This window comes from Lepeophtheirus salmonis, chromosome 8, assembly GCF_016086655.4.
Source record: "Lepeophtheirus salmonis chromosome 8, UVic_Lsal_1.4, whole genome shotgun sequence".
Lineage (NCBI taxonomy): Eukaryota > Metazoa > Arthropoda > Copepoda > Siphonostomatoida > Caligidae > Lepeophtheirus > Lepeophtheirus salmonis.
Window position 1 is genome coordinate 8,096,181 of NC_052138.2, and position 144,179 is coordinate 8,240,359.

Consider the following 144,179-nt stretch of genomic DNA (forward strand, 5'->3'; position numbering starts at 1 on the left):
GTTATTTCATTCTTGACGAGAGAACATCCAAGTATAAAGTGCATATGCTGACGAAAGACTGAGAGTAACAATTTGTAAGGGAGTTGTGTTGTGTTGGTTTTTAGCGAAGACCGGGGGTCGTGACCCATCTAGTCGAGTATAACTTATCGGTCCTTAAAAAAGTTAAATTTGATCCGTCGTGACGTCATTGAAAATGTTTTTCCTCTTTTTTCCTCTTCTATTATATAATAGGATTACTTATATAAATAAGTAAAAATATAATATGCTCGTTTGATACTGCATTGTAATAAAAACAGGAGTATTTTTTGCGAGATAAGTGCAATGCACTTAATGTGTTTGTCATAAATCTTAATATGCTTAATAAACCAACAATATTTTTTGAAAGTATTTCAATGACTGAGTCGTAAGGACCGACAGTCATAAGGACGAATATGACCGGTCTTAAAACCGGACTGGACCGAACAATTAAGACTGACGATTTGAAGGTCGTTACAAAAAAGGGGTCTCTCGAATACTACTGTTTGGATTATTTAGTAGAAAAATGGATGCTCCAGAATAAACCAAACCAATAAAAGATGGCGGCATTTTAAATTTGAAGGCTCTTATCGCGGAGATACTAATGCTGTTGTAGCCTTACTAAAAAAGTGGGGGAATTAAGAGGGATTCTCATTGCGGCAACTACTCTCTATACCGTTTATACGATTAAAATTCCAACTGAAACTCAACTTAATTTTTTTTAACAATCCTTAAATTGGTAAGATGGAGTTGCACTGAGATTAAGTATAAGTATAGGAGACAGTTTAGTAGTACATGTACTTCATATGAAGTATATTTACTTCTCTAGGAACGGCCGGGGCACAAACCTACGCACATCAAGTTTATGAAAATAAATTCTCCGGAGCGCATTGTCCATTAAGCTACATTGTTCCATTTGATAACATCTCAACATGAAAGTTTGCAGTTGATCTTATTAAATTTAATCATTCACTCTCAGCCAGATACATCATACTTGTGATTTTTTGTCATCGTTTTAAACACGTAAGTTTAAGTGCATTCTAGTATTTTTTCTAGTAATGTAAATTGAAACTAAAATGGGTATTTATATCTGTAAGAGGCAACTTTGAAGAAAAGTAAAGATGAAAAAAATAATAATAAGGACCGACACACCAATAATTATATGTGCTAGTCCTTGTTGGATTCAGTGTATAATTGAAGATCGATATTGGAGTCATCATAGCCTTGCTGGATCAAAAGTAGCATGAATGTTTATTTTTTTCTTGTCATAGCGACTTGCAAACATGACAGCTAAGCTGCTCTCCTCATAAACATTCTTCAATTTGTTAGGATTACCATGTTCTTCTAAGCTTTCTATTACTATTTTTTACATACAGCAAGTGGTTATAATTTACAACACATCCAATAATTATCACCATTTTTTATTAGAGACAGACCCATTCCTCATTATTTTGAGAGATGCATACACAATTTATGTACATAAATGATCTAATTATGTATTTTTCCACACACCATAAGTAATTATTACACTTCCTGGTAATGACGTATACGCTCATTTCTAATTTTTGACATACATACAAATACCAAAGAACAAGACATAGTTTTGATCGATTACCTCTCCCTTTCCAAGATAAAAAAACTGTGACTCTTCCATAGGCTTTCTAATAATAAAAAAAGTTATTATTTATGATAACTTCTAAATCAATAATAATTAATTTTTATTATGTGGTTCACTTCATTTTTTTTTTCTGTTTTGGAGCTATTTACTTCTACAAGTAAACAATATTGTGAATTACATATATCAGCTATGGCATTATACATGACGATAAAGAAACGAATGCAAGAAAAAAAACAGCACAACTAATTATTATTCTCCTTTGGATAAGATACTAAATTAAACGAGACAAAATATACGGAAATGAGTCAAATTGAAAAAATGCAAACGAAATTTGACACTTTATTAATTTTTTTCTTGTTAAAATGAATCAATGTACAAACTATCTATCTATCTATCTGTTATTTTGTATTAATAAATTTAAAATAATAAATTTGAAGATATGGATCCATATTATATTTCATTCTATTAAATAATATCTTATTTTATTTTGACTGTATTTGTCCACAAATATTGACATTTTTTATTTATCCTTTATTAAAATAGTTATTATTATCGTTATTTATAATTTTATGTAAACTCCAAATTCAGGGCTTAAATATATATTTATGTGTGTATACAGAACATCATTAAACAAACTGTCATATGAAGCCACGAGTAATTTTTATTTTAAGATCAATATCAATACATAAATATGTATTTCCTAGCATTTGGTTACTCGTCGTTGACAGGGGCAAGGAGAGAGAAGGAAATCAATATTCAGTGTTATTTCTTCCTAATGTTTAGACCCTTTGTTTTGGACGAGTATTATAATATATATCCCCTATACATTATATATATATATGTTATGAATTTAAAAAAATTGTCCATTAAACTTCAAATAACAAACTGTTAAGATGATATTTTAGTTAAAAATAAATTTTTATCTGTCAAATTTTATTTTTTCTACGTTCCCAACATTTCATTGAAAATTCATTTTTTTGCTTAGAAAAAAATGAAACTGCAATTTTCACCAATTTTATAGTTTTTGCTCTTAACTTTTTGATTTTGAATAAATTTAGAAAACGTCATTATTTCGTAAGTTATTTTTTGTAGACGCAAGTCACTTGTTAATTTAAAATTCAACCCCTTATCTATCCTCCTTGAGCTAAAAAAACAATTGTTGTGGTTCAGGTATAACAAAATTGATAATCCTGTAGAGAAAAATGCATGCAAGGAGAAGGGGGGGGGAGGGAGAGAGAGAGAAAGACTAATGGTATCATTGTTTAAAATACTGATGTGATTATCAGCTCCCTGCTTTATTATGATTTTTGAAGGTATAAATGTTTAATAAAGATGTACTTCGAATAATTGACTTGGACGTTTTTTATCCGTTACAGTAAATTTGAAAACTTCACACTCCATGAAATTGTAATTCTTTGTGAACCACATTCTCAGAATAATAACTAATGAAACGACAAAGTAGAGTATTCCGAAATATATTTGAAGTTCCAGGTTTAAAAAAGAAGGCTTAAATTAAATATAATCTACATACTAAAAAATAAACCATCATACATTTATGTTAAATATATAAAATTAAACAATTGTAATCATATAACTAATAATAACAATAAATTATAAATGCAGAATATTGAAAATAATAGATTGATCCAAATAGTATTTTCTTGCTCTGACATCAGAATTCAATTAAATATGTCATAACTTTAGGTTTTAAAACGCAAGCCAGACGTGGAGTTTAATCAAAAAAGATAGTCACCCCTTTTTCTTCATGTGGAAGTTGATATATACAATTGTGCACAAGATAGATATATCTCTACCGATAAGATCTAAATAATGATTAATAATAAAGTAAATGTCAAAATCATAAAATTAGACAATAGATATACTAATAAAAAAATGGTAGAGTTAAATCCATCGTAAAGATTTAGAGCAAAAGCTAATTATATAGTTATGTCCGGCGATATAACTACTTATAAAGAGCATCAAAAATCAAAAAAACCCTGTTATTTATGTTGATATAACAACATATCATGAAGGATACACACAATTGCTAATTATAATGCTACACCCAATTCAACTATCCATGTTGTTGTGACCATTTAAGCAGTTGTTTTTGCCTATTATGAGTTTTCTGAACACCATTTCTTGGAGCTTATTAACCATAGCTAAGCCTTAAGTGATAAAAAAGTAATATTTATTGACTATGTAATATTGGAACACGTTGGTATTGTTCATTTTTAGTTTAAATTAATGTTCCCATTGAATTCTTTTAATCAAAATATGACTTGTTTATCACACTAAAAAGCATTAAATGGTTGTTTTTGTTGGAATAAGGATGGGGCTGTGCCCAAAAATTACAATACATACTATCTATTACTATCCAATCTCACTATGTAAAGAGTTTGAACCAGAAACAAAATATATAAAATAATTAATAAAATAAGAAAAATAAGGAAAGGCGAAGACTATTCGAATGGAAGAAGCTCTAGTTACTGCTCTGTTATTAATTATAATTAGACATTATGGATTATTCATATGAGGAAAGACTCATGGATAGACGAACATGCATAAAACATATATTTTGATTAAAGAAATAAAAGAGATCATCAATTTAAACAAAAAATAAAGAATACCAACTTGAAAAACCGTATTTATTTCTATATTAAGACAAAATATCCTTAAGGCAAAATGTCCGAAAGTGAAGTGGTTTAAGGAAAAATGTCCTTAGGCGAAGTGGTTTAAGGCAAAAGTACCTAGCGCCGTTCAGATGCATGATTATTGGTATTATTCCTTTTCCTTGATATTTGAGAGTGGTTATTAGTTGTCATTAAGTCGCTTGTTCTACTTATCTCAAGCTATTCGAGATTAGCAAACTCCCTCATATACTCATTTTCTAGAAGTGTATTTTTCATTTGTGTATTAAACTACAAACACCCAATGGATTCATTAACTTTCCCTATAGTGATTGTTTTACAGTCATGGAAACAGACATTATAATCAACAAAAGTCGAAGCCAATGTATAGCAGGGCTGTCGACTCATGGAATCGAGGGTATTCTAATTAAAAATGGCAAAAAATACTTCGATCTCGATCCTCAATTCTATTCTGAGTCCAACAAGGACATACAGTTATAATACTCCAACGAATTTTCAAAGTCTTTTATGTGAATGCACAATGTTCAATCACGTTTTGAATATAATTGAATGTAGTAGGTAAGGAAGTTCACTACTCAGCAGGAGTTAAGTAATAATGACAACATCTGAGGAAAAGAATTTTTTTTCAGATTACCAATATAAAAAAATGTACCAGCTAAAAAAAACACTAGATTTACATCACTACTGTGATCTTTTGAGTGCAATCATTTCCTTTAGACAAAACTGGAATCAGTTTTTTTTAATATTATTTGTAAATAATCATAATCGAAACAAAAATGTTTAGTTATGGATAAAATTATAACCTTTTTTTTATGAAAATCAAAACTATTTTAAACCTACGTTTATAATACTCAATTAATGTATGTTAAACACTTTGCAGATTTTGATTGTTTTTTCATATTTTTGTCGTAGTGCTGATCAAGATGGATAGACAGATTGTAATATACGTATACATATCTATCTAATTGTGTATTGCCCTTTTTGAGAAAGATGTTGTCTGATTTTATTTATCATGTGATTGGGTCATATATAAGCTTTGTTTAAAAACATTTTATTTTGAATCTGCCACCAAATGAGTGAAGAGGAGGCAAAAAGGCGTCCTTCATCCGACTTACTCGACGTGCTAATATTTCAAATTAAACTTCGCTGCCATTGTCGGGGTCAAAGTGAGGACCGTCTGCAATACCCAACATGGCAAAAACATTGTCAAATGGACGCCCAGAGCACCTACAAGTGGAGGAAAGAACAAAATCTACATGGGAGGCTACAATGCCTCCCAGAAGGTAAAGATTGAGAACAACCTAACAAACAGGATGCGTCACTTGTCCAGGGACATCAATGTGGATGAAAAAAAAATCAGGACATCCATACAGAAAGCTATGGGCCTCAATGTCACTGATGTAATAATGGAAATAGGGTTCCCTCTACAAAAAGATCTTCAGCTACCTGAAGCACAATGGCTCTACAAGAAATATTTTCTCTAACAAGAAGAACTTCATTAACCAAAACAAATGCTATCTTGCAAAGTGAATAGAGGAAGTCAAATGGGCGTACCGGACAAAAAATCTAGCCCAGGTGATGTGTCTGGGTGTCTTGGGATCTGATTACAAATTGAAAAATCGGGGGACACCTACTAAAAAGTCTTCCGTGGATCTACGCCAACTACTCTGATCACAACAATTTGAGGTAGCTGGATGAAGCACCTACCCATAAGTCTGTAAAGTACCTGAGTTTCTGCTCCCAAAACTGTTCTTATTTCTAGCCCAACGAATTGTGGGCTCCGTCATCTCCAGACTTGAACTCCTTTGATTACTTTTGGTATGACACCATCGAGAGCATCACAAATGTGAACCCACATCGAAATCTGGATGAACTTAATTCCACCGTATCCAAGGTCTGGGCCAACTACCCAAAAGACAGAATTGTGAAAGTATGTACCAGCTTCAGGCATCGTGTTGAGGCTATCATTGCTCCTAATGGAGTCTATATCTACTTCTTTGTGGCTACTAGGAAAATCAGGACGGCTGTAAAGGGTAACTTGGGATCGTCCTCATACACGAGTACCCCACATAACCTAGTGACATAGGTTATGAGAGCCAGGAGGCTCGAAAGGTAAAGAGGCAAAGAGATGTGGCCCCCTTCCTCGCCAGACTTGAATCCGCTTGACTTTAATTTGTGGGGCACTTTGGAGAGGGAAACAACAAAACTCCACGCTCAAATATGGACTCACTGAATCCCACCATAATGACTGTGTGGGACAGTAGTTTGTCATCAACTCCTAACATGCGTTCCGGCAACGTGTCAAGGCTATGGTGGACTCTGAAGGATCCAAATCCGAAACCAAATTAAACAAAGACTTTTCTCAAATTTTATTAGCTATTTACCTAGTTCAGACATAAATAAAATAGTAAGCAAGTTTTCCCAGGTCTCTCCCTCCCTTCTCCAAGATCACTTACCCTCATTTGCGTTAAGTTAAGCTCTGATTTGAAACTGTATGACGTCACTAAATATCCATCTTTAATTTGGGTTTGAAATGTCCAGGGATGAACTTTACAGGGAATAAATTTAGATGGAATGAAATACACTATCATCATGTATGTAGATGTGTTTATAGGTCGGTAAATGAAGATTTACTTAATAAATAAAAGAAATGCAAAATTGTCAAAATATATGAGTTCCATATATATATTGTTGAAGAAGATGCTATAAAATAATAGAAAACCTACAAAATAGCAATATTTTTACAAATAATCCTTATTATAATAACAATAATAATATGCCTATTGCCTATAAATATGTGTAGGTATATATTGAAAAGCGAGAGAGAGCTTCAGATCAGACACCTTCTCCTATAATTTATAGCTTATCTTTATACCCTTGAATGAATAGTTTTTGTGCAATTTATTCCAAAGCTACCGTAGATAAATAAATATATATATATATACCTATATTTTAGATTCACATAATATTATAGATTGTGTCATGTAAAAAGGCAATTGAATTTATAGATTAGGCTGTCCTGTTTTTACAGTTACTAATGACCTTTTGATCTTAAGCAAATCATAAAACACACTTTGGCAAAGTTTGAAACCGCTCAGACTCTATTTGGATTGTTCTGTCGAAATTAGCCTCATGTACTGTGCCAAATATGATGATATCCGTAATGGAATGTCTAAAAGGGCATTAGGTGTAAGACAAAGTAGTATTTTAAGGTTCTAGTTTTTTTATAGCTATTTTTCACACATAGCTAGGATTAAATAATATAAAACGAAGAAAATAATCAATGATAGCTAGTACTTATAATAATAAGTTCTAGCCACACACTTCTTACTTTAAACTACAGGTATCTCGTCTCTTTGAAAGAGTTTATGTTGAACAGCTGGAAGGAGTTATCATAAAAGACCGATAAGGACTCATAAACTTATTTTGGAACAAGCTGATAAGAAGTGGTCTTTTTTGTACCGATCCAATAATCCGCTATATTTTTTTAGCTTGCCTGATTTTTTGAAGTTAGCAAACATAAGATACTTTGTTTTTGTTTCGTAAGATGGTGTCATTGTTTTTTAATTCCTGAGGAGTGAACTTCATTTTCTACTACATACTGATATATAACCGGATTGAGCATTGTTGGACAAAAAGTAGAACTGAGGATCGACGTTTGAAAAATTCTTGCCTATATCATAGTTAATTTTTCTTCTCCCCTCGTCACCCTAATTGTAGCGGATCTAAGAAAACGTTTTGACAGCTAAGCTACTCTTCCCTTAAACATTATTAAAATTGTCCTGGTAAGCTTGTTAATTTTCAGTTTCACTTTTTTAACATGCCCAAGAAGCTCCTAATTAGCATCACTGTATATAATTCCACAAGAAAAGATATTGAATACGGTGTTAAAGGTTAGATGGGGGCAAAGTTAGGAAATAAAATAAGGAAAATTTTAAGAAATGTTATTAAAAAGGGCTTCTAAGTCCAGTACTATTCATTTTTAAAAACGAAGCGTCATTCAATGACATATTCATAAGAGCTATAAAAAAAAGCTATTATAGAAAAAAATAATTAATATCATTATTTTTATAAAGTAAAATAAAACGTCATTTAAGGTCAATATGTTAAATTATTAAAAAAGAATATTAATTTCTTTTTTTAATAAAAACAGATCATTCTGAAGTGAACGTCAATTCCAAAGATTCATATATGGGCTCTGAGGGGGCCAAAGGTTCTTAGACCAGAAGTTCATGTTACTACACATCCACTCTTGTACAATATTAGCAGAATGGGACGGAGCCGTGTTCTGCTAAAGTACGTACATGGCCTTGTTGGACTTATTCATGGTATTGGAGATTTTCCTTCAACAACATCAAGTAGTCGGCTACAGATAACTTGTATCCAATACGAAACCAAATTGGAGATGCCACAATCCCCATCATCATCACAGAGGCTGGATGTTTGGTCTTGGTGCGATTTTGGGGAACAACAAATAACCCGTGTTATATTAAATCTGCGTTGTAGGGGGACTTTTTTAGTACTAAACACTGTAAAATGGGAGAAATTATATTTCAAAATCTACTTTCTACTATTTTTTCTTTGTTTTGATATGTATGGTTAGGCAATAAAAGCATTTATTCATATTTAAAATAATGTTTGCTAGACAAAATACTTGTAAAATAATTGGTAAAAATTATATTTTTAAGTACGGTATTTACAGAATTTTTAATTCGGTCATTTCAATACTCAAAAATATAAATACCCGGAACTTAACCAATATTTATTCGGCAACACTTTTATTGGCAAGCTTGTGTAAAACGTAATAACCAATAGTTTAAGTCTATGTATCAAATCAAATACTTAAAGGATCCTACCCTCCTTCCATACAAAATTATACACTTCTATTAAATAAGTATATAGGCTTGCATAATATGAGCAACTCATTAACACATCAAATTAAGAGGAATTATTAATGATATAAAGACTCAATCAAAAAATTTCAAATTATAATTTTTAATTCAGTACGTTAATCGAATCATGTTTCTTAATTTCAGACACCATAAAATAGCAAAGATATTGGAGAAAGATATATATACAAGTGCAAATGCTGCTTTGAATATTTACCTCTTGGATGGATAAAATTAAATATACAACGTACCTATTCTTGTACGCAGGGGAATCCCGGATTATTTGGCAATCCTAGAGATGAAGGATCTTATATTATTTTTGTGAGAATCAATAGAAAGAGAGGAACAGACACACAGTACATAAATTAGAAAAAGAGAAATAAGAATCCTCCTTTCTAAAATTTATAAAGGAGCATATCTGTGTTTCTAACTCTCTCTCGGGAAAGAATATAATGGGCCCAGTTCTGCGATATGATGCCGAATATTCCATGGATAAATCCAATATCCGATTTGCTGTTAAATCTCTACTCAGATTCTAACTCTACCTAAGTATCGTATGGAGTCTCTCCGAGTCCATTTCGCTTCACTTCAACTCATGGAACCTTGGGGAAATTATTAACTTTTCAAACATGAAGTATAATTATTCGGTACTCTTTGCTCTTATCGTCAACTCCAGAAATTTAAATCCACAATCCTATATTTCATTGAGACTCTTCCGGGTCAAAATGTATATTATCCTGATAAAATGTTAGATCAATTATGAAGAGGAATTGTCTCCAACTCTAAATCCTTCATTTACTTCAACAATCAAGAGTTATCTTTTGTATTCCGAAAGAGGATGTTGTTGTTACAGCATTTTAAATTCTTTGGTTTCATTTATCAATCGTACTTATGCATTACTACAACAATCCTTTAAACATCTTTGTATTACCATTCTACAAGTCCAAGTTATCTTCTATCTTGAGAAAGGCTTCATTCACTTACATGGAAGATTCCTGTTCGAAAAGGTTCGACTTATTAATAAGCAAGGAAGTCAATGGATTACCTTGCACTTCAGTAACTCTAATGTTTTTGAAAATACAAAACGGTGTTAAACTAATAAATTACAACTTTCTACTCCGTTATTGCTAAATTCAGTTTCTTATTGATTCATTGTTTTAAGACTGTCTTCATATTGTCTAATTTATAGTTTTATTATTCATTTAATTTAATATTATAATAAACAATTCATAAATGAATTAATTTGATTTCTTAATTGATTGATTAGTTCAAATATATTGCCTTGATTGTGTAATGAAACATTAAGAGAGGTGGACCAGATTCTTCCGCTGTCTTCTCATATTTTTTCCTTAATAAAAGGTATTGATCCAAATGACTTCAAGATTCGACTCCCCAAATTCACAATGCTTCAAGTGGAATAGTCTTGTTAATCCAGTTAAACTTAATGGTGGTATAAGCACCCGTTGGGGGATCCATAACAATTATCTATGCTTGAAAATGGAATGTTGATCATTTCCCAAAGTGATGAGTTGGAGTAAAGCGACTCGAACTCTGAGAGACTATACAAATAGTGCCTAGAATTATAATTCGGAGAGAGATATCATTTGAGAAGTCTATTGAATAAATGATATTATCTTGCCTAACTGGAACCGTTATATTCTTCCCTGAGACGAATTTGGATGCAAGAATATAAATTTTATCCATTTTATTAATTAATTGTTAAAATCAAATTCAATTTTATCTCTACTTTTCGGGTGTAAGAGCATCTCTTAAGCACTCTAGAATAATGATTTTTAATTTCAAGCCACTCCCCCTACGCCGAAAATTATACATATTTTTTAATCTTTTTTCCCAAGAAATAAAAATAAATTTGCGAATGTCGTGATCAGTAATGCTTAAAGCAATAGTATATAACATTTTCAGTTTATAAAGTGCAGTTTTAAGGTTATTTAAAAGGTCAAAGGTCAATTTCTGTAAGAATCTTATTTTAGCGTGTGTACTAGACTGTCCAATTTTAAGGCTGACCTTTTAGTTCGATATTTTGTTGTATTTTAATGAAAAAGTTATGTTGGCAAAGTTTCAGTCTTCTAAGGGCTGTTTTTTTTTAACCTCTATAGCCATTTGAAAAGGGATTCGGAATGTTCAATTTGAAAATTATGTTTCTGAACTTTAGAAGTTAGAATTTTAACATGTTAATTACATTTAATGTAAAAGTTCATTATAGTTCTTTTTCTCAAGTGACATACATGAAAATAAAATCTTGGTTTTCTTCTTGAAGATAAACAAATTGTAGACCGGATTTTTTTTTCTAGAGTGTTTAAAAGATGCTTCTGAATTTCAAAAAGTTGAGCTAATTTAAATTTCCTCATTTTCATAAATTAGCAATCCCCCCTCTCTACTTTGATAAAGCAGGGGAAACAGGGCAAGCTAACCTACAATATCTATGCCTATTCAGGCCTATTTATAAAAGGATGAAATGGTATTTATTTGAATTGTATACTATATGTAAAGATTACTTATTCGGATTTGAATACATAAATAATCTATTGAGTAAGTTAGATTAAGGGAAATGCTCTCAATCAAAGAATTCATTGTTCAATATATTATGTACTATATATACTGTAGATACCTAAAGAATTTGCAAACATCTATTGAATGATTTTAAGAGCTATATTTTCCTATCAGATTGTAGTTATGTTTTAAAAAGATATTCCATCATGTTACCTAGTCCAATTTTTTGGCTACAGGAAAGTTCACCTCGCTCTATTCATCCAAGAGAAAATTTGGAAATCCTCAGGATTATGAATGTAAATATGTATATATAAATATATATTTAAGTATATTTTTTTTTTTATCTGATGAAAAATCCAAAAATTAAAAAAAAAAATATATCAAATATAATTTTTTTGAAGAAAAATTTCAAATATTAAATTTCTTGAAGTAAAATTTGAAATAATTAATATTTTTTAAAAATTCAAAAATCGATATCTAATCTCAAAAAATTAAAGTTATCGGAATAAAAATTCACAGTTATATGTAAAAAATTTAAATTTTTAGAAAAAAATTGCAAACATTGAATTTTGTAGAAAAAAATTAAAACATTAATTTTTTGAATGAAAAAAAAAAACTTTCGAAAATTTCTAAATACTCTCAAAAACATTAATTTTAGGGAAAAAAATTCCAAAATTAAATTTCAAATATAAATTTTTTGAGAAAAAAATTAACAAAATTCAAAGCTCCAAAAATTCACAGCTGTTTACAAAAACATTAATTTTTTATAAAAAAAATTGAAAATGCATATGAAATATAAAATTTTCTAGTAGAAAGCAAAAAATCCTTAATTTGGAGGCCATAGCCACTACAGCCCCCCCCCCTGCAGACGCCCCTGATAATACTAGTGGTGCAGTACCTGGCAGTGCCCATTGTTATTATTATTGTGATGAAAATACAAAGTTTGCTTTAATAAAATAGAAGATAACACCCCCAAAAATCCTTGGTGTTACCCTCCATTTTTCTTGAGCACTCTCACAAGTAGCTACTCACTCAATACTTTGATATTCTCTCCTCATGAATGAATAAATAATAATAATAGTTTTAGAAAGTTGAGTAAATTTTTTTTATTTCATTAGCCAGGAAGTACTTTAGCTCGTTGCTAAACCTCATCAAAAGTTACATTCATTTTTTTTTTAATTAATTAAATAAAGTACACAAAGTGACGTCTTTTCATACATACAGAGATACAATGATTATTTTACTCCCTAGTTTTCTCTTAAATTGAACCAATCTTACTTTTTTATTTATTTTTTCACGACAACTAATAAGATTTTTTTTGCAAAAGAACAGATGTTTTACCCAATTCCGTGAAATTGTACCAACTCACAGAATACTAAACTTGTATCTCATGTTCACATATTGAAATACCCTTATTTACTTAACGGAAGAACATCCTTTTAGATTGAAGGAAGCAAGAGTTGATGCTATTATAAATATCCAAGAGTGCAACTTTGTTTTTTTAAATAGAGATAATGTAATATAATTATTAGAGACAGTAAAATGTGTGATCTGTGTAATTCGCTTGTACACGGATTTATTTCCACTTTTATCTTTAAAATGTGGTTAACTTTTAAAGGAGAACGGGATGAGTTCGTGCACTTGAGTATTTTTAGGAATTTTCTTTAAAAAATTTGGCTACATTTAGTCATAAAATATATTTGTTGTAGCATTATTGGTTTTATTTTCATATTTTTATTTTAAGTTTTCAAATTGTTAGAAGTCATTTAAACAAGTAGACGATGTGATTATTAAACCATAAAAATAACATACTTTATCAATATTTTAACAATAAATGCACAAGTATATTAATTTGTTAACCGATTTTGATGAATTTTTAATATGTAACTCATATAAATATTATTTTTTTTTTTTTTTTGTTTATCCACTCATTTAAGGCACCAAAACAGCTTGCGTACGAAATCGTCCCACAACGCTAATATTTAAATTATTATAAGAGTTTAATAATGATTGATTCATTACCCCTAAAGAAGAACAAAATATCCTTTATCCATCGTTGTTTTGATCTCGTGGAGATTTCTTCCTCAGTGGACTTTGCATTAAGGAATTTTACTAATCCAGTTTTTTAGTCATAAAACTAGGTATTTATTTTTATAGTTGATATGTTTGTAATGAAAACTACGTTTAAAAATTAGAAAAGGAAAACGATTATTGTGTGTCCTCTTTCTTCGTTTTAGTTGATTATTTAATAGGTTGTCGTAGTGTTAACTAATCCCTCTAAAATAAGCATTATTGCTTATTTTTGATGTAAATTGTTTTTACCAGATATATTAAGATAAAAATATATGAATTTAAATATAATTACAATATTTTTAGGCGGCTCATATAAAGAAGGATATTAACTCAAGGGTACTTATATGTCTCGCTCAAGCCTTCTCCTTGTGTTTTTTTTTCTTCTAAAATGTCAACTCTACGTATTATATAATAGTGATCTTTTCCACATTCAATTGCAATTCATAATAAGAGATTCTTAATGATTAATTTACACCACTATTAGTCTATTTTTTCTTGACTTGTTCCATATAAATACATCAAAATAATAAAAAGAACAACCTATGAATTTTTGTCCGAATCAAACAATACGGGGTTATGGAAAGCAGAAAAAAATAACTTGATGTTAAACAAAGGCTTAATTCTTTAGTCAAATAAGAATCACTCCTTTCTTCCACAAAATGATAATTCCTATGCGTGATTATTAAGGACTCAAATATAATAATTATCTATTTGAAATAATTATTCGTAGGCTAAAAATATTATTTCTCAAAAAAGAAAGACGTTTTGTAAGATCAAAAGCTCCTTGTTTATCGAAGGAAATGAAATACCGATGTGCACACTAGAAAAGACATTTTGGAAACGTGTCAGTCATAATTTTCCTATCGTGTCAATTACATTTCATGCACAAAAAAAAAACCTTTTTATATGACAACCTCCTGTTTTTGACTTTGTAATTTTTATCCCAAACAAAATGGTATTCATAGATTCGAGTTTTATTCTATTTTCCAACTCAAGGAACCTTTGAACAAAAAATATTAGGCCTTAATAAATATTTTAACATTATGATTGATGTAAAAAAATTAAAGTTACTTTATTTATTTAAAGTTGACTTATTTTTTTCAATTTCCAAAATTATTTCAAATACAAAAGTACAAATTAAAAATAGCATATCCGATGAACGTGTAGGTCCACTCGGATCAATTTGATTCCTAAGAGTTCTTTATACATTTCATTAAAATTTTATATATTCTTTTAGGTAAAGGAGCTCCATCAACCTTCATCTAAAGTTCTTCTAACGAAGATACTGTCTCAATCGTCTCAAAGCTCTTAATGTCTTTTAGATTTTATTCATTTTTCTTAAGGAACCAAGATGCAGAAATACATGCTTTGGATCTACCTGTTGGAATTGATTTAGAGTAATAAAGAGAAAAATTTAGAAACTGAGGTGAAACGACATCTTTTTTGTATATTTTTGTGGACTGTGTTAGGGTCTTTACGACAAAATTTGTTAGTATCCTCAGATTCAAGTTTATAATAAAGAGAAAATAAAATGAAGTTCAAAAAGGGTAGAGTATTTTGAAATTTACTAATTTTGGGGGAGGTACCGATCAAACACAATGACTCATCCTTAGGAAACATGAAAATTTCGTTTGATTATGTTCTCGGGGCAAGTTTTGATAATTTCGGACGAAGTTACTTTGTTGCCACTACGATAACCTGGTGCAAGGGATATCATAGCCATGTGATTGTTTGAAATTTCAAAAATTCATAGTACTAATTTCCAAAAATTGCACTAATATAACCTTATATAAATCAAACAATGTATTTCAAGTTAAAATATCACAAATCAACTTAATGGCGTGTTAACTCATTACAATTTAATATTTATATATTTTATTGTATGTATTTTAAATCTCTTAGAGTCAACGAGTGATGAGAGGTTGTGAGAGCCTTCCAATTCTTAGTAGTTAAGATATCATTATTGTATCCCATGATAAGTAGATATTAATCCATTTGTATTTTATATCAACGACTTTTCAAAACATCTCATAATATACTTCTTCTACGTATAAAATCCCTTCCATAGTTTGTCAAAGACAGGACCCTTTTAAAGCTTTTAAGACATTCATATATGTATATATTTTCCATTGCTATAATTGGTGAGATAATTAATTAATATCTTCAAATAGAAATGTACATATATATATACAATTTCTTTTAAGATGTATAAGAACTAGAAAATATAGAAATGAAAAAAGGATATTTTTTTATGGAAAAATGATGTCAGCTTTTCCATTTTTCATATCTATATTTTCACAATTAATTATTATATTTAATATTACTTATATACGAAATTTGATTTGATAATGGAGGAAAGGGCGTTACTACTTATTTATAAATGGGTTTCTTTCTTTAGAGGATGGACCCTGAATACTTATATATCTCATAGAGGTTTTAGAAACATCATTGTAAAAATTTTTTGTGATAGATTAATTATTGATCAATTTTTAACAATGTTTGATTAAAAACTTTTTAGTGATCTTTCATTTACAGAGAAAAGAAAGTCAATCTAAGTAAGAAGCTCTGAGATTTGTTAAAGTCTGGCATGTCTCCACAGTTGATTTTGATGATAACATTTTTTTCTGTTGGGGCCAAATTTCACTGTTAAAATGATCGGGATTTGGGTCAAAAAGGGATTTGATTCACTACGTAGGATCTACCCTAAGAAAAAACCAGAGTATGTGATGGTATAAGGTGCCAAATTATTCATCTCACACATCCAATATGTATGTTACAGAGGTGGTGCAAGACACATTTCCATACCTAATAGACCTACGACTTTTACCCTCCATCCAGTGTGGGTTTGAATCTGATAGATTTTGGGATCTGGTCCATATTGTAGGACAAAGTCTGCAAGAAGCTGTATCTAAATTTGTATTCACTGAAAGACTCTCCAATTATGGACATTTAGGTTGGAATTTTCCCCATATCGATCCTCAATTATACTCCAAGTCCAACAAAGACTTACATTAATACCTCCCGAACAAACCTTCATTGTTATTGTCCATCTCCATGAGGACACACACTACTTATAAATTTATATTTAGATGTTCTGTCTTCAATTATTAAATAAAAAGATAACAGTTTTGGAATATAATTAACTTTGTTCCGATTGCCAAATAGACAGAGCTGTTTCCAATATATTTTATACACCTTTGGAGGTCCGTTCCTGCTACGATCCCTTACTTATCAGTTATTTCTGCAAAAGGAGACCATTTTGTATATATTTTGGTCATGTATGATATGAAATTCAGTAGTATTCATGTAAAATTTTAGGTTTTTAATTAAATAAATATAAAAAATATATGTAAACAACTATTACCAATAGACAATAAAACAAGTTTCATAAATCAAATTAGTTATATTTATGCTTCATAAATATTGTAAACATTTAAAATTGTGTATATGTAGGTTTTTAATATTCTGGATTTTTTTCTTTTTTTTTTGTTTATCTTAAAATAACCTCTTATAAAGAGGAGTTTTAGGGGGATATATATTTTATACAAAAAGATGCAAAATTAAATTAAAGACATATCTTATTTATTTTATAGTCGTCGATAGTTAGTCAATTAGGTAATTAATGATTGGCCATCCTGCAAAGATCTTTTAAAAAAATTATCCAATTTAGGATTATTGTAGAACACAAATCGCATGACACCAAATTTTGCTCTTTATCAAAATATTTTGTGGAGTTATTTGCGTTCAAAGAATTTTGCAAATTTCAAATTATGGAAATGAATTGAAACCCCGTTTTTTATACTTTAGAATTGAAGGAATTAACTGATTTTCATAAATTGCAAAATAAAAACTCTGGAGTTAAATTCTAATTACCGAATTACTTATAAAATGGTCAATTAAAATATTTTTTGATAATATTTTTTTCTACAGCAAATGCAAGTTCTCGACTACTCCAACACTAAATAGCGACTGACTGTATTTCCAATAAAGCTATAGATGATTGTCTCTAAAATGAATTCAACCTTATCCCGATACTACTTCTACAGTCTGATTGCTACCTATTATAAAAATAGAGAAGTTACTTTGCCACACCCTGTATATAACATTTAAATATGTATGTTTCCTATTCCTTTGAATCCTCATCTTATCCTCAATACTTTTTAGTATGCTCCTGAACCATTAAATATAATTATATTTTATTCATTATTTAACTTGATAATACCTTGTTAAGAATTTATTCTTATATTTAGCCACTTTAAATTGAATTTTAGTAAATTTAATTAACTGTTTGCTTCAAATTTGTTCCTTTGTTTTACCTTTTGGATTCTTTTTTTCTAAATGAGAGCACTGAGGTATACAACACTGACTACTATATTATAATATTGTGGATCTTATTAAATATTATCCACACCTCATCATAAAAATTGATGGGTACTAATTTTTAGTTTTGTGTCGGTCGTAATTTAGGACTGCGGTCGGGTACAATCCGACTTGTCGGCCCTTAAAGAAGGCAAAATTGATATCTCGTCACGTTAATGAGCGTGTTATTATTATTGTTTTTAATTATTATTCCGTTAAATAAAACAATAAATTATATAACTAGGTAATAATACAATATGTTCGAATTATAATAAAAAAATACCATTTTTGCAATATATGTGCATTAATCTTAATACATATTTCATATATCTTATTTGGCTTCATAAAAACATTTTTTTTTTCGTGAAGAGTTCCTAGGACAGACAGTCCTAAGGACCTGATAAGACTGGTTCTAAAACTGGTTATAAGACTGGACTGGATTGAATAAATAAGGGCCGAACAACAGTAGTAATTTGATTCTCAAAATTGGAAGAAAGTAGTAAATATTTTATAAAAATTTTTATGACCAATAAAAATTTATTGTTTTTATTATAAGAATAACAAATTACATATTGTTGAACACCAAATTCAATTTTTTTATGATTATTATAAAGAAATGATGTATTTTTTCTTGATTTCTTATATTTTTCCAAGTATTTTTTTTACTTTAATTGATATTAACGAGTCTATAATGGATGAAATGTTTTGAAAAATGATAGAAAATTAGAATGTCGTAATTCATATGATGGTTCAACTATTTATGATGTCAGTTACTTCGTTATATTTTTGGGGTGTCTTTTTTATCCAGTTCACTATCCGCGTAATAAAAAGGATGTTCACTAATGGGGGGGGGGGGATCAACTCATAGTTAGCAATTCACCATCCCCTTTAAACAAAAAGAGGGAAGTCCTGCCTTTTTTTTAAGTATTAGCATACGAAACCTACTTTTCAACAATATTTATTGCCTCTAAAGTTAAGAAAATGCATATATTAATTTGTTAAACCATTTATTAATTCCTGTTTTTATGCAGATTTATTGCTCCAAATACTATTTTATTCAAATAAATATTACATTTTATGCGCCTTTCCAAAGTCTCTCCCCAAAAATATATATATTAGGTTGGAGAAAAAGTAATTTCGTATTTTCGCCTTTTTTTAAAACTAAATTTATCTTGTACATGATTGGTCACATTGGATTCTACGACATAGCATTGTAAAGGGGTGTTTGTATACTACAAACTCTTTTAGATAATATTGTGCATGGCCGGTTTAGTCTTGAATTATAATGCGTCGAGTATGGATGTCGCAATGAAAGATTTTTTTATATTTTTACTACTTGAAATAGAAAAACGCGTGGAAAGTGACCAAGAACATTTGCTACTCATAAAGGCCAATACTCCTTCGGTTAGTGACTACGGTTGATGATCGAATAGAAGCAGCCAGTAATTGTGGATAGGAGACAACAAGACATCATCAAAACAACGCCAGGAAGCACACTTGTTTAATGACGCGCCAGAAGCTCCAGGATCTTGTATGGGAAGTTCTAAAGAGGCCTTTGAAAATTGGTTGAATGAGTTTTTTGCCAGTACGTACAAGGGCTTGCAACAAAAAGGGCATAATGAAGTTGAATTCTCGTTGGCAACAAGTTATAAGACAGAACGGGGCATACTTGGCTTTAATCGGATCTTTGAAACAACTTCTTATAAAGCATGGAAATAATACTAAAAATACGAAATTATTTTTTCCCTAACCTACTAAATATATATATAAAAACAAAAAACAAGGAACTTTTACAAACGATTAAATAATCACATAAATCGATGCAGAATATTATTTTTCATATATTGTTGTAGTGTCTTTTAATACATTTGTGTCCAAACAATTGCTTTAGCGAAATTATAGACATTTGAATATAATTTTTTTAAATACAATTAGTAGCATAAAATAAATAATTGTATTACAAAATATTATATTATATTATTATTAAATATTTTTTGTCGAACACTTTCAAATTAATCATTCATACAAACAATCAACCTGATATTTTAACTCTTTCGTATCATTAGACATGGGATTACTGAGGAGCGCAAGGAGGAGGGGGTGCAAAACTTATGTTTATAATCAAGAACTTTGATGTACAAGAACTTCTAAATTAAGATCCTTGTTATTTGATTTTGGGAGGATAATAAAAATTATTCCTATAAAGAGAAGAGCCTTAGACATCTAAAACAACATAAATATGGAAAAATATTATTATTATATTTATTGCATTGTGCATTTTTTAAACAATTCATAACGAAAATAGGTGAAAAATATTTCCTTTAGATGAAGATGTTAACACCAACACGACCTATTAAGAGGGAGTTGTCAACAGTTTTTGGGAGTTAGCCAAAATGAAATGAAGACATCATCTTGTGGTCTATAAAAATGAAAAATTTATTGGAATTTTAATATGACATTAAATAGTATAAAGATGATAAAATTCATTAACGTTTGAATATTTTTATTTATACATATTACAGGGTGGTCCAGATAAATAGGGAAATAGCTTTAATCTTTAAAGGGTTATAACCAACGACATAGACGTGGTAGAACCATAAATTTTTTTATTTGAACGCTATATTTAATGAGATTCAATTATTCATAATAAAATTCCCCTTTCTGGATAAACTCGGCCACACGGCGCCAAAAGCTTTGACCGGGCTGGGTGACCTTTGCCGATCCAGCATTGCCATTGTACTGGTTCGGATTTTGCACCTTTTAATTTACATTAAATAGATAAGTAGAATAACACAAGGTAGAAATTACATCTTCCAACACACAGTGCAGCGGCCCACAAGGCCAAAAAAGTGCAGGATGTATTGGCCACAAAATTTCTTCTCTTTGGGAACCCAGATTTTTGGCCTACAAACAGCCCAGACTTGAACATATGCAATTCATATGTATGGGGGGAGGCGGTCGTACATGTGGCCTGCGCCAAGTATCATTCGTCTGTGGAGTCGCTGAAGAAGACCATTACCCGTACAATGACAATTGCTGTATGCACCAATGATCGCCTGGGACTGACATAGCTTCCGATGCCGCGTGGCTGAGGTTATCAAGATCAAAATTTATGGTCCTGCACCATCTAGTTTGTCAGTTATAAGCCCTTAAAGATTTTCCCAATTTATATGCCCCACCCTGCATAACTCTAATGGCTTTCATGTACTAGTGAATTTTCTTTCCTTTAGCAGTTGTCATTATTATTCATGAGTTGTGAAAATCCTTTCCTGAATAGATTCAATTATATTCAAAACCTGATTGAACAATTGTGTGTATTCATAAAAGACGGAGAGTAACCTTGAGGATTTGTAGCAGAGTTATAAGTCTTTGTTTGACTAGGAGTAGAAATGAGGATTGGCATCAGAGTAATTCTTGCCAAAGTCCTTGTTTATTTCTTTACCCCTTTCCTCCCTTGTCACAACTGATTACAGCTAATCTTCTCCAAAACATTCTTCCAATGGTAAGGGTTGATTTTCGGTCTCTTTTTTATTTAAATATTCCCATTATAAAAATGATTTTCACAACTGGATAGTACCTTGCACCGGTTTAAACAATCGGTAGCATTTGATTTACAGTCTCCCTACATTATTTTGCAGTGCATATCAGTCTTCCCATAAAACACAATTGAGGCTAATTATACCCATATCAAATGTATATATATTTTTTTGTTATTAAATTTATTTTGATGTGACGTATAAAATACACTTGTGGGCAGGACTAGCCCCGCGGGCTGCCTGTTGAGTACCGCAGTATTGAACAATGACCAAATAAGAAACATCACATACCAACCACCTTTTCTTTTTTAATTTCCGAACTTCGTTTTTGTCTTCAAAAAGCATTTCTCTCAGTATAAGTGATTATACCCTATAGTTATTAATTAATTCAATTATACGATGTTTGATTATACGGTACTGCACACAAATATAACTTTAGTATACTATTATACTATTTTTGGTAACTATATAATATAACCATAAGTTAATTATTAGAATGAAGAAAATATGCATTTGCAATGCGTCTGGTAGCACATCATTACACACCTTAATTTCACTATTGCAAACTAGTAATCTACCAACTGATTTGGAGCTATATTGTCGTTTTCTTTTTAATGATTGGCTGTAAATTACATTTAGGATAACGATTCAATACAATTTTTGTATTGATAAAAATTAACCAATGAGCTCTAATATAATCTAAAGTAGGGGTCGACTAACTTTTTTTTAGCGTTACCCCAAAAGAACTTGTAGTAAAATTAATTTACCCCAAAATTAGTGACATGATGTTTATTTCTTTTAACACTAGGAAGTTGTACTCAGGTTACACCCAAAATTTGGTAAGTTACCTGAATTTGGATAATTTACCCCTTTCCCCCGACCAATGATCTAAAGAAACACCTAATCGATAACGCAACTGAAGATGATACTTTATTTTTGACAGTCAAAATCATCAGTTTAAATAATAAATTGAATAATTTTTTCAACATTTGCTGAAAAAAATATTAAGAGTCCATTATTTTTTGCTCAAGAACAATTTTGGCGGATTTCAAATATTAACCCCAAAATATAAGAGTTGATTGAAAAAATTATGTGATGTAGGTATAATATTTCAACTACAAATATTTTAGTTATATAATTCTACAAAATTCAATATAGTTTCCCTACATAAATTAATCATCAGAAATAATGTTCTTCCCTACTTAAGGTTCCATGAATGACCTAGTGCTACTCGAGATGGTATTGATTAAACAGTACGTATATTTTGACAGATTTTTTAAAAATAATTTATGTGCATTTGCAAGCATTTATTTTCTGTGAGTTCTATTAATACCTGAAGAGAAACAAGTCTGAGTTACTCAACTTCGTCATAAGGGAATCCTTTTTTAGAGTTAAAAAGATGTTAAAACCCAAGGTTAATAGAAATACAAGGTTATACCCTAACGCGTGTACAATTGATATTTGAGTTCCAGCCACGCTTTTAATATTGACGTCAAAGTAAATGAGTGGTTGCATGTTTTATCAAAATCTTCCTGTCTTGCCCAGCAATCGGTACAATACATCAGGTTGAAAATTCTAGCAAGCCCGATTACATGATGGGCAAACGTTGTATTTCTATTAACATTGGTAAAAACTATTTGAGATTGTGCAATACCATTCCCTTGTCAATTCATACAATATAGGCATAGTTAATTGCTACGAAAAAATGTTTTTGCGTAATACATAACAGCCTTAAAATGAAACAAACATACATTTGAGATAACAAATTTCCTTTGAGTAAGTGTATAGATATGTGGGTACTATTGTCATTCTTTTTAAGATAAATAATTTGTCCAAGAATTACCAAAAATATAACAGCATATCTCAGAATAAGCTTCTTTTTTTAATAAACTGTAGATCAGGGGCTCTCAACAGTTTTTAGGTGTTAGACAAACGAAATGAAAATATCCTCTTACGGCCACAATAATAAAAAATTGGATTTAATTTTTATTGGATAGTAAATAATGTAAAAATAATAAAAGCCACTGTCACATAATGGTGTATGTTATTGGCAAGCTCCTCTATTTGCTAAAAATGGAAATGTTCCTATACTGCAAATCATATTGATGGACCTGTAATCAAAGGATGAATTGAATAACTTGTTCAAGTCATCATTTTCTACTGAAAAATTCTGGATTGTATTGCCATCAGGGTTTGAACTTCCAAAACAATTGGCTCCTCGTATTTGTGGAATACAGGTCTGCTGCACGTATTCCTTCGACATGTTAGCCCACTCTTTCTCCACGATAGCCTTTAGGGCATCGCATTCACATGGTAAGAAGAACAGGCCTTCCTGTCGATGACGCCTGTGATTACATAGTCAAGAGGGTTGCAGAATGGTGAGGACGGAGGCAATATTGACTAAGGTGCAATTGAATTCACACTAATTATGTGTTTTTTCAGCCTTGGTGCTTCCAGGCTTCTTCTCAAGGTTCTTGTTGTATACGTTCAACTTTTTAATCTTGAACATAAGACCTGATCCGGGAGATCTCATCATATCTCATACCTGCGTCAAGAATCAGTGATAAACGTTTTCTTTTGGACTCCATCACGGTTGTTTTTGATCTGATTAAAAAGTTTGTTTCTCAATAATTGTTTGTTTTTATTGATTTACAAGTTGAAATAACAGAAATAGATCGGTAAATTATTTAATAAGTCATTTTTTTATGTTGATTAGTTGTTTTGATGGAGTTACACTGATCAAGTATGAGTAAAAATTATAGTATTACAATTACTCAATCTGATCAGGGATTTGTATTTGAAGTCCATTTACATTAAGGTGATATCCTTCATTAGGAACGCCCGAGTACCAAAGCTGCTTACATTGAGTTCAAAAGAATAATATCCTCCGAGTGCATTATCCCTTCACTCTGTATTTTTCTCCAGTTAATTATTTTACTTTTCTCATTTATTATCTATCCTCTACAAAATTAATTGTATGAATATTACAATTGAAATATAACTTTAATTTAAATATAATTCTTTTTTTTTTTTTCATATCAAGTAGTATTCAGAATAAAGCCTTTTGTTATTTTTGAAGCCATAGGATGAAGCTACTTATAGATTTCTTGGAAATATGTTCATTTTAATTATTAAGAAAATGAGTAATCTTCTGTTTATGATGCAATCTGTGATATTAGCGAAAACGCTCTTTACATAGTTTTAAGTTTTTATTTAGTCAATCTTACAAAGTTGAACTATTTGACTTGACTAATTATTATTATATATTGCAACCTTTCATTTAAAATAAAACTTGACATAGTTTGAACTCGAATCACGGAAACTCAAAATATATATATTGAAATACTGTACTGACCGTACTGAAATGACAAAAGTTGGGAGTTTGACATTGCAGGATATTTTTTATTTTGCATTTTATTCCTCTAAACAAGAAAATAACCATCAAACGTCCAAAAACATGGTCCTTCATAGACGCATTTTGATTTGAAAATCTGTAAAATGTCGAAAAAAAGAAAATTTTGATATCGTTTCTTTAAAATTATCAATTTTAATCAAGTTAGAGGATTGTATTTTTTTAAGCATTGACGATAAAACATTTATTTTGCAACAATATTTTAACAATCTTTCTATAACATGCCTCATGGTAGGATTATTTAAGAAACATGTTTTAAATAAATATTTATTATCTTCTGGTACCGCGTATTACGCGCCTTTCCTTTGATGTTTCTCATCATTTTTATTACTAAAATCTCATTATTTTTTTATACGAAATATCTAATATATATGGTTATAAAAAATATACTCCAATTGATAAATAACTATTTAAAAGAAAGGAGACTGATATCGCCAAATTTACAAATATTAGATGTTATTATTCATAACAAAGGATAGAAATAGCCTACAGATTATAAATAGTTCTAATGGCCCCCATACTCTTACAGTTTATAACTAAAAGTTTTAACTGTGCAGGCCAAGGGCCACGAAATAGTTTGAGGTTATAAGCATTATTATTTAAAATCAGTATTTAGAATTGCCCTGTATCGATTGATCAAATGATACACTCAAGTGGTGGAACCCTGAAGGAAAATAAGCATTCCCTAACTTAAGTTACCCACTAGGCATTTATTCATACTTGCAATTTCAGTTCCTAGTGAGAGAATCTTCTCATCTGCTAGGCAAATAGTTTCTAAAAAGAGGTACAGGATTAATTACGATGTAGTGGTTATACTTACTCATTTTCCTTCACGGTAACCTCAATTAATATGCTATTAAATGTATATAATTTAATAATTATTCTTATGTATTTGGATTCTCGTTGTCAACAAGTAATTGAACATAATTTGGCATACTTTGCTTAAATTGGATGATTGTTACACTTGTTATAAAACATTGAAATAGAGCAAAAAATTCGATATTACTTATTTCCCAACCAATTGGTTACCCCCATTAATAAGGAACATTCTGAAAAATCGAGAGATGACAGAAAAATATATTGTAACCTTTTGTTTTAGTGAAGTAATGCCGTGTATAATGAAGTTAATTTATAAAGGGGTTTGGCTCTAGATCAAATAGCTATAAATGTTTGAGTGTTGATCTATAACTCTACGTTTGTATCCTATTTTGGCAATGATGAACTACCAACTTCATATATATTATTAGAAAATAATATTAATTCGCAACAAAAGGTCATATGAGAGTCAAAAGACTTTAATACGTACGCAAACAGAGTGCTCAGATATATTATATGTAAACATGTTTCCCTGATTAATATTAAGATTATGCAATTTTAATAAGACAAAGATGACTCATTAAAGGGAGTTGGTAGAGGAGGAGGGATTTTTATAAGCATTTATTATTTTACTTGTACAGGGCATGCTTGTGTATTCATCTCATTTTATTTATCAAGCTCACACGTAACTACTCAATCCATAGATCTTCTCTCCATTCTATAACAGCTTGAAACAAGTTAATAGTGCTAGTACCCTGCTAGTACCCTGCATTCCCCGAAGTATATACATTATAACATCATCAGCATAAAGATCTATCAATTACTTTAACTCACTAAAATTAATTTCAAATCCACTATATTTACGGATAAAGGTTAAAGTTAATTCGTCAATGGCATTGACAAACAGTAAAAGAGATATTCATAAAATATTAACTAACCAATATCATAATAAAGTTGTTTTTTTTTTTGTCACTAGGGCAATCAGTTTTATTCAATAATTCCATAATACAGATTCCATTGATAAAATAATTTAGCAAATAAAATATATCATTAAAAAAATACGCGCTCATTCTAATCACCAATGGTAATCATGTACTATAATGCAAATTAGTAGTGTGCAATTTGTATATTATATACTGTGCCTTTGTAATTGTTGCGTCGATTCTTCCGTTGTTTGCTGTCGATAAAAAGTCCTTTTTCGAAAGTTGGAGGGCAAACCCCTCTTCAAGGATAATTTGTACGCCACAGTAGATTTCCGTTTATCTGCTGCATTTCCACAGTATGTGGTCGGTTGTTTCTCTTGTTAAACCACAGAAAAAACAATCTGCTCACCCGTCTTTCTAGTATTTTCCGGCCGTTTCAAGAGTACTTGAAAGGCCATCTGATTTACAAGAGAGTTTGACTTTTTTAAATCCGTGGCTAATTCCAATGTAAAATTCCTGGTAAAATTGTAGCTAATGCAATTTTTCAGAGGCATTTCCTATCCCAAGGAGACTTCAAGGTTTTTATTACTTCCCAAGACGAATCACAAAATCCTTTGAGCCTAGCCGAGAATCTTCTCAGTTTTTCAAAGACTTTGGATATGCTCGAGTATGGGCAGCCGCTGTATTTCTATCCCTTTGAAACCAGAAAGTGGTTCAATTGGACACTCCAAAAGTGTTGTGTCCCACAATTTTCTGATCCAATAGGAGTTGAAGCATTTCCAAAATTTAGCAAATAATATCACACTTAAGCCATCATATTTTTTTTGTGCATTCTTTGAGTTGATATAATTTTCTTCTTTAAGATTTTAAGGAAAGAATCCTCAATTACATTAATCTCAGAAGCTATATTTGGACAGAATGGATGTATTTGCAACAAGTGGGTGGTTTTGGGCACAATGTACGTGTTCCATACGCTTATTCTATCCCATGTGCATAAATTTAAGTAAGCGTAGGGTCTTTAAGCTATTTTTATCCAAGAGAGGATTTTTTTATAGTTCATCAACATACTTTTGGGGCCAACCCATGATCCTAATAATTTGAAGTTTTTTTCCTAAACTAAATTGTGGCCGCTCTTTGGATATTAGGGGGCCATAAGGACATAAAAGTTTGATTTTCTCTTCATTCACAAAAAGACCAGATTTGTCGGAAAAACTTTTAATTAGGCATATAAATTTTTTAATTGATTTTAGTGTTTTGACCTCCTAAAAACACCATAACATAACAGAATTTTAAAGTTCTGTCAGATAGTTCAAATCCTTTTAGCGTGGCTTCAGAGTGAACATCCCGAATAAATTTGTCGAAGCAGTGGATCCCCCTGGCGGATGCCCCTTTTACTCTCAAAATAACTTCACTGGTTACGCCGACCATTCGAATGATAAAGTCTCCAAAACCCTTTCTGTATAGCGTTTTGATAATAAATTCGTGTGATAAAGTATCATAGACCTTGGCGAAATCTACAGCCATTAACGTCAGCTCTTGGTCACACTCTATACTCGTCTGTAGAGTGAAAGGAATTTTGTCTATTAGTTTATGTTTTAAGAAGCTATAATGAAATTCATGTAAAATTTTATCCATGACGTTGTGTTACAGACTTTTATCTAACTTTCAGTGCCTTCGACAAGCAACTTTCAAATCCGAAGCGTGGGGTCATACTGCTAATCAACAAGAATTTCAAACCAACGATTCAATTTCGAGAATATGATGGGAATCTTATAAACGTATCCTGCAACCTTTCGGGAATTACTTTTAATATTTTGGGAATTTATGGCCCAAATTCGGGCAATCCTGATTTTTATAGTAAACAAACTTTCACCAATTTTCATAGCTTATAGCATATACCTATAATCTTTAATAGCATCCTTTGTACTTCATAGAAGACTTTGCATCCTATTTTGACATTGTATCTCGTGGTATCTCATCATTGACTTTGGGCATATCTAATAGCGATGAATTGAGTTTCCAAGCTTTTTTATCTCTATATTTTGGGAAATGTATCAAATTAATTTTAATGTACAGTCCCTTATGAGTGGATATTTTGATATCGATTACTTTATATGACATGACTGATTGCTTTTGAATACCACTGAATAGAAATAGGTAAATTTTTGAGAACACGGGGTTGGAGGATTTTTCAGAAGAAAAGAAAGTATGGCTATAATCTTTTACGGTTTCAGCTGCGTCATAGGGATCATATAATTTGATGATGAAGCAAAGTATTTTCTTTCTGTGGACATTCGTGTTTCCGTTAGGATTTGTAGAGTCCCCGTTAGTGTCTAATTTTATATTAAAATCCCCACTCATAATTGTTGGCCTATGAGCCAAAATTGGTAAAAGTTTTTTATTATAAAAATCAGGACTGTCTGAATATTGACCATAAATTCCCAGAATATCAATAAAGGTAACGAGTAGGTATAGCAATTCTTCTTTTTTTATTGTTGTGACTAAATTTTTTCCTATTCGTAACCCGATCTGACTTGCAAAAAATAAAATAGTGAGTACTAATTTTGAGTAGATTATATATAATCTATTAAATTAAATTTATATTAAGAAATAATTCAGTGCTGGATTTCCTGTTGGTGTGAAACCCGGGATATCTCACATCGTTATAGTTATTCATTATTGAATTACCTTATTTTAATCGATATCATATAATGTAAAGTATATTTCATCTTTGAAAATCTATAAGTGAAAATAACAAAATTTATGTTGTAGCTTTTTAGTGGTGTATTTTACTTGCCTATCATTGCATTGGTAAACGATCCATCACTAATCAAAATGATATTTCTTCATCTTTAAGACTTCAGAACTCTTAGTTGGATTGAGTTACAACAACGATATTTTATTTCTTATTGACAATGCTATCAATGATACCATATATAAAATTACTGATAAATCCCTTTCTTTTTGTAAATTTCACATTGAATATTTATTACAAGGTGCAACAACAACGTCCTTTTTACAAAAAGCAATAAAACAAGTTTTATAAATCATAAAACTTTTATTTTTGTTTAACAATGATAGTTTACATTTAAAGTTACAGTTTTGAAAATCAACTACATAAGGTACATTCCCCCATTGTTCAGACACTGAATTAACCGAATTTCAGTCTTTTAATACCCTGTGATTTTGTCATTTTTTGGTTTATCTATAAATAGTTTTTTATGAAGAGGTTGAAGAGGGATAATTAATTATATTTACAAAAAGATACAAAATTTAACTGATAACATGTTGTCTATTTTATCCTGTTAATAATTAATTTTTTGCTATTTCAAACAGATATTAGAAACGATAGGTTTTCCGGAATGCATCCGGTTTCAATTAACCTATTTGAACAAACTGCACCAATTTAGAATTATTACATAGCATTGGATTTGATAAGATTAGTCTTAGTTATTTAACAACATTATTTGTAGAGATATCTGCGTTCAAATAACTTTACAAATCTTAAATTATGTAAATGAATTAAAAAATATTTTTTTTATATTAGAAATTAAAGTAATTTACAAATTTTAGTAAGTCGCACCAATAATAAGTCAATAGTTGAATTCCAATTAATTTGATTTTGTACAATATTATGTAAAACAAATTTTTAGCAATATTTATTTTGGAAAACAAAATCAAATTCCTCAGTACTTTATCATATATTAGCAACAGATGCTTTTCCAAGAAATCTTAAGAATCCTGCCTCTAGAAAGGAAATTATTATTTACAGCCTGATTGCCATGCAATATAAAAAAAGTAAATTATGTATCTGCACCCTTACTATTTGATAAAATATTCATTCAAGCATATACCGGGTGTTAGAAAAGTCATTAGCTAGTTTGATTTTGCTACAAACAGCAATTTGCTACATATCAGACTGGGGTTGTATAAGAAAATCTTAAAAATACTTTTGATGAATATGAAGAGTATTAATTATGAATTTGATTTCAAGCAGCTTCAATTACATCTTCCAGACTAGTCCGGTGATATCATTAAGTATTCGGGCCAGTCCCGTCTTAGGACCGGTCCTATTGGGCCTTAACACCATCGGTCTTTGGGACCAGTCCTTGGAATTTTTCATAAAGATATCGATGGTTTATTTAGCCAAATACGATTATTGCACATATTTTGCAAAAAATAATGGGTTTTTTTTCATTATAATTCGGACGTATTATATTGTTACTTAGTTATATAATTTATTCTATCTGTTACTTGGGGGAATAATTTAAAAGGAGGAAAAACACACTGATTGAAATCACAAGGAATCTATTTTACCTTCTTTAAGGGCCGACAAATGGGACTGGATGAGACGGAACTGGATTGGATTGTGGTCTTCGTTCCTAAATGAGGGCCGACACAACACTGTACAAGACGAGGTCAGAAGGCAGTACAAACAGTGTAGTGCGTCTTAGAAACTATTTTTGACTTGTGTAATTGGTATAATCTGTAAGTTAAGGCGTCATTTTGTAATGAATAATGACATAAAAAATATTTGTAAATTTACCACCATGAGTAGTACCCTTTCATTTCGAAAAGTTATTTATAAATTTGTATTTTGCAGGAATAATTAGATATTCTTATATTTCGAATATTAATAATAACTAACTACTTGATTACTTGATGATTAGTTTTTCTAAAGATATTTTCGACAAGTTCGATTAATTTACAAAAAAAAAAATTAGAATGCTCTGGCGGACTTAACAGACTTTGGGCTCGATATGCCAACATATTGAATAGTCCAAAGGATTCAAATCAGTGGACTGGGGAGGCCAAAAGTCTTTAGGGTAGAAATTAAAATTTTCTTTGTTCCAATTTTATTTGACTACCACTTCTGAGGCTTTTTCCATCCTCAATAACCATTCAGACCTGTACACTGTCTAACGTTTCATCTTCAGTCCTTTAACAATGTCAGAGTTCCTATGGCCGGCACAGACCAATGCAGCAGTATCTACCCTTTCTTCTTCTATGGTTATTGAAAATTACCATATAGCATTGTTTGTCCATTTTTTTCGTGGGCTAATAAATCCTGCTTCAGCTGATAAAAATGGAAAATTTGATTGCATCTTTTTCTGCTATGTATTCTGTCCAGTTTTATCTAAGAAAAAACTCTTTATATTCATGCAGATACCTCACAAAAACTTCATTTAGACACAAATGCATTCAAGACTTGTTGATCTCATAAATTACAACACTTTAACGTTTGTATATTCACTAATATTTTATTCTTTTCATTCATACAAAATGAGAGCAACAAAAAATATCAATAAATAAGTCTTATAAAAGACATGTTATTACTTTTTTTTTACATTCGTTATTGCTATTAGTTTTTTTATAAAGTCACGTTATTATTTAGGAAATGCTATATACATCTTATGTAACGTATTTAGTTATATAGATTGAATGGTATAGTCTATCATACATAGAAAGTATGTGACATCATAATCAAAGGCATATGGTGTCCCCATAAAGTGCGCGAACACTTTGCTGAACGGACACATTGTCGAATAAACACCTTGCCGAAAAAATATTATATATTTTGTATGATGATTCATATTAGTATACCATGTAATTTTGGGTTCATGGTAATTTTTCGCCAAACAATTTCACCACCGGTAATTTTCCGCAGGAAATTTTTCCTCGAAGAGATTTTGACGCATGACATACCAATCAGATTCATTAAATAGCCAGAAAAAGAAGAAAAAAGGAAATAATATCAGTATGAGTTACATATAATTTATTAACCATTGATTAATGAATTTTGTGGTCAGCCCTGTTTTTACAAATTTCGAATTTTACGATGGTGGTCCGAAAAGTTTCCGAACTCAACGTGAAGAGAGCAGCACTCGTAAATAAAAGCTAGTCACACCTATATATATAAAATCCATTGAAAGTTACTAAAAATTGTTTAGCTATTTTGAATGCATGGTTGGCATCTCTGTAACCTGTCCCGTCTTTTACTTGGCGGGAAGAGTGTGTAGTTACAAAGAGACTATGTCGAAAAAAAAATCAAAAAATTGAAAAATCCCATTAACTTACTAAACGACTTATACGTAATAACTGCGCCTCCAAAATGGCTGAAACTTTGTGGAGTTACTGTCATCAGATACTAGATAGATGTTACTCGCTTTTATATACTTGGATCTGTCGTCCTTTCGCTCTTGTTACTGCTGTTATCACAATGAAGTAGCCAGAAACTTTTTAGAGGTTTTAAGCCCCCCCAACTAATATGTAACTATCTAACTAATATGACAAAAAATAAAAAGTGTGTCAACCTTTCCCTCTCTCTCTTCGTACGTAGCGTAATCCTGCTTTCATTTTTTATTCTTCCCTTAAAGGAAGGATTTTTTTTTATTCCCTTTACACCCTCTGATTGACTTGAATGACAAACTAGTTATACATGTCTCCGTCACTCAAGAATTTATAATAGTCTAATTTTTTGTGTTTATTATTTCAATTTGTAAAATATAAGTTAGTAATATATCAATTATAACCGTTTTCTTCTACAACTTTTTTTGTCTTCAGCAAGCTCTTCATTTCATTTAATATTATGAAATACAAATCATTAAATAGAATGATGAAGGAAATTTGTGTTATAAAAATATATGATCACATAAATATATATTTTACCTTAAAATTAATTTCCCGGTTTTATTACCTCTTTATTCTTCTTACAGACACTAAAATATAAACTTATATTTAAAAATAAAATCTTTGTTGCTACAATATAATATTTTTTAAATTTAACTTACTTAAAAATTACCTTCAAAAATCACCAAAACAACAACTATTAAAAAAAAGACAACTCAGTTCCTAGTTTATTTTTTGTACTTCTTACATCTATGAATAATTAATTAGCCTATGAGTAATTTCATAACGAAGTCAGATTGATGGAAAATATTGAATTCAACATCAGGTTAAAAGCGGTGTATCTAGCGGCAGATGATTTGAAGAAAGTCCTCATATGTCGTTCGACAATTTCCTTATCTTCTGTATGCTGTTGAGCAACAAATGATTTACATTTACTGATAGCTACACGAATTGTTTTTATCTCATCTGAATTCTCCTTCCTGCTTTAGTTGGAAAAGCGATTAGCACAAATGCTTCCAAGATCTGGGATATAAAATCAAGAGTATGTTTGGAATAAATTAATATAAAATATTTAACAATTTTCAGAACTGAACAGTGAACAACGGCCTGTTTGATATTGTTATTCGTCCACAATCAAAAAGAAAAACTAAACAAAGTGGTCGATGTCTGAATATATGGCAGGTGAGATTTTGGGCATCATTGATGCATTTCAAAATAAAAAATAATATTCTTTTCTCTAAATCAACTTTGAAGTGGCAAAAAAAGGAGACATCGTCTGATAAAAAAAATTATTTTAGGAATTTACTTTTTAGACGGATTTTCAACCACGAGTATGGGTAAAATTCTACTACCAAACCTTTCCCCCCTTTTTGTAAAAATAATAAAAAAAAGTTTAGGTGCTGAATTTTACGTACATTCGTCGTTGTGAAAATACTCCTAAGGTAAGAAACACTACGATAACTTTAAGTATTTCTAATAAAAGCAGTGTATATTTTATGGTGGTTGTTAAATAAAAAATCTCTTCATTTCTTTTTAGGTTCAAAAATTAGCTCGAAATTTTTCTATCAAATAGGAGAAAAATTTGGGAAAAGACGTTAAAAGTACGATTGTGGATAAATTAATGAATAATATAGTTGGATTCGATGTAAAATTCTCCTGTTAGGTCAAGTTTAAAATTTCGATTGTTTAACTCGAATCGAGTTCAAGTAAGGTGATGATTATCATATTTTACTAGAGTTTTTTAAATCGAGTACGAGTTTGCTGTCAAAAAATAACATAAACAAGATAATTTAGTTTGCTTATTAACATATTACGTATATAAGATAAAAATACTCCTTGGCCCTTGGCATGTGCAGTTAAAACTGTCAGTTACAAACTAAAAGAGTATGGTGGGCCTTAAAACCATTTTTAACTTGTATAATTGCTATAATCCGTAGGTTATGGCGTCATTCTTATCCTTTGTTATGGTTTATTACATAAAAAATATTTGTAAATTTGGGAAATAATCTTTAATTTGCAATTCTGATTCTTATGTATTACTGGTATTTAACCATTAATTACTTTTCCAATTTACGAAAAAAATAGTCCCCATTAAATTAAGGAATTTTTAATTTTTTTTTTTTCCTTCCCCCCCCAATATATTATCCTTTGGACCCCCCCCCCATCAAAAAATGTTACTATTTAAAATATTAAAGAATTAAAATCATTACAATTTTGTTTAATCGTCCCATCACAGGTAATCAGTAAATGACATCATTTTTCTAAGGAGAAAAAAAAGTACTCAAAGTAGGCAATGAGTATAGCTACTTACTTATAAATACATACTTGTTTATGTCAAATAATAAAAAATTAAAAATTCAGTTATTTTTCTGCATAACTACCTTACTCAAGGATTGCAAATCATTACTCATTAGTGTGGATGTCCTTTTTGTATTAAAAAGAACTATGTTTATATATTAGAAAAGTAAAAACGTTTGTTCCGTGTGCTTTTTCTTCTTTCTTGTTCATTATTCCATAGGTTGTGGTCTTGTAATCTTCTCCCTATAAATTAAGCATGCTTACCTAGCTTTGGTGTAAATCGTTTTAAAATCCATAATCAAATAAATATGTATGCATTTAGGTATATATAATTTTCTTACATTAATGCTATTTTTTTGGTAGATGGTTTGGGTGCAGTAATTCATTTTCCACCCAAAGTCAAACAAAAAGGTAGCTAATGTTAACAAGCATCTCAATTAGTATTACACCCCTCTTTATTTCTCTTGAATTTTCCCTTTAGAGTAATGACCTACTTGCTCTAATGTAGGGATGGGCATGTCTGAGAGCACGAGGAGGTAGAGGGAGAGAGGCATTTGGTACAACTGAATTAATATCCTTTTTTGCATTTGCTCTCTGGTATATGCTTTCGGAGGGATACTGCTATATTACTGCTATAGAGAGGATAACTTTTAACATTTATTAGGAAATGAATCCAGGAAAACTATTGTAAAGTTATATATTAAAACATATACACCTATAATTATTTAATTATGCATTTTTTTCCTAACTATACCAAACATAGGCAGCAATTTATCATACAAAACGAAATGTTAACAGCATGACAATCTATTAAAGGGTGAACAAAAAGAAACACACCAACCATTTTTCCTTTTCAAATCTCAAAACTGTTATTTTTCTTAACGTTTAGCCCGGCCTTACTCATTAGCAATGCTGTCAGTTAATAAAAGACGAAAAAATATTTGTATTTCATTTTGCTTCCTCTTTTTATTTTACATACGGACAGAGCAATTGTTTTACAACTCACAAGCATAACAGGGAGCATTGTCTGTAAACATATTTTCGTTTACTTATTGATTTTAATTTGAGCAATGATATGACAAAAACAGCTAATAATAAAAGATAAACAATAAAATTCCTCTAGTCCTGCAACCTAATATTATTATTTTAATTTACACATCAGAATGTAGTTTTTATTTCCAGTTTGAACTCTTATTAAACTTTACTTATATGCAAATTAAAATTTAAGAATCTATCTTAAATGATTATATTTTATTTTATCTATCAAAAAAAAACAATACATACAAGACCATTGTATATATGATGTTCATATTTTCTCGAGATTACAATCTTGAAAAACATTTTTATAGAACAATAATATCTAGAAAGTTGAAAAAGGATCAAAGTTTTTATTCAACATTTAAATGGAATATCTTGTAGGAAATAGAGCAATTAAAAAGTGTCATAAATTGACTTTTATGTGTTGGGGTGTTGAAAACCAGCAAGAAAATTAACATTAGGCATTGAATGGAAAGTAACGAAAGGTTTAAGTAGGCATTTGTTTACTGCATAACACGTTTGGTGTGGAAGTTATTTAACATGTTCCTCCCTGCTGGACTGTTACCCCCACATGAAATATCAAACTTTGTTTACCATGAGTAGTTATTGCCTATAATAATTAGTATAATCTCATCTAACAAATTAAAAACTTTTTTTACTATTATATTAACATCTTTGAATTCAAAATCTAAAATAGTAGTTGGAAATCATAATGTTAAATTTGTTAAACTTTATATAAGAACTAAATTGATTTTAAATTATTATAATATCATCAACCAAAACCATTCTTATGCATGGATTGGAAGTAAAACGTGGAATGTTAATTTTCTCATTTATATAGGAAGGTTTAGTGAGTATTTTTTGACATTCTGCTTCATCCATCTTTTCATCCATTTATAATAAAGATTTGAATGAGCAAAATTATAAAAGGCAACGCATCTCAAATCTTGTAGATGCTGAAGTTGAGGTGGATAGGATTATGAACATTGAGAAGTACTCCATGAGCCTGGTTTTCAAGGTGGCCCAGATGAAGAATGATAGAGAAGATCACTCCAGGAAAGCAAGAAGTGCAAAATTTAAAGAAGTATCTGGAGTTCTTCTTCACCTTGGTGAAGAAGATCAAGGATTACCCCACCAAATCGACGTATCACCTCTCCAACGACTTTTCCGTAGCTACTACGACTATCAGACGGGTCGTGAAGAGTGACTTGGTATTACCATCATACACGAAGATCTTAGCCACTTTTTGACAAGTCACGCAGGTCATGAGGCTTAAGAGACAAAGAGGCACATCAATCTGACCCTACTTCGTTAGATTTGAACCCGCTGGACTTTGCTGTATGTGGCACTTTTGAGAGAGAAACCAACAAAGCTCCACACACAAATATGGTCTAACCAAAGGCCGTTATAGTGGTGGCCAGGGACAACTTGTCTGATGAATTTGACATCAACTCCTGCAAGGCATTCCGACGTCGTGTATAGTCTATGACTGATGCTAAAGGTGACCTAATTTACAAAGGCGTTGTTTACAAATGTTGTTTAAAAAGTTATTATAATTCTTTCATTATTGAGGAGAGAACAACTAAGTATGAAGGTTTACCACGAGTTTGTATGTTTATGAATAATAGAGAATAACTCTGAGGAATTATGAGGGTAAAGTCTTGGTCGGAACAGGAGTAATTCGAGCCTAAGTCCTTCCTTGGTACAGTGTGTGACTTTTGTTTATTTCCTCACAGCTTCTTGCAGCTAATTTAATCAAACGTAATGACAGCTAAGCTGCTCAAAAATTCTTCATATTGTCACCGTTACCATGTTGATTTTTGGTTTCTTTTATTTTTAGTATTTGAAAAATGCTTACAATTTACATGCCTAATTATAAAGACCAATGGAAGAGAAATCAATTCATGAAAACAAAAATATCAAGCGTAAATTTTCATTTTAGTTTGATAATACAATTAAATAATTTATTCCTAGATCCATATTCTGACATGATTTTTTCTAAACATCTCTGGACGTCCAGATTGAAATTAAGAGCGTGGACTGAAAAAATATTATTTTTTCGCGTCTCTCTTTTGTTTTTGTCAAATTTTCTTCTTAACAAAATTAATGACACGGAACCGAATCAAGAACAAATTTTAATATAAGACCGGTCCAAACTGAAGTTGGTACAAATAAGCTAAAATTATAAGAGAGTCAGACCTATTAAAGATTTCCAAACGGAGCTCCAATAATAATATATGACATTAAGCATTGGATATTTCACTGTATATGCATCGTCTTTTATTTAGTTTAATGTAAAATTTCCATATTTTAATTGTATCTTTATAAAAAGGGATCAAATCAAAATTCAATTCAATCTAAAATCGCAGGGATTCAATTTCTGATTTTGTTTTTTCTTGTTTTTCCTCTTAAAATTGTTTTGCCCTTTTTACATATTTTATCATAAACACCTGGTAGTACACGGCATTGCCCGAAATTATTAGGCGTTGACGAACAGAAAACCTTTGTTTCAATAAGATAAAAGATAACTCCCCGGTAAATTTATTGTTTTACGCACCGTTTTTCATGAGTATATTAACATGGAGCTACTCAATACTTAGAAGTTCCCTCCTCAAGATTGAAATCATATTAATATCTTGATAATTTTTTGAAATGTCAAAAGTTAAATCAGTCAGTACGTCAGTTTCTTGAGTGATTCCTTGGTGAGCATTAGCTACACACGCTCGTCAACAAACTTTATCTAAAGTTGCATTCATTATTAGTTATAATCTAGGCTCCCAAAACGATGATGTCACATAAAAACGCTCTGTAGGTTGGTTACTTGGACTCAAAAATTATGCATTAGAGATCTGCCGTTATAGTTACAAATGTAATTTCCTTATAATTTTCAAAAACTATCACAAAAATACAGATCTGTAAGATACTAACGGAAAAGATGTTAGTTTTTGGACAGCAACTGTCGACTTTTCCTCCTCTCTATTAATTTTCACCGTGCATGGTTTCGTTGTAGTTTGAGTAAATGAATACTATTAATTCTACTTTCATTTGGTAGAAAAATAATAAATAGATATTCCTTTAGTTATATCCTTTATTACTTCACTCATCACTGATGGTTTTTTTATTATTATACATTCCTTAATATTCAATAGAATTAATAAAACATTAGATACCAAAGAAAAATAACTTTTTTTATCGAAAACTAAATTATTCTTATAGCTTCAATTAGCAGTAATGATATTTTTCAATAGTGAAGTAGATAGTTTAAATCAAATTGAATTCAAAATTAGAAAGTTGTCAAAATCTTTAAGGTACAAATATACAACTAAATATATAAGTAATAGGAACTGGTAGAAACCCAAAACTTGCAATTACATCACTACATTTCGAAAAAAGTCTTCAAGAAACACAAGATTCAAGTAGACAAAGGAGAACTAAAGGCCACAATTTGGATATAGTAAAGTTATTTGTGTCGTATAAGAACGCTTTAAATGTTCTGGATTATCCCAATTTATCCAAATTTATTGAAAAATATACTAGAAAAACTAATCCAGCTTGATGGATCGTTAACAACTTGGTTGCGTAAATATATCAAGGAATTATGTATAGAATAAAAGAAGATGTGGAAGAAAAGGATATTTTCGTTGAACTAGATGAGACAAGAGATCATCAAGCAATTTTGATTGGAACTTTGGATGGCTATTCCTGTAGGAAACCTTACCTTATCACCTTGATTGATATTTGAGATTGCAAACGCGAACAATGTAAAAAATCATCGTCTTAACCTCAGTTTATAAGTTATTGGGAGAAGATTTTGTGCGGTGTAGACTTAAAATTTTTATCACTGATACCGCCTCATTTTCTCTCAAAGCAGGAGAAGATCTTTAAACAAATGTCCCGGAATTGTTTCACATTACATGTGTTGCTCATGGATTACATTTGGTTGCAGATATGGTTCAACAAAATTTTCTTCTAACGAACCAACTAATTTGCAATGTGAAGTAGATGTTTTGAATTTTGGTAGAAGAAAGCGAGTATTAAATACTTCATACGAAATTCCACTCCCTCCATCACCAATTATTAAAAAAAATAAGGAGCTTGGTTAAAAGCTGTTGAGTACAACTACGATCACTTCGACGTCTTCAGAGAATATATAAATAGCCTTGATAAAGATTTGGCAGCAACCAGAAGAGCACAACAAGTAATTAATATTGATTCCATACGAGAAGAAATGTATCTTCCGTCAAATATAAATAAATAAATAATTTAAGTTAAAGTTATATTCTAAATGGTACTCTTCCAATTGGGTTGGAATCGATATTTACTTCGTACTCTTGATCTAGCAACTGTTACCATTGCACCACGGTCCCATGTAGCTTTTATATCTTTGAAATAATTAGCATTGACATTCAATACATCGATGGGTAATTTATTTAAATCAAATTTTTGAATAGAGTTTTCTTTAATACAGTTGTACACTCTAGCATAGTGGAGTCTCTTACCACATCTTGTGCATTCGACGCTTTTTGTAAAGGAAATTTTCCAATTCTTATGAAGAAATTGGAAACCATATTGAAACCAAACACACAATCTTTCTTGGCTCTTGTTCCACGATCTCCTACGACTTTGACTTCTTCTTTTTTTATATATATTGACTCCACTTGACTTTGTATTTGCGTTATTACACTTTTATACTAAATCATTTGGATTATTTTGATTATTCTTTGCTGCTTCTAGTGCTCTCCATTAATATATCCTTCAGATATTTTATTTGCGGAATCAAATAAACTTATTTTTGCTTCTCCATACTTCCAGACTTCGCTCAATTTGATCTCCATATTTGACATCATCCTTGAATGTTCTTCAAAATAGGAGTTATACTTGCATTGCAGGTCTAACAATGCTCTTTAAGTACTACCGACTCTTGTATTTAATGATGGGTTCGATTTTTTCAAATTAACATACAATATATTTTGCCTTGCATAATTTACAAAATATCATATACATTTATACAAAAATTATAATATTAAAAATATATACAACACTCCCCTTAGAATAATATATTTTCTTGGGGCCTACACACTACCATTACCTCATTGCATAATATGATACTTAACTTCTTCTTTTGTAGGTATAAGTAGTTGGAATATTAAGGGGAAACCCAAATTTAAGACTATTCCTCCCCTTAGATTGTCGAGATAGATTTGTCTTTATCTAAATGGTTTTACGTCCCCATGTAAGGAATGAACATCTACAGCCTCATGGAAAAATTGTAATAATTTGCATTTAATTGACTCACATTCTATTTACGTTTTGTTATCTACACCTGGTATATTGATATTTGTTACCTATTTTTTATCTTATGATAATTAATACTATTTGTACATACAATAAATTTTAATTAATTTTAAGACATTTCCTAGATAATATTACTTGATTGAATAGTACCAAGTTAGAGTCATATTTTGGTAAGGGCAAGCTTCTATGTGTATTAAATTTACAAATAAGTTGTAATGATAAAATTCATAATTGAGATATTTTAAAAGTATGATCGAAATTACCCGTCGGACATCAAGTATGATTTATGAATAAGGGGTTGTTCATGTCGGAAAGAAAAAGAAAGCATAATTATAAGTTAATAGCAATAAAAACTCTTTTTCCATTCTTATTAAGGAAACCAGTGAACTACAGGATGTCAAAATGGGACCAACAAATCAAATAATATACTGTCTACAAAAAAATAAAATCGTCCATTGCCGAGTTTGTTTATACAATGAAACAAAGTGAAGGTCTTGGAATGCCTGCAGGCTAAAACCTACACTTATTATTGTTAGTTAAGCTTTAAAAAACGAAAAAGATTATTAAAACTTTTCCCATTAAGGTTTGGCCTTAAAAGCCTTTCTTAATCAAGTTTTTAGGGTTTAAGTACGATTCAGTGCCATATTTCGACAAGAAAGAACTATATAGATGAAAACCAAAGTAAATAAAAAATTCATACAAACATTTCAGCATTTGAAAAATGAATTATTTATTACTTTATATTGATTACAATTAATAAAAAATGTCTATAACCACTAAAAAATTGAGTAAAATGAAAGTCCTTAATTAGAAGCCAATATTTTTTTTATTTTTTCTTCAATTCCTTCATATTCTAACTGAAGTTATAAAATAGACCTTACATTTTAATTTTAAAAAGATTGCAAAGTACAAATTCATCATGCCCTTCTCGTAGAAGCACTTGTCACTATCGGTATAAAACTTGGACAATCAATTTTCATAGGCCTCTATCGAGGGCAAATTTATACTCCTGAGCGCATTGGCCATAGACAGGAACAATTTATAGTCACACGGTCCCAGGTCCACGCTGTAGGATGGATGCATAAGAAATTCCCATCCGAGCTCAAGGAACTTCTGGGTCATCATCTAATATGTGTGCAGCTTGGTGTTGTCTTGATGATGTCTTGATGTCTCGTATTCAACAACACTGGCTATGCTGTAAAATAGCCAGCTTCAAACGGTCGAGTTGTTCATAGTAGAGGGCAGAATTGAACTGGAAAAAAATCGCCGGCACTACTGTTGTGCAACAGAAACCGAAAGAATATCTACCCCGTATACACAGCAAATTCTCTTTTTCCCTTTCAGGTAGTAAAAATGTAAAATATGGCAAATTTCTTCCTTTGAGACCTCCTTACTTGACGCACAATAATTCACGATTGAACCAACCAAACGCATTACTGTCAGAAAAGCATTTGTAGTATACCCTCACACCTTCACAACACCTCATCCTATGATTCGATGCGACCAATAATGAACAAAATATACTTAGTTAAAATAGAAAGGGATGGTAAATATAAAATTACTTTTCCCTATCTTATATCAATATATCTTACCCTAAAACCTATTTAAATATGTTATTACATCGTTATACAATCTTATTTCCATAGTGTACACATTAAATAAACAATTAAAATGGAGAAAACATAAGTGGTTTCTCTAATTATTCTACTTTAAACGTATCTATTTAAACAAAAAAAAAACACACTCCAAAATCCATATTTCAATTGGATTTTTAGTACACATAACATAGATTTAATTCAAGTATAACTGTTTATCATGGAGATCAAGTAGTTTTCAATTCAAATGTACCCTCTTTTGCATCGATTTGAATATAAATTTTTTAGTACTTCATGAGAAATTGCATTCCAAATTGTTAAATGCAAGAATTCAAGCTTTCCTTGTCTTTCAAAACAAGGATCTATGTATATCATGTGGAAGTTTTGATTTTTTACATGTCCTAACTAAAGAATAAAATGAATAATTTAGAGTACTTGAGATGAGGATAATGTAATCATTGAAACTTTCATTGATGGTCTGTATATTTATGGTGTAATTTTTGACCATTTTGAAGTAAAATTAGTACTTAGTATTTTGTGGCACATTATGAAGTTCAAAGGCCCAGAGTTTCATTATTGCATTTACACAATAACCTGATAATAAAAATAGATCAAAATGAAATAATAAACTCAACTAATAGTTGGTTATTATAATTACTATTGTTGTATCTAATCTATATAAATAAATAAAAGTTTGCCTTGAGGATTGTATGTTAGCCGTATCGTCAATTACATTAACTTAAGAAATACCAAAGTAGCAACGAGAGTGTGTAGCTAATGTTCTGGTGTAACTTTTATGGGCGACAATAAGAACATTGCATTATAACATGATTCATCATCAAATATGTTCATATTTTTTTGGAAAAGTGTCTGTTCGGCAAATAGTTCATTCGGCAAAGTGGCTTTCTGCATGGTCACTTTTTGGAAAAGTGTCTTTGGATGCAAAATTCAACCTTAGATAAAGTGACAACTATTGAAAAAAAAGGAACATTGTCTTGTGTAACATTTGATAAAAAATCGGGACCCTTTAAATTATTCAAAACAAGCTGTACAATATTTTTAGCAGATAATCCAAATACTGAAAAATATAGAAAGTACCTTTTTTAACTCATACCATCACATCTACAAGAAACCTTTAAAATGGCCGTTTTGACATAAAAACAAATTGTCTTGAAACTGAAATGGAATGTACCACACTAAAAATGACCTGTGAGGTAGTGATGTGTAGTATTTCAGTTCAGTGCACTATTAGGAACGCCCCTTATAGGTTCTGAGGGTTTGATGGGACCGGTCCTAAACATTTGGTACTTGGAATTTTTCCTAAATAGGTCGATGGTTTGTTAAATCGAATAAGATATATGAGATATCTATTAATATCATTGCACAATTCTAGCAAAAAATATTGATGTTTTCAATATAAAACGAACATACTATATTTTTACTTAGTAATATAAATTATTCTATTATAGAACGGAATAATTAAAAAGGAAAAACGACTCTCAATGACTTTACAAGATATTGATTTTACCTTTTTTTAAGAACCGACAAATTTGATTGGACTAGACTGGACTGCGGTCCTTGGTCCTAAACAAGAGTAAACGAGAGTCCATATCTATATTTGTAAAGCAACGTTAATCGATGCCTAAAAACTCTGAGTAATGCCGGATACTCCGACTAGTTAAAAATAATCCTTATAAAAGTTACAACTTGTACAGAAATCGCAGCTTTAATTGTATTCTATAAGTAGAACAGAGCAAGAGTACAGTCATTTTTACTACTAACTTACAAAAAAAAACCACTTTGTTTTTTTAAGTAGTCATCATCAAATTTTAAAACTCTCTAGCTATTAAATTATACAAGGTGCATGATAAGAAATGATGACCCAAGCAATGAAATATTGACCCGTTTGTAACTTTTTGATATATCCATTTCTCTCAATGAAATTTCTCAAAATTGTTCATAAACTCATAAATTTACCAAATTCAATTAAAAAGTTTAATTAGAACTTCAACACAATATCGGAAGCTAAGACATACCTTCACAATTTGTCACCCGGATATGAGTTTCTCTCCTTCGTAATGTCTGCCTTTAGTGAGCTGAAGTTATGGTCCTTTTTCTTAAGGACCCAGAATAATAAAACGGATTCAAATTTGGCAATAAGGGGACTGTTACAAAAATATTGAACAAGATTTTTAAAAAATTCCATATTTACTTCAAGATTAGTATCAAATTAGTCTAAAAAAAATAAAATGACAAATAAAACAATCTTCAAAGGACTAAATACTTGTGTTGAGACTCGTTCCAGCACCGATTTTTTTTTTTCAGTTCGGTCTTAAGTGATTTTTTCTAGACCAATTTTTCGGGACGACTGCGCACCGATTTTTTTCGGTATCACTTTGTAGACCAATTTTGATTCGGTCTCACTTAATGGACCGATTTTTATTCGGTCTCAATAGATGGACAGATTTTTTCGGCCTCATATATTATGCAATACCTTTTTTTTTCCAGATCAACTGTCATTCATTTTTTTCAAAAAAAAATCTCAAAAGTAAACGATAAGTTCTAGAACAAATATTGTATGCATATATGAGACGGTGGGAGCAAAATTAATCCGAACTATCTCTGTTTTAACTTCGTATAATGTCATTGTCCTTGAAAAAACAATTAACTACACCAAACTAGGCCTAAGTTTTCCTTTGGACCGATCTAGACCGAACTTTTTCATTGGACAGATCTAGACCGAATTTTTAAAGGAGACCGGTTAAGACCAAGCTTTTTTGTTGAACCGAACTAATTTGGTCCAACAAAAAATATAACGTTCTCAGACCGGTCTAGGATTTCCAAACCGAAACCCAACACTACTACGTACCTTAAGTTTAAATCACTAATCAGTAGAGTTGGGTAGTATGTAATGATAAAACTACCTTTAAAAGTAAGAAAAGGAAAAACAGTTGTTGAGTGTGCTCTTTGTTGTTTTTTGTTCATTATTTAATCGCTTGTCGTGATGCAAACTTCTCCCTCTGAAGTATCCATTATTGGCAATCTTTGGTGTTAATTATTAATTCCTTATTATAATAAATAAATATGTATATAAAAATAATTATAATATTTTCCATACATTAATACTAGTTTAAATGTAGAAAGTTCTCCTCTTTATAGAAGTAATTCATTTTCTACCCAATCATATAACAGGCAGCTGATATTAACAAGTGTCTTAATTGAGGTGTACCATATTTCTAGCATTTGCCACCTCCTCGTCCTTTTTTCTTAATTAGAAACTACAACTCAACTCTACAAATCAGTATAAAATAACTCTGATTTATTTTTACAACCTCACAAACGAATGATAATAGAATCCCGGTTGATCGGAAAAGTACTATCTAAACAAAAATACCAACAATTAATGTTTAGTGAAAAAAACAAAATGATTGCTTGGACTGTAGGAATGGTAAAAGGTCAAAAAGATCACACTGATAAAAATAAAAGAGGGATTAAGAAATATGTCTTGGGAACGATCCAACACTACATAATAGATTTTCCATCTTTACTTCATATCAGCAGCACCAGAATGTATTTGCAATCGGAGGGGGGTATAGGGGATATTATTTAAAGGTAATGTCTTAATCATGTAACTTTAAAATCAACTTATGGTTCAAGAACCACTGTTTCATATCAATGGCGCAGAAATCATAAGGCCATCCCCCCACCACCACTTTTGCAAAAAGTTTATTGTTATCACACTATAAAAAAACCTTGTGTGGAAAAAAAAAATAATATTATCAGCTTGCCTATTTAAACAAAACGATTATTTGTTCAAATTTAGTCTCTTTCCAAAAATATTAGCTCTAAAATGTTTTTTGTCTCTTCTAAAATAAATTAATTGTCAAATTTAGGATATATAAAAAAAATATTTTGTCGAAATTGTCTAAAAAGCCAAACAGCTCTTTCCCCCCCCCCACCCAAAAAAACTTATTCAGTCTCTCTTGATGACTTCACCATTATTCAATAATAGATCATCAATGTTTATTAGTGTATACTTTTTTCCCCACTCTTATACCATACTTATTTTCATTTTTGTAACTCAACCTCGCATTGCTTTAAATATTAGTGTAAGTATATTTCTTATATCTCTCCATTTTTGATCGTGCACCCTATATTTAAATACATATTTCACGGAATTTTACAACTTAAGTATCCATAACAACTGTCCACGCTAATTAATTGTTTTTTGTATATTTAATTTTACTAATAAGGTGATTCAAAGTCTCCTAAATTTTTTGACCATTTTCATTTTGTTGTTATTTCTTCAATAAAAGAGTAGGTGAATTCTTTTGAAAGTAAAATAATATCAACATTGACAAACAAAGTATTTTGCGTGAAATTAAATATTTTTTTGTTCAAAGAGAAAGACACAAAAAAGGAGGGAAAAGGGAAATAATTAAAAGCATAAATATATTATACTATTTGACCCATCCATGGATTCTTAAATAACATTAAATACATTCTTATGAAAAGAGCACAAAGATAGGGCGCTGTGCTCACAAATGATTCCTTACACAATACACATTAGACTGTCCCCATTTTGTGGTTAATATTTTTCTCCCCCTACATAGCGACCTTTTCTCTTGGGAACAATCAAACAACTGACTCTGAGCCCGGTGTTATCACGTAAACACAAAAGTATACAATGCATTTTGTGGTACTTTGTCAAATTTTCTGCTTCTTTGGTACTAATCAGTCTTCTGAAAGTTGATTTGTTGAATTAGAATTAGCTCCTTTTAAGCTGTGAACAATTATCAACCATTTTTTGAATAATAACTCCGTGATTGGAAAGAATTGACAACTACCAACTGATTTCAATTTTCAGAGGAAAGGTTGCATGATACAATACAGGAAACGACGTGTGAGGCCTCACGGTAATTTTGTGTCCGTTCTAGAGCCGGCAAAGTGGGCAATTGGAAAAGGGTCGTTTCAGCAAAAACGGAATTTGACAAATGCCAAAATATCTTTCTACAAAGGAACACTCACAAATTTACTTACAAAGCTAAGAGAGTAAGAAAAATAACTATTTATCATTTTTAATTAAATTTCAATCAGGTATTAAAATTGTTTAAGCTTTCATGTTTGTAGTGGTACACGAAACAGTGTGATATAGGTATTAAATCCTGTCTTTAAGATCAAATGGGGGTGATTTAGTTTTTTATTTTTCCTAATTAATGCTGTCTGAGTGGAATAAATAGCAAATAAATAAATCCTAACAAAAAAAAAAAAATAACAATCACCAATTTCTTGGGGTTGACCTCCAAACGGCGTTATACATATGTTTGACTTCATTCCTTTCCGAGTGAGAAAATACTCACAGCTTAACAAGATATAATTTGCGTTCATCAAATCATCATTCCTAACACTAAGTTTATAAGTAACTTTGTGATTTTTGTAAGAACAATAAGAGAAGGCGGGAGTGAGACAATGAGATTACTGAATTAAGATCCTTGTTATTATCAACTCCCTGGTATTTTATATATATATATATATAAAGAGTGGCCCATAAAACTTTTTCCTTTTGATATCGCTTTAAAAAAATGACGGATGGGTATTTTTCAATATTTTTTTATTTATTTGAAAGCCTCGACATTCCGGTTAATGATGGACCAAAACTTCATTGATATGGTCGCCGTGGGTGGCCTTACAGTAGCCCTTTCTGTTGACCCAATTTTTCAATACATTTTCGATTGATTGAGCTTCTATAGCTGCAATGGCGGCTCAAAAGGTATTACTGTTATTAAAAGAGGAACCTTCTATACATTTAAAATAACATTAGTACATGGGAAAATATTATAATTATATCGAAAATGATATATTTTATTTTACTATGTATTTTTAAAACAATTTACACCAAATACAGGCGAGAATTCTTCTTTTGGAAGGAGATGTCAACACACTCACGACCTATAAAATAATGAATAAAAAAATTAGGGACACACGCATCAACCGGTTTTTCTTATTTAGTCGCTAAACTTAGTTTTTTTCTAAACACAGCATGAGATCACTTAAACTTTGCCAAAGTTAGTTTTTTATTGTCTCTAGCAGAAAAAGTTTTTATGTAGGAAAATGAATATTTTTACCAGCAAACGGGAGGGTTTAATCTTACATGCATTCATACACTACAAAAAGCTAGGTCAAACTTATGTTATTATAAACAACAATATAGGGATAAAGGGAGCTGTGAAATTCCATTTACAAAATATTTAAATGATCTATTTAGGACAACAAGTCCTATTTAATGTTTTCTCAATATATATGTTTTTTGCTCTTGTCATACGGGCTCTGACAATAAGCAAGGTCAAATGTAGATAAATATTTTTTTTTTTGTTATTTCATATATGAGAACTCTTGCAATAATCAAGGTCAAGTGAAGTTCACACTCTGTAAAAATATTTGATGAACATATGATTATGTACAAAAGTCAATTAAAACATAAGTTTTATAGTAATGCACTGGTCAAATTCAGTGGCAGACTTCCCAACTTAAATAATGAAAATATTCTTTCTTCTTTTATAATGAGGGGGCATTCACTAACCAAGTGGACACCTACGGATGAGGAAGTAAGGCATAAAACCAAGTTTATTCTCGTTAGGGAGAGGTGAGTCAACTTAGAAACAAGTAGACTTGAAAAATAGGACAAGATAAAATACATACTGTCATAGGTTTTTTTTTTTTTTTTTTTTGATAAAAGCGTCATTAGAGGAAATTATTTAGAAAAGGCCATAAGAAGGTCTTTCAAAAGTTCAGTTAAAAAAAAATTGAGAAGTGGCAGTGGTAGTTTTTAACGTGTATGGTGGCCCTGCCGTAGTCTTAATCAACCCATAGGCCCGGGGTTTATTTTGGAGCTTTTTGAAGGGATATATATGCCTTGTGAAGCAGCACTGGGGTTTTAAAACTGTATGGTGTACACTCCTAGTCTTAAACGACCCATGGTTTAAGAGGTTCCTTTTAAAGTATTTGGAGGAGTCTTAAATTCTTTGTAATGTGGCGGCAGTGGGTTTTAACTTGCTTGGTGGCCCTGCCGTTGAAAAAACAAGATTTGGTCCAAGGTATTATGATTTTGTTAGTAAATGACGTGAAATTTAACAAAGCAATTTTTTAGAAGCAATTCTCCGCAATTGTAAATTTCTCCGGGTCAATTTTCCGTGCACCCAAGAGGACATCTTATGCACCACTGTGTATAAATAATATTTGTTCAACACATAAATCAAAATATGGGAGAAAATTGGTTCTTAGATTGAGACCGGAAAAAAATTATCTATATATTTAGGCCAAAAAAATCGGTCCACCATTGAAAAACGATTAAATTTTGGTATACAGTCTGAGATTGCGGTTCTGGACCAACAACTTGGCACAAAAAAAAAATCTAGTTAGTCCATTCTTCCATGTAATTGGACTATCCGTCATAAGAAATTGTACACAGACTAACCCAAACTAATTAGAGTTCAATTTATCGACGTATAGAATATTAATAAAAAGAAGAATTGATGAAAAATTGACAAATGACAACGAAGTACACTATATATTTTATTCGTAGATGCATACTTCAATAGCATTGAATGTCATCAATAAACATAATATATCAAATATTTACCTTTCTTTTGACAAATCTTTAATTGAATTTACATTTTGCTTATTCTTTGAAAGCAGTTATGATTGAGTGATTGAGGATAATATGTTTATTTAAGATGAACTTTTTTTCCTTTCTAAGCCGAAACTAACGATAATAAAAACAAAAAGCCTTGCCTAAACAAAACATTGTTTAAAAAGTAATATAATACCTCAATGTTATTTCTAGTTACTTTCTTTTTCAGTCTTTGAAGAACAGGATATTTGTGTGAATGTATGTTAACGCTAGTACATAAAAGATGAAAGGTCCAATATATCTTTATGTACACTTTATATTAGAGATGTAAGGATTCATAAGTTTAACATCCTCATATAACAAATGGAAAGTCCCGTATATCAGGGGCGTCCGCAGGGGGTAGGCTGAAGGGGCAGTATCCCCCTCTCTCAAGTTATGGATTTTTTACAATTTACTAGAAAATGTAATATCTGACTTTTTGTTTCAAAAAATTTCATTTTTGAACTTTAATATATTTTTTTATTTTCCAACAAATTAACCTGCCCCACAATTACGAAAATAACAACCCTAATTTATATATAACAAAGAATACCAGAAACTGATTTATTTTATTATAAAAATACAATTAAAAATGTGTGTAAAAGTATTTATTAAAAACAAATATTATAAATATCACAAAGTTATTAAAAAATTTTTTTTTATACACCATCATAAAACAACACATTCTAAGACTGAGATTAGAGAAGTCAGAGTCGCGCTTGAAAAAGGAGAAAAAGGAACAAACAAGGCGACCAACTGAGTTTCAAACTCGATCCATATGAAGCAAGAGCCTCAGCCCCATCGTCATCAACTAGTAAATGAAAGAATACATAAATTATTTAATGAAAGAGTTATACTATTAATGGACTTACCAACAATGAGTTCGATTGATGTCGCTGCAGCTACATCCGTAATGCAAGAGTATATCCCTGCATCATCTAGCCTTACATCTTGTATGACGAGGCGTGAATGGGAGACCCCTGTGGATTTTTCATTTTCTAGTGAGATTCCGACGCGGGATTTGGGTGTGACGACAGTATTTTTATGTCTCCAGTAGAGGTTGAGGGGAGGGGATTTGAGTGGAGAAATAGAGCACTCAAGAGCCACAGACTCTCCCACTCGGATATTGAGGGCAGTTGGACCAGAAATAATGGCTTTTGGAACTAGAAAATTAAGGTAATAAAAATTTAAATTAGGTGAGGGTGGGGAAAAAGTGTGTAAAAAAACAACAACTCACGAATGTGTTGTCCCAAGTACTCACTCATCCGCCGTGGCTCTATTCCTTGTATCCATGACTTTTTACGGTCCTTTATCACGTTCAAATAAGTTTTATTGCTCACTTTGGGCTCCGTGTTGACTTGACAGTCATACCAACCTCCATCACGGATACTGACGTCTTTGATCTAGTTAACATTTTTTTTTAATGAATACAGGAAACACTAAAAATATATATTAAAAGTCCTTACCTCCAAGTTCCAATCTGTTCCCTTCAATTGAGGAACGTGTAGCACGCTGAATCGAGAGTCGGACGAAAACGTATGGAGTCCCACAGAGAGAACGCTTGTGTCCCGTCCACGAAGCCATGATACCTGCTCATCACAAATGTGGGTTCAAATACATATATTTTTTTTTTTTAAAGAAGATAAATACTCACAGTGTGCTCTCCTAAATTGTCCACAAGACAGGGCAAATGTGCTGCCTCTCCGACAGATACAGTAATATTGGGACTCACATGAAGAGTCACTGGATTCAGAGGAGCTGTTGTCATTCCGTTTCTACCATACATACTATCCTCAAAGACAGGATATTTGGCATTTGAGTTTTGCCAATCCCATGGGGATCCTTGCATCAATGAAAAGAGAGAAGAAAAAAAAACATATAAATGGCTTGTTTGTTGTTATGAATATCACAAATGAGAAAATAATAACTGGAAATGCATTTTTCAAAGTTAAAAAAGGGAATATTTTCCACAAATTATATATTTTTATTGAAATTTTCTAGCCATTATTCGAGTAGTATATATCACAGTTATCGATGATTAGGCTTAGGATTTTTTAGTGATTTTTATGTCCCAAATGAGCTAAATAAAGAGGACTGGAATATTGAAAAATGAACACCAAAATATCAAAATTGGGCAATTTGTATTTAAAGAAAAATACATTGGTATAAGTTTAATATAAAGTAATTAGTATAGATGTATATTTATCCATTTTTTAAAAATACATTTTGCACTATTATATCGACAAATCAAGATTTCGCAGAAAAATGCAAAAGCATTTTTCCATTATTGCAAAATTCAAGGGAATTATTCAACAGGCAATTTTTGCACCAAATATCCACTTTCTTTAATTGGCTATTTTGAGAATTGGGCCACTTCACATTTCGGATCATGTCATCATAAACCAGATTACATCATATAAATAGTTATACCTTTAAAAAGTAATGAAGGAAGGTTTTTGTAGGTTAATTTTACCTCAAAAAAGATCATCAAAGATCAACATAAGCTGTTGTATAATCTAACTAAAATACAAATTTTCTTCATTGATTTCATACAAGTTTAGAAAAATGAGCAATTTTTGAGCGATTGCTCACAAATACTAAGTCTATTGATGGCTTGAAGTGATTTTAGGTCTTTTTTTATATGCCATCGCTCATTTTCTAGGGCAGTATTCAACAACAAATAAAAGACAATTTAGGGGTCCTGGAGTATTGTACTATGCTCTGTGTATACCAGTAGGGAGATATTCAATGATTATATCCATTTTTATTTATTTTTATCAATTTGAAAAACGTATTTTAAAAAAAGTTTAGATTTGATGTAAAAAAGTGCGCACTATACGTTTTATAAAAAAATTTAAAAGTCGTTCTTTATAATTAAAAAAAAATACTTCTTTTTGGAGACAACTATGGAATAACTTCTGAAAAATTATGTATTCCTAAAAGTAGGTTTTTTTTCTATAAAATAGTATAATTTGACCCATATTGACTATTTTGTAGAAAAAAAAAACCTATTTTTTCAGAAAAAAATCTAAAAGACAAATTAGAAAATTTATAGCTTTAAAGGCCTTTATATAATCAAGCTGTTATTATTACACTTTTTCTTAAAGACATAACATCTATGTATTGAGTAACTGCGTATGAGTTTGCTTATGAAAAATGGAAAATAATCCAGAGAATGTGTTGGGGCGTTATCTTCTATTTTATTTAACCAAAGTCGGTCTGGTCTCTGATCCCTAAAAACTCCTGATAATACCGGGCACTACCGCTAGTCGATTAATATGGCTCCAACGTTATATTTCTTCATTTTTATCAAAAAAAAAACAGTTTTTGACTATATTTTCTACTTACTTATAATCACAAATTGCAAAAAAACATGGGCAGTTGGCTCACTTTTCCCTTTTGTCATATTACTCAGATAGTAGAAGCTATGTTGGGATATGAGTGTAGTTTTATTATTTCTAAATTCAAAACAATTTACAACTTTTGCCACTAATTTCATAGCATGCCTAGGTTTACTTTATCTGTAATATCGATTTTAATGTTAACAATTTTGGGATTTTTAATCCATAAACGATGGTATTTTTCCGCATAATTGGCACATCATTTAATTTAACATAAAAAATATATATTTTTTAATAATCTAATAAACAAATAAATATATATATTAAAATAAATAATAAATTAAACATCAACCTTTTAAAACTTGCATTAAACATTAAGTGATTTTGCAAATTGACATTTAAGATGAAAGCAATCATCAATTTTTCTACGGAGGCTTTTTGATTTTTTTTTTCTTTATATATTTTCTTTTTGATATTTTGATATAGCACAACTATAGAATTCAAGATTTATTGAAATATATGGACTTTATGACTCAAGTGGGGAAAATAGTATGAAACATGGAGTGTTTTTCTTTTAAAATATTTTATATCTTCAGACTTTATTTTCCTCTTATTTATAATAAAAATTGACTCATATGGGAAAAAGCAAAAATGTGGATATATTCCAGATATCTATTTAAAATAATTTTATATCTTTTTTCTTTAACTAAGTATATCTTTGCATCGGATCATACGATAAATAACACGTAAAGGTGTGAATGTATTCCACTTATGCTTTTTGGACAGAAATAAGCCAGTTCAAATGATCCTGTGTCGAGTATGAAGATCTTAAAGGGAGAAACTCGCCATATCTTAGGTTTTTACTACCTGAAAGGAAAAAACGTTCGGAAAGTGACCAAGAAAATTTGCAAGGTATACGTGGCCAATAGTCTTTTTGTTCGTGTGGACAACAGTGGTTCGAGCAATTTTTTTCCTGCCCTCTACTGTGAACAACTCGACTGTTTGAATCTGGAGATCAAAGAGAAGCGGACAGCATTGGTGAAAGGGAGACAAAAAGACATCATTAAGACAACGTCAAGTCGCACACATCTTTAATGATACGTTTTGTCTATGGCCAACGCGCTTTGAGGGTACAAATCTGGCCTGAATAGAGGCCTGTGAACATTGGTTATCCGAGTTTTTTGCCAATAGAGACAAGGACTTTTACAAAAAGGGCATTATGAAGTTGGATTCTCGTTGATAACAAGTTAAGGCATACTTGGCTTAAATCAAATGATTGTAGTTACACTTCTTACAAAATCATTGAAATAAAACCAAAAATACAAAATTTATTTTTCCCAACGTATCATTTATACAAAAAAAAGGGTTTAAGAATTTAAGCAGATATTTGAATTTCGGAAGGAAATTTAAAAACATCATTTTGATATATTTGGTTAAGTAAAAAGTTATGTGCGTTTTTCGCTAGATGTATTAAGTAAGATTTATACATTGCATAAAAAAAAAGGATAGTGTACTCTTAAAGGTTAAGAGTACACTTCAAAAAAGTGCATTTACATCTTTGTGTTTGGTGAAGCCAGTTGTGTGTTACAGCGTTCCAAAATGGAGGGGAAAAGAGAAAATTGATACATTCTTCAGTATCACTACAAGGCGGAGTAAGTGGTCCAAAAAAATTACAATGTTTATGGACCCAATACCGTATCAAATGCAATGGCAGAGCAGTAGTTCTGGTAATTAGGACGTCAAAAAATTCCATAAAATAATGGATATCATCGAGTAGGGCCGACATGTGAGCACTCAATCTATTGCCCAAGAACTGAACATTAGCCAGAAAACCGTTTGGAATCATCTAAATCGGATAATTCTAAGTAAGTTAATTTTATTGTCAAAATAAAGCGAAAAAAGGCTCAAAACTTTTTATTTCACCTATTATTAAAATTAAATGTTTATTATGTATTTATAAGTAATATAACGGTGAGCATTGGAGCTTTATAATGTACTTTATAAATTGTCAAAATGATATCATGAATAAATCGATCATCTATGAAAAATACATCCATTGCATTATTCTTATTGCAAGTACTATAAATCCTTGATTCAAAATTATTCATTTTATGTTTGGTGGCAACTTGTACACAACATATATGTATATAAGCAAATGACTCATACTCATATGATGGAAGGACACTCAAAGGAGTTGTGGGCAACAGAGTGGGGTAAATCAGGAACTGCAATCTGTCAATCAAAATCTCTACTCCTAGAAATAAAATATGTAATATTTCTAATATATTTATTTATCCACCTTTAACTACATATGTACATTGCTCAAATACACAATATTTGATTTTCCAGTTCCAGTATTGTGTTGTATTTTTTTTCTATCTCTAAACAAACAAACGTAAGAATTTTTACAGAGACATTTATATTATTATCGTTGTATATATAGTTACATAGTTACTTATCTTTCAACACTTTTCTGTTGTCGTTTTAGTTTATTAGGTATATGTACAGGGATAATTTATTGCCTTTGCCAACTTGATATTTATAGTCATTTATCAATGACGCGAAGGACAACTCAATTAAAAATGCGGAGGATTGAACAATGAACATATATCCACAAAATTTACCTCCAATTAAATTACTCAATTTCTAATAAGGCTTTATTATTCTCCAAGAAAATCTCACAATTAATCGCTTTCTATGCATATTTAATTAATTACATGAAAAGTTGAGTACCATATATTGATCCAGGGGCGTCCGCAGGATTATATTTCTTGGGATTTTTTGAAGAAAAAATCGAAAATTAGTTTTCAAGTATTTAATTTTTTGAATAGAATTTTAATAATCCACAGCTATTCTCAAAAAATTAAATTTGTGTATTAAAAAAATTATTTTTTATTATTATTTATTATTAAATGTCTCATTCCAGAATTTTCCAGAATCTTGTTTATGGATAGTTTCCCGATAAAAGAAAAATCCTAACTTATATTTAAGTTTGTTTTTCCAAGATACAGAGAATTAGAAAAACTGGATCGAGTGGGCAAATCACTCGGAATAAATTACTCTATTGAATTCAATATGCATAGGTTTTGATTCACAGTCGCACATATAAAAAGGAAATATAGATGATGTACATGGATTTGTGTGATAATTGTTATCAGATGGAGTAATTGTAATACTATAATGTTTACTAATACCTTATGGTACAATTCCATCTGACCAATTCAAAAAAAATCTTAAAAAATAAAACATATAATCACTTTGTAGCAATAGCCAATTCTTAACCCCCATAGTGAAATTATGAGACAAATTATTTAGAGCTTAATAAGAGCTCATTCCTATGCAACCAATCAACGGTCAGCACACATATATGAGGCTTACTTATGTAGTAGACAAATCAACAGCTGACAAGAGAACAAGGAGTAATTGATGGTTTAAAGTACTATTGTGATGCTGATTTATTGAAATCTAATATCTATTTAGCATATAGGGATTTTATCGACAAAACCTCTCTAAAAAAACTGCTAATGTACTTCATGCGTTATACAACGAAAACAACAACGACACTGATTATAATTAATGACCCCTGTAATGGCTTCCATTAGGGAGAGGGGTCATAATAACCCTACACACATCGTCTGCTCATTTTTTTAAATGCACTAAATCCTTGCAAATATGTATTAGTACAAGAATATAATAATGTGAAATTAGACAGTTCTCAATGAGCTGTCTTAAAACTCCTAATTAAGACTCAGTAACGAGAGAGGAAAAAATCGCTTTGTAGGGGAGACGGAGAAAATTGGTAAGTTGTGTGTTTGTGGCATAATTACACGGAGCTCGTTTGACTCAGGCACGCCAAAATTTAACAAAGTATATATTTTCTATTGTTTGAAACACTTTAAAGATGATTAAAATCAATAGTTGCTCTACAAATTAATCATGAATGCGACTCATCAAAATGTTGCAACTGTCTTCGTAGCTAGAAACAGTTGCAATACGAAAGTTTATGTTAGAAATTAAGAAAAAAACTAAGTACTATCTTTTTGGGAATAAATAATAGAGACTTTCAAAGTTTTGATTTGTTTATTATATTTTTAAGGAACTACTTAAGATTACGATATTAAAAGATATATATATTATATCACTGATCAGTAATATAAATTGGGTAAATTCCCTCTCAGAGCCCTATTAGGGCCTATTTTTGCAAAAAAAACTTTCTTATTGTGAATCGTGAAATTATAAAATAATAGAGAAGAATAAATAATACTAAAAAATGGTAACACTTGTTGCAACTGACCGTTTTCAACTGAGCCTTGCAATGTCTCGAACTTATTCTGACTGAGTGAGTTTTGAGTTTTGATAAAATCATATCAACTGATGGCAAATTAATCAACCATTCAAATGATATCACTTACAGAAAAAGTAGTGAAAAACTGACTCAATGATAACAAAAATATTGATTTTCCCGAAAACTACTTGTACCTCGAGAGAAAAATAGTTTTTATCCCATAAAAGTTGTTAAAAGTTAATGTCATTTTTTCACAATAGATGGCATTATATTAGTTGGAGTAAGATGGAGTCCATTATTTGTCAGTAATCCTATTAGTGTGTATCTCCTTGTCAATCAAAATAGTGCTTACATGACGGTGGGACTGGACGATTTTTAAAATTTTATGCACAGGTTCGACAATTGACATCAAAATTAGAAGAAGGGAAACCAAAATTATACGTTATTGGCTGTTACAGTATCAAAACAAGAAAAACTTTTCACATTTTCAGCCACCTGGCTTGCATTTTACCCTTGTTTGTTGAAAAACTATAAAATATGGTATATTTTCTCCTGGCATGGGTCCATCTTTGACGACCACTCAAACAATACTGAGTCAAATAATCACAAAAATCTCGAGTTATTTATTTAATATGAAATCTTATCTTTCGAGCGCCATCTAGCGTAAACCGATAGCACATATACAATCCGAGATGCACAATACTAAAGTCATCTATTTGAAAAATAACGGATTTATTTTACAATATCTATTATTTTCGAATTGTAATTGATATTTGTTGCTCCAACTATTTTCATGTTTGTGAAAAAGGGATTATTGCAACTGCTTTCTTTGCGAATATCTCCAGTCTCCCCTACGAATATATGTATAAAATACAGAATGACCTCAAGACAAGGCAATGTGAAGTAAACTATTGTTTGTTTTTTCTAAGGAAAATTCCCACATTGGACATAAATGTAATTCAATTTCACTAATTGTGGAAAAATAAAATGTCTATAGAAAATAAACCTAGGCTTATAAATATGATATCATTAAATATTAAAAGAAGAAGAGTATATTTCAAAAACATTTCGCGACTTTCTTTTTACAAACTAATAAATACGAAATGTATGTACATAATTACACTTCAAAGTTTGACAATATTTTTTTTTTTTTTATTTAATTAAATCTCAATAAGAATTCTTTTGATGAATGTTTTTCTCCTACTCTTTCTTTTCCAAATTAAAATAGAATAAAACTTCTCCCAAAATGTTTATAGCTATGTGCTTCTTTTTTACAGTGTAAAAAGGCAGACTATATGTACATTGTTCAATCCTCGTATATAAAAATATTGTCATTTTCTAATACATATTATTAGACGAGGAGAAAGAGAGAAAGAGGCCTGGAGTCATATCATTTGCATATTATTTTACTACATGGTAGATTGTGAGATTATTAAATACATATTTTTAATTAACATTTTTTGACGAGAAATAATAAACATTCATATTTTCCATAACAAAAAAAAACAGATTATTTAATAGAGTGTGAAAATTAAATGGTATATCAAAAGATGTAAATTCTAAGCAAATAAAAAACGCAAATTTCATCATTCTGACAATTGGAAGTAATGATAAAGTTAAGATTAGTGATGGGACGATTAATAGGAATCGAAAAATTGGGTTCGGGAAATAGTCTTTAATTTTCGATTTCAATTCTTATTTATTACTTGTATTTAACTATTAATTACTTTTTTTCATGTTATAAAAAAAAAAATACCTCCACTTCCCCTTCCAAATTAAGGAATTTTTGCTTTCTACTAGAAAATTTAATATTCAAAAGTTTATTTAATTTTTCAATTTTTTTCAAAAAAATTTAATTTTTGTGAATTTTTGAATTTCAGTTGCAAAAAAAATGAATGCTTAAATTTATTTTCAAACATTTTAATGTAAAAACTTAATTTTGAAATTATTTTCCGAAAAAAATTATTTTTTTTAAGAACTAATGATTTTCAAAAAAATTAATATTTGATTTTTTTTCAAAAAATATATATTTTGTGTCCTCAGCTGTAGATTTTGGAAATTTTTCCGCAAAAAATTTAATTTTTTGTAAATAGCTGTTAGTTTGGAAAATTTTTGTAGACAGCTATGGATTTTGGAATTGTTTTTCAAAAAAAAAAAAAAAAAAAAATTTAAAGAATAGCTATGTATTTTTATAATTTTTTTTTTACAAAAAGATTAATAATTAGACTAAAGTTATTGATTTTTTTAAATTTTTTTTTAGAAAAAAATTTCGAATATACAATTTTATATTAAAAACTTGAAAAAAATTTCAAAAATTCATAGTGATTCACAAAAAAAATTATTATTTTTAATACAAATTTTGAAAATCAAATTTTAATATTATTTTTTAAATTCAATTTAAATTTTTTTTTTTTTGTTTCAAACACTATAGACATTCACAAAAAAAAAATTGGATATAAAATTCTAATATTTAATATTTTGTTCGAATACCGAAAAAATTTCTAGTAAAAAGCAACACTTCTTAAATTTGGGGGAGGTTACAGCCCCTCCAAACAAACCCTGTGGACACACTAGTTCTTCTTTATTTCATTTTCCCCACCTCCCTTGTCACAGCTCATTGTAAATGTACAAAATATTTTTCAAATTGTCAGGGTATCCATTTTGATTTTTGGTTTTCTTTTTTAACATGTCCAAAATACACACGATTTTCATCACTAGGGATGAGCCATTGAGAACTTCAGTCTCTATAGCACTCTCTAGCTTCGATTTACCTACACATGCTTTTTGATAAGCCTCATCTAAATATGGTTCAATCATAGAAGACACAGTCTAAAAATCAGGTTATTGATAAATGACCTGATTTTATACCTATTTACTTTATAAATATTAATGAGCAAATAGTTTTATACATATTTGGTCATTATGATATTTATATTAACTATAATTTAGAGCCTTCAGTTGAATAATGTGTCTCGAATTGGCCAAGGTATGACCTTTTAATTATAATTGATCATGTACATAGTCTCAGATATTTTTTTTAAACGGAGTAATCTTAATGATACAGCGAGTTGATCTGATAAAGCTTCACTTGGAGTGAAACAATATTAACAATCAATGTTCTTTAAAAATAGATTATAAACATTTTATACGATTCCACATTGGAAGTTTCCAAACGTTATAAATTATGTCTGACAGAATGTCCTCTACCTCTTATGTCGATATTTGACCTTTTCACCGTGACATTATACATGGTATACCACGTTAATATTCGGTTTTACTATTTTTTTAAATACAGACGTTTCATATTTTTTTATCTATGATTTGAAGAACGTTTGACAGGAGATAATTATTTGCTCTCATGAATGTTTCATTATATTATCTACAAGCAGCTGTGCATAGTGGCCGTTTCTAGGAGGAGGGGTGACCCCCCATGGAGTTTCATATTTGAAAAAAATAGGATTTTTGATTACTTACAAGTGACTTAAAAAATAAGTCCTTTTCAAAAAGTAAATACATTACTTTCTTAAAAAAATTGTCATACGATATAAAATAAACATCCTCCCCTCCTAAAAAAATCATACCACCGACCTTGGCTATGAAAGTAATAAGGAAACAGTTTTGAGAAATAAAAAAAAACGATTTTTGATGGTCAATTACAAAAATCTCGCAGATAGAAAATACTTGATAGTTACAATATTTGTATAACTTTAAATCAACATTTGGGGTCCTTGGACACAAAAGCCAATTAGATCTTTTATTAGCAGTGCCTTTAAAGGAGAAACATTATGTGCTAAGCTGCAAAAAAAACCATTGTCACATCAAAACAATAAGAAATTCATTGATTTTATTTCTTATCAATTAATGTTTCATAAATAAAGTATATTCTGTAAGCTATTGTTGCCGTTCTTGACAATCTCAACTCAACCAAGTAATTTGAATATACAAAGCCAATCTCTGCTTGAAATATGTCTATGCAGGGGGAGGGAATTTTGAAGAAAAAATAACACCATGTTTTCTGTGTTAAGCCCTGGACTTTTCATACAATATATAACATATTATATGTGGGAATGTGAAGATTGGCTAAATTGTATTGAGTCCAGTTATGTCATTAGATAATTTTGGGGAGACTTTAGCTCCCCCCCCCCAAAAAAAAAAGAAGTTTCTGAAGCCCTCACATTTTTTTATCCCATATATATAAATAAGTAATTATATAACGGTCTAGATAATTTTTGTGGCAAAACCCCCAAAATGAAGAAAGCTAGCAACACCCCCGATCTATACTATTAACCAATGTTAAATCCGAGCATTGCCAGGTACTCCCGCTAGTATAAACTCTGAGTCGTTGAGGTGCAAACCTGAAGGTCAACTTGATGCAGAATGACCCTTCTACATACATACACTGATAGTTTTGTTTAGGTCCAGCTCAGTCTAGTCTTAGGAAAGGTCCTATCTGCCGTTGGAACCGGTCCTTATGGATGTCAGTACTAGAAATGATTACTAGCAACGCCCTGTATCTATGTATAATTTTTATGTTATGATATAAAATATATTGGTCATTTGTTCCTTTCTTGACTTTATATAAGATTGTTTTTATGTAGACACACCTCGTTTATCAAATCCTGATCAAAGTTTTTTCCTTCAATTTGCTAGCAAATAAACGATTTGTAATTATTTGGCCCACATGAGTTATGAATACTTTTATAATGTTATAAAAATGAATATCATTATTGATGATAAAGGAAAGGTCTCTTACCTCCTCTTTTAATATTTAATGTTCGTATATCTGACATGAATGCTTATAAATTTCTTATGTCTTTTTTGTTACATTTACAATATTCTTTTAAATATCTTTGTTTAGGAAAAAAATGTCTACGTAGTTCAAATTTCAAAAATTAAGTTATTAATCACTTCTGATTTCATGCTCAACTTATCTATAAGAGAAGAGTTGTATGGTTCCTGAATATGGACTTCAAATTGGTCCTTCAATAACTTTCAAACTTTGAAGCGCTCCCTACAAGACATCATTTTCAATAGTATTATAGAAAAGTACATGAGACGTGTACCTATTTGCATTAGAAAATAAAATATATATATGAATCTATATACAATGACGAAATTTCCTTTGTATTTACTAATGCTATTTTAAATGTAGAAGTTTCTCCTCCTTATAGCAGTAATTCATTTTCCATTCCCAAATCATATAACGAGCAGATTATATTACCAAGGGTGTTAATTAAAGTGTCTTGCTCCCGTCTTCTCATCGCGCTCTTTTTTTCTCTTTTTTTTTTCATTACAACTACTGTTATTATATTCACATTCGGGTTTTTTTTTTATTTTTACATATCGACAGGATATATTTTATCCATCACTGTACATAAATATATACCAGCAGGGTCGAGGATCCTTAAACAAAAGTTATCGTGTCCCGACTTAAACAAACTTTGGTACGTTTTTATCCGGGTCATATTTAATTGAAAGCAGCTTGGAGTTCGACCAACCAAGTAGGTACGAGTATGGTTTGAAAATTTTCCGACCTCTACGTGAAGATGGCAGCATTTGTAAATAAAAGCTAATCACATTTATCTAGCATTTGTTGATAGTTACTAACTTAAGTCTAGCCATTTTCTATGTGAAAATGTTATCTAATATTCGCTTGAGTAAGTTGATGTGAGTGTTGTTGTGAGAATGGACCTAATCGATTATTAAGCTGTCATAAGTTATTTTTTAGTAAATGCTACCTTTAAATAGATTCAAATAATATTATACATATACAAGGATAATGTGTTTAAATTGGAGGTGTCTAAGTCAATCCAACTCAGAGTTATTGAGGTAAAAACAAAAATGAGTGTCTTATAAACAATTATTTTGAAGAGAAAAAGGACGAGCTACAAGGACAAGATATAGAAAAATAGAAATAAAAATTCCGGAAAAATGTATTGTATCTATGTTAGGTGGGAAACTTTTCTGACCCCTCTATGGTATTGTACAACGCAGGATGGACGGATGACAGGCACTACATACAAACATGCTCCTAAAGAATTGAAGAACTCCTGTTTTTGTTTTGTTATTTTTTTCATGTGGATTGGCATTGGAAATTTGAATAAAATAATATTGATTCTTATTTTAAAAATATTATTATTACAATATTGAGTTTATATTTGTATAATACACATTTTAGGAGAACAGAATTAGCCTTGAGGAATTGAATTTAAAAGATACTTTAAAACGACATTTATTTGTGATTTTTTTTAAATCTTTTAAAGCTAGTTATTTTAAATTGATTATTATTATAGTTTTTTTATATAACATATATGGCATTTTACTATATTGGTTTTCTCTATAGGTTGATTCTTTATTAATTTTTTTTTAATAAATACCGATATTGTACTTTGCAATATAGGAAAAAAAAAGATCTAGATTTGATTAAGTAAACGTTTTTTTTCATTTTGTAAAAAACAAATAACAAGTTATTCACAGTTTTCATTTTGGTATTTCAAAAACCAGGGAAAGACTCGTGAAGTTATAGTTATATTATATGATTGTATACTAATTATAAAGGAGAAAAACCCCAAATATATCGATTAATAAGCTGATTTTTAATTATGCGAATTTTTTAAAGGAACTCTGCATGATCAGTTTAACAAGTCCTTCTCAATCGATGCTCAAAGATTGACTGAGTGTGAATATACATGAAATCAAGCAATATAAATTTAAGTTTGATGCCTTGGGACGTCATGTTTCCACTTTTATTATTTTCATAACAGTGGCGTCTTATTATTTCAATCTTACTAGAACAAGATTGGGCAACAAGGAACTCATAGCGCAAACACAGCAGATTTTTTAGGTAATTATCTTTCTGGTGACATCATGGGGCACATTTTTTTGGGTAAATATAACACATCAAAAGAAAAAAGAAAAATTACTTCACCTATTATGCGTATTCTAAATCAAACAGTAATAAAAAAGATAGAGTGCGAGAACCTCCTCTATTTTTTTAAAAATATCATTAAATAATTTATGTGGAGAGATAATATGACAATGGTTGTCTGGGATTATAACGATATAGCAGTTGGTATGATTGACTTACTTGGCTAAAAGCTAAATGATTTCAGTACTTTTTGCTTCTTTTTTTGGAGACAATGTTGCATGATAACATAAAGGTAACAAGGAGCTAATTCTACGAAGTAATCTGTTGCATTTTATAGATTATTAATATATTATTTATGATCTTTGTTGTTTAATTCGTTTTCGGGCCTTTCTATGATTAAGAATTCGAAATTCCAATCATTGTTACTGGACCCTTATACCTGATTGCATGCCTATACCCCTAGATCAGCCTCTCTTTAATACAATTATCTATTTACGTTTTTTAAAGATAGAGGATTGAAGAAACTAAATAATACTCACCCAAATCAGTATCTTTTTTGAAAAAATCTTCAATGATTATTTTGGTGCTCGATAAATTTTTGTCAAGGATATTTCGCCTTTATATATATACAAATGAAGTTTATACGAAAAAATATCATATAAGCACTTTATCACTCCCAAAACAGACCCTGGTAAAGGGTTAAAATAAGCACTTTTTTATTAAAATTTTTATTTCTATTTCCAGAGAGCTCTTCATCAAAACATTTAATACTAATGTAAAAGTATGAAGACCAGTAGCGCCAGAAATTATATACAAGGATGGGGGGAGGAGGGGTATTATATTATGATGACATCATATTCACGCAATTTTGCAATTTTGTTGAACTTAGTCCCATGATTTCATCGTTAGTCCAACAGAAAACAAGGATTTAATACATTTGATTGTAATAAATATTGCAAATTTGGATTAAAAATTTCCAAGGGAACATCAATTTCAACTAAAAATCACAAAAATGACGTATAAATCTCATTTATTTATATATTATGGGGAAATATCCTTGAGTGAAAATGCCTTTCAGGCAAAATGTCCGGAGGCCAAAATTAATTACAGTAAAATTACTTAAGGCCGATTTTTTTTTTTTTTTTAAGAAAATTATTTAAAAATAACATTTCTCGCGACTTTTTGAATCCATTCTAATTTTGAAAGTAGCAAAGGGCCCATAACAGGATTTTTCTTTCTTATGTAAATATACTATCAAAGCTATTTCTAACAGGATAACTTGTAACACGAATATGGTATTGTCCAATACCAAAAAAAGTGTATCAGACTGTAAGATGATAATATTAAAATGAAACTTGTGAATAAACTATAAATGATATGAAAGCAGAAAAAGAAAGGAACATAACAACAGTTCTAGAAAATAAAAACACTCTTCAGGTTGCAACTGTAAAAAGTATCGCACTCTTAGAATGTCATGTTTTTTTTTTTTTTGGCAATTATAGCAATATCTATCGGTTAATGCCAACATGTTCGATCATAAATGCAATAGTATAAAATCTTTTATTTAAAGGAAAATCTTTGTTTTAATTTTAGACATATATCCAATTATTCACTAGCCGGCCGCACATATATCAGTCGTCATGCGCACATACAAATTTCACATCAATGTAAAGATTGTGCTTGAAATCCTGTCTCTAACAGTAATTTTAATGTTTATCAAATATCTTTTTGTTTAACAGTCACTCCAAATTATATTTATTTATGTTAGGAGCAGGAGTAGGTAGAAATATGTACAATGCATACCTTGAGTTTTTTATCTTTTTATATGTGAGTTTCATGGACATTAAATATGCAGTAAAGCAATGTTGTAGTTTTTCCAAAAAAAAACAACGTGAACAATAAGGTCAAAAAAAGTCAAAGAACAACAATAAAAAAAACAACGAAAACGACGACAACAACTACAAAAAAATAAGGGTAAATAGCTTCAAGATACGAAATTCCCGCCACCCCCTTTGTGTTTATCAATCTAGTTACGTACTGGTGTTAAGACTAGGTTCAAGATCGATTTTTTCCCCATTAGGCCTTAAGTGATTTTTTCTAGACTGAATAGGACTGATATTTTGGTCAAGACTGCGGTCTTAAAACGTAGATCAGGAATGTCGAACCCGTGGCTTGTGGGCTGCATTGCGGCCTGCTTAGATTTTAAGTGTGGCAACTACTCATTCACACTTAAAGTAGTATTTGTTAGCAAAATTGTGTCAATATCATCTAAACTCGTAAAACGAGCACAATCGTACACACATTGAAATATATTTCCCAAATAAACGACTTAAATAATTATCGCTCTTGGATAAAGAAATTAATGGAAAAAAAGGGAAAAAAATATTAGGATTTTTTGCCATTAAAAAAGGTAATTTGCATCAGAGCAAAAAAAGTTAGTTTATCAAAAAAAAAAAAAAAATGCCCCCTGCCCCAAAAATAATATATATATAATCCTGTGGACACCCTTGAACAAGCTTCCTAGATTGGCCTTGAAAAATTAGTTTTGCTTTTTTTTAAAATATTATGCCTAAATTTGAAATAAGTATGTATTTAATCATTTTTTATGAAATTTAATTTCATAAGTTATGTGGCCCATTCAAAGATTTCAATTGGAAATTAGGGCACTTATATTATATTCCCTGACGTAGAAAAAATGAAATCGTTTTCAAATATTAGGGGGGGAAATCCGGTCTCAATCTATGGCCCGATTTGCTCCCTTATCGCCTGCTTTATGCAACACATTTAACTTAATATTATAGGTCGATGTTCACAATTTTGAAACCCAAATGACATCATCAACAATTCAACCACAGGGTGTTAAGATCAAATTGGCGTATTTAAAAAATATATTTAAATTACCACTAATAAAAATTTTGCTGTGGATTTTCTTGAAAATTAGTATGAATATAAATGATGAGAAAGAGTTCATTTGATGTATCTGCCTCCAGCATCATACACAGCTGGATCCAGCCCAAGCCGGCGTTAACAAGGTTCTTCCTTGGCATGATTATCATTGGCTCCTTGATGGAGGCAATCAGAGAGTCTTCGGTTGTAAGAAATGCGTGATTTTTTTTAGAATCAACGTAGTCCTAGGCAAAAGAATCCATCAGATTAAGATCTGGACTACTGTAGGCCATATTTCCTTCCCAATAAAGTCATGTATGTGACATAAAAAGGAGCTTAGTTTTGTTGCCAGACCCAAGGTGGATCTCCAGCAATTTTTTGGATGCAATCACATTCAGATACATGTTCGTATAGAGCCTAACACCAGTTTCGAATAAGTGAAGAGTCAAGACATTACCCTCAAATTAAACTACCCCAAAGACCATTACAGTTGTAAGAAGCTTAGTTTTTATGACGTCATTCACGTTTGATACCTCCCAATTTGAAATCTCCATGTCGCTGTGACAAGAATCATCGTCACGGCGAAACGCCGTTCCTCATCTGTAAGTGCAATCTTTATTTAAAATCTAATATCAGTGACTGCTGAAAAAGGTCCAATAAAAACATAAATGTTATATATATTGTCTGTAATCTCTAGGCCTTATTGCTCTTTTTTCAATATTTATCATTTTTTTTTTTTTTAGAGAATTACGTTTTATTTTATTTTTAAACAGAACTTTGCATAGAAATTCTTATAGCCTTTTTAAAAGAATTTCATCCTTTGGCCATTTTCTTCAAATTTATATCCCTTGTTCCCTATGACATCAATTATGCAATATTTGCAATATTCAAGTTTACAAGGTTTTAAGCTGACTCGTCTCTCCCCAACGAGGATAGACCTTATCTTAAATGAGACGAATCCAGACCGATTTTTTCTTTGGGACTTGATAGACACAAGTTCAAAAGGAACTTCTACAGAGGACCAAATTAGTTTGAACCACTAAAATCATAACGGTCTCAGACTGGGCTATGAGTTTTGTACCGAACCCCAACACTACTACAAAAGTGTGTGCATATTTACTCGGTTCGAGTTATGTTGATATCAGTGTTGAAATAAATAAGTTTATTTAATTGTACTTATATGCTTATTACTTAGGTTTTATTTCAAAATTTGGACGTTTCCTAATTAATTTTATGAGGCTAAAGCTCTTATAAAATAAAACTTCATGAATAGAAATGTACTTATGAATACTATTTTTGTATTGGACAGCTTTTAAGACAATTTTAATTAAAAGCCATTAAGTGTATGTAATTGTAATATTTATAAAAATTAAATGAATGAAACATTTTCATTTAGTTCTATTGAGATTGTAAAATTATGTAATCCAGATAAAAAAAATACATTAAAGTAACAAAGACCCTTATCAAACATATGTAGTCATGTTTAGTTATCTTTTAAAGTAAAAAGGGTCACTTTTGGACCTACATCTAGCAAATAAAATACCTTACAATGTCAATGTGTTTAATGGTTTTTAAACGTGACAAAAGTGTTTTCTAGAACGTGGTATCTTTCTATAACAATTAAGGGAGTAAAATAAGGGATGTCAAAGCGTTCTTAAACAATCAATAAATGCAATTAGGTCATTGTAGAAACTGTGAATGGGAGTGCAAAACTAGGCTACAAGACTAATTCGTCAATAAGAAGAAGAATATATTTTGTGGGAGAATTTTGTAACGAAAACAGTTTTTTTACATTAAGTGAAAAATTGGAAAGGAGGGAAATTTTGACAAAAATAGATTTTAATAAGAGGAAATTTGGCCCGAGAGATAGTTTTTTTTAATTATGTGAAAGGAACGAAGAAAAAAACTATATAATAGTTATGGATGACAGAAAACAATAAAACACACTTCTTATGGTTGATTGAAAGAAATATGGAAGGACTACAATTAATATCCCAGGAAATAGATGTTTTGAGGACACTCCGGAATGTAGGGTTTTTTTTTTCTATTTTTGGTTAAAATACCGAATTATTACCAGTATTCTACCTTTGAGTAATATTTAGGCAAAGATTAACTCATGGACTGAAAAGTCCCAGGCTTCATCCATAAATCCCTCTATTTTTTATTCCCCTTGTTTTCATTTAGTACAAGCCTTACAAAACATTTGTCATAATTTTAATGATAATCTGTTCTTTAGTTTGTTAATTGTTGAGTTATTTGTGACGCTATTTTTGTTATTTTCAAAACAATGGATGCGAAAACATTTTTCTATTATAATTTTAAACTGCTTCTGAATGTGAAAAAATATCGTTCAATCTAAGCAATGACTTGAAAAGGATTTTAAGGACTCTGCTCTATTAAGCAAATGCAAAATATTCTCCCATTTTTGGAAGAAAAATAAACATGTTCTCAAATTAAGCCTCGGAATTTTTAGCCAATGTATTATAATTACATTGAAATAGAGTAGTAATGTTTTGCAAAAAAATCCTTAACTTGGGGGGGGGGCTACAGACCCTCAAGCCCACCCTTTGCGAACGCCCCTGAGTAAATGTAATACTATAAGGTTGCATCTCCATCTGACCAATTAAAGGAACATTTTAAAAAACAATCCTCTCATTTTCAATATGTCTGCTTCTTTCCTCCTTATCAGTATTCTAAACTGGTTAATTAGTCGACAATTCGCCGCAACAATAATTTAAAAAATTAGTAAGAATTGGTTCATTACCAATTTTGGCACTTTTTGTTCCTGTTTCTGTAAGGAGGACATGTCTCAAGTATGATTTAGTCGGCTCTAAGGTTCCTAATTAAAGCCACCTACACGAGTACTTTTTTCGTATCATTAGTATGCATGAATAACAAAATGAGGGGTTGAGATAGCTGAGAGAAAGAGAAAGGTAGTGAAACGTACGTTAACATAAATAAATATACTCAATAAGATGACATTATCTGTCTATTGTTTCTCACATGAATGGAAAATGTATATTTGTACATAGGAGAAGGTATACGTAATGCTTTGATGAGTGTTGAAGTGTGAGTAAAAAGAGAAAAAGAAATAAAGAAACAGGGCTACGGCTTTCAACACCTTTTGGGGAATACATTTCATTCTCATTAGGTACAATCCTACATTTGTATGTACTTGTATGTATGTAGTCAGCTCCTATCATTACAATGTACTTAATGATTCTTAGAAATCAACAAATGATCGATATGAAAAAACTTTCTTCAAAGAAGTCAATTGGATCATAATGTGCAGGGTGTTCCAGTGAATTGTGAATACACTTTAGAAAGGTTATATTCTAAGTAATCTATCAATTTTTTCCCCCTATATCAACTGGTAGAACAATAAAAAACACAATTCTTCTGATTCAATTTTATTTATCCGACCCAGAAGAGCCTAAAATGCACTCTTGAGATGTCTCACATTTTTGTAACGTACAACCTCGGAGTGATTGTTAATGAACATCCTACTTATAACGTGGTTATTTAATTACATGATAAACAGTTGACTGATTTCAATAACTACGTCATAAAAATAGGGTATCATTTTTTGAACTATCCCATACATTTTGCAATTGTAAATATCAATTAAAATCCTAAAAATACTTTAATGCAACTATGCCATCTAGACCAAATACATTTTTTTGTTTTAAATAATCTTAAAAATTTAAAATAATCAACATAACTTTGGGTCTTCGATAAGATATAATTTGGTATTCGAATAGTAAATTATTTTCTCATGTTCCTTTTGTTGGTTAAATGGAGTTGCACTGATTGAGTATAATTACATTGATTTAAAGAAAATAATTTCTCCCAAGCACATTGTCCATGAGCTACGTCGAACATTTAAAAAAACCAAATTTTTTTCTTTGATAAAAATATTCATTAATTAATGCAAATTTTGGAAACCAAAATAATTTTTATGAGATTGTATTTATTATATAAAATAATATACACAAATATTACATTTTGTAGTTATTATTGTACGCCTCATCTGATCAGTTTTCAATTTTCACCTCAAAGATAAATTCCGTTATTGGTTTCAATTCATTTGTACAAATTCCCCCCCCTTCTAATTGTTTTATATGTTTTATTTATCGCACAGGTCAAAAAAAATGATTTACTTTCCATATTCACTTATTGATCACGAATTTGTATTCATTTTTTTTGTTAATTTTTTTTTTTTTATATGCAATCTGTATTGCAAGAAATTCCATTTCATTTTGTAAGTACTTTTACTCTTTTTAAAGGTATAAGCCAACTTTTGTGTAAGAAAAAAACCAATAATCCGCAAAAAGTGGATTAATTCTTTGGAAAAAAAAATTGCAGATTTAAAATATGTGCTTTTATTTTAACATACAATCCGGAGAAAATGCAATTTTTAAGAGTAAAACTACCACAAATATTTTCAGGGTTTTGTAAGGAAAAGAAATAACACTTCATTTAGTAAATATTTTTTTTACATGCAAAGAAAGTGTATTTCAAGCATGAATATCAAAGGTTTTCTTTTTGCTAAAAAAGGCCTAGCTCAGCTCCAATTTCGATTTGAATTTAAATTTGTTGAGGAAATAATCTATCAGGGGTCGATAAAATAATATTTATAAATTCCATTGTTTTGTTTATTTATATTTGAATTTATAAATTTCTTTTTTTATAACATAATTCGTTATGACGGAATTTTTAAAAAATTACCAATTTTAATAAGTTAAAACAGTGTTTTTTTACAAAAATATTTAGGTATTTTAATGTTTAAATGGTATTTTTTCAGGTTTCGATGATTTCATACAAAATAGTAGAATAGACATTTGGTAGAGCTAAAACCTCCGCCTAAAATCAAATTCAGTTATTTATCTCAATTTCCTCCAAAGTTATGACAAATTGTGTAATTTAACTTCCTTATACTGCAACCATATATAATTTTTGTACCAAGTTTGATCAAAATCTATACGTAACTTTTGTCGTTAATCCTGGTGACTAACAAACAAACATGGGCAAAAACATACCTTACTTAGAACAACAATTATTGATCAACATGGTAATCCTGACAATTTGAAGAATGCTTTGGAGGAGAGAAGCTTAGCTGTCATGACGTTTGATTAAATCAGCTACGATCAGCTGTGACAAGGGAGGAGGGGAAGGAGGAAATAAACAAGGAAATTGCCCCGAATTACTCCGATGTCCATCCTCAATTCTTCTCTGATTTCAACATAATATCTGTTCAATTTCTTTGGTGCAGGTAATTAACGCGTTATTTCTTTTAAACAAACCCCCGAATATAATGTGGTTTTTAACCTTTAGATGGTATTCCCTCAGGATTAGATGACCGCATATCATATACTATAATGGGCACTCGGTAGAGCGCAAAAACCTCCGCTTAATATTAAATTGAGTTATGTATCAGTTTGCTACAAAGTTATGATACATTATGTATTTTGTAGGTTTTGTGTTAGCTAGACCTTTCAAACTTTAATGGCCTCTTCCTGTGATTATATATAAACCTGCTACCAAATTTGATCAACATTTATTTGTAACTTTTGCCGTAATCCCGGTGACTAGCCAACAAACAGGGGCAAAAACATAATATCCGTTCAACTTCGTTTGCGGACGTAATAAACATATATTTGGTATCAGTATGCAATTTTAAAAATAATAAACTAATTTTAATGTAGATTACAGATATTTTGCATACTTAAAAGTTTGCTTAAATATATAAACAGGGTAAAAATACTTAAAAATTCTTGAAAGTTAATTTTTTTACGAAACAAACTATGCATAGATTCGTGATCAGCAAGGAAAGTACTGTTAGAATGGAATATGGCATTTATAAGATTTTTGAATAGGTCAAATTTTGTTAATCTGTGTAATATCTATTGTCTCAACTTGCCCCAGACCAATTTCAACTTACCCTCAGCTATCTGGGTATGTGTTTGTATCGGTTTTAATTTAGGACTGAATACTGTAGTCTCGGCCCAGTTCAGTCCTGCATAGCAGTACTAAACGCTTATAAAGTTCGATCCTATATGACGTACCTTCACTTTATTTCCTCGATGTTTAATCAGTTCTAGTACAAGCAGTCCGAAAGACCGATGGTCTCTTTCCTCATTAGTGAACTGGGATATTATACATCCCAAGATATAAAAAATGCTACATATTTCTTTGAATCTATATGTTGTCACCAATAATATACTCCTGAAACATTTTTTTTATATTCTTTTAATTGGTCAGAGGGATCTGAAGTATATTTTCTTCTATAGGAACGACTGGGATGCGAACATACGCACATTGAGTTGAAGAGAATAATTTCTCTCCAGCGCAATTTCCTTTCAGCGACGTTGTTTGTTTGGTTTAAATGGAATTTATCTTGATAATACCTCATATAGGATAAATTCGTGTATTTTACCCTTTTTAATCTAGGTTTAATAAATTTAAATAACAGCTTTGCTTAGAAGTGTGTTTCTTCTTTTCATTTCTTGGATGATTTTTTTTTTTTTTTTTTTTAATGTAAGGTCTGAGGCCCATAACAGTAGTCCAAAAATATAATGTTGTAGCTATTATTTATGTAGTAATCGCTTATAATCAAACTTATGGCTACTAATTTGATAGCCAAAATTCGTAATAAGTAATTAATATGTCATAGAAATTTATTAAAATTCCTGAAAGTAAATTTTTTTTTTTTTTTACAGTTGGAATAAAAAAAATATGTCTTACTAGGAAAGGGAAACCCGGTGTTGATCCGGACAAGAAGGGAGCGGGCAACCACATTGGCAATTAATAATATAAATATGGCGCCTTTTGTATTATTATGAATTTTAAAATTAATAAATTAGATTATAAACTCCAAATAACAAACCAATATTTATGTATGAAAAAAATCCATTAAATGAGAAGTCCAGCATTAATTTTTGCTTAACTTAATAAAAGTTAATTTACAGTTTTGTGTTTGGTGAACCCAGATGTTTGTTACAGCGTTCCAAAATGGAAGTAAAAAAAGAGAAAATTCGCTACATTCTTCATTATCAAGTTACAACTAAGGTGAAATGGCTGAGCAGATGGTCGTACAAAAATTGTACTGTTTATTATTGAATGCAACAGCAAAGTGGTGGTTCAAACGATTCCGTTCCGGTAATATGAACGTCGAAAATGTCGATAAAATAATGGATATCGTAGAGTTGGACTTGCTTGTGAGCACTTATACGATTGCCAAGGAATTGAAAATCAGCCAGAAAACCGTTTGGAACCCACTATATCGGATAATTCTAAGTAAGTTAATTTTATTGACCAAATAAAGTGAAAAAACGCTCAGAACTTTTTACTTCGCCTATTAATTAACTTAAATTTAGAGTGGGATCTCTTTGAGTACACATGTCACGCTGTTACCTCGCTACAACCAAAAAATACAGCGTTTTCGAGGTGGTTTTTTTTTACATTTTACCGTTGACATCAAACTTACCGGAACAGAATTGACGAAACTAAAATTTAGCGTGATTGAGTGTTATACTATCAAGACCATAAACATTATTCACATTTTCATAGTGTAAAATAGGTCTTTCAATTATTTTTGAAAGAAATAATCTTACTATGTTCTGTTCTGGTACTTTTAACGGTGAATTACTTATTGTCTTTTCAAACAATTGAGATATAGGACAGACGAGTTTGTAGGCGAGAAAAAAGTGTGAGAGCGAGTAACAAGTTTAGAAGTAAATTTTTTTTTTATAAACTCGATAATTTTTGAGTAGCAAAATTCAGCTCGTGACACATCACTACCAGAAACGTACCTACCAATTTAAATATATAATTACTTTATTTGAAGACAATGAAAAGACCAAATATCATATATATGCAAATTAATGAAAATTGTATGATCATAATTTTAACTAAATAGTTAATAATTAATTCTACATAAATCTTTTTTTCAAAGTAGTTAATAAGTTATAAAGTTCGTAAGTATTAGTATCAATTCATATATAAATACGAAAGAGATGGGGATTTATAATAATAATAATAATAACTATTCCCAGTTAAATATTTATCTTTTTACAAGTCAAAAGAAACTTATTTTTTATCAAAATAAGTTATTTCTCTTATTTGTCTGTTAAACAAATGTTTTTTAAGTTAAATATTCAATTTCTTTTGAGAAATGTATAATTCTATTTAATTAGCAGTTTGCTTTTGATATTTTGTTAAATATATTTAGGTAGTAGTAATACAGGGTGTACCTTCGAAATGTGAACGAATTTTCCTCAGCTCTACTTACTCAAGATTCTCAAAAAGTTCAAGTAGAAAAACAGTGATTTTTATTACATTTTTTTAACATTATATAAGTAATCAAATCTCAAAGTGGGACACCTTGGGCTCTATCATAGCCTCCATACTCCACTTGAAGGCCTTGCAGGTCTTCTACGAACCATATGAAACCCCTCCCCACTTTGGCAAAATGCTTATAATGTTAACAAAAAAATTTTAAACGTAATAATTTTCCAAGAAAAAAAAATATTCAACATTTTTTTAAAAGAACAATTTTATTTATTCACATAAATTTGACTATTGAATACAAAAAATAAATACGTTTATCTCTTCTAAAAAAAGTTATTTGTCATATTTGGGATTTACAAAAATTATAGCATTTTGTACAAATCATCAAAAAAGTCCTATGGCCCCTGATGACATCACGATTAATAAACTTGCCCCTCTTAATTATAAATTCATTCTGGCACCAATGGTGCATGTCTTCCTCTCGATGGACCCATAGATCCCATTGTCAGGAGGGTTTTAATCTAGTGAGGCCGGAGGCCACAGTGACCAGGATTGAAAATGCGTCAAGTTATTTTCCAGGGGCGTCCGCAGTATTATATTTTTGGGGGAGCTTAATTTTTTTATTTTGGAAAAAAATTTAAATTATTAAACTTTTTGAGTAAAACATTGAAATATTAAGTTTTGAGAAAAACATTGGAATATTAAACTTTTTGAGAAAACAATTGAAATATTAAATTTTTTGAATGAAAAAATCAAAAATTCGTAGCATTTCTCAAAAATAGTTAAAAATCCAGGGCTGTTCTAAAAAAATTTCAAAATCCACAACTGTTGACAAAAAATTTGAAAAGTAAATTTTCTTCAAAAAATTTAAAAAATCCCTAGTAGTTCACAGAAAATAAAAATTTAGAAAAAAAATTGGAAAAATGAAATTATGTTTCAATTATTAATATTTAGAAAAAAATTCTAATATTCAATTCAAGGCTCTTGTTATAGTCCTTCAGCTTTTAAATCTTGGTAATGAGACCCATGGAGGAGTGGACGATGGAAGAGATTTCTCTATAACTCATTTTCGTGTCAAGAAGCGCTGGCAAACGATTTATTCTGGTCTCCATCTCATTCTCCTTAATCTGATGAAGAAATGTGTTTCACATGATTTTTTTGATTCTACTTATCTACCAGCTGATATTATGAAATGTAAAAGGGTAAATTATTTATTAAATCAATGACACTTTTCCAAAGTGTTATTAACGATTCTCTGGGACTCGCTGTATCTATGTATAAATCAGTTGTGTTCTACATCTAGGTATAATCTTTCTCATCTGTTAATGTACCTTTATAAGACATATTTAGCGGTGAAGATATGAATCAAAAAATGGACACTAATGACTTTCGATAATTATCTAAGATCATTAATTTAACATGAGGGTAATGTTTAACCTTTTCAAAAGATTTTGACATATTTTACTATTTGTATATGTAGATATCCTGCCAAATGTACAACTATTTGCAAAAGAAACATGCTTTGAATTTACAATTAGTATCCACGAATAGGGCCCGGCCTATAATTTTATAATATTTGTTTTCACATATTACATAAATTAATTTAAAAGTTGTTATTTTAGAAAGTAATATTTCTATCTATTTTTAAAATGTCCTTTTATATGGAAAATGTAAATTTTATTTTATCAAAAGAGGTTTTTATTTATATTTCTAAGTCAGTAATAAAATTATCCACAAAGTTCGAGTGATATCTTTATTTATTTACTCCGATGCTCATTAGGGGTTGGGGTTGCACCCTATCCTCGAAACACCCCCTCCGCCTCACACCAGCACGAAAATAAAGAATCAAGATTATTGATAAATTTATATATTTGCAAAATAATAGCCGATTCATTTTCAAAAATATATAACAAACAGAAGGGTTTGGTTTTGAAAATTAATGTAGAACATTTTTACATATATATACAGTTAAGTATATGAAATTTGGGTATAATAAATATACGCATTTCGGCAACGTTTTCTCAGGAACAATTTCTTATTACATAAAATAATTTGTATAGAAGAAACAGGGAGTAAAAAATTTCCATTAAGTCAACTTTTCCTTTCCTTTTTTTGGTATCAAATTCATAATAATTTATGAGAATGAAGAATTCCTATGAGGTTTTTTCCTTTTTTATAGGTAGAACTCGTAAGCTGGCTCCAACATTTTTATTCTATGTATTTATTTTAAAAATTATATGACAATGCTTTTCAATAAAAGCAGAGATATATCATGAGTGCCCCCCCCCCACCTTAAAAACACATTTGGAGAAAGTTAAGCTAAAAATCCTCGATGATCTGTTAAAAATAGTTTAAAAATTATTTATTCACATAAGTATCCAAAAATTGTGGCTTATACTTTAGATATAAGAACATCTATTTAACAGTTCATCAGTAAATTAGCAGTTTCAGTTTTCCGGACTTGAACTTATATTAGTCATACAACGATTTAAAAAAATCCCAATGACTATTAATAATATTTTAAATAATAGCTAAAATTTGAATAATTAAATTTTTTGAAAAAATTTCAAATAATAAAATTTTAGAAAAAAAATTTATAATCTACGATATTGATATTTTTCCCCAAAATTAACAACTATTCACAAAAAATTAAATTTTTTTGGAATAAATTTCAAAAACACTTGACTTAAGTCAAAAAATAAACATTTTGGAAATAAAAAAATCAAAAATCCACAGCTATTCACAAAAAAAAATATATTTTTTCCGGACAAACTTACAAAATCCACAGTTGGTAACAAAAAAAAAAATTTTTTTTTCAAATATTACATTTTTTGAAAAAAAAATTTAAAAATCTTCAGCTGTTGACAATTTTTTTTTTAAATTAATATAAATTCAAATGCTAATTTTCTTGAAAAAGCCAAATGGACTTAATTTTGAGGGGTCTATTATTTTTTTTTTTTTTAACTTAGAAAAAGTAATAAATAATAATACATAAGAATCTGAATCTCAAATTAAATATTATTTTCCCAATGCCGATTCCAGAAAAAACACGAGAGTCTCTACTTCCGATTAATCGTTCCATCATTATTTTATATATAATAACTTTTTCAAAGGTATTGAAAATATCCGCTCTTTTAATCAACTGGCAGCTCTATTTCCATTCTGTTTAAGTCATAGAACCAAAACTTGACAACTATTCAGTGCCGTAAATACGGACCTTTTATGGGTAGAGCCCAACCAAAACAATGTTTGTACCCCGAACTGATATAATATATACTTTATTCTATGAAAGTTAAAGAACTCTGACTGCATTCTAAATTATTGAGCTAATCAATTATTCATTTTTTTAATGTACCCTTTAGAGCTGTGACTACTGAAAAAGTCTATACATAGGTTTTAATTTAGGGCTTATTACTTATTTTTAAATGTAAATATAAAATGTGGAAAATAACTGAATAAAAATGTATTCACAAACTAGTCAACACAAGAAGAAAAATTCTAGGTAAGGCCCTCCTAGATTTTTCAGTGCTCCATCTTTTGCCTAAAAATAAGTATAAGCTTCCTAAAAAGGCAATTGAGTCTAGGATAAAGCTTTAAAACAAATTAGCGAAACTAAAAACCACATGATCAATATTTGCACAAGGTAATGTTTGTTAGAGTATTTTTTTGTTGATTGTCATTCTGTTTGGAGAAGAGAGAGTTTTGCCAATCCTACGGTCTCCTATCTCTTTCCATACATTTTTTTTTTTAAATGTAGAGCGTGTGCATGGAGAAATGACCTACAAATGGACAAAAAATAGTCGGACATTTGTAAAAGGTAAAAACAATTTGTCCGTTCGAAAAACAGCTTTATAAATATTTTGAATAACTTTTGAAATGATTCATGGATCATCTGCTTGAATGTACAGTTGAACCCCGGTACTCAGTACCCTAAGTACTTGACATATTCGTTGTTACACGATGCAAAATGATGAGAAAGTTTCGCCTCTGAGCTCAAACAAAACTTCAAAGTCCTACCCAACTCATTTTCCTTAAACAAAAAGCAGTTTGAGCTTCAATCACATGCCACTAGTTGGTGATGTTTAGCGTGGTTTAATGTTTGTTATAAGCTGGTTGGGTATTTTAGTTGCTACATGGTTTTCTGTTATGGGGTGCTATGAATTGTTCAACATCAAAGAAGGGATCATTGTAAAGAAAAAGCTAACTTTTGTTGCTTGTACTCTTTCTCCTTTTTTGCTCATTATATACTAGGTTGTTTAGGGTTAATTTTCCAATCTGAAATAAGTATTCTATTTTATCATTGTTGTGATTTTTTATTTTTTTAAAGGGTTAACAAAATAAATATATATGATTTTAAATATATGTATGATATTTTCAATCCATTAATGCTATTTTCAATAATGTAGCGGGTTCTCTTCTTTAGTGCAATAATTCATTTTCTCCCTCCAAAATCTTAAAATAGGTAACTGATATTAACGGGGGTCTTAATTCCCGCCTTCTCCTTGTCCTTTTACATAAATTCCATCCTTACTCATCATAAATAGGCCAAAAGTTAAAGAATTAAAAACCTTATGATTACGGCCTGTTTAGACAAAAAAACACAAGAAAAATAATTCCAAGATAGAGATAACTACATAATGTTTTATCGATCTTTCTTCAAGACTGAATACTGCTGTCAAGTCAAGTTTAGTATCAAATATTCCAGTTCAGTCCTCCATATCAGTCCTAAAATTAACCAAATTTGATCCTTATGTTATCATTCTACTATATACATATATATACTATTCTACTATTTTTTTTAATCAATTTTACTACTGACAGTCTGTTGTTTGGAATTATTTTGAAAAAGAATGCAAAAATTTAAATTTTTTTTTTAAATTTCAAAATATTATGAAAAATCCAAAGCTTTAAAAAAAAAAAATTAAAAACCCATAACTACGCTCAAGAAACTCAAAAATCTACAGCTCTCCAGAAAATAAAATAATTTTTTTCGAAAAAAATTTTCAAATAATAATTTTTTTAGAAAAAAAACTCAAAAATCCATACCTAAACACAAAACAATAATTTAAAAAAAAAAAAAAATTCAAAAATTTATAAATGTTTAAAAAAAAATTTAATCATCCATTTTTTTGAAAATATTTCAAATACTAAATTTTTTGGAGATAATTAAATTAAAAGTCCATATATTTAATTTTCTAGTAAATAGTACAAGTTCCTTAATTTGGGCGAGGCTACCACCCTCAAGCACACCCCTGCAAATGCCCCTAAAACCACTTAATAGTTTTTGTGAAGGGCTTCAGTGAGAGGGCTGGGTAGTAGGCACTAGAGATTATAGGGGGTATTGATCCAAAATGAATTAGCGTCGAGTTCCAGGGTTCTACTGTGACTATACTCAATAATTGGTTTATATATATATATATATGTACAACATATTCACAAGAAGATTTTTATCGGATGCATAATTACCCACAAATGAGCTCCTTCAATAAGTGCAGAGAACCATGTGGTATAATTAATGGTCTATGTATTTATAAATATATGCATATTTTATGCATAATTAGAAAAATTGAGTTTAATATCTATATGTAGTATAGCCCACTTTGTACATACATTGTCTATGAGGTGTGATAACTCCTTATACATAGTTATGTTTATATACTCTTATGCAGATATGAATTTAAAACAAACCACTGCTTTACAATTACAGCAAAAAAATATGTATAGGAAATAGAGTTGGATTCAAGTATTAGTACACGAATTGGATATAGTTTGAACTCGAACCACTTAAACTCGACGGTTTTTTATGAGTCTCATGTAATCAAGTATCTAATTATTTATTTTTGATATCAAGGAATATCTAATTATTCCTACGAAATACAAATTTACAGATGTTTGTATGTTATTATTCATTACAAAAATAGGAATTGTGCCATAACCTACAGATTATAACTAGTTCTAAGGCCCGTGACACACTTACAGTTTATAACTGATAGTGTTAACTGCACTGACCAAGGGAAATGGAATATTTTTATGCAATAAACGTAATGATTTATTAAAGTAGAGGAACACTGATGGAAAATTAGCATTTCATAACCGATTTCAGTTAACCACTAGGTATAAATTAATCCCAGCAAATTCAATTCCTAGTGAGAAGTAAATGAAATATCATTATTTGATATATATCTCATTAATAATCCACCTAACCTCTCTTAATTATGTTATTTTTTTATAGCAAACTCGACCCCGATTTTAGAAACTAAAAATTAAATAGTATAAATGAGTATCATTGCCTTACTCAAACTGGACTCCACTTTAGTCATCAAAATCTCAAACCCGAGAATATTAACTCGAATCGAACTCTAATAATAATATTATGGTTGCGTTTGAGCAAAGAGCCCTGAAATTATGAAAGGGCAAATACTTATAGTTTTTTTGTTTATCAATATAAAACATAATGTTCTTGTCATTAATGCGGAAATGCCGTGATGTGTCAACTACCCTTAATAAAGAATTTAATCCATACGCAGTAAATTTGTTAATACATTAATAAAACACGGGTGGTGGACTTGAGACTGTATTAAAGCTTATATGATGCGTAAATCTCAATGTAATAAACTTTCTACATTTCCCCCTTCTGTATTACTCTTCAAATCTGAACAGGAGAACTTCTTTGTGGTGGATAGACACTCCAAAGGCTTGTGTATTTTTTTAAATTTATTTACCATAAAGAGTACTATAAGAGCACTTATAAATAATCATTTTTTACCCTTAAGTTTGATTTATGTGAGTACATAATCTATAATAGTGATTGGAGATAAGAATATTTAAAAAAATTGGACTGCTGAAATACAACGTGTACCAGAAAATTGTAACTAAGACTTGGGAAGGGTTTAAATTGCTTACAAAACAATTTACCAGGAGATAAACTGAAAGATCAATAGAAACAAAACAATTTTTGTAAAACAAATTTCATCATCAAGACCAAGGACAACAGAGATGGAGGCCAAAAGAAATCGTCTGTCATTGTTCTGCCATCACCAAGGGTTTCATTACCAAGATTTAGAGAGATCTTGAGAGGCCACAAGACCCAAAAAAACAACTCAAAAGTAACATCAAGACCACTTGGTAAATTTCTGACCTTTTGTCAATGAGGCACCTGTTTTCACAGGGTTCTAACCTTCCTTAATATGGGATCTGGGATGCCACTAAGAGGACAGGCCGTACTACCTCCTATGTGAACGAAGATGGCTTTTAGACTGCCGTAGGGAAGAAATGGTCTAGCTTATCGGAGGAATCCGTGCAGAAGACCTGCAAAACCTTCAGATCTAGGTTTTAGGGCTTGGTGAAGGGCTCATATACAGAGTGCTCTGAATACGATACACCCTGTATAAAGTTTGATACTATATATAAACATTATAATATATATTTAATAAAATGGCAAAACAACATTAATGAGACTACATTGTTATTTCTTATATCAATTTATATTTATGATATATATCATGGAGCAGTATATACAGTACACCCAGTAATTTGTTTTGATATATTCATATAGACAGAAAGACAAACCTTGTTTTTTAATAAATAAAAACCCCTTCCTACTTTTTTTTCTTGTATTATATCTGAAGTATATAAAAACCACAATTTTTGTATACTTATGTAAATAAGTAATTTGTAAATTTCTGTTTGAAGGCAACCCGTGTTTGATAGGATCTTGTTTTTGACATATCATCCAGAAATATAGCTTATCTTTAAATGGAAGTATTTATTGGGGGGGAGAAGGGGTTAATGATATGTATCTGTATTGATTTCAAAAGTAATGCGAAATGAATTTAAAAGAAACATACAGAATAAAAAAGTAGGCACCAGTTTACGACTTGTACCCTGTAAAAAGGAGCACCTCTTCATTTTCATGAATTCTACTACAAATTTAATATCAAAAGAGGGGGGGGGGGAAGTTGACTTTATGTGGATTTTTTACTTTGTCTTTCTTCTATGCATTTTATTTGGTAAAAAGTTTCTTATATACAGATTTGACAGTATAAACGTTATCAGTAAAGAAGAAACGCCATAAGACTGGTTACCACATTTATCGTGCATGAACACGTCTAAGTGTATGTATACATATTAGGCTTGTACGATAAGGGGTTTTACTGCGGTTCGGTTCGGTATATAATCACAATTGAAATATTTTGATATGATAAAACTTTGGTTATTTTTTTTCTAATTAACAGATTTAGATAGTAAGGTAAGATTTTAATCCATGTGCATCCTTTTATATAAGAAATAATTTATTTATACAAAAAAAGATAGAACCAAAAACATCCCAGTTGACAAAAACCCTGTGGTTTGGTATAATTTAAGTCAATTTCCTAATGTTTTCAAGTTAGTTTCACGATACCTCACTACTACAGGTACATTTTTATCAAGCGAAATATTTCTTTTTCCACAGCTAACGATATTGTGACCGCTAATTGGTCTTGTTTATTACCAAAAATGTAGACCAGCTCAATTTTTACAAAAAAAAAAGTATAAATTCATAAATAATAGTATTATATAACACTTGTATATTTTATATCAATCTTTGTTTTTTAGAGAAGTTAAGTATATTTAGGAATAATTACTAAGTTCAGAAAAGAAATTAATAAAGAAAAAATATGGAAAAATATTTGAAAAACTATATTAAATCTATTAAAAAAAAATATTTTTTTATTATACTGTACCAATCAGCGTACTGTGAAGGGCGTACCGTGATTTGTACAGAACCGTTGGCTTAGTTTGCAGTCCCAGACCTAATATACATATTTGATTGATTAAAGAAAGTTTTTTGTGTTCTTCTCCCAATGTAATTTATATATATATTATAAACTTAGACGCATGATCGATGTGGTAACCCACCAATAGTGATACCTGACAGCAAATATGTCATCTATTAAAGTTACTTACAATACTTTTATGACATTGTCTCAGGTTTGGTTTTTATCCTCGCGGGGTTTTCGCATCTCGAGTTATTTATTAGTAAGAAGCAAGGTTTTTTATTCTTGTACATTTAAAATAGTGAGCCATTTTTGATTAGGATGTTCTTCAGGATCTAAGACATTCTTGTATCAGAGGCGGTATGATAATATGGATTTTTTTTTTTAAATCAAAATTTTCTTACTATGAAAATAAATTACAAAAGCTATTTTAAAATCTGTAGTCTAGGAGCAGTATATCTATTTACTATTGGTTCCACCAGAATCTGTTTCACCATGAAAGGGCCTATGGCAAAGTTAAATGCTCGAAAGTTCTTTTTTTTTTTTTTAATTTGAATTTAATTTAAAATATTATAGATTTTTATTTTTTCAAATGATATTTTTTTAAAGGAAACGGAATTTTTTTTCGATAATTTAAAAAAAAAAATCCTTTACTGGGCCCCTATTTTTTTTAATGAAGCGTGGAGTCTGAGCTAATTCTCCCTTCAAACTGTTCTTGTGTGCCACCTATGAATATAGAGCCAAGCCATTAAACGTCATATCTCCATACATAGTTATGTATATCGTGGTGTGTATTTTTTAGCTGGCCGACTTTCTTGGAATTAGTAATCTGAAGAATGAATTTTCTTTTGACAGTTGAAGTCATTACTATTTAACTCTTGAGTAGTGAACTTCCTTTCCTAAAACAGTCAATTATATTCAAAACCTGATTGAACATTCGTGTATGCTTCTAAAAAAGGAAGAGTAACCTCGAGGATTTATTGCAAAGTTATAATTGCAAGTCATGGTTGGACTCAGATTAGAATTGAGGGTCGACATCGAAGTAATTCTTCCCGATGTCCTTAGTTATTTCCTTCTCTCCCTTGTCCCTCTTCACAGCTACTTGTAGCTGATCTAATGAAACGTTACGACAGCTAAGCTTCTCTCCTCCAAAACATTCCTCAAATTGCCAGGATTATCCCGTTGATTTCCGGTTTCTTTTATTTTTAGGAAGCCCCAAATACGCACGATTTGTATCACTATACAAATATGAGCCATAGAGTACAAAGATTAATGAAATATTGATTTTATCGGTGTGAAACATCTGTCTATCTAGTTCAAAACGGAAATAAATAAGTTGCGTAACAAACGGTTCAAAAAGAAAAGCACAATTACATCTTAAAGATTAATTAACATTGAGTAATGATTCTTTTCTTTTTAAATAGTAAAAATAAAAAGTATTTTGAAGATTCATCATTTTTAATTAATATTAAATTATAATTTCATCATGTATATGTTTGTATTTTGTAGATATGTACAATTAAAGAGACTATAAGGGTAAGAGGCGTCATGTATACTAATCAATAATGTGTTTTCTTATCTCTAGTTCTGATTGGTCCAAAATGTTTTGTCGGTGCAATGTTCATTTCTTGCGCAGTTCATTGTTATATCACGTCTTTTGACTGAGATTCATCTAATGTAATTTAATACAAGTCAACATTTCGGACAGGGTTATATATTTTTCTTTAGAATAAACCAGAAACATAAACTATTGATTAAAACAATAGTTCATGGTATCTGATTCATGATTATTCTCTAAAAAATTATAAAAGTTGTTTTTGTTTATTTTTTATTTGAACCATCTTATCTCATCTTTCCTTTTTAGTCCCTTTAGGTGCAATATTTTAGAAAATGATATGGAGTGCTTTTAAAAAACTAAAGAAGATAAAGAACGAACTGTAGTAGTGGCATTTGCTCCCCCTCGCATAATATAAATGGATATATGTTACCCTCCTCTCTATCCCTTTCAATAGGATTTTAAAGAGCCATTTTTATTTATTTTTTGGAAAAAAAAGAAAAAAGTAAGGAAAATGGGATTATTCAAGATTATAATGCACAAAAATGACAACTGGCCAATTTCTAATTAAATTAAAGAAGAAGAAAAGCCTCAAACACATAGAGGCTTAGGACTTATAATTTTCGCTTTACAAAATCATTAATATAGTATGGATACGCCAACGTTATAGGCCTGGTCAATAAAGAGGACCTTTTGACCAATAAAAATATTTTTTTTTATTTTTTTCAAGACCAGAAAATTAATCCGCAGAATAACAGGTGGGTTGACATTAGGACCAAGTTTCTTACCTGTATGAGGATATCATGCATCTACACATCCTAAAAATGGGTTTAAAGTTGGCTAACAAGTTTTATAAAGGCTCTGTGGTACTACCCAAGATCAAAGAAATTGCTGGCAACCTTCTCGGGATGTTGCAGTAGGACATTGTACTCTACATGGTATAAAAAAGTATCTGGAATGGTTAGAAGACCAAACAATTCTGCCTTAGGACATTTTGCCTAAAAGCCATTTTGTTTCAAGGGATATTTATCCTAACTATATAAGTAAATGTGGTTTATAATTCGTTATTATTTATTTTTGGTTGAAATTCATGTTCCATTTGAATTTTCTAAATTAAAATATGTACAGTATGTCCAAAAATTGATGGTGGTTTAAAAAAAATCATGAAATAACCTAAACAAGTGATTTTTTTTTTTGGCGAAAAACTATATTAACTTCCCAATAAGACGAACTTTAAGCTTAATACATTTTTTATATGGTTTCTTCATACAGATTATTCAAAATAACTGGAGAAATTATTTCCAATGCTTTTGTGAGTCTTTTTTTTTTTTTTAATTCTGAAGTTGCTGGCGCATTTTCATTGAGTTCCCTCTGGACCAAGGCTCACAAATTTTCAATGGGAGACAAATCAGGACTGTTGTCAGGGCATGCTCACAAATTTTCAATGGGAGACAAATCAGGACTGTTGTCAGGCCATGTGCCTTTGCCCCAGAAAGAATCCAAGTTGTCTGAACACCACTTTTGTGCCTTTTTAGAGTGGTGAGCAGGGGCGCCATCCTGCTGGATAATGGCTCTTGATGTGTCAAACAACATTTTCCTCTTCAAAGAAAGTCTAGTTTCTTCAGCACGAGACAAAACAGAAATCTGAGACTTCCTGAGGATCTCCGTTACGTAGTACTCAGCCGTTACAGTTTGGTTTCGTGGAATCAAGTGAAGATCTGACACTGCCTGGTGCCTGATAACGGCCCAAACCGGAATTTTTCACAGTTGGGGTGGGTTCCACATCTCTCTTATCTCTTGCCCAAACCTGATCAGTATGGGGATTTGAAATAGCTCAAATGGACTATAATAACTGAAGAGGAAACATTTCCAGTCATCTCCAGTCCAGTGTTTCCGCTCACGACAGAATTGAAGCCGGGCCTTCCATTGGTTTTCTGAAAGTTTGGGGAGCAGACAAGGTTTGTATTGCAAAGCATTCAAAGAGTGCCTCAGGTAGTTGTTGACAGATAACTTGGATTTTGTATAGCCCTTTGATTTCAACTAACATACTGTGCTGTATTCTGAGCCCTTTTATACTGATGTATGATGCAATCATCGAAAATAATTACATCAGAAAAATTCAATATTGCACAATGATTGTATCAGACAAATTTCATTGTATTTACTATAAAACGGATATTTTTAATACCAATCATTTTTTGGACATACTGTAATATTTATTACTATAAAATGCATTAAATATTTGTTTCCCGTTGCCATATTGATGGAATTATGTTATTGCCTCATATTATGCTTGTTCGTAAACTCATGAGTCTTTTCTAGTATAATCCATCATATATAATGATAATTACTAATGGAGAAGGGATTAGTAACTCTTCTATTCGAATCTTTGCCCTGTTTATTTTCTTGGTTAAAAATTCCAAAGGAACATCAATTTTAACAAAAAATAACGTATAAATCTAATTTATTAAGGAAAATATCTTTGAGAAAAATAGTTTTGAAGGAAAATTATCTTGCACCCATAGTCCCATATGACGAAATACAAAAAGTATATATATTTAACTTTTTGTCAACCGAATATTGACAAACATATACAGATTTTTTGAAAGATGACCGTAAATCCTTTTGTTTTCATTTGGAATGATGGGCAGAAGTTAAAAGTCCACCCCTGTAGTACCTTCATACATACAATTAGATAGTTTGAAAATAGGATTTAAGAAAGAAGAAAAATAAAATATCATATCTATTAGGACTGGATTACTATCTAAGGTATAACTTTTTATTCCCCTATTATATATTGTAGGTATGTATTATCATAGAGGAATAAATCCACTAAAGGTAAATGCACGATTATGTAAAAAGAGAGAAAGGAAGAGAAAATATCCTAGGTTTTTTTATTGAATGAATTTAACAAATAAATATATTACCTACTTAATAAATAATGGATAAGATATATTCGGATTAAGAATATTCCCCGCATTTTTTTTTTTTTTGCATTTATTTATTTACTAACAAAATCCGAGTTCGAGAACAGGCATTGAGTCCAGATTTCATTTGCATTCATCACATAATGAACTACTATTTGTCTTAGAAAATTATTCTGACGAAGAAAAATTACGATTAAAGTAGGAAAATTACCATTTATAATTATAGAAAAAAATTAATCCATTCTATTTGAAAGGACGTATCATGGAAGTCTAGATTAGGTTGATAGCTCATGCAAGGAAAACGAGAGGAAAAAATAGGAATTCAGGGTAATTAGGAGTGATGAAAACCAAAAATCAACATGGTAACGCTAATAATTTAAGGAACATTTTGGAGGAGATCAGCTACAAGCAGCTGGGAGAGGGAGAAGGAAGTAAACAAGGGCATTGACAATAATTACTCCGATGTATATTCCCAATTCTAATCTTTGTCCAACAAGGACTTAAAAATATATATAGCTCTGTAACAAATCCTCAGGATTACGCTCCGTCTTTTATGAACACACAGACTAATATTCAATCAAGTTTTGATTTTAACTGAATGTAGTAGAAAATGAAGTTCACTACTCAGTAAGTAAATAATAAAGACAACAGCTGAGGAAAAGAAAATTGATTCGTCAGATACCAACTATAAAAAAAACGGGCAACTAAAAAATTAACAGGATTTACATTACTAATAATTCAACAAACAGAGGGTTCGTAAAATTATTTCAAAAAAAGAAGAATATAATTTAAGTTGACATTATTTTGAGTGCAAAAAAAAAAAACTTAAATTACGATGAATGCACATATTTTTTATGAGTACCTTCTGGATCTTTTAAAAAAAGTATTTTCCAGAAGTTAGATCTCCACAAAAACATAACTGGATACTCTCCTTCACAGCTAATCCTCTGATGCACAGATCAAACTTTCATTTGACCTAACACTAAAAACATATTTTGATTCTAAAACACTTAACGAAATCTGGATTTCTGTGATGAATGAGTACCCACTGCTAGCTAAAGGAGCTTTGGATTTACTTATACAATTAAGCTCAACTTATTTATTTGGGAATATATTTTCCGTAGTATATTATATCAAAAATATACTACAGATTGCAGTTTAAGGTGAAAGATAATTTTGGAGTTGCTGTTGCAAAAAAAGAGAATTGTTAGTATAGTTAGTACATACCTGTATATCACTGATTTTATATTTATAATATATTCCATTATTTCTTCCTTGTGTTTCTTATATTTTTAAATATATTATAGTAACTTTGTTACTATAATAAACTAAGCCGGAGTGAATGTTGGGAAAATAAAATAAATTTAAAGTCGTTACCAAATACTTTTTTCCATGGGTCCTTTTTAAAAGAAGTGAAGACATAGAAAGAATAAATGTCGATGATCAATCAAAATTTAAAAACCTCCAAATAATACTAAGCAAGATTAATAAATAACTATTAATTTTTACACCTGTTGGGAAGATGAAACCAATAAAGTTGACAAATAATTCCAAAGTCCTATTTTGCACAGGTGTGAGCAATTTAGTTGACAATTTGTAGTGGGGAATTCCAATATTCTGTTTGTCATTTGATACATAATTATATCGATGATATCATAATATTTAAAATTTCTTTATTTTTGATCAAAATAGTCAAATAACTTACACTATTTGCCTTTAGGTTTAACTTTATAGGGTTGACCTTTGAGTCATTTATTTGTATTAAATAAACTCCAAATTTTACTTTCATTTTTCAATGAGAGATGTAAAGCCACATATTTTAAGAGTCGAACTCAAAAAGTTTTGGAACCACTGCAATGCATCACAAAAAATGGGATAATTAACTTAATAACCACATTCTCAATTATATCCATAGTCTAATAAAAAATGCATCATCTGAGCTTCAATCTTATCAGTGGAGAAATCTCATCTTTATTACTGATCAACTCGTCTTAATGAACTCTCTGCATAAACAAAGGTGTTACTCATCGAGATGACGATGGTTTAGAAATGAATTAAATACGATATATCAATACAGAAAATTCATTTAGAAGAGATTGGCGCCATAATGAATATTATCTAACTTATAAAAATAATTGTTGTCTATAGATTTGTATTCAAGTGAGAATTCAATTTAATTCTTTGCTTCGGCATATGTATCTAAATTCCAGTCTTCTAGACTTAAGTGCACCTCTATTATTACCAGCTTGTGGTTTCAAAGGGTTTTCTTTGAATCAATGCTAATAATAGCAAAACTAAACTACCTGAGCGTTTTCTCTAATAATCTAATTATATCATGTCTATAACCTTATCATGAAGACATAAAATATCAAATCTATCTTCTTCAATGTCAAAATATTACCAATCTAACAGTTCAGGTTAAAAAAAAATCTATATATATATATATTTTAGCTAACATCTAATAAATAATTTTTTCAGATTATGTATTTGTCAGTTATTCGACTAGGTTCCTTTGAAGCTGACTGATAAAATACTCACTTAATTTTTTTTAAAGGGTCTCTTCCCTGAAAATTCAATAAATTGGCATTCAAATTTGAGGCGTCCAGTAATTTTGCCTTAAACAATTATGTCTCCAAGATATTTCATCTTAATATATAAATAAATGTATTTTATACGTTGATATTGTTTACTTTTTGTTGAAATCAAAATATGCAAATATTTTGGTGTTAATGTATGCATTGAAATTTTTGGGCATGATTCCATCATTTTTTGAACAAAAAACAACCATTTACAGCGTTCTATTGTTATACAAATTACACATTTTGATAAAAAATTTCAATGAAATATTAATTTTAACCAAAATGAACCAAAACGACGTATAAATCTGATTTATTTATATATTAAGGTGAAATATCCATGAGGCAAAATGGCTCTAGGGTAAAATGTACTGAGGTAATATAGGTTAAGATAAAATGTCCAGGGAAAAAAATCTAGCACCAAAATTTGCATAGTTCTTTGTTCATACAATTATGATTCCCTCCTTCCACGTCTCTTATTGTCTGTTGCCTTTAAAAAAAGAGAAATCAAATGGGTGTTGATGACTCTCCTATGCAATAGCCTTCACAAGCTGTTCTATCAAACAATATGCATATATCTATAAAATTTGATAGGATGAAGTAAAATTTAATTTATGAGCAATGACCTCATCCATGACTATGAAAAAATTCGTGAACATTCAATATGTTTAGAGTTCCTTTAGTTTGTGAATTTCCATAAAATTGCTGTAAATTTGTTTAAAATAGATTTCTTTGCTGGAAATGGCATTAATATGATCCTCAAACATGTTTCAGAATAAATACAACTTTTCGTTGTAGCAAAAATTTATTTTCTTTGGAAATTAAAATCTTTTTTTTTTTTAATCAATGTTCAATGAATTTGATTAATTTGTTCATTTTTAAGTCGTTCTATTCCTTTGTATATTTCCTTTTTTTTTTTATAGTTATTATTTAAGGTATAAACATCGCTACAAGTGTAATATAAGCTGCTATGTTCATTAATACATTTTTAGCTTTAAAAGTTCGTTTAAAAGTAATTAATATTATATATTATAGTTGTTATCGAAAATGAAATTATAACAATCACAAATTATATCTTGTTGATGGGCAAATCTAATGTTGTTATGGTTATTTAGTGTTTTTTTTTTTTTGGAAAATAATTTTATGTATTTAATTTTTAGGAAAAAAATTTAAATAATACATTGTTATTTACGGAGAGCTAATTTTGTAGTAAGAAACAAAAATTTCTTAATGTTATATCTTTTTGGGGGCGCCTCATTGTAAATTATATTAAAAGAATACAATTTTGCCAAAAGGAAAAAAACTTATATTATATTTATAGTATACAATGAATAGATAATAAAACACTTATTCAAAGGATAAGCAATGCACTTACCCCCAAAAAAAAAAAAAAAAAAAAAACGAAATTCATTTATAAGAATAACCTAAAAGTAAATGTCAAATGGAGAATTGCAATGTTGATTATTCTCAATAAAAATAAAACAATACCCCCACAAAAAAAAACAAAAAAAACTTTAAACTAAAGTTTTGAAGTGCAAATTTATTTTTGCATCATTTACTTGAAGGTAGTGTCTTATGGATTTTTTCTCAAAATAAATTTACACAAAGGAAATAGGGAAGACAGGTGGTAGTTTCTGGATTTGGCTCAATTACTAGTAGCTGGTTTGACTTAGACTTGCCCAAATTTAAAGCAACATACAAACGCAGTATGTTTACTTTTGCGTATGAGACTTGTAAAAATCCTGGAGCAATCCTCTATAGGAGGGGATAGTTGCAACAGTTAAAAAATCAAATTTGAATTATAAATTTAAAAAAATAGATTGGATAATATTTTTGAAGGAATATGTAAATAAGTAGACATTTCAAAGTGTTAAATTATTAACTAGCACATATATATTTATAATATTAAGCATATGGGATTTTCAAATTTTTGTTTTAAAAAAATGTATATATATATGTAAAGTAATTGAAGATCAAATATCAGCTAATTATATTCTAGGTTAATAATAAGGAGAAGTGATCAACTTGATCAAATCAAACTTCAACATATATGTATATATAATCATGTAGCTAGAATCCCAATGTTTAGGGGTGTACCAATGCATCAGAATCGACCTTTTTTGAAGTATCTGAATGGGCTCAATAACACCAATTCCACCGATACTTCTGCTTACTTAATTTTATATACTATTAAGCCCATAAAGAATTCTAATTTCTTTATTTAAAATGGACGTGAAAGCATGAGAATAATGTTTAAAGCTTACACTGGTCACGGAACTATTTTTTCCTGCCTCAGCAAATGAAAGAACACAAGGGCAGCGTGGAATGGTTGTTTCGAAGAGCCACAAAGTGGAGACCACCACATCAATATATGCGATATCTCTCATATGAGAGACGTCAAACAACGCAAATGAAAATTAAAATTGACTACTCCTTTAACCCCTATGAAACTAACTTGCTAATCCTCTTCTTCATCTTTTTAATTCATATTCAATATACGTTCTCCCTATTTCCGTTTGAATAATAATTCATTTTTTTGATTTTTACCTTGAAAAAAAACTTTGAGACAAGGGGAATGGATCTTGTTTTATGAAATAACATCAAATTATTGCCCTCCAGAGATCAGAATGAAACAGAAGCTCAGGTATGTAACTCCAAATCCGGAATAGATTTTACTTTAGGTCCAAAGTCTGTATATAATATTGTAGCTACGGTTGTACACCTCAATCCTCATAGAGAAGAAAAAAAGAATTCCGGATATAAGAAGACAAATAAAGCTTTAAGCAAAAAAGTTAATTAAATCAACTAAACCTCAACACAAAATTGCTAAATCTACTAATTAGTTGAAAAACAAGGCATTATTAAGGTGAATAAAGAATTTCATATAATCTGATTTAAAGTTGTAGGATCATTCTAAATTCAAAGGAATAAAAAGATTTTTATATATCTTGGGGGTAAAATATCTCATTTCAATAACAGAGGCTTAAACAATTTTTATTTAGAATTATTTAAAAAGTTAAACAAAGTAAATCATTTTGTTATTTGCTTATATAATTCCTTTATACATAAAATTAATAAGGAATGAGTTTCGTTCATAAAGTTGCTATCGCAATATGCTGAAATTTTAGTTTCGGTACATTCCCACCAATATTGCAATTAAATAACGGATTTTCAGACGAAGAAATTGCAACTTGTACAGACATGTCAACTTGTACAGAACATATATTCCTTCGGGGGATAAAAAGAAGAAAAAAGTCTTTATTTTATTTTTTGATGGACCATTAAAAAAAAAGAAATGCATTTAAATTTGCATTTAAAATTAATTTGACATGATATTTGGGTATTTAAATTCTTGTTCTACATTGTATATTTCTCATTAAAAGCTAATGCAATAATAATTGCGATTTTATTTTCCAAATAATTTATTGTCATACATGGGTGAATTCAAGGTCTTGTATTTGTAGGACCCTAATATATAGATGGAAAGGTTGGGTACATCTTATTACATCATGTGTCTTGTGACCTTTTTAAACTGTACAAACAATATATTTTTTTCTACAAATTGTAACTTATATTAGTGGATTGTACAAGTTACAACTTATAATGAAGAATTTAGAGCAGGGTGTACGACAGAAAAAGATCTTAGTGAATGTAAAAAAGAAGAAAATGTTGAAATAGTGATGGTAAATGTGTTGAAGGGGGCAAGGGTAGTGTTTTATAGGTCTTTATTTAGAAGCAAGAACTGCAATCCAGTCAATTCCCTCATGTCAGTCCTTAAAGAAAGTCAAATCGATCTTTATGACGACATCGAGGTTTTTTATATTATTGAAATTATTATTTTATAATTAAAGGAGGCATTTGTGTAAAGATAAAACTAAGTTTACCGATTGGAAAAGGAAAAGTGGTTGATGCGTCTGCTCTTTCTTCTTTTTTATTCATTTTCAATGGGTCTGGGGGATTTTAACATCTCCCTCTAATAAAAAAATTATCTACTATCTTCGATCTAAACTAATTTAAAAGGCATAATAAAGTAAATATAGGATTAATTTAAAGATAATTATAATATTTTCCCTCCACAAATGTTATTTTAAATGTAGATTTTTCCCCCCAAAATCATATAGTAGGCAGCTCATATCAACAAGGGTCTGAATTCAGTAATGCCATATGTCTCGCTCCTGCCTTCTCCTCACGCTCTTAAACTAATACCATCACAACAATTTAACTAAGTAAAACGTTCGTTTTATAATTGCATTATAATGAAGACATGGATATTTTTTGCAAAATATATGTAATATTCTAAATCCATGTATACATCTTATTTGGCTTAATAACCCATCAATATTTGGAGGGAAAAAATTCCAAGGACTCGTCTCATGGTTCGACAGATCTAATGACTGATATGACCGGTCCTAAGACTTTGGACTGAGTCAAATAACTAAGGACCACAACAGCACTAGTAAAGTGTCCCAGAACAATTAAAATGTACACGACAAAGAAATTGCAACTAATACAATCTATTTGTACAAGTTGCAACTTGTACAACATACCAACTTGTAAATAAAATACATAACATTTCTATACATTATACATAGTTGGGGCATTCATAAATTATTCGGTACAGTCCAGTCTTAGAACTGGTCTTATCCGCCCATGGATCCTTTGGAATGTTAGTACTAGAACTGATTTATAAAAAAAAAGAAGTGAAGTTGATTATATTATCAACCACCGAACTTTTAAAGTATTAGGACTGATATGCAGAACTGAACTGGACGGGACTGCAGCCTTCAGTCCTAAATAAGGATCAATACAATACTAATTATACATACATAATAGGAAAAACACATTATTAAAAATGTAAGGTAGTCAGCTTGTAACAAATTCTTTCATTTATTTTAGAGTGTCAAAAAAAAAAAAAATGAGATTTATTATTAATTATTTCAAATTAGTTCCGAGGCGTGAAAAAAAATCTCCTTTTAACTAATATCTATATTCATAAATTAAGGTTAACTGATTACAAAATATTTTAAAGTGATAAAAGTTCTTAGACCTACCACTAAACTATTCAAATATTGTTTGTATTTGCACATGATTATGCCAGAAAACTATGAAAAATGTATTTTTGAAACTGAACGTACTAGTTTTATATTTTAAGAAGACAAAAATGAATTTAAACTAATTATGAAAGATGCAAAATTAATATCAGTTTCCTACATTCGAAGGTGATTGTTTTTTTATTAGTGAATCTTTTTGTCTGAGTCCAGCCAATCATATGTAATCGTGAGACCTTAATCAAGGGGGATATGTACAAAGTACGTACGCAGATAGTAGGGGATGATTTCCGAAATAGCAACTGCAAGCTATAGGAACTGTTTGATGTACAATAATAGCCACAAGGGCGCCCTCTATCCAATCAAAAACTCACAGGAATTCAAATTTTAAACATTAAGAAAAATTCAGATGATTCCGTGGCATCAATTTCTAGAAATATAAACTTAACTTTGAGCTGTCAAATTTCATAATGCTATAATTATCGTTTAAGCTCCTTTTGAGTTTTGCCATGATTTTAGAGCTGTGCATCTCCAGATAAGTCGTTTTGGACATTAAACATTCCTCATGTCATAGAGATAAAAACATATGTGTGTGATGATGTAAAGAAATAGTTGACACTCTTCTAATTCAACCAAATTTTCAAATTGTAGTAGTAATCATTAGGTATTTTGACAATACAGAGCAAGCTGCAAATATTTATATATTCCATCCTCAGTTTATTTTGGATTTTGTTATATTTTTCTTTAAGGAACTCTTTAGTTTCTATAGAAATTGATTCCCTTCAAGATTTGAAGTGAATGATGTATAAATAATTATATTTTCCATTGTTTTGGACAACTCACTTTCGGCTTCAAAATATTTCCTTTACTTTTGATCAGCGTATTCAATTCACATATTTTATCTCCAAGAATAAAGTACGTTTATTTTGTCTACCAATTGAGAATATAAAGAAAAAAAATGCCGTAAGGTTGCATACTTAGTACATAAACACATACAGTGGTCTAAAAATATACATTCCTTTTGCAGGGGCGTCCGCAGAGCTAGAGGAGCTGCAGCTCCCCCACCCACGAATAAGATTTTTTCTTCTTTACTAGAAAATTTAGTATTGCAAATTTAATTTAATTTTTCCAAAAAAATTCAAAAAATGTAATTTTTTCTGAATAACCATGAATTTTAGAAATTTTTCTCCCAATAATTTGATATTTATTAATTTTTTGAGACTATTTATGGATTTTTACAACAGATGAAATGACGTAGTTGCTGACTATTAATGAAGTCAGTTCTCAATAGTGGTTCAAAATAGTGAACATGAAACTACAATGACGTCATATGAAATTAAATATGTTACATAAATCATATTTTTACAACTCATAAATTGGTCCACGATAAGAAACCGATTAAATATATGTCTACTGTCTGTACCAAAATATTCTTCAAAATCGATGAAGAATAAATTTCTTAAGAAGGAACGGAAAAAAAATTCTAAATCAGCTCTATAGATGAATGGTTGATGACATCAGTTGTGCTTCAAAATTGGGAGGATCGACCTACAGTAACGTTATATGGCCTTAAAATGTGTTGCATAAATCATATTTGTAGAGCTCATAAATTGACCCACGAATAAATTGAGGTCTCAGAATAAATCTGTGAGACAATTATAAAAAAATTATATTGGAAAGAGTCTCAATATTGATAAAAGGATTTTTTTAATGTTGACTTGTGAACTCAATTGCATATATTTTTCCCATTCATTATAACTCATCTTCTGGAATCATTTGATAGGCAGTCATGGGTAACAAACACAAAGACAGTTTTCTCCCTCTCTCCCTAAAAAAACAGAGCACAACTAATTTATTTTTAAATGAGATCTACACACACAATTTCTTTACAGTCAGCAAAGCAAATGCCTAGTAATTTCAGGGATCATTAAAGTATATTTTGAGTACCTATATACGGGTATATAGAAGAGAATAAAAAACACACGGAGATTCACACAATTCTACATCATTTATTTGATTATTTTTTTGTCAAAAGAATGTATTTCATATTTTTTTTCATTGTCATTTCAAGAATCAACATACATTTTACAATGTATATATGTATTAAGTTAGCATTAAAACAATCTTGAACAAAAATGCACAAATGGAAATTTCCCAATTACTTTTTTTTAAACAAAATATACAACCAACACAAATTTTTATGTGTACATATTTTGGCCAGTTATATACATTGTATTCAAACTCATGAAAGGAATTGAAATGTCCGAGAAGAATGTTAACTATATTTTCCATCGTTCATTTGATTTCTGATACTTATTTGGTATGACCTTTCAAATTTTATCAGACTACCTGGGATGGTGTCAGTGATCTTCCAAGGCGTAGTGGGCATATTTTCCTTAGCGATAAAATACTTGATCAAGTTGAATTGAATAAATTAACTGACTATATCACAATTATATATACCGACGGATCCGAAGATGAGAAAGGCAACACAGGTGCGGGATGGGCTATCCCTCGAGGGGCATGTAAATTCCTCAGTCATCTGCATCATTAAATAACGAAGCATTGTTCTTCCAAGCAGAAATAATCGCCATCACACAATCAGTGGTAACTGTTCTTAAACAAGACAAGCCATCAAAAAATGTAATAATTCGATCGGATTCTCAATCGGCAATTGCTGCTATTCTAAATCCGTTTACAAAAATTGATACAGTTAAGAAATGCAAAGAAATATTAAACATGACCCTTCAAATAAAAACTATCAATTTCTAATTAATTATAATGAAAAATTTTAGTTACTTTAAAAATTTACAGAGCTAACAAATGAAGCATTTTGAATAGAAATTGACGATAACTATTCTTCAAAGAATATAAGTACAGACTCAATTTTTAGAAGAAAAAAACCTTCTAGCTTGCTTGTGTATTGACAAGCACAGATGTAAAGTAGGAGAGGTCTAATCAATTTTTGACTAATTTAAAATATAATATTTATAAGCTATGCAGTTTGAAAATTATGTAAAACTATACATTCAAAGGTTGCATGATTGCTTTTACCAACAGTTAATATACATAATAATAAAGTAAACTATAACTGTCTGTCTTTCTGTATGAATCCATTTCTGTAGTTCAGTCATTTTTGATATAACATACACAAGTCATAACAATCTAATCATATTATTGAAATCTAGAAGGCGTTATGCATGTAGTATCGAGCGTGCGCAATAAATGAAAACAAAAAAGTTACTATATACAGTGATGTAATATATATATTTTCAAGAAACAATAGAAAAATGTGGTGAGTCTGAGAATTTGAAGAAGGATTGGGAGGAGAGCAGCTTAAGTACTATGACTGTTTTTATAAATCAGCTGCAGGCAGCCGTGAGAGGAAGAAAATAAACACAAATGACATATAGGCTATAATTACTCTGATGTCGATCCTCAATTCTATCCGAGTCCAACAAAGACTTATACTTATGTATGTCTCCGGAGCAAACCCTCGTTTTTACTCTCTGTCTTTCATGAGCACAAGCGCTAGTTATTACTTTATATTTATCTGTTCTGTCTTCAAGAATTAAGTATAATGCCAACAGCTTTAGAAAATAAAAATCCAGATCAGATTATCAACTAGAAACCCCGCTCCCTTCATTCTAGGACATTCATCTTCTCTTTCTCTCTCTCTATATATATATAGACAGATAGACAGAGAGAGAGAGGTGTACAAACAGTTTTGTAAAAATAAATAGAATTTCGGAGGTTTTTAGGTCAGCTCAAATTTGATACAACTCTGTAGCATAAAATATGAGTTGAAAACTCATATTTTATCAATGTGTGTCTTTAGTCAAAAGTCAGCCAAATAGTGCTCAAAAGAAAATTATTATTTTTCTGTCATTATTAAGAAGAGAACATATATATATATATATTGAGAAGCCACGTGTTAGTGTGCTCTTGAAAAACGTAGAATAAGACTGAAAATTTGTTGGAGAGTTATCTTCGATATATATTTACAGTCAAGATTGTCTCTTCGACGACACCTAATAAATCTTTGCAATTATGATATTAGTGTATGTTATGTTATGTTATAAATGACTTTATTGATATACCTAGATATTTTATACCTTATGTAGGTCTATACTGTATACGTAGGTATAAGAAATGCACAGTCTTTGTGACTTAATGTGCATATTAATATATAGGATCATTAATATTCATTACATGCAAAAAAAAAAAAATCTATAATCGCACAGAATATTGCATTAACTAGTTTTTCATACCTATTAATATACCTGTGTTATTGAAAAAGTAAAATAGTCCGCAAGGGGGGTAGTACTCTTAAAAATAAAATCATTTGTATTGATTTTTATTTAACTTTCCAAAGTTGTTATCCTTCGATCCTTCCAGACAGGAAGTTATAAGCAGTGATACCATAAGTAGACGGGAAAATATCATTCAGAGAGAGATGTTAACATTTGTTTTGTGTCAGTCCAGTATTGGATTTTTTTTTAAAGAAAGTACTATTTTAGCATCATATGAAGAATGTCTCAAAAAAAAAGAACATTCTTTCCAAGGTCCAGGATGTACTCTACCCGGCAAAGCATACAAATAGAATTATTCCACTCGGAATCCGAAGCTGCGTGTCCACCTTAATTAATTCCATGGACTCCTTCTTAAGTGGAGATTTTAATTACGCTGTTGACAAATAGTGTACATCCAATAGAGCGTTGTTTGTTTCTTTCATTCTCTATTTCTGATAATATATGTTTAATTGTGAGATTTACTCGTGGGTGGTGATCCTCTTGAAGGAGGTGAGAGAGGGAAATATATATATATATATATAGTTTTATACCATTACTTTTTAATATGGATTCACTTTTTCAATGATTATAAATAGTTTTCGTGTCCTGTTTTTCGTTAAAGGAAAAAAAAAGGAGGAAAAATATTTTTATAATTTGCCTCATTGAATAGTAATAGTGCACCATGCCCTTGAAGGCCAAAAAAGTTGTAACCAGAACTGTTTGAGGAGCCCTAAAAAGCTACATGAAAATTTCCGTGAAATCCATTCATTGGTTTGGCCGTGAATCCCGGACATACATACACACAGACCTTCTCATTTAATATAAAGATAATGATAACATATTCATCAAGAAAGATAAAATATTTTTCTGCTTGCTATACATTAGTGGTTACAACATTAAGTTCTATAAATTACTTACTATTCTTAGTATCGTGAATGTACTATGAATGAATACGGTATTTACATATTATTTTTAAGAGGTTTTTCACTCTTAAAATGTATTCATCTTTACGTCCAAGTTCTTGGGGATTTATCTTCTATATATTTAAAGTAAAATGTATCTGTTGTCGATGCCTAATTATTCTGGGTAATTTTGGGTCTACTGCTAGTCAAGTTTAATAGTATTTAATAAAATATTTTCTATTATCGTAGAAAACGCAGTTTTACTTATTGACTTTTTTATTCATCTTATTTTATAATGGTTTTCAATGTTTCGAAATTTCGAACAAAATAATATTATTTATTTATTGAACACAGCTGAGTTTGGTATGACGACCAATGCATTTGCTGATTTCGGCTGTTCTATTCCCTGTTAGTGCAGTCCATGTCTGTTAGTAATGAAATTCTCCATAATATATCAAATAGTTAATAACAAATAATTAATGACTTTAAAATCTTGGCAAAAGATATTTAAATTAACTTTATTCGATAATCGTCATAGAAACTTATAGTTTGATTGTATAAGTATTATCTACGTATATTATAAAAGTAAGTATGTATTTGCATGAGGTCAAAGCTTTCATTATTATTATATATATACACACATTCTACAATGATTGCATGTCTCGAGATGAGGGAACGTTCTTCGAATTCCATTTTTTGACTCATCCCCCCCCCCCTCCTTACTCTTTCTCTCCCTGTCTCTCTTTAAAAGAAGCAGTTTATGTCAAACATTTCTTCCTTTCCTTAGAATAACAATCAATTCCTAACTTTAATGTTTTTTATTTCTTGTCAAATAACATAAATCAGTTTTAAAAGGACGATCACGCCTTATATATAACCCCTTATAAAAATGAAGATTGTGATCTCATTAAGATATAATATATATTTTTTTAATATAACGATTACATACTTATGTTTTATACAGAGTGCGACAGAGAAATTTTCTGCGATCTAGAAGCAAAACCAAAACCTTAATAACGTTTTATTAGAAAAGCATATTGAAAAAAACTTTTAGTAATCAATCTTGGCAAGAATTACTCAACATGGCCTCCTCCAGCCTCTATCACAGCCACCAAACGAGGTCAGAAATTGATGCAGGATGCCACAGTATAATTGGTGGTCATGTTGGCACATTGCTCCTTGATGCTGGCCTTGATGTCTTTCCAACCCCACTCTCTAAAACAGTGGGGACCCCCTGCACAGAGCCTCTATTGTCAAGAGCTACCAAATCTGTTCGCTAGCGTATTTAGCCTGTTATTGTTTGTTAAAAAATAGATATTGAATAAAAAAGTATTTAAACATTGGTTTTGAGCTGTTTTTTCTTGATTCCATAAAAATGACGTTTTCCGTAATATAGTAAAGTATTGGGACACCCTCGAGACCAGTCGTATAGATGAGTTGTTGATGACGTCATATCTTTTTCTAAATTTTGAACATCAGTAAAATGAGGTCAGATGAAATTTAAAGTTCTTCATACACGTAAAACACGACGGCATTACCTCACTAACAACAAAAAATATATTGTTGTTTGTTGTCAGCTGTCGAGTTTTCTTCTTTTTTCCCTTATCAGTTTTCTAAACATTGGTTGTTTGAATTAGAACGATCTCTTACTATACTATGGACAATTCTCTACGATAATTGAATATTAATTCCATTGTTTGCAAAAAATAGGACATGAAGGAACAAACTAATATGTATATATTATCCGCAAGGGGGTGTGACAATTAGTAGCTTTTTATTTGAATTTGATATTTTAAAAAGATGGTGCATGCGGTGAAGAATTTTCACATCGTCCTTTATCTAAGTAGCTTACATCAATATTTTATCAAATTTATTAAAAAAAGTCTCACTTCTTGGCATTTATAATAAGATCAACTCTTATTTCCTTCAATCTAAAAGGTTGTTCTATTAAGGGAAGCATGGCATTTCCTTATGTGACCATGAAATACAATTTGACCGTACTTAAAAGGTAACATTGATTCAACTAAAGTATGTTTGAATGAAAATATTTAATATTCATACTTCTGATCAAAGAAATATGCTCATATTAATTAAATATAGTAGGCGTTTTGCAATATTTTGAAACTTTTTGGATTTCTTTTTGAAAAATTTCCTGGGTTCTATATATTTAGGCAAAGAGTGTTTGTTTAACGACGCCTGATAACTATTGGCAATGTCGGGCCCTACATCTAGTATCAAATATTATTATTATACATGGAGTTGCATTATTTTGCCGCAAGACAGCTTAACTCTTCGTCCCTTTGATTACATATTAATATAAGTAAACAACGCCCATACCCTATTGGCTAACTGGCTATGAGATAATACAATACAGGTAGTAAGCTTATAACTGTATTAGGCTCAGACTGAGTCACAACTCTAATAAGTACATGCTGCCCCCCTGCACAAACATCCCTTATAAATGTGTATATTATCCTAAATGACAAATTTCTAATTGAATTCATATTTTTTGAAAAGTGTTGTTTCTTAATGTTTACCCTCAAGTTACAAATGATGAGGCATCGGTACATTCATATATTATTATTGATATTCCTTCACACAATGTGTTCTTTTCATATATTCATTTGATAACAAAAGCATTTGTCTTTCGGAGAATATTATAGAGAGAGCGTTTCCCCATAATGAATTAGTTTCTAGCTTTAACTAAAAGTATGGCTTTTTAAGATGAATCCTTCTTTTTCGGGAAGGACATGTAAAGGGTGCGCATGTTATTTGTGTCGCTAAAAGTATTTTTTATTGAACGCAATTTTCTCTCCAATTAGTAATCAGATTAAAAAATTAAAACAGATTCTGAAAGCTTGATAGATTCTAAGTAATTTTATTCAATAAAATATCATCCACCCTCAATCACAGTCTCTATACGAGGCCAAAAGCACGAGTTGGCATTCCCACTTGGTTCCCTTACAAATCTTGGAATTCCTTCTTGATCCGACTGATAAGTTTGTATTTGGCGTTGCAAGGGGTCAGCTGGTTTGTCATTTGATCGCACTCTTACAAAAAAATCGATGGGATTAAGTTCCAGCCAAGATTAATTCAAATACAAGGTAGAACTTCATGTAATTGAACTTACTAGAATTTTCAATCTGATGTATTGTAACGACTGCTGGACAAGACGGACAGATTTTGGCAAAACGCGCAAATGCTCATAGTCTATGACGTCACTATTGCTAGAATTTTCAGTTTAATGTATCGTAACTACTGTCGGGCAAGAAAATCAAATTTTGACAATACATGAAACCACTCATCTACTATGACGGTAATATTAAAAGTGCAGTGCTAGTAAAACATCAATTCTACACGCGTTATGGTATAATTTTATATTTCCATCAACCATAGATCCAGCAGGATGCATCTGTCAAAATTTGTCTTTGAGACAAATGAAACTTTTGTTTCGAGGCGTATTAGGGAGTCAAGTCCTTTAGATGCTTCAAATTCCCTCCTAATCTTGCGAACAAACATTTTACTAAGTTCCAGAGTTCAAGCAATGGTCCTGTTGTTGCTCCCGGTGCGGATTCCAAGGAGGGTTCTATGTCTTTTCCGAATATTTGGGACAACGAATTCGTCAAATGCTTCCATTTTTTTTCAACTTGTGCAACTTTGAACAATTTATTTAACAAATATAAAAATTAGCTTGCACACCCTGTGTATATATATATGTATGTTTTTAAATTGAACTAAAACAAATGGAAAGGATTTGAAGAAGAAAAAAAGGACAATCTACTTAAATATTTTAGAAACTCACTTATTCATCCATTTGCTAAAGCTGTTTATAAATTTTAAAAACTGTAAGGTTTTTTGTATATACTTCCTTACAAGAGAATCATTTTTAGAAATAAAGAGCGTTCTCATATGACGTCAGTATTGTTCATTTGGATCATATTTAGGACCTAAACAATCAAATGTTATGCAAGGTGCAGGAACATAACTTTCATTTTGAGTCAAGTCTAGAATTAGTAGCCACTGTTTTCGTGGAAATACAGTCAGTATCTATCCTACATTGGAGTATTGAGAAAGTTTGCCTTCGAAAATAAATATTACCAAAAAAATGGTTAGATATAATATTTTACATAATTTAATGGATTGCAATTTAGTCATTGAGTGCAATTCTATTTGTGCAATTTATGAAAGTATGTTAATCCCTTCAGTTTCTAATAGTGGGTGCAGCGAAAAAATATTTACACTATAATTCTAGAACTTTATCTGGATATATTTCAGTAACCAGTTGTCATAGGATATGTCAATAAAACAAAAAAAACTAATATGATATTTTGGCTACCCTTTGGCCCCCTTTGGCAGCAATGATGGATTCCAGGTGGCCACGGAAGTCCTTGCACACATTGCAAATGTAGTCCTCAGACATGGCATCTCAGTGCTGGTTGGCAGTATCCTTCAGGTTGTTGATATTTAGACGACGAACGGTGCAGGCCTTGGACTCAACATACACCAAAAAATTGAAGTCCAAAGAGTTGACATCTGATAAGTAGGGGGTGCAGGCTCACCATCCTGATGGAACACCACGTTTATGTCTGGGTAGATAGTCTGGATCTATATTAACAACTTCTTCTCCTCAGTTATTTTCTTGCCAACTTCTAAAGTGTGCAGACCGAAATTCGTTTGTTAAGACACTTAGGAAGATCTTGTTGTTTTTTTATTATCTGACCAGAACAATTTTACCTTATTCACAAAAACATTGATTCATGTAGGAAATACGAAGTGTAAGTAATTTTTCCCCGCACCTGGTGTATGTCCAAAAAACAATTTTTTCAATTCAATATCATAATTTAAAATTTCCTAAATTCCTTTGATTCTAGATAACTCCACGTATAATAATTCAAAAGAAATAAAATTGGTGTAATCAGGGTTTGTGTAATGCAAAGAATGTAAGCTTTTGCATCTTGTCCAAGTATCTGGAACCGAATGAATTTCTGAAAGGCCAAAAAAATTTTGCCCTTTGTAAAGTTGCTAATTATTTAATGAATTAATGATCTACAATTTTAAAGGGCATCTTTCAATTTACATTTTACATCTTTTTCTATGTAATAGTTATCACTCTGAAACTTCTTAGTAAAAAGTTATTTAAAGAGAAATGAAATAACCCTTCCGTAATAAATTATCAAAGTTTGGTTTATTCAGTGTATGGACAATGGGGACGTCACCTACCTGATATGATTTTCCAAACTGCGTAAAACAAAACTTTAATTGTATGTGTACAATCATTATGAATTTAAAGTAAAACTTTTCTGAATTTATAAAACTTGTTTCATTGCCTTTTAGAAAAAGGAGGTTATATTGTCGTACCTTGTATTTGTGTATTCGAATAGTATTGTGTATGGAATTGACAAATATAAGGAATTATATCTTTACTGTCTATGAAAAATATATTTTTAACATGTAACTTAAATAAGTATTAAAATATTTTATTACACATAATTATTTGCATAGTGTAAAAAGCATAAATTAAATATTACATTTGCAAGGATCATTTCTCTAATTATTATTTTTGTCCCTAATTGACCAGAAACAAAATTAATTATACAAAATTTGCTATTTCATAGAGATTTTTAATCCCTAATAATTTTATTTAATTCAAATATGACTGTTTCCTTTTGAATCAAATTGTATTTCGTAAAGAGTATTTTTTATATATAAAACCATTTGATAAAGTTTTTTTTTTAAATTAAATAAGAACCTGTCCATTTTATATAATCAAATATGATCTGTACATGTTGTAACTTGTAACAAGTTCCAACCAAAAAATGAGATCAAGAATTTTAACTATCGATGAGGATAACGCAATATTTAAATATGTTTTGGAAGTTCATTTTCATTGAAAGCTATTTTGATGAAAATGACTCATTCATAGAACATATTATGTTAAATAGCCACTGGTGTATTAGTCATGAATACTTGGTAAATGCCTCATTTTAATGTATCAAAATGAAATAATAGCATCAATTAATACAATGGGCAAGTGAAATGACGGATGATGTATAAATAAATAAAGCGAAATAAGAATTGGAAATTGTAACTTGTACAATTTACAAAGGATAATACAATAAATTATAACGACTACCAGCGGTAGTACTTGGCATTGTCAAGGGTTATTAGGCGGCAGCGAGCAAACAAATTTGATTTATACTGTATAGGTATATGATATACATTAGGAAAGCTATATTTAATGCACGGCTGTTGTTTATCAACGAACTTTGAACGCCTGTAACAGCTCCATAGACGCAGGTAGGACATTGTTTCTTTTTTTAGAGTCTAGTCAAAAATATTTGGGGCCTATTAAAAAATTGTATTGATCAACGAAGTATTTATTACAGAATAGTGGAAAAGGAAGTGTCCTTGTATGATCCATGCCATACGAGACAATTTTGAAATTGCAAACTTCTTAAGCCTTGACAGGTCCTATATCTGGAGACTCAGGAAGGCACTGGAAGTGTCTATAGGTGATTTATACTCTGCTCCGGGGCGCACCGCCTTCAAGCTCACCGGACCCCATGGACTTTTTTGTGTCGGATTCAGTCGAGTGACACAATAACAGAGCCTTCTGCAACACAAAATCCAAGTCGATGTCCAGGAATTCCGGAAATGGCTGTTAAATAGAGGTTGCACCCTATTATAAACGCTCAATACTACGTGCACAACACCTGCGAGATTTCATTTATGAGGCTACATTGTTATTTGTTTGCCTTTTTTCTTTTTTTCAAGCATACATTCATATATCAGATAAACCCTCACTATCAACAATTAAACAAGGATTTTGATTGGTGAGTGTGATGTTATTATGAGTGTATGTATGTAGTTTTGAATTTTCATTGAATAAGGAGAAGAAAAAGAGAAGCACTCAATTAAAAACACTAAAAGGAAAAAAGATAACCAAGGGCAGAAAAAATCATTTGGAACATTAATATAAATATTATATTTTTGCTCCTTATACAGTGAGTCATATATACATACATAAATATAAAAAGAGATGAAGAATATGAAAGATAATAAGAGAAAGAGGAGGGGGGAAGGAATATGAAAAATCATAAATAATGATTTTTTTATTGTAACCAAATTGAAGGTAATAATGTCTGTAAAAATGTTGATGAATTGTTATTTATTAATCAATTCCATTTGATAAGAGAATGTCACTTCAATACATTCAAAAATTAGGACAGATCCACATTTTTTTTCGGATTCGAGTAGTTTCATATCGTAAAAAAATATATTCAAGTAAATTTCGGGTATCAGGAATTTCAGATGGAGACTTGTCTCCAATTTTATAAGCATTTTAACCAAAGTTTGGACACACATACAATAGAATAATTATTAAGATTACATGTTTACTGAGTACAGTAAACAGTCACAATATATAATCCAATGTTATTACAATTGGAAGAGAATCATTAAAATTATTGTTATTGAATTCTTCCAATTATGAAATTATTTTTCAATAATTTTTCAGAGCTTAATAAGAGCTCATTCTTGTCTAACCAATAAATGTTAAGAACTGTGAATGAAGATCGAAAATTGACATTTTTGTGTTTGTGAACTATGTAACGCTGTATTGAGAGACGTCCGCAGGATAATATATATATATATATTTATTATATGCATTTATAAATTTTTGGCAGGGGGCTGTTTTTTTTTAAATTTTTTGAAAAAAAATTTCAAAAATCCAGACACTAAGGAAACATTAAAAATTTTTTTCTAAAATAAGCATAGTATAATTTGCCCAATGACAAAAACAAATTCTAGTAAAAAACAAAAGTTCCTTTTGGGGGGGTCTACAACCCCTCCAGCCCACTCCCTGATGACGTCCCTGGTGTGGTATAATCACACGAGCAATTGTTTATGGAGAGGTTACTCTAAGCACATATCAAGATAAATATAGATACAACGTTTGATTTAGATACCTAATATTTTGTTTTTATATCTTGGATTAAGGATTAAGCAATACTACAAGTTTTTAATAATCCGGAAAATCCCTCAGATCTTCTTTAAGATCTTTACAAATTTTAATATCCAAAGCCATTTCGGGTCTAGGATCTTGTCGTGTAATACGATTTTACTTATACCGTACACGAGTACTTTGGATCCGGGTCCAAGAACCATCTTACCTCTAAATATATGTTGATTAATATAATATATTCAAAGTTCAAAATGGCAATAGAAATAAAGTATTTTTTATGAATACTTTCATAGCTTTTGTTATCTTTATTGTGCCTTGCATCCTTTCCTCCGAAAAGAGATAGAAAAAAGACAAGACAATTTTCTCAGGGCAGTTTTCCTAGTACTGTATAATACTACCAATGCTGAAGGAATACACGGTCTTACAGAAGAAAATCCTTCTAAAATCTTGATTTTTCGGTATAATATAGTCATATCTATCGAAAAGTTAGGGTAAATTTAAAACAATATTAATAACTAAAACTATACTACTAAAACTGAATTTTTCTTGAAATTCAAATTACTCAATTTTGATGTCTTCGGTGCTCCTTTTGGTGCTCATTTTAGCCAAAAAAATTGTTCGAAAATCGTAAGTCTAGTGATCAATAAAGATTAGCAAATAAATAGTTATAAATGACGAATTACCTAAAGAAGCTATTAATTAGTCAGGCAGAAATGGCGGACCGATCGACAAGGATATATTAACAAATACATATATAATTAGTAACTGCGCATTTTTCACGATTTTTATCTTTTGTTGCATATCAATATTGCAATCATAAAGTTGATTTATGATGAGAAACTTGTGTATTATATTATAAACATAGAAAGTTATTTTGATTGTTTCATTATAATGTTTAATGTTCAAGTCAGACTAATTATTAGCATGCATACATTCAATCATTGTTAAATTGTTGATTCAAAAAAACTTTTCATTACAAGAAACTATTAACAGTGAATCTATTTTTTTAAGGTAGATAAAGAAAAGTTCAATAATTATATTCTGAAAAGGATAAGATTGTTCTTGATAAACCTTTTACTCAAGTATATATTTATAAATATAACTTGTGTAGTAAATTATAAAAAAATAGTATTTACAAAATATGAATAATTGTCCATAGAAATTTTTTAGAGTACAATCTGAATTGTTTTTTTTTGTTTTTGTTTTTTTCATTCTTGAGGAAAGAACATATAAGTATAAAGAGTAATCACGAGTGAGTGTGCTCAGAAATTACCGGGAATAACACTGATGAGTGATAAGTGTTTTTAGACTCAGAATAGAATTGAGGATCGAAAACGGAGTAACTCCAGCCTATGTCCTTGCTTGATACGAAGTGGCGCCTATGATTTTTTCTTTCATCCAAAAGCTCCTCGCATTGATCTCGAATAATCAAAAATCAAAACATTCAATCATTGATGAGTCAAATTTATAGTACCACTCAAAATTATATTTAAATAAAAAATATGTTCCATCCTTTTTAAACCAAGAGTTGATCTATTAAAAAGTCCGATAACCCACATTTCAAATTGTAGTTGAAAATTCTCAAAGTTGAAATTCGACTGAATTCTAACATTTGGTATTTATATTTGCATGATACTATCTGTAAGTCATTTCAACTAAATGTGAGTACACCCGTACGTAGTTACTCAACAATTAGGTGTTCTCTTCTCAAGAATAAAAGAATAATAATACCAGCTTGGGGGAAAAAACATTGTTCAGGTTGCTTACAATAAAAAAACCAGCACGCTAAATAGTCCTGTGTATTTACAGCTCTAAATATATGTACTCACCTTTTCTTTTCTTTTCTTTTGTAATATGACACATATATCATTCTCATAAATTGGTATTACTAGAATTTATTTAACACCCAAAACCACCGGCTTAGTTAAACCATGGGCTGTATTAATATTACGAAACCATAAATAATGAAACTAAGCTACCACTTTAATAATTAAACAATTCAGGTAGCATAATTTCAAAATTGAGGATATAATATAAGCATTACTCTTCTAGAAAGAAAAAAACGTCTAATAATGATATATGCAAGAATTACAGCAATTTCGATTTTCGATCCTCAATTCTACGCCGAATACAACAAGGACATACGCTAATAAATCTAGTGTTACTCTGCGTCTTTCATGAGTACACACACACTAGTTATCACTTAATACTTATTGGTCTCCATTTGAGAATAAAAGAATCATGAGTAATGAAAATCGTGCTTTTTTTTGTTTGTTAAAAAAATAAACCGAAAATCAACATGGTACCCCTAACAATTTGAAAAATGGTTTGAAGGAGAACAGCTTAGCTCTGGCATGACGTTTCATTAGATCAGCTACAAATAGCTGTGACAAGGGGGGAAGGGGAGTAAAAGGTAAGCAAGGAGATAGGCAAGAATCACTCCAAGTCCTACAAAGACTTAGTAATATAATTCTGGGACAAATCCTCTAGTTACTTCCCGTCCTTTATGAACACACAGGATCGTTCAATTAGGCTTTGTTTGTAAATAGAAAAGGAAGTTCCCTACTCTGGATTTAAATAATAATGGCAACAGCTGAGGAAAAGCAAATTCATTCTTCCAATTACCAATATCAAGCGGTCAGCTAAAACGTACAAACGATATCCATCCCTAAGAATAATAATAACTGCCTTGATAAATAAAAAAACAACTATTCAGGTAGCAACCACAAAAAAAAACGCTCCCTCTTGCATTATCCTATTATTTTCATCTCTGAAAATATCTAACTACCCCTTAATTAAAACTTTTATTGAAGATGAAGTAAAAGTAAATGTACATACATATAAGAAAGAAAAAATTCTTATTTTTTTGTTTTCTCATTGAAACATGACTTTTTTTTTTTTTTTGCCTTATTTATTATTTTTTTGTGATTGTAAGAATCAAAAGTTTTTGCCTTTTTTGTTTTTTAATCCTTTTTGATTACGTGTCATGCATCATGTTTAAGTATTTTATTGGGAAAAAGGAGAAGAAAAAAATAGGATGAGATTCATCAATAGAAACTTTTGAGTACGACAAAAACCTTTTTTCTTTTTCGATTTGATTTATTTTTGTAAGAGGCAAAAACATAATTAATATAATAAATAGTAGAAAATTTGTCAAAAGGGAATAAAAGTTTTTTTTTACTTTAATGTACCTACATACAGGGTCGTGCAATACAAATGAAATAAACTTTGACCTCATCCAGATTCGGTACGAGTGCTTAACGACCGAATTTTTTCTACTCAACCAAGAGTTTAGGTTACTAGTAAAACAAATATCTATATGCTTTACATTTTGAGTCAGTTTTAGGGTTGGAACAACTTAGAATAAATAAGATCGCGTGATTAGTCAATACAGGCCATGAAACAAAAGCCCTCACCAAATCCACTGGCCACTCCTGAAATAGAGTTTAGAGGGTTGTTAAGAAGATGCAGACCTCCGGGTACATCACTAAAAAAGTCCAGCACAGGTCTCAGGTGAAGAAAGCGACTCCAACCTTGAAGGAAGGAATGAAGAAATCCATTTATATATAAAAACCCGAAAATCAACATATTAATTTGTAACCCTTACAGTTTGAAGATTGTTTTCAAGGAAAGCAGCTTAACTGTTATGATGTTTCATTATGTCAGCCACCAGCAGCTGCGACGAGGAGAGAAGGAAATAAACAAGGGCATGGACAAAAATTACTCGGATGATGATCCCGCAATTATAAATCCGCAACAAATCCTCAAAGTTGCTCTCCGTCTTTAATGAACACACACGAATGTTCAATCAGGTTTTGAGTGTAATTGAATATAGTAGGAAAGGAAGTTCACCACTCAAGAGTTAAATAATAATGGCAACAGCTTAGAAAAAGCAAACTTATTCTTCAGATTACCAATTCCAAAAAAAAACCGGTCAGATAAAAATTCATTATAATAACTATTTATAAAACCATGTTTATTTTGAGGATGTTAAAAAAAAAGAAACCGAATTTCAAAATGGTAACCCTGACAATTTGAAGAATATTTTGGAGGAGAGCAGCTTAGCTGTCATGATGTTTTATTAAATCAGCTATAAGCAACAGATAGAGGAGGAGACATAGAATTAAACAAGGACATGCGCAAGACTTACTCCGATGTCGATTCTTAATTGTCCTTGGAGTCCAACAAGGACTTACAAACACAACTCTCCAACCAATCCTTAAGGTTACTCTCCGTCTTTTATGAACTCACACAAATGTTCAATCTGGTTTTGAATATAATTGAGTGAAGCAAAAAAGGAAGTTAACTCTAAACAATAATGACAACAGCTTAGGAAAAGAAATTTCACTCTTCAGTTTAAAAATTTAATAAAAAACGAGCAAGGTGAACAAAAAACCACGATTTTCATCAATATCCATCAACCTGACCCGAAACCCTTCAACTTATATGTTTAGGGAGAGTTAGAACGGCACCCCTGCAACACTTCACACAACTGGGAGAAGATATTCCATTTCTTCATCAAGTGCATAGCTCCAAAGCTCCCCCTGTGGAGATCATCAAACCCTACTGAGCAGTCCACGGATGGGAAATATTGGGGTCATATTGAAAACTATTATGTTACTAAATAAAACCCCAAAAATCTTCACAATGTATTTGTTCATGATCTGGATGAGGTAAAAGCTTGGTTTCAATTGTATTGGACAACCCTGTATACTAATTTGGGTATGTGCGCGTGAATGTATCTAAATAAGAAATACTTTTTTCTTTCATCAGGAAACAAAGTTTTAATGTAAGTAAATAACTCATATAAAATTGGCATCGAATTTCCTGAAGCAATTTGACCAACAACATTCACAGAGAAAAAATGGAAGAAAATTAAAATTATTTTCTTCGAACATGTGGGTTACTTTTTATTATATAGTTATAAAACAGATATTTATTAAGGCTATATTTTTACAAAATATGTAGACACATAATATGTGGGTATTTTTCTTGACCAGAGGATCATAAATCCTGCGCGAAATGTATTTCTCATCAATCATTCTAGGCAAATTGCCAGGAGCGCGAAAAGAAGGGGGAGAGAGATGAAATATCTCTTATAGGATGAGACTATCTTTATAAGTTACTGAATTATGGCCCTTGATAATATCAGCTGGCTGTGTTATGATTTTGGTAGGAGAAAGTGTACAAATGATAAAGAGACTGTTTTATGTCTATTAAGTTATGTCAGCTGAATCAAGGCACTAGTATTGCAGCAAAACTCCATAGGATTTGAAACGATCATTATGACTGAAAACATTATAAAATGTGAAAATCCAGACTCAAAGGAAAGTTTATATCATAAGAAAATTATGCCACGGAGTAATTTGAATTTTACTACTTCCTTTTAGTGTTTACAATTTAAGATCCCGTCAGATTTTGGTTGGATAGAGGGGAGTAGCTATTTTGTTATATCAAACAGTCTCTACTATTGTGTATTAGGATGTGAAGATGTGAGGATTGATAATAAAAGGACTTATACCTCAACTGTTTATCAAAAATATATTTCTTTAGCGTCTAACTTGATGATTAATAGGTAAGATAATATTAAATAAATAGGTATTAAAATATCTTATTACACATTTTTATTTGGATATAGTGTAAATAGCATAAATGAAATTTTACAACTGCAAAAACCATATATTGTTCTCTAATTATTACTCAACATTTTTCATTCCTTATCGATCCAAACAAAACAATTTCCTCTTAGTGCTAACAATTGGATATTTTGTTAGGTTATGAATTAATAGGTGACGTCCTAGTGGTCACTTTTGTTCATTAAACAGTCCCTATAGGGGGCAGCACCTTCTAGATTTAAAATATAATTAGTGTAAGGAAAATATTCTAGTTATATTTAGATATATATGTATAATTGTTTTATTATATTTTTTTTTTTTTAAATACACAAAAATAAGTTTGAATTCTGGCGCTAGATAATTTAGCCTGAAACTATTTTGCTGCAGGACATTTTGTTTAAAGCATTTTTCCTTAGAAGAGTTTGCCTTTAAGCCATTTTGGTTCATTGGTATTTCGCCTTAATATATAAGTAAATGTGATTTTCAGGTTATTTATGACTTAAATTGATGTTCCTTTGGAATTTGAAATCAAAATATGACAATTGTATCATTATAAGACGAATTAAATGTTTCGGTTTTTTATTCTTTTGGAATAATGTCAATATATACACTTATAAAACTTTACTATTTATTTAATTCGATCCAGAGACAAAATAGGTAGTAAAATTAGTTTAATAAGAAAAACTAAAATTAATAAACACGCCCACTATTCGAGTAGAAAAGTTGCTAATCATATCTCCATTAATGATTATCATTAGACATGATGGATTATTCATACTATGTAGAAAAAACTCATTGATTACCAGCATAAAATGAGGCTAGAGCATAATTATGTCATTAATCCAGCAGAAAATAGACATTTAGTGGATTTTATATTAGTAAATATTGTATATTTTGATTTAAAAAAATTTAACCAAAAATAAACAATAACGGCATAAAAACTTCATTTATTTAAATATTAAGGCAAAATATCCTTGACAAAAAATAGCTTTAAGACTAAATGTCCGAAGACGAAATTGGTAAAGGCAAAATGTACAGAGGAAAAATAGTTGCAGGCAATATTACTGGGCACTAGATTTTTTCCTTCAAATGTGGATGTCAACACGACAACAAACAATTTAGGAATAACCAAAAATTAAAAGGAGGACATGGAACAATCTCTAAACTGTATTTTTTTCTCTACAAAAATCAAAATTCCTGTAGATAAAAACCCTTTGACTGGCAACTTCTTTTTTTTTTTTCAAAATTAACTGCCTATGTACATAATATATTCGAAAAATACAAACATTATCTTACCTTCACTACAACCATTGGAAGAGATCCATACGAAGACAAATGTAAAGGTCAACATCATGTCATGCAAAATGTATATTTTTTACCTAAAACTCACACACACTCACAAATTATAATAAATAATATTATTTTTCACCGTCTTTATCCAAATATCTCATATGTAAATAGCAATATATATTTTTTTTTTTCACATTTTCTCAGGTTTAATTACACTTTTCACAATTTCTCAATAGATTTTTTTATCTGTTGCTGTTCTGACAGTATTTTTTATAGATATATATTTTCTTCCCCTCTCTATTGCAAGCGCATGCATATAGCTAAAGGCTAAACAACTGACTAAAGGAGATATTATTTATATAAATATAAAAGAAGGAAATTTGGGGCGCAAAAAATTTCTCGTTTCCGTGCTTTTCAAAAAAGAATATAAACAGACTCTTATGTTTCACGGCAAAAGCTCTATATTGTATAAAAATATACAACATAGGTATTTTTTCTTTTCTTTTGATGTGAAGAATTTTCTTCAATGACTGGTTATTTAAAAAGCAAACTAATTGAATTTTAATTACGAATTATTTAATTTAATTAGTTAGGAATGAAAGATGGCGACAAAATATCGAAATGTTTTAATTTATTAGAAATATACAGTTATTTTAATAAAGTACTTTTTACAGCTATTTTTTTATATTATTATACAGATTTTCAGTGTTGTGCATCGGTGTAATTCAATTAGTTGTAGCTCGATTTAACACCCTTTGAATATATGGGTTATACATATATAGTGATAAAAATTGGTTGTATTTTGGGTATGTTAAAAAATAAAGAAACCGAAAATCAATATGTTAACTCTGACCATTCGAGAAATGTTTTGGATATCAGCTACAATTAGCTGTGACAAGGGAGGAGGGGAGAAGGAAGTAAACAAGACATTGCCAATAATTAATCCGATGTATATCCCCAATTATACTCTGAGTCCAACAAGGACACACAATTATACTCCCGCAACAAATCCTCAGGCTTTATGTGCACAAATGGTATGTTTTATCAGGTTTTGAATATAACTGAATTTATTTAGGAAAGTATGTTGTTCACCACTCAGGAATGGAACAATAGTGACAACAGCTTAGGGAAATAAAATTCATTCTTCAGATTACCAATGCCAAAAAAACGAGGCAGCTAAAAAAATACACATGATTCACATCACTACACATATATATATTCCCGCCTCTTAATAAAAAAAACAAAGGAGCTAAAGTCCACTGTATATAGCAAGAACATAAATAATCATTACTAGTGTTATGTCGGTTCTTATTTATGTACAAGATCCAGTCCGTTTCTATCCAGTCCAGTCCCATTTGTCGGTTCTTACAAATGGTAAAATCGATCCATCGTGACGTCAATGTCAACGTCTCTTTTGTAATTATTCTTTTATATAATAGAATTAATTAAATAATCAATTAACAATATAATATGTTCATATTTTATTGTATTATAATGAAAAAAATAATATTTTTTTGCAAGATATGTGCAAACAACCTTAATACATATTTCATCTTGCGCAGAAAACTGCCCAAGTAAAAATTCCACGTGGAAGATTGCCCTGGAAAAAATGGCCCATATTTTAATCAAATTTAAAATGAATAATAACACTGTTGTAACCGAATTTAGACTTTATTCAACTATATCTATAATGATTTAATAATAATAACTACAAACAATCATAATTAATAAAAATATATACAATCTCTATTTCATATCCAGCACATGATCCCCCGATGTTTACTTTTATTGGGGGTACTATTATATATGTATATTATAAATAACAAACGGAACAATTAAAATATTCATCAATCACATTGACCCCCTCCTAATAACTTAAATAATCTGGAGATCTTCGATCTCTTTTGGATCTTCCCAACACCTGTGCATATGTTGACTCAGATTCCGTATGAAAGGGTTGATCTTCTATTTTTTTTATTTCCTTCCTGAGATCTTACAATATCTCCAGTTTGTATTTCATTAATTCCTTCATGTAATTTTTCTTTACTACCATGAGAAAGATTTATCATGCTTTGTTCGTGCTTTTAAAGAGACAGTTTTTGTATCACCTTCAGCATACAACAGCATAATTTGGGTTTATTGAGATGAGATCAACTTCGTCTACCAAAGGTTCGTACTTGCTTTGTCGCACATGTCTCTTCATTTACACTTTCCCAGGATTCAGTATCCAAGATGGAATTGTTGAGCCGTTTGCCGATCGCTTTTGATAAGAAAGCATTCTTTAATGTGGTGTACAATTAATAATAATGTTTAATAAACAACGTTTTGAATAGAGAGCATCTGGTAGTACCAAATCGTAACAACTTTGACTTAGTTCTCTCGTCTTTAACATAAGGGAAGCACTTTCCCAAATTATACCATTGTATCTTTGAACTTGTCCGTTTCCTTCGGGATGATAAGGAGTTGTCCTACTCATTCGATTCCTTTTTCTAGTAGAAACTCGTTAGACATGAACGAGACTCCATGGTCACTATGAATGTAGGACGGCATTCCAAACAACAAAAATAGTGAGCTGGCCAATCAGATGGCAGAGAGTATTCAAACATATTTTAAGAGGCCCAAAACCTATTTATTTTGGAATCAGTGCTAGCTCGATATTCATCTGTAATTATATTTCTATACTTTTGCATTATTTGCATCTAGCATATCAGTATTTTCTCCAGTTATGGTTGGATCAAGGACATAGGTCTTCCCTCCTTAAGTTACTATCATGTTTGACCTCATTAGTAATCCATTGACCTCAAAAAAGGCTCAAAAATTACCCTGGCCCCATGTTTGGTAAGGTAATGCTTTAGATAACCAACTAATTTATCGTGTCTTAATATTCGGAGGCCATCCGTCCTAACAAATGATTGTTGAATTTGGTCAAAAGTTTAACCTTATCACTTCATGATTCACAATTGTTACACCCTACGTCATCTCTAAATCTTCTAACTTTAGACTTGGTTAGAATGTTGCTAGCCATTACTTTACATGCGCGTCGAACAAAAACTTGCAGTTATAACTCCTCAGCGTTACTCTCTGTCATTCATGAGCAAACACATACATCGTTACACTTTATGAGTATATGTTCTCTCCTTAAGGATGAAAGAATAATGAGAACAGCTTAGAAAATAAAAATAAAAACGGGATGTCCCGTTAACGCCTCGTGTGTTCATATGATAAGAGTACACGTTTTTATGTTTAAATTCATATTAATTCGTATTAACAAGATAATTCTTAATAAACTTGTACGGATCATGTACTTTGGATATTTTTTCATTCTTTTTATTTACAACACTTGACAAAAAAATCACTCGTTTGATTTTCATACCATTATTGAGGTGCACCTTCAAACAACAAAAACGGGCCATGGATTCTTATTGAAGGTAATTGATTATATTTGCTAATTTGAATTTTTTTTTTGGGTTGTTTGTACTTCTGTATGTAATTAAATACTTGATTAAAATTAAGTTATTCTTTTTGAATTTTGAATTTCAATTTAGCGTGTTCATATGAACACGCTAGGTATATATGAGTACCTATGTATATTTTATACATGCAGGAAAAAAGGTTTAAATTTGACGGACATTTTTGATATTTTACAAAACGATGATGATGGTCAGTATGATATAATTATTGAACAACCTAATCAAGAAAATATTTCGGATGAGGATTTAGGAAACAAAGAAGAAGGAACTTAGTTGGGACCCTCAAGTCTATCTAGAAATGAACTTCTTGCATCAGGCGAATATCACTCACGGAAAAGATCATATAAAGATTAAGACATTGAAAATAATTTGCCACTAAGGAAAAGAAAGAAAATCAGTCAATCAAATCAAGTTAAAGAGCCTAAGAATGATGATCTTAATTGTTTTTTCAAGTTTTTGCGGTAAGTTGCATCCCATTTTGGGACCCGACAGTACCCAAAAAAACCAACATTCGGGGTACAATTGGGGAGTTGTGAGGGGCTCTTATTAGTTACTTAAGTATTGGTGGTACCCGAAAACACCCCCAAAATTCGGGGTACAAAATCACAGTTCATAAGGTATATGTCCCGTTTCCTCATAAATTTATAACAAATGGTTATATACGAAATTTCCTTATACGAAGTTACCGTACACTATAAATAAGATCCATGTGAGAATATAATAAAAAAATCACCCGATTTCTGAAAGAAAAAAAATCTCGTCGTTAATGGCAAGAAAAAGTTTGAAAAAAAAATGGAATTTCACTTTTTTTAACTACCCATGACTTTATATTCATGTAACGCAGTAGTTAGGCAATTAAAATGAAGAAAAATGAATGTTCAACATTTATTTGTAAAAAAATCAAAGTATTTTGGCTTAAACTTTATCTTCATCAAAAAATCCTTCCTTTGTTTTTCAAGATAGGCAGATGTGATATCATTCCGAGCATTCTTCAAAATGTTTCAAAACTCATTCTTACTTGAGGGGCCCTTTTCCCAAACTTTTCAGTGTAGGTGTTCCCACAATAGCTCTATTGGGTTCAAATCAAGAGATTGAGCTGGGCATTGAATAATAGATAAGATGTGAGAGGATTTTTTTTCTTTTTGAAGATGTTTTTGCAGAACTTGGATATATGTTTTGGGTCATTTTCATGTCAAAAAACAAGCTCTGTACCATTTTAAAGAATGTTTGAAATGATATTACACCTGCCAATCTTGAAAAACTAACAACAAGAATGTCAAAATTATATAATGTAGTTATAGCGACAAAGGGAGGATTTTTTAATGAAGCCAAAATTTAAGTAAAAATACTTTGATACCCGATAATAAGGTCATAGGTAATTAAAAAAAAAAATTCCATTTTTTTTTTTTTTCAAACTTTTTCTTGCCAGTGTAGGTAGCCACTCAAAAATGACAAGCCCTCTTCTATTATAGTAGTATTACCATCTATAGTAACCCTGACCATTTGACAAATGTTTGGGAGAAGAGCAGTTTAGCTGTCATAACCTTACATTAGATTAGCTAAGAACTGCTATGAGGGGAAGGAAACAATGAATAATCTAACAACCACATAAGCAATAATTACTCATTTGTCTTTTAAGTCTAACAAGGACTTACACTTAGAACGTTGGTGTTCGGTTTCATTTTTTTAATATATCGAGTTACATATTTTTTGAATCTCTATTTATAACGATGTATTTACTTAATTGTACAACCTGGCAGTGACTCGCAGGCCAGGATATTTATAGATCACATTAAAAGTTTTCTAAAAATATAAAACTGCTTACGATAACAAAAATTGAGTGAAAGGGAGGAAAAATTTTAATCTGAATGCACAACAATTATTGTATACAAAGCTCTTCAAAATAAACTGTCGATAGACGGTTACGTGTACACGCATGATAAACGTAGGGCTGTGCAAAACGTAGAGAAAAAAAGAGAAAAGAAAACTTGTCTTGCGCATTCTGCTTTTTTTTGTTCATTCATTTATAGATCGTGGTGGTGTTAACATGTCCCTCTAATTCTTACCTTTCTTTTGCAACAAATTATTTTTTAAATGAATAACAAAATAATATTTTGTATCTTTAAATATAATTGTACAATATTTTCCTTGCACTAATGCTAGTACAAATATTCCACGGAAAATTATCAGTTTTATTCTCCTTCTTTCACAAGCATCTTTATCTTTATGTCTAAATGTTTTCTCTTCAAAAATGAATGAATATTGATGATGGTTTTAGATAATAAAAGCATTGCTGAGATAGAAAATTTCAAAAAAATTTCAGACAATCGATTTTTTTTTTAGAATTCACCATTTTAAATATTTTAATTGTCTTATTCAGATAGACAATAAACATTCTCATTTTACTTTAATTGTACATCATTTGAACAACATTGATTATTTAATTTTTTTTCCTTTGCACGCCTCTTCAATGAAGTTACTCCACGTGCATTTTCTCTTATAAGTCTGCCCCAGAGTTTGTGGTGTAAAAACATAAAGTTTCATAGATTTTGACATGAAGTCGACGATTTAAAAAAATCTCCTATTACAGCGAACCAGATCAATTCTGAGTCAAGACTCAGGAATCATTCCAAAAGAACCGTGAGATTCAATTTATACCTTATCCATTGATATTGGTGATTTAACCATATTTTATATAAATTAGCGGTTGTACCCGGGATTGAGCAGTCTTATTAGGTGTCGACGAAGAGAAAAAAAATTGCGTTAACAATATAAAAGTTAATTCCCGAAGAAATCATCAGTTTTACACATGCTTAGATGCGTTTCCTCAACAATGGAAGAATAATCATAACAGCTTATAAATAATAAATTTATATATTACGTGATGTGCTCCGGAGTACTTTAGTCTCACAAGCGTTACCTTGCTGAGCAATAGCCAGCCACACTCGTTGCTAAACCTCATCTAATGTACTCCTTTTCTACTTTAATATAAAGCACACGCTCCATGCTATATGCAAAACGTCTGTGATTTTATTAATATGATGACAACATTGTTATTGCTTAAATCAAAAATGACTGTACAAATTGCATATTTCTTTACTTGCTAGATAGCTCTTAAGTTGAGCCAATGTTATTTTTTAAGGACTCAATTCAGTCAACTTACTGGATACTCCAATTGTACCATATATGGTCATATAATTAAATTCCCTTAATGAAATATCCTTTTAGATTGTATGAAGAAAGAGTAAATGATATTATTAATACCCGAGAGTGTACACACAATCGTTCACTCAGACAAATTTTGTTTTATTATTATAGATAGTTATATTAATATATCTAGACATTGATAATTATTACTTATAAAGTGCATATCCCTCCACTTAGCTCTTTCTCACATATGAATCCAAAAAAGCAAGGCTCACAAAGTATTTAAGTATGATATTGTCGAGATATATATTAATTTTCTCCCAATTTTTGAGATTGGATACTTAAGGTGTTCTTAACTTTTATGGAATATTTACAAGAAGTTTTTAAGATACATAAATGTATTTATTGTTATTTTTATTGTCCAAACACTAATTAAACAAAAAACACATGAACCTAATTATGTTGATCAATGTACGCAACCTCGTTCAAAATTTAGTATCAATGGCGTGAGACAAAAGACGAACTTTTTTTTTCATTGATATATTAGTCTCCTTTTTTCTTAAAGTACTTTTAGTTAGCCCCAAAGATTTATGACAAAGTGAATATTAAGTTTAGGTCTAGATGGGATAAAATAGGTACATTTTAGGTTACGGTTCATAAATTTTCAGCTTCAAATATTATATGTAAAAGTTTCTTTTAAATGTTAAATGTAATCAATACTATGGGGCATCAACTTATATGAAAATCGAATTTATATAATTGATTGTTTGTTTTTTGGTAAAATATATACTTAAAAAATTTTAAAAGAAAAAATCACCGAACCTAATAAATAAAAATTAGATAGAACTTTTTATTACAGGAGGCGTAAACTATCTATGCCTCCAATTTAGCACGCTTTTTTGGGCAAATCCAAGTACTTAGGGAGCGGATTTTTTTTTATTGGATTGGGATCAATTTATGATTTAGATGTCCCAAATATTTGGAAAAGACAGGAAGCCTCCTTGGTATCCACGCCAGGAGCGATAATATAACAGTTGCTTGAACTCTGTGACACCCAGAACAACAAGTGATTGACCTTCTGCACCAAGTATATACCTGTCATGATGCAAGCGAAGTTCCAACCCCATGCCATTGTGTTCGGGTGTTTAGCTTCGAGATAATTGTCAATGGGAGGCTTTCATGTGGCAGGAGGACTCGGCTCTCTACCACATCTTGAAAGAAAAATTATCGAATGGTTTCAAGACAATTTTGACGACTTCATCTCGTCAGACTTTTGGGCAAAATCGCTAGATCTGAATACAATCAATTTTTGTGTGGGGCATGATTGAACGACAAACCAACCGAACCCCCTGCAACACCAAAGACAAACATATCAGTCAGATCCTGAAAGAATTCCAGGACTTGCCAAGGGTCCATATTGTGAAGGCCTTCTCGCACTTTTCGCCTCGTTTAGAGACTATAATTAAGGCTGGAGGTGATTTTATTAAATGAAATAAATGAGGATCTATCCAGTTTTTTTCAGAATCTGCATTTATTTATTATAATGTGATAACTGGTTGCAGAGAAAATTGAGTTCCAAAAAAATCATTTTTGCGGCACAATAGCTTGTGCACCATGTATGTTCATACAATAGATTAAATCATAGAGTTTTAAGGACGTATATGAATTTTATTCTGATCTAAATCAGGTTACCTACAAAAATCCCTTTTTCTGACGTTGGGTCTAACGGAGCTTGTCCATAAGACAGAAAACATTTAATTGTCCAGCATCTGCTGCCCCGCGAATAACCTGGGTGGCCTTAACATGGGGCATTGCTTTATCGTATCTTTAGGCTAAAAAGCTGCACAACAGTGTACCCATTCATTTAAAAAAAATGGGGAAGATGCGAACATAGTATAAAAAGTAATCATGAAAAATTGCCTAATCAGACATTATGGTTTATGACAAAATTAAAAAAATTGCTTGGATAAATTAATTCTAAATACAAATGGAAAGAATATTTAAGTAATATGAAATTAAAATATGTCAACAATATCTGTGGTGTGCCTCAAAAAATATTTCAAGTCTTTACTTCTTCCAAACTTCTTACTCCGCCTATTACATATCCCTTCCAGAATTTACTTGTTTCTTGAGATTCATATATCGTTTTTGCCTTGATGTAAAATAAAACATAATAAATTCTTCATATTATTAGAATGACAATAATTCATCTTTTGAAATGTACTTCTACAGAAAACTGTAATCTTAAACATAATTAACTTAAGTTTTTAGTTAAAGTTTTGTATTGATATGAGTCTTTAGATGAAGGTAAGCTATTCATTTTTTATTTACGCATGAAAAAGTTTGAGCCCTCCCATGTGGTCAAATTAGTGTTTTTGACTTTTTTCTTTAATTCATATTTTATTAATCATTCTTCAATTAAAAGTTAATGTTGTTGAGTAAAATTGATAGGGAAGACGTGTAATGCTAACTTGGAAATATGAAACATTTCTTGGGGAAAGCCTCCAAGCGTAAAAACACTCCAATTAGACCCCACAATAAATATTATTTTGACCCTTTAAGAGACCCTAGAGTATGTTTGTCTGGACTTGCAGGAGAAATTAAGAAATTAAAATTAATTCTGAACTCTTTTGCTTCAAATAAAACAAATAATAAACATTGTAAAATGATAAGAATTATTATCTTTACATGTTGGTATGTATGTTTGTACACCTTTTTTTTGTAAGATTATAAGGTTTAGAGAAGAAAAAATATTCAAGCACCAACCGTACAGCTATCGTTCGCTAAACTGTCATTGTTATGTTTAAAAATTCTTTAGCTTATTTCCAGAGATGACAATTCTTAGAATTTTAAGGTCTCTATTTTTTGTGTTATAATGAAGTAATTATTTATTATTCAAAAAATTTGTTTTTATAAAAATTCTATTTTAAGGACCATCATGGCCTTGAAGACAAAAAAATGTTTCTGAAACCCTCTGTGAAACTTTAAAAGGCTAGATATTTTTTTTTTTTTTTTGCACAATCCATTCGTTGGTCAGTTTGTGATTCGCAGACACACATACGATATGTGTTTAATATATAGATATCAATCTCTACTGTATTAATAAGCATTTAGTTAGAGATTATGTTGAAATCCTCAAAGATCGTTCTTATACATTTGAAGATTACACATGAAACTGCTTTAAAGTATTTATATACATGCAATTATTGTTACAGGTGAGATTAATATTTATAGAAGTCAACTATCGCACAGGGGTATAGGCATTATTTCATTGGATCAGACAGATAACATATAAGTGAGGCAAGTTTAATATGGTAAATGGAAACCAAGGCATGTCCTATATACACCCAAAAATAATGATACTCCTACAGTAAAGGACTATTCTACTCCAAAAAAAAATGTTTGACTCCAACATAGTCTTCAAGTAAAGTGCTATTAGATTTTACAAATATCCTACAATAATCGTACAAAAAAGGTTTTTCTCTAACAAATTGCCACTAGGCTCAAAATAATTATAAAAAGTACTACGATCTTAATGTGCATTTAATCCCTTTGACAATCATATAAAAATTAACAATAAACCGTCGTCCAATACCTCACAAGTGAAATTAGTGTTGTATCGACTCGAAAAATTATGAAACAATGATCATAAGACCAATTTTTTCCAGATTTAATGGCTGTGAGAATACTTTTGGTCCGCTATGGGTACTGAGTGAGCAATAAATTACTCTTAAACTCACGACGATATCAAATAAATATTTGTCATCCTTTTAATTGTGTTAAAAACATTCAGTTGGGCAATAAAAAGCCTTTAACCACGCTCAAATGCTTCCCCCCTCCCAAATATAAATATACAGAGTGGGACAGGGAAATTTTCCGCACTCAAGAAGCAACAACAAAACCTTAATAACTTTTTATGTGAAAAGTACATAATTTAAATTAAATTCTATTAAAACTCAATAACTTTGATAACATTCTAAATTCATGTACTTAATAATCGTTTTTTAATGTGGCTTGCATACTTTTGACTACTAGAGGTAGAAATAATAAAAGATAAATGGTCATTTCCATATTTGAAACAAATAATAATTTAAATCATAGGCTGTTCTAAATAAAGAGACAAGGGTGTTTCTTGGATTTTTTAGAGTTACCTTCCTGGTTATGGGACTGATTAACAAGGAAAATTCTGCAAAGGGAATGGAATATGCATATTTAACGTGAAAAAAGGATAAGTTATATATGTTATCTCAAAAGTGACATCTTGCAGATGTCAAAGGGCTACACTATATAAGTTTGCTCAGAGTCCATCTTTATCTTTCTATCTCGAAATTGGAGACAGGTACAGCGGAAAGTTTAAGTTCAATTATGAAACCTTTTAATAACAAGGAAATGTCATAAGTTAGTATTTATTTATTTTTTTCGGAGGGGGGCACTCAGAGTCAATCTGTGGACTGATATATGAAGCTGGAGGAGATCACATCTCATAATGTAAGACAAGTCGACTTTTTCTTGTATCTGCTATGAATCGTTAGAGTATAATTACTTGCAGAATAGTTTGTAAGGGAATCAGTGTACAAATTCGTCTCATTGCACATTTTTCTTATTGGAATTCAATAAATTCACATAAGAACTGCATTATATTAACATATTATACAATTAATTAGTAACTTTAATTGTATTATGATTTGACCGATTACATTTGCTCGAATAAGTTTCCACGTAAGATTATACAGTCAGTCATTGGATTTTGTATTGTAAGTTTATAGTAATTTTCGGTACCAAGAGTTTATGGAATTGATCGCTTATGCTTAGAAGTTCCTCTACATGATACCCCCCTCCAAATACTCTATAAGAGACAAACTCACAACCTCATCCCCATAATGAGATCTTACAGCTACTTTCATGATCTTCCGAAGTGATAACTGTCCAAATATCAATATCTTCATTTTTTATGTATTGTTTTGATGTAAGAACACGTGAATTCTGCGTCCTTAATAAAAATTGTTTTGCGTAAGATACAAGTATTGCAATGAGTAATAAAGTATTTTAAGATCTTTAGTGAACACCGTGTTACGACTTACCATGTCAAGATAGGTGATTGTGTCATCGACAACCCTCTTTTTGGAGGAGTTTTTCCAACGGAAGGTTGAGTGAGCATTGCTTAGGAAAAAAATTACGATATTTTGTATGAGCCTGTCATCTGGTGGAAATCTTCCTTGCTCAAATTATTTACAAGCTCTGAAGAAAAACTTAGGCATTAAGGCTGTTAAAAGTAGACTTATTATTGATCTTATATCAACTGAAAATGATTATTATCCAAATAGGCTTACTAACAAGGATGTTGAGAACGTTATTTTTAAGATTTTAAAAATAGACCAGAGTATTCTAAAGGGAATTCGTGGTTGCCCTGGGTTTAAGAACATCATCCTTATAAAAATTAAAAAAGAAATAGATATTGGAATTAGTTTGGCTCATGTAAATCATGAGTTCATTATCCAAATTGCAGATGGAAAATTTAGGAGACTTAAGGGCTCTGTTTGGGGACTCAAAGCTCAACGAAGAGATGAGGATGGAAATCCCATTGTTTCTGAGAAAAAATATATTAATTCATTCTCCAAATGAAGATATTACAACTAGTGATATTGAAGATCCTTTAAGAAACTATGGAGAGATTATTGTCCTGGTTAAGGAATGCTGCTTTCAAGGTGGCAAGCTTAAAGTAATTTTGAATGGGAATTTTGTAATCAAGGCAATCTTAAAGAAAGGGTGCCTGGATTCCTCCGAATCAAAGGCTTTAAAACTAGGATATCCCATGCTGTAGGAGATCGCCAGTGCCAAATGTTATAGTTTTGGGCACTTTGCTAAGGAGTGATCCAATAAAGCCGTGAAATAAAATGGCCGAGTAGACAAGATGAGGAAATATTCATCTATTGAGAAGATCGAAGTTGAAGAAAAAACTAAGAGTTTTGATGCATTTGTTGAGAAGAATATAAGTGATGCTTCCGACTGTAATGAAAATACTTTAGAAAATATAATAAATGAAAGTGAAACTGATATTTTAGTCAATACTGGCCGACCTAGTAAAGAAAACGGTTGCGAGAAGGAAGGGAATAGTTCAAATATAGATCCAAGCTGTGTCACAGCAAATGGGAGAAAAATGTCAGAAAAAGAGGACTTTTTTTTGCCCTCCAACGATGAATGTATTTTGGAACAAGGAGAATACCCAACTGGTGATAATTTGTAGCCGATAAAAAACTCCAGAAGATCGTCAATATAACTGACTACATCAGATCCACTCGAACAAAGTCTAGTTCTACTTATTAAGGAACATCTCCTGAAGCTATCGTTTTCTTGTTACATTTCATGCTCTTTTTGCCTTACATTACATTTCCCAAGCTATTTTACTGGATCTAACTTGCACCGAGGTATCCTCACACTGGTACTTAAGTATTTGAGAACTTCTAAAAGCATTAAGCAATACTTCAATAAGCATGATTGGCATAAGGTTAGGTTATACACAGCCGACTCGGAATAGATATTATAAACATCTATGGTTTGTAGACCTTGAAAAACAGAAAAAATTCTACACAAATGTAACCAAGCTTAAGAAATTAATCCATGAACTTAACTTAGTCGATCTGTTTGTAAGCTACAATGTGAATGAGAATGTTTCTTGGAGGTCGGGCAAAAATTCGTAAAGAATTGATCATGCCTTAGTCTCGACAATTATTCTACAATACCACAAAAAAGCGACCTATAGATCCGAACCTTCATCTGATCCCAAATTGATTAACTTGTAATTTTATACTAATCCTCCTAACAAAAAATTCAGAATCCTTAATTAGGTAATTGACTCTGATGATTATAAATTTAACTTAAAAAATAGATTGAGGATTTCTTTGGACTCTACACTTTCCTCCAATGAACAATATATGGAATATTTACAAAAATTATTCGAGATACAACCCTTACTTTGATCCATAAGAAGAGGAAAGCAGAAATTCAGTTAAAGGAGGATGTTGAAGACATAATGAAGACAAGTGTCTTGTTTATTCGAGGCATAACAGGGGACTTTTTAAACAGTACATATAGGAATTTCTTATGTTTCTGAAGAAGAAATGAGGAAAAAGTTTTGATAGAAGTAAATCCCAACAAAACATTGAAAAGTATGTCGCCCACAAATGAACTATCTACTAGAGGAATTAATTAAATAGTAACTGAAAAGGAAGTGCTAACTGAACCAAAGTCTATTCTCAAACATTTCCATGAGTTTTACCAAAATATTCTTATGTATATACAGAGGATAATATACTTTACTATATTAATCACCATTATAAAGCATCAGGCCCAGATAACATCAAAGGGAAGATATACACTTTATGTCCTGAGGACACTATTCCATAACTATTGAGGTTTGGAACCGATATGGAAACAAAAGGGAAGCACCCTGCTGTTTTTACACAGGGTAGAATATCTTTGATTCTTAAAAAAGGTTATAAGACAAGAATAAACCATTGGAAGTATTAACAATTCTAAACGAATCATTTAGAATATTGGCCGGGGTATTGGCTAAGCAAATAGAACCTCTATTAAATCGGAAGATAGGTCAGCAACAAAATATAATTTCTAAAAAATAGGCACATTGTAGACATTTCCAGGAATATACAGGCTACGATTGACTCAACAAGATTGAGGAACAAGGTCGGAGCAATTATTGCACTAGATTTCAGTAAAGCGTTTGATTTGATCAGTCATAAATTGATCTTACAGGCCGTAAAAAAAAAGATACCAAGTTGTTTATTCAATCCTATCCGTGCAGTTTTGTTCAATGGGACTTCATCTTTCTTGTTGAATAGAATCCAAAATGATCCCTTAAAGTTGGGGAAAAGCTGCAGACAAGTGTGTCCAGTTTCCCCACTTCTCTTTGTAACTGCAATGGAGCATTTACTCCATTACTTGAATCGTCAATACAGGGGTTTCGGGGTTCGTTTTGGTGATATATGCAACTCGGTCGATTTATACGTGGACGACATTATGCTTATAATTGAAGGAAATTCGAGTAAACAATTGGAAAAGAGAGTTGAAATTATACTTTCTGCATTCGAAAAGTTAACTAGGGTTTCAGGAATGAGTGTGAATTTCAACAAAACTTATATCCCCTCTATAGGTCACTGGTATCCTTCTTCGGATTTGAAGATAGGTAGTTAACACAGTTAATATATTGGGCGTTGAAGGGAAGAGAAATAGACCAGCTACTTCTAATTGGATGAAAGTCAACCCGAAGGATCGTAAGTGGTGTCTCCATGGAGGAGATATAATCTTCAAAAGAGAATTGATTTATATAATACCTAATTGATTCCTCAAAATATATACATTGCTAATGCTGTCCCTTTTGTAGGTGAGGAGACATTAGTGGAAGAAGATAAATAGCTTGGTACATTGTTCGATAAACGGTACATCCCCACCCTAAAGAGGACACGGTCTCAATTAAGAGAAGAGGACTTGTTGTAGTAGCTAATGTCTTACCTAAAATCTATCTGAAGAGAAATTTAAAGATATAATTGATAAGCCTCAACAGGAATGGACAATTTTTTTTTATACGCTTTTAATGCTTTTAATTAATTAATGTTTGGCACCTACATTTCAAATAATCGCATTTTCTATCTTATCAAAGGAATGGGCAGCCGCTCAAAGAATCATCTGGGAAAGTACTACTTGTTCTAATTGAAATAACACAATCGATATAGATGTAAATAAAAACCTTGCTGCTGAAAAAATAAAAAAGATTGTAATAAATGAATTTCAAAAAAAAATTCCAATTTCGAGATAGAAAGAAAAAGTAATTTGAAAAAAAAAAAAAAAAGATAACTAGCCTTCTACATTTTCCTTGTTGAGAACTGTTAAAGATTATTTAGACTAATAGTTATTAACTATTATATACATTGAATTGATGAGCTTAACAATAACAGATTATGAAATGATATGAATTCTAAACGAAGGTCCTTCATTGATATAAATCAAAATCTCATATAATACTCCTTTTTTTAGTTTATAATCAAAATAATATAAATCATACAAGAGTCAACATATGAAAATTCCTCAAGTAAAATACACTATATCTTTGCTTACGTTATTCAACTTTGAGCACACAAAAAAAAAAATTATGTTTTAAAATTGCTCTTTTTTTTCTTTTTCTAATCTATAGATTCGAGTTCAACAAATCGACTAAAATATGAAAGGTATTGATCATGCTAAATAATAATTTGGATAAAAAATTAATATGCCGATAAATATACATTTCATATTAAAATAAAAGTTGTTCACAGGATATTATAATAAGACTTTTATAATCATTTTTTTTTTTGTATGCCCTTACACCCAATATGAGGCCTTTTTTCCAGGGGAAAAAACAAGAAAATAATTTTTTATTTTAATAAACTATTAATATTAATTTAACTTCTCAATAACATTTTTTTGGCATTGAAGTGTTTCTCTTCTTCTTTTTTTTTCCTTTTTTAACGGATTTGGTTCGTCCATTGCAATAATAACCATTAAAAGGAAGGCTGATTTTAATTACTGATAGGTATATAAATTAACTTTCTAACCATATATATACATACCGGCTGTTCGAAAAGTCTTTGACCACTTTGATTTTTTTTTAAATAACCTTTTGCAACAGATCTGAATGAGGTTGTAAGGTAAAATCTCAACAAAAAAAAAAAACACTCTTTTTTAGATATTATGAAGATTATTATTTATGGATTGGATTTCCACCACCTTCAATTACAGCCTCCAGACGAGATCAGACGGCAGTACATACTTTAGCACTGTAAGGCCTGGGCAGGCTCTTCTAATGGGACTCCACAGAGGCTTTGAGGTTGGTTATGTTGCTGTGGCGGACTCCACATGCTCTGGACTCAAACTGCCACGATATTGGAAAGTTTAGAGGATTTAGATCCGGGACTGGGTAAGCCAAAAATCTTGGGACGGAAATTAATGTTTTCTCTCATTCAATTTTATTGATCTACCACTTCTAAGCCAGTCCCTGAGACTTTTTCCATCCTATACAAACTCTCTGACTTTTTACATTGTATGATGGTTCAGCCTCTTAACAATGTCAGAGTTGCTATGGCTGGTGCAGACCAATATGACAATCTCTTTTCCCTATTTTCTTCCATATTTATTAATAATTAACATATAATAATATTACATCACTTTTTCCTAAGCTAAGAAGGCGAGCTTCAACTGATATGTACAAATTGAACCCTTTGATTAGAACTTAACAAAACCTCTCAAATCGTCGTCATATAGGTGGTCAAAGACTTTTGAGCGCTCAGTATATAAGTATTAATCAACATTGAATCATATTTCTTCTAATCATCTATGAACGTTAGGTTTTAACACAAATACTGAATTGGGGTAAAAGATTCCCCCAAAAGTTAAACAAATTTAATTACACTTCACACATTGGACGTATACTTAAAGTGACACAATTTAAGTCTGCGACATTTTTTAAATGATATTTTATCCCTTTTGTTCACATAAAATGAACGGAAATGCTAAAAATACTATGAACTCAAGGCATTGCTAAGAAATATATCATTTATTTAAAGAGTAGATCTTAGCAGTACTAGTTGGGGGTCTCATCAAGATGTAATTTATTATTATCATAGTTAAAAAATTAGTATTTCATTTCTGATAAAAAAATTTATAAATTATTCCTTATTTATAATGAATTTTGAGTAAAAATAAGTACTTATAAATTTTGTTGAGGTTGGCTGTGATTCATAAAATAACAAGTAAAATTATGTACATTTGAAGCCATTTTAAATCATCATATGAAAGGTCAGTATCAAAATTCATATTGTTCCTCACAAGACGTTTCAGGATTATACTAAAAAATGGTGCACGGTTATACAATCTATAGAAAATCCCACTTCACTAACAAAGAGTTCAGGGAGTTTATTATCACGAAATCTTGACGCTCATTTAATTCTGCACTTTTTTTATAACTCATTTGCCAAAAATTTTATGATTTCTCATCATATGAAAATATTTTTTACTACCTTATCTGTTTTGATCATTTTCCAAAAATGGATACACTTAATTCAAAAGTAATTAAAGCAATAAATTTTATATTGTATTGGCTCGTCTTCGATTTGCATCTTAATTAGAGCATATTACAAATAGTTATAGTATATTACTGTATGTGTATACTATTATCGGATTTCGGTTTAAAATTCTACACAGGTGTGTGTCAGAGACCGTTATCACTAAGGTAAGGTTACACTAATTCGGTCAAAGTTCTGTCTGGACCGGTTTTGTTGTAAGATTTAGTATGAACAACAAATTTCTTTTTATTGAGACCTAAAAAAATTGTTAGTAGTTTTCGATCCACTTTTAAAATTTCGATTTACCAATCAATTTTGATGCACAGTTTCAGACCGGAGACTGGACCGAAATATTGGCTTCCATCACTTCAGACAAAATCACTTAAGAGCGAGTGTGGAAAAAATTCGGCCACGGACCGAATCTCAACGCCTTTTGTTTACACATTGAAATAGTTGTATTCTATAACTTTTCTCGCTTTTTAACTTTTTAGTTAATATTAATCTGTGTCATTAGGATTCAATTTAAACATATTTGCCTGGAACGTTTCTCCTTGTTCCTAGAAATCCTAGTAGGAGTCAAATTAGATCAATCAATGATAAATAAAGGTTATGAAGGAAGAAAACCAATTATTTTTCCGATAGATAGCTTTAGTAATCTGGATCTCGCGTTGTATAAGTCAGATTGGATTAAACTAGTTGTCATTAGAAATATAAGATTTTGATTTAAAAGTACTTCTTACACAATTTTATTATTGCTGGACTCAGTATTGCTTAATCGAGTTTCAAAGATGAACATATACAAAGAGAAAATACACTATATTTTACAGTTTTTCTTGGATAAAGGCGAAAACGCAAGCTAGACGGCTAAAAATGCAAATAAAGTTTATGGTCCATTTACTATGACAATCAGTCATGCATAATTTTGGTTTTGTCGATTCCGTTACAGTAATTTTGATGTCAAAGATATGCTGCACTATGGAAGACCATTTATCGAAAACATTGATAAAATTATAGAAATAGTCGAAGGCACCCATTAAGGAAGCACTGTTTCAATTGCTCAAGAGCTAAACTTCACAAAAAAAAACCTTTTCGAAACACTTAAATAAATCTGGAATCAATAAGAAGCTCGATGTAAGGTTGCCACACTCAAAAACAACCTCATGGACCGAATTTTCATTTTCTAATCCCTGCTTATTTGCAACAAAATCGACCTCTTTCTGAACCGAATGGTTACTGGTGATGAAAAGTAGGTCACTTACTATAACATTAAACGAAAACGGTCTTGGTCAGATTGCGGTGAGCCGGTGCAAACGTTGACCAAGCCAAGATTAACGTCCAAGAAGATTTTGTTGTGTGTTTGGTGGGATTGGAAGGGAATAATCTACTATGAGCTGCTTCTCTATGACCAAACTCTTAATTTGTAGTTGTACTATCAACAATTGGACAGTCCGAATGGAGCCACCACTCAAAAGCGATCATCATTGGCCAATAGAAGAAGAATTGTATTCCATCAAGACAACACCAGACCACACACACCAACATTGACTCACCGAAAGCTCCGGGAGCTTAGTTGGGAGGTTCTTATAAATCTGCATTTATGTCCGTACCTGGCATTAAGTGACTACCACCTGTTTCTCTCTATGGCGAATGATTTTGTTGGTGAGAAATTTGTCTCAAAAGAAGCTATGAAAATCGACTCTTCCCATTTTTTGCCAATATGAACGAGGGTTTTTATGGAAGAGGCATTATGAAAAATAGCAACTGGTTATAAACAAATGGTGTATATTGTACCTAAATCGGATAATTCTTACTATGCTAAATAAAACATTGAACTTAAGGAAAAAATAATGGATTTCTTTTTATTAAACCTTAATCTAAACTTAAATATGATAGAACATAATTTAATTAATTAAAAACTAATTACCATTATTTCTTCTTAATTATTCACTGAAATACAAAAGAGGAGGATTCACTTTCTACATTTTTGCTTGCTTTGTGACCTTGTGACCACCTTGTGACGTTTTCGACATCTCTCCATTACCTTGGGTCTATTTAGTCTCGGAGATTAATGAAGTGAATACTACTTATCAATCTATACTACTTAAGATAATTTTGCCTGTCTGTCTGTATGGATTCATGAAAACGAATCACCGGGTGCACTGTATATAGTAGGTATGTTACAAAGTCTGAAAAAGGTCCAAATATGAATTTGAAAAGGGACTCTTACGTTGGGTATGGAGTGTCTCTTTCCATAAATACCTCAATTATTAAAAATCCATAGGCTATTCGCTGAGAAATCCGGAGATTCGATGTCGAATATTTAATCCATCTTCTCTTTGAATTGCACGTACTAAGAACAAGTTTCATAAGGCTGATATATTAAATATGACGCGTGGAGTTTGTTATTATCATCTCACTCAAATTATGTATCTCTTCATTTAGGTATATCGTAGTTAAAATCACAAAACTTACACTTTCCAAACTATGAATTGTACGAGGTTCATTGATCGGAAAAGTATGAACACAACACACACATGACACTCTTTTCATAATTTATAAGCGCCTACAAATTTCAAATTCTTATAAAAACTGATGCTCTCAATCAATTTTTAATTTTTTTTCACTAATGAATAGAAAAATATTCAAGCTTCTTTATGTTTCAAAAAAAATAATCTCTATTAATCAAAAGGGTCATTTTTTGCCCCAAACTGCCATGGACATCTGCAGTTAATTACAATTAGCAATTACAATCTCTATTCATTAGCGACTACAATCTATTTCATCTCATAAAAACTGATGCTCCCTATTAATTTGTATATATTTCTCGCTAATGAATAGAAAAATGTTCAAGCCTCCTTAGAATCAAACAAAAAAAATTCTATTAACTACAAGGGTAATTAGTCGTCCAAAACGTCGAAGCCAATTCGGAGTTACTTTTAAGTTGTTAAATAAAGCTGTATATTGCGACCTTTTTTTAATTTTTCTATACCAATATAGTTTAAACCCTCTAGAACGTTATGTAGGTAAATTTTTTGTAATGTCTTTAAGACAAAGTAATCAAATTTATGATTTAAAAGATGTACATATTTATGGGGTTTGATGTGTCACGAAACTTCTTATTGATCAGCTGTTCGAGCAACTTAATACGTGGGTGAGAAAAAAGATTAGAGCACTCCCTCTTTTGTAACAAACCTATATATAGTGAATCATGATATATATCATAAACATATTTTGGTCTAAGAAATCCAGTCGTATTAATGCAATATTACAGGTGTGTGCATATAGCATCGATCATATACACAGGATGTACTGTATATAGAGCTCTGTGGTGTAAATTATATAAATAGTTTTGGTACAAAAAAAATGTAGTCGTATTAATAAAATATTATATGCGTGTGAAAATCATAATCCATGTGCATTTTCAGTATACATATATTAATATTTGAATTAATTATAAACCTTTTTTTATAAAAATTTTTTATTAGTGAGCGCTCTATAGACAAAAGACTCATCAGTCATCCCAAAATATTAATTTTTTTCCCAAATCTTATTATTCTTCTTTCATTCTTGAGGAAAGAATACATATGAATTGATATAAGTATGGAGTAATTACGTGTGAGTGTGCTCATGAAAAACGGAGTGTAACACTGACGATTTCTTGAAAATTTATATTTTATATTATTATAGCAAAATTTGTCTTTTAGCCGTCGCCTAATTACTCCAGGTAATGCCGGATACTACTGCTAGATCTCTTTTCAATAATATTTCATTATGAGATCAATTTAATCAATGAAAATTTGCAATTATTATTAAAAAATAGAGATCTAGCCCATTTTTGTTTTATTTTCTTTTTAATTGATTATATTTGATGAATCAACTTGTTTCTTGGTCAATAGGTCATGAAGAGATCTTTAAATATTTAATCACACAATGAAACAATTACGGTGTTAAAATTTGAACTTATTATTTATTATTATTGATCAGACTTATTTTCACCAATGACCAAACTACGACTAATGAAACTTATGTAAAAGGGTTTTTTTATGGATAAAAAATGTTTTATTGATGATGTATTTTTTTCTGAACTTGACATATTTCCATTTTTAGGCTGAATGATGAAAAAATACACCTTTTTTTAGATCCGAATAACTTATTCATCCTATACAATGATAAGGAATATCATACCTTATATTAAAGAAAATATTCCATTTTTTCTTTAAAAAATATGACTGTCCAAGGATTTCTCTTTTTGTATTTTTGAGTAATCCTATTTTTTATGGGGGGTTAAAAGCAAAAAGACAATATTGTTAACAATTTCAATATGTTATAATTAAGTCATACTGTGTAATAAATAAAAGAATGTCATATAATAATATAAATCGCATCGTACAAATTCAAATCATTATTAACTCATTTTGAAATATTCAAATTCCCTACAATCTGCGAATAAATATCTTCATTGTTTAGATTATGGAATATATTTTACCAAGGAAGGAGTCGACTCCTCTCTCTCTCTGGTGAGGGCTGGTACAAGTAGTTTTCATTAGATGAATATTATCCTGTCGTTCCTAGTGGAATACGGAATTCCGAATAAGAGCATATCTTGAAATGGATTATCCATTAAGTATCTTCCTTCGATTATCTCTATCTTTTCTTTTTTCCCAACTCTTAGGGAACATCGAAGTCTACTTCTTCTGGTCTTAAGGAATGATGCATGCCTCAGCAATTGTCAAATCAAAAGCACGTCAAATTGGATTTTTATATAAATAAGGATTAAGTATCTTGGATATCTTCTTTTGTCCTAATGCTTAAAGATCGTCGAAGTATTTCTGTCTTTAATGAATTAAAATCGATCTAAGCATTTGAAAAGTACATTTAAACTTACAATTTGAAGGTAAGTATTTGGAGAATTATCTGGGTAGAGCTTTCGTAAATCGTTAAAAGAGTCCTAGTTTTATTTGAAGGGGTTGGAAAATGATTTTATCAATCTCAATTAGTGACTTATTGATATTAGTTTTTTTTTTTTGTAAAGGTTTTAAATTTAGTCTAGGAGACAAATTAGTTTTAACACAATTCTAGTATCTAGCTTTGCTCTCCAATAAATACAAGAAACAGGGGTATTTCGTGAATCTACGTTGATGGCCAATCAGAAAAACACATAATTTTGAGATCAAGATAGATATCCTAAATTGTGTTATTCATATTCAATAAGTTTCATAACATTTCTTAATGTGCCCACTTCAGAAAGAAGAACAGAATGATGACGAAGACAAAATTCTGACAAAGACGATACTCTGACAAAGGCGAAAATCTGACAAAGACGAAACTCCGACGAAGACGAAATAAAAGATAACTACGACGAAACAATGACGATGACTGACGAAGATTATATTATAACACTGGCGAAACTCTAAGAAAAACTATTGACTTAAGATTACGAACTCCAAAAAATCAATATAATTACTGATGGTTCGTGCAACATGTCCCCATGGTGTTAAAAGAAATTCATAACTCAAAACCTTTTTTTAAAACGTATAAATTTAATTAATAATTAAGTGTCTGGGTAATGTGTATGTATGTGTTACAGACAATTTGCAAAATGCAAGTCAGAGTGGGCAATGTGCAAAATTACCATCAAAGCAGTGTATAAAATTTCCAATAGTTTATGGTCATTTTAACTTCTTATAAATTTTCAGGTAAAATGATTTTGGCTAATCTGATTGTAAAACAATTCAATGTTAAACAATTTGATCGTTAAGGATTTGATTATGATACAATTTGATACTCTGGTATATTCTCATTGAAATAGATATTGTTTCACATAATCAAACTATGTATTGTATTATAAGAAATTGTCACGAGAGTCTCAACTCTATTTTGCATACCTCAGCCAACAGGTTGTGCAGGTGGACCGCTGGTCCCTAGGAGAGATCAAAGCCTATCTCCATCACTATCCTTCGTATCAAGTACCCCTTCTAATATATAATAATACACCCTAGTTGTAAAAATGAACCACTTGTCAAAAAAAGGGGATCATTACTCACTGCTTCCATGAGCTTCAAGGACCCCTTTTGATATCCTATAAGACACCCCACCCATGGGTTATACAAAATAGTCGCAGGCTCAAAAAGTTGATCTTTAACCCCCCGCCTCCGCTTCTCTGAGCATTAAGGATCCCTTTCAATCTCCTCTAATACACCCAACCCCATGGGATGTGCAAGTGAACTGCTGGTCGAAAAGATGGGTATTTATTCGCAAAACTCTTTTATACTCAGTGGCAAACATAACAATTAAATTGTTTAGCATTGAATTGTTTAATAAGCAAATTACCCACAATCATTTTATCTGACATTGTTAATGAACATAAAATAACAACCCTTTTCGAAATTTTATAGGCTGCCCTGGCATTTTTCACATTGCCCGTAACATATGTATTTCATCAGCCAACAAGTTATGTAATATATTAGTATGGCCTGGAGTAGTTTCATAACCCACCGCCAAATCGTTGTAATTATATATGAGCCCCTTATGCGAGACTCTATTTATTTTTCCTAGCAGATCACGGAAATGATAATCCTCTTGTTTTAGACAAAACTACTATTCATAACTGCCGTGTTAATAGGCCCTTATTTCATAAATTTGGAAGATGTTAAGGAGGCTGATAATTGAAAAATTAAAAGTATTACAGGGTGTCCACGATAAATTGCAACTATCTTAAAATTCAACCTGCTTGATAAAAATGGAATTTGGAGTGTATTTGTTGATTTGAAAAAGTTAGACATGATATTAAACAATAAATTTATTCAGCATGTCCTCCCCCAGCAGCCACCATCTTCTTCATCCTGCCCCTAAAGGATTTGCGTGCCCTGATGACTTCCGCGGAATCGTCAGGATTCAACTCCCCCGTAATGGAGCCCTTCAGGGCCGTGATGCTCTTGTGGCTGACCTTGCACACCTCCCTCTCCAACTTCCCCTACCAGTAGTCATCACACAGATTGAGGTCGGGTGAGTTGAAGGGCCAGGTGTTGCGATCCCAGAAAGTGATGTCGTGGGAGTTGAAGAGGTTAGTGGTCCTCATGGCGATATGTGCGGGCGCTGAGTCTTGTTGGAATATGAACTCCCTCCCAGCGGCCGTATCCTTCATCCAGGGGATGACAAACTCCTCCATGACTTCGTAGTACCTTATCGCCTTAACCCTTTCATTGGGATTGAAGAAAAAAGGAGGCATCACCTCACCGGTGCTGCAGATGACACCCAGGGTCATTACGGAGGCCGGGAACTTTGTGGTGAAGACTGCAGGGACCTTTTCTCTCTCCTTGGCAAGCCACCTGTCATTCTGGACGTTGTAGCGGATGAAAACAGTGATGCAAACCACAAATTAACAACAATAACTTTATAAATTAATGACATATAAAACCTCTGTTTTAGGGAATTTTATTCTTACAACTTAAATGTATACAGATGAATGGGCCGCTACATATTTTTGTCGAGGTTTTTTGCATCTTCATTATAGATCCACTTTATATTCCATAAATGATTGTTAGTTGTTCATTCTATATAGAAAATACTAAATATTATTAAAGAAAAGAGTAAAAATCCATTAGATCCAATATTCAGAACTGTATTTGAGTCCACCTTTTCAGTGTTTAGGCAAAGGCTGAGTTCTCTGAGTCCAATTTATCATGCTCCGAGTACTTGGGAAAATAAGTAATGTCTAGATCTACATCTAAAATGTAGTAATTCATCTGTAAGGATGACAACTTTATCAATTGTATTTGTTGATTAAAAACAGCTGCAAAAACTAAGACTTTTATAATAGCTTTTTAAACATACATTATTATATTACAGTATCGAATAAAATACTATATAGAATTTTAATATAATGAAATTACTATGACGTACACGTGTTATATATTTTATTTTATAAATTCTTTAAATAACTCCAGAATTTAGTCAAACTTGTCGATGGACAACATAATTATTAGAAATATGTTCCTCTATCAACCATAATGAGGATACATACTAAGACTAACTCGCTAATCCTCTTCTTAATTCCCTTTTTAAAATCGTATGCAATATCCGTGTGTGAGGAAACCACCAAAAAATTACCAACACTGGTATATAATTAGGTTTATTAAATATATTTATATATATATAGATATGTTACTGCGTCTGAAAAAAATCAAAATATGAATTTGAAAATGGACTCTTACGTTGTGTATGGATTGTCTTTTCTCATAAATATCTCAATTATTAAAATCCAATGGCTATTCATTGAGAAATCCGGAGATTCGCGGACGGAAAAAAAATCCGTCTTTTCCTTGAACCACACGTACTAAAACTGATTTCTTAACACTGGCGTATTGAATATGACGCAAGGAGTTTGATTATTATCATTGCACTCAACATTATGTCTCTCTTCATTTAGTACTGTCGTAGTTTCAAACACAGAACCTACACTTTCCTAGATGGTATTCATGCGAGATTCAGTGACTGGAAAAGAATGAGTATAAGACAAATATGACAGTTGTCTCATAATTTATTAGCGTATACAAACTTCTTCATTCCATAAAGACTGATTCTGTCAATCATTTTCTATATTTTCTTCACTAATGAATAGAATAACGTTCAAGCTTCCTTAGGTTTTAAAAAGATTCTCTATTAATTAGAAGGGTCATTATTAGCCCAAAAAAAAGTTATTAAATACAGCTTGATATTGCCACTTTTTCTTGAGTTATGGTAATGACAATATAATTTAACCCCTTTAGAACGTTATGTAAGTAAATTTTTTGTAATGCCTTTGCGAAAAAGTAATCACATTCATTATTTAAAAGATGTATATATTTAAGGCGCTTTATGCGTCACAAAACTTCTTATCGATTAGCTGTTTGAGCAACTTAATACTTGGGGGGGGGGAAGATTAGAGCATTCCCTCTTTTTTAACATAGAAACAAAGAATGAAGGTAGAAAAAAAGAGAAAAAGAGCGCGATATAGATGGAGAAGAGAGAGAGATGTAGAAAGAGAAGAGAC

General features: G+C 30.6%; 1 protein-coding gene and 1 long non-coding RNA gene across 5 annotated transcripts in view; both read right to left on the minus strand.

The window, feature by feature from the left end:
• Window positions 1-51,420: 51,420 nt before the first annotated feature.
• Window positions 51,421-117,761, minus strand: LOC121123364 (lachesin). Of its 2 annotated transcripts, none has more exons than XM_040718483.2 (6): window positions 117,427-117,761; window positions 52,482-52,669; window positions 52,294-52,416; window positions 52,089-52,230; window positions 51,700-51,990; window positions 51,421-51,638 (listed from the first exon to the last, which is right to left on the minus strand). In XM_040718483.2, exons 1-6 carry the CDS (start codon window positions 117,482-117,484, stop codon window positions 51,535-51,537), a joined length of 906 nt encoding a protein of 301 aa, XP_040574417.1. In that variant the 5' UTR covers window positions 117,485-117,761; the 3' UTR covers window positions 51,421-51,534. The 2 variants fall into 2 exon arrangements, with proteins under 2 accessions (XP_040574417.1, XP_040574416.1); XM_040718482.2 differs by having other exon boundaries at window positions 52,065-52,230.
• A 24,805-nt stretch (window positions 117,762-142,566) lies between these two features.
• Window positions 142,567-144,179, minus strand: part of LOC121123289 (uncharacterized) — a 3,182-nt gene continuing 1,569 nt past the window's right edge. The window contains exons 2-3 of one of the 3 annotated variants that reach the window (XR_011781444.1): window positions 142,784-144,179; window positions 142,567-142,715 (exon numbers count right to left, since the gene is read on the minus strand). The exon at window positions 142,784-144,179 is cut by the window's right edge and continues 1,323 nt beyond it. This is a non-coding gene — a long non-coding RNA (uncharacterized lncRNA). The other 2 variants (XR_011781443.1, XR_005865963.2) reach the window with 2 other exon arrangements.

What these genes read in the sequence shown, in the direction of transcription:
- LOC121123364 (XM_040718482.2), bottom strand. Translation starts at nt 117,484, where the DNA reads ATGATGTTGACCTTTACATTTGTCTTCGTATGGATCTCTTCCAATGGT. An exon ending in TTCCAATGGTTGTAGTGAAG is followed by an intron (nt 52,670 to 117,426) that starts GTAAGATAATGT and finishes CATTGATGCAAG; the next exon opens with GATCCCCATGGGATTGGCAA. An exon ending in GTACTTGGGACAACACATTC is followed by an intron (nt 51,991 to 52,064) that starts GTGAGTTGTTGT and finishes TTAATTTTCTAG; the next exon opens with TTCCAAAAGCCATTATTTCT.